General features: G+C 41.0%; 3 protein-coding genes and 1 non-coding gene across 4 annotated transcripts; 2 read left to right on the top strand and 2 right to left on the bottom strand.

Annotated features, from left to right (window-relative positions):
- Window positions 1–9,704: 9,704 nt before the first annotated feature.
- Trnai-aau (transfer RNA isoleucine (anticodon AAU)) lies at window positions 9,705–9,778 on the top strand. The gene has a single exon. It is a non-coding gene; the product is annotated as a tRNA-Ile (tRNA).
- Window positions 9,779–14,295: 4,517 nt separating this feature from the next.
- Window positions 14,296–17,547, bottom strand: LOC145782280 (protein rolling stone-like). Its single transcript, XM_082594069.1, has 3 exons — window positions 17,408–17,547; window positions 16,207–16,360; window positions 14,296–15,485 (listed from the first exon to the last, which is right to left on the bottom strand). Exons 1-3 carry the CDS (start codon window positions 17,498–17,500, stop codon window positions 14,836–14,838), a joined length of 897 nt encoding a protein of 298 aa, XP_082450195.1. The 5' UTR covers window positions 17,501–17,547; the 3' UTR covers window positions 14,296–14,835.
- A 12,877-nt stretch (window positions 17,548–30,424) lies between these two features.
- On the top strand, window positions 30,425–66,483 carry LOC145781774 (uncharacterized). The gene is made up of 28 exons (XM_082593444.1): window positions 30,425–30,574; window positions 31,236–31,364; window positions 32,577–32,650; window positions 32,905–32,944; window positions 33,118–33,211; window positions 33,451–33,569; window positions 34,864–35,010; window positions 35,630–35,741; window positions 36,373–37,125; window positions 53,482–53,567; window positions 53,834–53,986; window positions 56,499–56,654; window positions 57,183–57,310; window positions 57,780–58,128; window positions 58,488–60,858; window positions 61,161–61,262; window positions 61,678–61,804; window positions 61,927–62,156; window positions 62,685–62,837; window positions 63,151–63,259; window positions 63,766–63,987; window positions 64,075–64,212; window positions 64,288–64,480; window positions 64,546–64,723; window positions 64,845–65,069; window positions 65,139–65,272; window positions 65,342–65,464; window positions 65,942–66,483. The coding sequence occupies exons 1-28, from the start codon at window positions 30,425–30,427 to the stop codon at window positions 66,365–66,367; spliced, it is 7,221 nt and encodes a 2,406-aa protein (XP_082449570.1). The 3' UTR covers window positions 66,368–66,483.
- A 5,845-nt stretch (window positions 66,484–72,328) lies between these two features.
- On the bottom strand, window positions 72,329–117,394 carry LOC145781775 (reelin-like). The gene is given in 66 exon segments (XM_082593446.1): window positions 72,329–72,835; window positions 77,461–77,555; window positions 77,971–78,166; window positions 78,656–78,899; window positions 79,108–79,265; window positions 79,705–79,854; window positions 80,153–80,232; window positions 80,319–80,497; window positions 81,105–81,233; window positions 81,498–81,641; window positions 81,834–81,940; window positions 82,031–82,203; window positions 82,774–82,963; window positions 85,249–85,463; window positions 85,551–85,714; window positions 85,896–85,960; window positions 86,054–86,188; window positions 86,305–86,501; window positions 86,574–86,748; window positions 87,001–87,148; window positions 87,445–87,603; window positions 88,322–88,557; window positions 88,652–88,812; window positions 88,879–88,976; window positions 89,134–89,183; window positions 89,568–89,721; window positions 90,120–90,582; window positions 91,185–91,323; window positions 91,637–91,832; window positions 93,731–93,919; window positions 94,001–94,199; window positions 94,243–94,348; window positions 94,807–94,953; window positions 95,234–95,333; window positions 95,408–95,578; window positions 95,708–95,923; window positions 95,990–96,104; window positions 97,118–97,235; window positions 97,318–97,513; window positions 98,287–98,465; window positions 98,780–99,060; window positions 99,131–99,283; window positions 99,980–100,120; window positions 100,574–100,734; window positions 101,064–101,178; window positions 101,250–101,442; window positions 101,854–101,994; window positions 103,392–103,507; window positions 103,576–103,783; window positions 103,948–104,163; window positions 105,480–105,641; window positions 105,830–105,948; window positions 106,270–106,381; window positions 106,800–106,982; window positions 107,857–107,988; window positions 108,871–109,073; window positions 109,272–109,381; window positions 109,561–109,706; window positions 110,145–110,516; window positions 113,953–114,046; window positions 115,345–115,496; window positions 115,624–115,679; window positions 115,729–115,846; window positions 115,969–116,080; window positions 116,896–116,961; window positions 117,175–117,394. Coding segments are annotated over 66 exon segments (10,479 nt in total). The 3' UTR covers window positions 72,329–72,774.
- Between the last annotated feature and the right edge of the window lie 4,797 nt (window positions 117,395–122,191).

A 122,191-nucleotide genomic window follows, 5' to 3' on the forward strand; every position in this document is an offset into this window, starting at 1 on the left:
TGGTTTCAGCTAAACCTTTATAGTAACGTTTGATAAATGTAACTAATCTGGAATAATGACGTAGGTCTAACTTCAGGCTTATCATGTAGGAATAACATTTACATTTTTTTTTATGATTCTTATTTACAACTAAACCATTCTATGATAATAACAACATGATGCAACTCAACACGCAACCACTAAATTAAGACAAAGAACCTCCTGCTCTGTATTGTTCAGTTTAGATCTGTGTAGCTTATCAGGTTCATAATGTAGCTAAGCATTTGTTTGATAAAGATCATTGAAACAGTAGTTTCAGCTAAACCTTTATAGTAACGTTTGATACATGTAACTAACCTGGAGTGATAGCTTGGTCAAAACAACGTAACTTTAGGCTTATCATGCAGGAATAAATTTTACATTTTGATTTTAGATGATGCTAATACCAGCTAAACAATCAACATTTCTTTTATACAATGAGAACACCCAAATGAACAGCTATAGAACAAATTGTTGCAACATATACTTCTACAATCTGAGGACTGGAAAAAAAATCAACAAACCTAGCGCAATCTACATCACAAATTGTTACCTTAAGACAAGCATGAAAAAATACAAACTCCAGCAGAGTGAGAGCACAAATTTTGCAACACGTAATGACACCTGCTGATTAAAACACACAAACAAATCTCTAAACACAGATTTTAACGTTACAAATTATGCAGCATAAAGTTTGCGCCTCGTTAGTTAATGTTTTTTTTTGATTTATCAATCATACAAACTGAAAGTTTGTAGCGTGTTAAAATTATTTTTGGTTGTTGGTTTGTGCAATTAAAAGTTTGTGATTTGTTAAAACTATTTTTCAGTTTAATAAAATTTAAGTTTGTGATTAATTTTTCGTGTATATGTTATTACAACAAAACTTTCATTTAACAATTTGTCAAAACTACTTTTTACTTTGTAGAACAAAACTTAACTATTTTTTTTTTTATTTAAAATGATTTTTCGTGTGTATGGTATTAGAATAAAACTTTTTAGGTTACGATTTGTCAAAACTACTTTTTAATTTGTAGAACAAAACTTAACTATTTTGTTTTTTAAAAATTATTTTTCGTGTGTATGGTGTTAGAATAAAACTTTTTAGGTTACGGTTTGTCAAAACTACTTTCTTAGTTTGTAAAACAAAACTTAACTATTTTTTTTTTATTTGAAATAGTTTTTCATGTGTATGTTATTAGAATAATACTTTATGATCTATTAAAATTATTTTTTCAGTTTTGTAAGTTGCAGAACTAACATTTTTAATTTCTTAAATTTTATTTCGTGCTAATGTTTTAAAAAGTTTTAATTTACAGTTTGTTGAAATAATTTTGTTTTCAGTTTTAAATTAAGGAGCTTAAAAGTTTGTAGTTTGTTAAAAAGTATTTTTAGTTGTTGGTTTTTGTAATGAAAAGTTTGTGATTTATTAAAATTATTTCTTCAGTTTTGCAAGTTACAGAACTAACATTTTTAACTTCTTAAAATAATGGGTTTTTTCGTGTTAATGTTTTAAAAAATTTTAGTGTACAGTTTGTTGAAATAATTTTTTTATTTCTCTCAAGAATAATACATCCGCTTATTTATTCTTTTTTTTTTAAAGATGAAGTATTTCCAGCAGCCATAAGCTTATTCCCAGTAACCTTAAGCGTATTTCCAACAACTTAAAGCACACTTATGATTTGCAAACTCTTAAATTGTTTTTATAATCTTAATCTAATAATCATAAAACACTTTGGATGTGTCTCATGAGACTTTTAAATAACAACACTGTTTGCTTAGGGTTTCACCTCCATTCGGTTCTGAAAGTTTCATTGTTGAGCTGTTGGATCCGTGATCAATCCCACGCTTACATTTGTAAAACGGATTAGTGTCTTGTTTATACTATGGTCACAAGTATTCTTTTTTCACATTTTTAACCCCTGTTATTTTTGTTAAACACACGCATGGTTTACTTTGTAGATGCTAAAATTTTATACTAGTAGTTTTATGAAGTATATTACTTTAAGTGATTTATATTTTCTACCTGCTACAACTACAATTTAATTTCACATTCATTCTTAGAGATTTAGAGATTACTTATGTATATTCTTCCTATTCCATAAGTACAATTCATCTGTAAAGATAATAATTACCTATAACTAACTATTTTGAAGTAACAACACATTATTTTTGAATCGTGGTACAGTAAGTTGTATTGCATAAATCAGTCTTAATGCTGTTTTATTAAAAACGTCTTTGGTAGGCTACATATGCGTTGCATTTTGCCAACTCCAGAACCACTGCACAAGATTGTTTAAGAAACAGAAGAAGTCACGGAGTTGCATTGTTTTGATGAAATGCTTTGACGGGTAAAAATTTTGTAGTATTGACGTAAATTTACCATTCAAGGGTTGGTAGTTTATAAGTTTATAACACAAGATTCACTTTAGTTATAACTTAAGATTCACTTTAGTTTCCTTGTTGACTTGCATAAGTAACTATTTAATGTTGTTTTATGAACTTTCATAACAGATTGCTGTTTCGTTAGGGTTCTTCAGTTTTTTAAAGTTCAGTGCTTAAACTGTTTTGTAATTATATCTAACCTAATATGTAACCTCTAACAGATATACCAAACTATTTTATCACATTGAAAGATGTTTTTCTAGTAACCCATTGTTTTATACGTTCTATATGCCTCTTACTTTATGTAATGATTTTTCCACATCTACTTATCACCTAATTTCAGTGAGGTGAGGTATATTTAAGCCAACAACTTTCTATGAGTATCAATCCACAACTAAATTTTTTCACTTGAATTCATTGCTGGGTGAAAGCACACAAGCAGATCTCGGAAAAAAAAAAAGATTATTTTATACCAGTCCTAATACATTGTCTTGTATTACATCCAAACCTCAAAATTTATCTGTTACACTGATTGATTTGTATAAAAACGAACCCATAGTTCCTTAATTCTTATCAAATTCGTCTAACGAAGTGGATCTTACGACTTAATCGCTTCCCTTAATTGGATGACACCCTACTGCTAGCATCTCCTGTTTGAAAAGCTAGGCACCTGCTATAGCACATAATTTCATGATCACGAGTTTTTACAGTTGAATTATGACTTAAACGTCGTTTTTTTTTTTTTTTTATCATAGTCAAAACATTTTTTAAATGAAATTGCAATAAACTGTTTTATGTTGTTTAAAAGAGACGTAATATAACAATTTTTAGGTGGGTCGTGCGTACTGAACACTAAGTTATTGTGTTGATATTAAGAACCAATGAACTAGAGTCCGCGTGGGATCGAATCCCACATCTAGTATTTCGATTTTGGGTTAATGTTTAGCACTTAATTCTGTTTGTTTTGTTTCTTAACCTCACGTCAGTTGCTTGTACACACGGTTGTGGTTTTTCTTAATCACAACAAGATTAACTTTTTCACATAAAAAACATAGAAATCTAAAAATTTGCCAATAAGTTCCTTTTGTTTGCTCAGATTCCAACATAAATAGATGAAAAATCGCTTTACCATGATCTATTTTACTATTTTCTGACAAACAATCAGGTTTGTGCAGAAAAACATATTATAACCAGATTATCCTATAAAATTATATCTCTATTATATTTTTATTATATATATATATATATATCATATTATACCTATTAAAAATTATATAGAATATGTTAAAGTAGTTTTCTATTATAGTATATTGTAGTTTTTCTTGACAAATGCTCTTTGGTTTATATTTCACAGTGTCTTAGATTTTGTTTGATAGCTTACAGTTAGCACATCACAATCATATTAAATACAAGTACGTCACCACAAACATTTCGAACAAGTGTTGTGGAAGGAGCACCACTTTGGTAGACAATCACTGTGGAAAAGGTGTGTGCAGATGTTGTGACTTATCTAAAAGAAAAAAAAAACGTTTACTCAAGCAAAAGATAGATTGTTATTGTGTAACAGACAGTGATCATCAAAACTAAGTGATTTAACAATTTTGCATCTGTGTTTAGTGAAAAGTATTACGTAGATATACATTTTTTTCTATTTGTTTCTATGTTCAAACACAATTTTATGATATTTTGTACATGTCTTAAAAAATCGTTTGACGTTATTTTGAAAATGTTACACAAAATTAAAGCTTTATCCTTGGATTTATATCTGAAAAACACACGAGTGGCGGTAAAATACCATGGATATGTAAAGACAGAAAGACTAGTTGGTAAACTTATTACGTTTTGAGCCAATAAGATCAGAAAAAGACTAAAGAAGAGGAGTTTGGAACGATTAAAGCCGTTGTACTGTAAGATTAAGTGAAGATAAAGAGGATGAATCTACTGTCTGGAAGTGATAATTAGTACCAGGTGTATATGTCAGTATTACATAGATTAACCACAAACCAGTGTATTCTAAGTGAGATAAGATAATAAAGATGAAGCACCAGGAACATGTGACCAAAAGACAGTTTAAGAGGAACCAAACAATAATTTTAGATGTAGGGGTAAGATAAAAGAGTTAAATGAAACATAGAAATCTTTACTAAAATATGGAAACAATTAAAATATGCAGTCCTCAAGCAATCTATTTGAGATGAGGATAAGCATAAAAGCGGAAAATTGTTCAAATAACATATTTTTAAGAATTAAACATTATATAACACACGACAAAAGAAAGTCTGAGGAACTGATTCAATGGTGAAAAGACAATAGAAATAGTTGCGGATAATCTTAAACAAATCTTTGCTTAATGGATCTGTTGAATAAATTGGCGTCATTGGTTTGCAGTTGTTAAAAGTAATCATCACGCGTGAATGCTATAGTACTATGTATCCAAGTAGAACGTTCAAGTAATTTTCTTATGTTTAAACGTAAGTTGATGGTAAACAAACCGGTAAAGTCGATTACAGACCAAACAATTGTTAAAATCTACAAACACAAAGTTTTTTGATGTTGTGAAACAAAATTATTGCAACTGGTTTGGCTCGTGGTGATAAACGTGGATCAATTAATAAAGCATCATCATGTGTTTTCAAGCATATTTTCATCAAAACCGGTTTAGACCTGTTCAAAAGTTACCATGAAATGCATCAGACTGTTTGATTTTTGCTTAGATCTTGTAAAACACTTAAAGTTACACAAGAGGTGGAGATATTAACAAAAATTTACCAAACAATAACACAATGAAAAAAAAATCGTACTTTTACATGATGTAAATAAATAAACATTTTTGCCACAAAATCAATTTGAAACGATATTGTAGTCGATTTAAAATAAACCGCTAATTTCATATAAATCGTGTTCAGACTCGTTTTAAAAAAAATGGGTTATGTCGATTCTAAACGAATGGATGGCGTTATATGGTTGGAAATAATTAATACTTTTGGTATTTCTGTATACAAACAAGTAAAATGTTATTCGTTATATGTGTTTAACTTTGGTTCAGTTTCAAAATTGACATTTTGTAGGCACAAAATTATCGCAAATCACGAAGGTTACATCATTCTATCTTGAGTTTCTTTATTTTTATCCGCCGTTTTTATTATAAGTAAACTCGTGATAATTAGATTGTAGCTAGAAAACACGTAAAAACCTAATAAGTTGTTGCAAAAGTGTTGCCAAAACCTGATTGTTTGTCAGAAAATAGTAAAATAGATCATGGTAAAGCGATTTTTCATCTATTTATGTTGGAATCTGAGCAAACAAAAGGAACTTATTGGCAAATTTTTAGATTTCTATGTTTTTTATGTGAAAAAGTTAATCTTGTTGTGATTAAGAAAAACCACAACCGTGTGTACAAGCAACTGACGTGAGGTTAAGAAACAAAACAAACAGAATTAAGTGCTAAACATTAACCCAAAATCGAAATACTAGATGTGGGATTCGATCCCACGCGGACTCTAGTTCATTGGTTCTTAATATCAACACATTAACTTAGTGTTCAGTACGCACGACCCACCTAAAAATTGTTATATTACGTCTCTTTTAAACAACATAAAACAGTTTATTGCAATTTCATTTAAAAAATGTTTTGACTATGATAAAAAAAAAAAAAAAACGACGTTTAAGTCATAATTCAACTGTAAAAACTCGTGATCATGAAATTATGTGCTATAGCAGGTGCCTAGCTTTTCAAACAGGAGATGCTAGCAGTAGGGTGTCATCCAATTAAGGGAAGCGATTAAGTCGTAAGATCCACTTCGTTAGACGAATTTGATAAGAATTAAGGAACTATGGGTTCGTTTTTATACAAATCAATCAGTGTAACAGATAAATTTTGAGGTTTGGATGTAATACAAGACAATGTATTAGGACTGGTATAAAATAATCTTTTTTTTTTCCGAGATCTGCTTGTGTGCTTTCACCCAGCAATGAATTCAAGTGAAAAAATTTAGTTGTGGATTGATACTCATAGAAAGTTGTTGGCTTAAATATACCTCACCTCACTGAAATTAGGTGATAAGTAGATGTGGAAAAATCATTACATAAAGTAAGAGGCATATAGAACGTATAAAACAATGGGTTACTAGAAAAACATCTTTCAATGTGATAAAATAGTTTGGTATATCTGTTAGAGGTTACATATTAGGTTAGATATAATTACAAAACAGTTTAAGCACTGAACTTTATAAAACTGAAGAACCCTAACGAAACAGCAATCTGTTATGAAAGTTCATAAAACAACATTAAATAGTTACTTATGCAAGTCAACAAGGAAACTAAAGTGAATCTTAAGTTATAACTAAAGTGAATCTTGTGTTATAAACTTATAAACTACCAACCCTTGAATGGTAAATTTACGTCAATACTACAAAATTTTTACCCGTCAAAGCATTTCATCAAAACAATGCAACTCCGTGACTTCTTCTGTTTCTTAAACAATCTTGTGCAGTGGTTCTGGAGTTGGCAAAATGCAACGCATATGTAGCCTACCAAAGACGTTTTTAATAAAACAGCATTAAGACTGATTTATGCAATACAACTTACTGTACCACGATTCAAAAATAATGTGTTGTTACTTCAAAATAGTTAGTTATAGGTAATTATTATCTTTACAGATGAATTGTACTTATGGAATAGGAAGAATATACATAAGTAATCTCTAAATCTCTAAGAATGAATGTGAAATTAAATTGTAGTTGTAGCAGGTAGAAAATATAAATCACTTAAAGTAATATACTTCATAAAACTACTAGTATAAAATTTTAGCATCTACAAAGTAAACCATGCGTGTGTTTAACAAAAATAACAGGGGTTAAAAATGTGAAAAAAGAATACTTGTGACCATAGTATAAACAAGACACTAATCCGTTTTACAAATGTAAGCGTGGGATTGATCACGGATCCAACAGCTCAACAATGAAACTTTCAGAACCGAATGGAGGTGAAACCCTAAGCAAACAGTGTTGTTATTTAAAAGTCTCATGAGACACATCCAAAGTGTTTTATGATTATTAGATTAAGATTATAAAAACAATTTAAGAGTTTGCAAATCATAAGTGTGCTTTAAGTTGTTGGAAATACGCTTAAGGTTACTGGGAATAAGCTTATGGCTGCTGGAAATACTTCATCTTTAAAAAAAAAAGAATAAATAAGCGGATGTATTATTCTTGAGAGAAATAAAAAAATTATTTCAACAAACTGTACACTAAAATTTTTTAAAACATTAACACGAAAAAACCCATTATTTTAAGAAGTTAAAAATGTTAGTTCTGTAACTTGCAAAACTGAAGAAATAATTTTAATAAATCACAAACTTTTCATTACAAAAACCAACAACTAAAAATACTTTTTAACAAACTACAAACTTTTAAGCTCCTTAATTTAAAACTGAAAACAAAATTATTTCAACAAACTGTAAATTAAAACTTTTTAAAACATTAGCACGAAATAAAATTTAAGAAATTAAAAATGTTAGTTCTGCAACTTACAAAACTGAAAAAATAATTTTAATAGATCATAAAGTATTATTCTAATAACATACACATGAAAAACTATTTCAAATAAAAAAAAAATAGTTAAGTTTTGTTTTACAAACTAAGAAAGTAGTTTTGACAAACCGTAACCTAAAAAGTTTTATTCTAACACCATACACACGAAAAATAATTTTTAAAAAACAAAATAGTTAAGTTTTGTTCTACAAATTAAAAAGTAGTTTTGACAAATCGTAACCTAAAAAGTTTTATTCTAATACCATACACACGAAAAATCATTTTAAATAAAAAAAAAAATAGTTAAGTTTTGTTCTACAAAGTAAAAAGTAGTTTTGACAAATTGTTAAATGAAAGTTTTGTTGTAATAACATATACACGAAAAATTAATCACAAACTTAAATTTTATTAAACTGAAAAATAGTTTTAACAAATCACAAACTTTTAATTGCACAAACCAACAACCAAAAATAATTTTAACACGCTACAAACTTTCAGTTTGTATGATTGATAAATCAAAAAAAAACATTAACTAACGAGGCGCAAACTTTATGCTGCATAATTTGTAACGTTAAAATCTGTGTTTAGAGATTTGTTTGTGTGTTTTAATCAGCAGGTGTCATTACGTGTTGCAAAATTTGTGCTCTCACTCTGCTGGAGTTTGTATTTTTTCATGCTTGTCTTAAGGTAACAATTTGTGATGTAGATTGCGCTAGGTTTGTTGATTTTTTTTCCAGTCCTCAGATTGTAGAAGTATATGTTGCAACAATTTGTTCTATAGCTGTTCATTTGGGTGTTCTCATTGTATAAAAGAAATGTTGATTGTTTAGCTGGTATTAGCATCATCTAAAATCAAAATGTAAAATTTATTCCTGCATGATAAGCCTAAAGTTACGTTGTTTTGACCAAGCTATCACTCCAGGTTAGTTACATGTATCAAACGTTACTATAAAGGTTTAGCTGAAACTACTGTTTCAATGATCTTTATCAAACAAATGCTTAGCTACATTATGAACCTGATAAGCTACACAGATCTAAACTGAACAATACAGAGCAGGAGGTTCTTTGTCTTAATTTAGTGGTTGCGTGTTGAGTTGCATCATGTTGTTATTATCATAGAATGGTTTAGTTGTAAATAAGAATCATAAAAAAAAATGTAAATGTTATTCCTACATGATAAGCCTGAAGTTAGACCTACGTCATTATTCCAGATTAGTTACATTTATCAAACGTTACTATAAAGGTTTAGCTGAAACCACTGTTACAGCGAAACGGAGACCTGGTAAAATAAAAGTTTACCGAAACCAACATAAACCGAAACGAAGATTAACCAAAAAGATGATAAAATGCAGTATTTATTACTGTTGAAGATGATTAAATACAGTATTTATTAAGCTTTTTGGACACGTCATAGATTATAATAATTATAACCAACCCTTTGGTCATTTGCCTTACAATAAACTAAAACCGATCCGCAGATCAAAAGACTCATCAAAGTATAACGAAATCTTCAATCAATCTAAACATTCGAAGCGTGCCCCATGCCAACTCCAGAAGATCAACACCAATTACAAGAAATCCTCAAATATTTAAAAGTCCTAAAGGATCAATCACCAAGCGCGTTACGACCTCAAAAGCGTATTAAATTTGATTTTATTCTGTGATTGTTTTGCACCATTTGTCAATAAAATATGATTGGAACTGCAGTGTCTTGTTTCTTTTGTCCGTCAGCACATAGGTTTTATTAAACAACAAGATTTCCAGTAAAAAACTGGTCGGTTAGCTCAGTTGGTTAGAGCGTCGTGCTAATAACGCGAATGTCGCGGGTTCGATCCCCGCACTGACCATGTATTTCATTTTGATTTAAAAAGTCTTTGTATATTTCTTTCAGTAGAAGAAGTAGCTAAAAGAAAAAACAAATCTAGTTTCATTGGCGTTTGAACGAACTTCAGAATTTCCTCGAATTAGGCTATATTTTGTATCCAATTTAAGATGAGCTGTTCGCTATTGCAATCAGTGTCGGTCTGGCGGAGAATCCTCCTTGTTTAACCATTTGTGATGACAGTGTCCATGTTTCTGCATTGTAGAGTAGCGTAGTCCATATATAACATTTCGCATTTCGCTTTGGAGTGTTGATGTTAATTTTTCGTGTTAAAATCAAATATAAGGATTATTAATAGGCCCTACATTTCCCGCAACTTAACAATAGATTATTTCCTGCAAAGATGAAAAATAATTAAAATCAGGTCATTTACAAACGCTCATACGTAATTTGAATGTAATCCGTTAAACCAAAACTGTTTTTCTTTCTAACCTTCTTTCTACACTGATTCAACGTCTAATCAAAATCAACCTGGGGACCTGTTTCTGCTTTAATTATTCCATAACCAACTCAATCTTAAACTTTGCTTACATATTTCAGTACAAATTATTACATCTAAACTTAACTGATATAATCTGACAATCTATCAACACAAGGAAAATCTGGAAAATGTGAACTGGTTGTGAATTCATATTCAAACACTCTGCTTACTATAGACTTTAGACCTTACAACGGCTTAATTACAGACCTGCTGCAGGAAGCAATCCAAGCTATATCATATCCTGACACATATACTGCTTAGGATAGGCAAGCCTCTGGTGAGTGAACAGGTCTCAACACGCTCAAAACAGGAAGCAGGCTGAGCTCGCACATCCACAAGAGAGTTATAAACCTACCCACTGAATCAACATCCTTTTGCATTAATTTAACGTTCGTATCGAACAACCAACATTCATTACACCAGCTGTGTAAAGCCAAACGACTTCATTACTTTTGACAAAATGAAATTTATATTTAAAGAACCTTGTTACCAAATATATATTCTACTCTCTAACCTACTTGTGCAAAATATAATTGATGCTACAGTAACAACAATTGATCAAACACTAAACGAACCAATATTATACTTTTACCGTGCGGGCATTTATGTTGTTGCCGAACTTGTGAACAAAAAATTACTACATGTCCTTGTTGCAGAAAACATATTTCAAAAACTATCATCGTTTATCGTATTTAATAAAATAAACTTTCATAGAGTGACGTAACACACCGAATATACCTATATAATATGTCAATACCCACAAAATGTCAATACCCACAAGATGTCAATACCCGTAAGGCGACGGCACTTGTCAATACCACTTCCGTCAATACCACTTCCGGTGATACCACTTCCGGTGATACCCTACCTATACCCTACCTGTGGTGATACCACATCCGGTGATACACGGGGCAATAAGTCAACATGATTAACTACTCGTGTGACATCACGATATTGAGAATGAAGCTTTCAGTATCTATGTCTCTTAAACAAAGTTTTCCTAATTTTAAACGAAACTGCATTAAAAGAGCGAGTTTTGCCAATACTAAACATTCAAATATCTCAGCCAGGAATTAGCAACAAGAAAACATAGAGACTTAGGTTTATTACCGAAAAATCCGAAAAAAACATGATCTTATCCTTTTGCTATGCCACCAGACAGCACCATTTTATAAGAATATTTATACCCACATTTTTGTTGAAAATGCTCTCAGAATGCACCAAATTCAAAGTAATTTTTCAAAATTTTCTGGGGGCTGCCCCCCAGACCCCCCACCGGCCGTCAAAACCCCCCCTTTCAAAATTCCTGGCTACGCTACTGTCGTAGTATCATTGTTCATATCTGCTTTATCTTTTTCTTTCTGTTTAATTGCTTTTCAAATTTTCTGGCCCCCCCCGAAAAAAACTCCTAGATCCGCGCCTGGCCACAGACGTTGAATTAATGTAAAAATAACGGATTTTGGTGTCTGGGTATAGCAGGTCTTGCACAACTCACAAGAAAAATAACAGGAAAAATGATTTTTGGGGCCGCGTGCTGAGATGTTGTTGTAAGGTTCGTATTACGCAACAGTCAAAAAAGATATTTCGTCGAGATAGTATAAAATGAAACCAGGCGCCTCAAAAGGTGACAACTGACCATCGAAGAACCAAACTACAACAACTCATTGTAGTTTTTGGAACGTAATGACAGCTTATCCAAGGTGACACATCCAATTTCAATTCTAGAGTTGAAAAATTGTGCGGAGAAGCAGCTAATGGATGGAATAATTTCCTGGCAGTAAAACTTCAACGATCGAAAACTTCACTCTGTCAAGGTCGATGACCGGGCCGCGAAATTTTTTTTCCCAAGACCTTTTGGCTACTTCGCATAGAGTTTGTATTTATACCGTGTGAATGCAAGCATTTTTCGTTGGCGCGTTTGGTTTAGTGGTTTCGTCTTTTGCCTCATAATCGTGAGGACATCGGTTCGACGCCCATCGAAGTCAATTTTTTTTTCTTTAGGAGTATTAATTTTTGCGGTGCACAAAAGCTTTTCAAAAAAAGTAAGGTTAGGGCTAATGGGTTAGGGTTAATTCGTAATCAATTCGGAAAATCTTACTTTTAGACCAGTGACCAGAATCAATTTCTTTTCTCAACTTTTTTAAACTTGACTAGACTAGGTGTGTCTCCGGAGTCCAGGCTACGTATTTTTTTCAAATTCAATGTTTACATTTGGACCTGGAGGGCGAAAATCGGCTGCTGTGAAGGCGAAAATCGGTAAAAACAGTTACGCGCGGCAGCCGTGGCCGAGTGGTTAGCGCGTTGGGCTCGCAGTCGAGAGCCTGCATGTTCGACTCCAGCCACCCGCACTTACTGTTGTTTCTCTGGGCAAGAAACTTTACGATAATTGCCTCTACCTAGTGATCGATTTCGAGTAATGGGTAGTACCAAGTAGAGTAGACAACCGGAAACAGACATTGCCGTCGGCTGCAGCGTGGGTCAGGTGTATGTCGGAAGGCGTACACCGATGCATAGCGCTCAAGTCCGCTTTCCCGCAATGCAGGATAAAGATAAACAAACAACAAAAAAAACAAAAAAACAGTAATGGCTACGCTTACAGAAATATGCAAATGAGACAGAAAGTTCGTGAGAAAAAAATTTCGCGACCGGGCCTGCGTCTGTGAATCAAAGCCTCTACACCAGTGGTTCTTAACCTATGGGTAATTACCCACATGTGGGTAATTTCAGGATAGCAGGTGGGTAATCTGCTTAACCGGAATAATGTAGAATTATAGATGTAACAAACAATGTCATAGCTGTAAATGGTAAAGTTGCTTTATAGCTCACACTTTTTTTGATGTTTTGAGTCCGTTCAAAACAACCAAACAAGCACAGTGATATTTTATCATTTTTATAATTGTTTCGTCATAGTGATTTATTTTCTCATCATTTTTGTCGCTGGTTTTATGTATTTTATTTTTGTGACATTTTATAGTAAGATTTTTCTTGTATCCGATAGCCTAGCTAACATTGTTGACTATGTTCCCTTCTGCTTATCTCTGTGAATCAGCATTTTCAAGTGTTGTTACTTTGAAACCAAAATCCCGAAACAAGTTGTTAGATCTGGAGTCAGATTTGCGTTGTGCAGTATCCAATTTCAGGACTGCTCTCCATTCAGCGGCACCTAGTGAATGGAATAATTCCCCGGCAACAACACTTCAACAATCGGAAAACTTCACTCTGCCAATCTCGGTAACCGGCCCTGTGTCAAGACTCAAGAGCCTCTACAAGTATGCGAAACTACCAGGAATAACCTATCAAGGCTTTGTTAGTCCGAGGATAGAGATTCAAAAAACCAAAACTAAATCAATCCAAAATCGCATCCAATATTGCATCGATTGTACAGAAAAAAAAGAGAAAATGTCTCACTGACATTATTGATGTCCTTGTTTGCATTAAATGATGTTTTTGTTGAATAACGCTGTTTTATATTTTTAATCTGTCAAAATAGATAAAATTAGATTTTGGGTAATGGGACTTTGATCTGGACAGAAATGGGTAATAAAGGAAAAAAGGTTAAGAACCCCTGCTCTACACGTATGCGATACTGCCAGGAGCTCTGCAATAAGCTTTCCCAGACCGAGGATAAAAATTCAATTAATTAATGAATCAATTGAAATGAATAAGTCCAAAAACATAAGTTTTTTCTGAATCCGCATGGTCACACCACAGTCTCTATATTAGACTGTGGTCACACTGAGCCGGTTTCCTTTATTTTTACTTTGCTGAGTCTTTTATGACATCACAACTAAGTTTTTGAATGCTAGACTTTCAAAATAAAAATTTCAGGAAACTTGTCACTTTTTGAATTTCTTTTGTGTTAAATCACCCTTGTTAAAACTAAAACATATAAATAAATATTATTATTGACGGAGTTCTGGTCGAGCAAGTCAAAAGCTTTACCTATCTGGGACACACAATAACTGAAAATGGCAGAAGCGATACGGAAACATTGAGACGAATAGAAATAGCAAGAAACAACTTTGTTACAATGAAAAATACATTAACAATGCGTAAAACTAACATCAACAGTCGAAAACGAATTATGAAATGCTATATATGGACTACAATAATTGAAGTCCGAATCAGATTGTGCTGCTCAGTTTCATAAGAAGAAATGGGTGGCAATCCTCCACATGCGGCCAATTATGAAATAACAAACGACGAAACGTTATTTTGAACTTATTCTAGATAAGTGCTGACAGTGCATTGCATATCTTGTTATCGCGCGTCAGTTGTTTGGAAACTAAAAAATAATTGAAAGAAACATGGCAACTAAGCGGCAACAGCATGCACAGTGACGTCATAATAAATAAATAAAACTTTGCAATATATAAAATGTTTAAAAATATAAAATTTTAAAAAGTGTAAACAGTTCCACTGCTTCAGTGGAACATTCACAAGGAACTTTTGTTTGGCGCATGAACAATGTCAGGTTGCAATGATAGGCTATGGCGTCTTGAAATGGCGACCACGACATTTTAGGTGCTGGATTGATGACGTCATAGCCTGGTCAGTTCTTCCGTGAGGTTGATCGCGATATGGTTCACTGTGTTTACTGGAATTTCGTTTGTTTGGGGCTGGGTTGGGGATATTTTAAAGGAAGGGTGATTCCGTGTCGAGTTAGAAAAGTATTTGTGGTAAAAATAAATTCTAATTCTGAACAGCGGGAAAGTGATTATGGCGTGGAAGACAGGTACAGCGACAAAGAGTAGTCCGAAAACGACCCCTGCCGCCATTCCCGGTTGTTCTGACCAATTGACCACCGCGTATATCGCCGATGGACCTCCTGACCAATGAACGACGAGGGTGAACATGACGTAGACAAAGCCAAATATCATTGGCCAATAGAAATGCAGGATTCTAATCGGGAGGTCATTCAAGGTCAACTCGGCGACGGCCAGCACAAAGTTGATGACGTGGACATGGACATTGACGCTGGGGTGGGACTTGGTGGGTTCGATCAGATCCTCCCCGACTCCAACCCAGTAGGAGATTGTTATTATAACCGCCACTGTAACGTAGATGTTCAGCATGCCCCACGTGATCAGGTGGTACCAGCGCAGTGGAGCGTGACCAAATGTTTGCTCACTTGCATCGACCGGAGCGTTGAGTTCGGAAGAAGACCAAGTCGCGATGAGGAAGGATGACGCTGCAATGGAAACGCTGATTGAGGGGAAAGAAATATAATCGCTCTGGGGCTGACAGGGATGACCCTCATAAGTCAACCCGGTGGTCTTTTAGGTTACGTCAAAACAAAACGTTTAAATTGTTTCACACTTTCAACTTCGCGTGCTCTCGTGGTTGACTTTCGTCGGTGCAATCGCTCTACTCTGCGAGGTTGAGAGGATAAAAATCCGGTTATCAATATTCTGGTGCAAAGCTTTTTTAAACAGATTCATAAAGTAGACCTGCTCCCATTTGGGGGTTCAAACTGAAAACCCCTTGGACAAGTTGAAATGCATCAATGTTCGGCCCTCACGTCTAGTTTGGAACAATAGCTTCTTTGTGACGAATCCAGCAAGCTAGATGCTTACAGGAGCATGAGGATGTGAATTCAAGAACTTTCACTGCATTAAGATACAAACATAAACACACGAAGCCAGTGGTGTAGCTAGGGGGGCGGACCGCCCCGGGCGGCACGTCTGGGGGCGGCACTTTCAGACTACGATTTTTGATTTTGATTATAATCTGATAAAAAACGCATTTCATTTTCACATGCTTTTTCTTGAAGGGGCGGCAAAATCTGAATCCGCCCCGGGATGCACATTCCCTAGCATTCCCTAGCTACGCCACTGAACGAAGCTATTTTGTGGTGCAAGAAGCCGTAAGAAATAATGGAATCTTGAAATCAATGATGCAAACCAACTTACCGAAATAGAGAAACATCACAATCTCCCCCCAATGCGTCAAGTACGTGATGTAATAAGGATCTTTGTTGATCACTACGTCAGTGATGAGCCAAGCCATGACGTAAAGGAAGATGAAGGCGCGGTAGAGAAGGAAGTACACTCGGTGAGGCGACCACTGCAAACACAGTTGTCAATTATTGGCAAACAATGGCTTACAAACAGGCTTATGATGCGTTGATGAAACAATGAGACAATCAAGATCGTTGATAACGAAGAGCAACTCGTGACCGCTCAGGTATTGCCAGGAGGAAGCTGTCGTTGAAATCCTTAGTTGGGTCAACAAACAAAACATCAGCAGCAAATTATTACGCCAGTGATTCAAAACCTCTGCAAGCATCTACAGATGTTGAATCGATGTAAAACACGACTGATTTCCTGTCAGGGGCAACACTTCACGAGTTACGCTTTCGCAATGGGATAAATATTCATTGCATCAATTAAATGTTGTTCGGGCTATCGCTGAGCGTGCTACAAGGGAATGGGCATTCATGTTGAGTAGTGGTTGGTGCGGCCACTGAGAAAGTGTTAGTATCCTTTGTATACAATTATATGAAAGGATGAAATCGCAAACGAAGATGTACTATCCAGAATACAAACCAACATGAAAATTCTACAAACAATTAAATCAAGAAAATTGAAATATTTTGGCCACATGATTCGCAATAATTCCATTCAGAGACAACTACTAGAAGGAAAAATGAACGGCAAACGAAATAGGGGCAGACCACCAAGAATTTGGACTAATGATATTGAAGACTGGTCAGGACTTAATTACAAAACTGCAGTTAAAAAATGCCACAACAGAGAAACTTGGCGTCTCATTGCCTCCAACTCTCGATGAGAGGAAAGAACTTAATGATGAAGATGATGAGTATTCTCTTGTCTGGAGACTGAGAATAATATAAGCCACGAATCAATTTCTCGTATTTCACATTTTTGTTCCCAGCAACAAATAACCCTCTTTATTTCAGATTAAAAATCAGATTTTTTTAGTTTTTACATCGGTTCAACGTTGACAGATGTTAAATCAATGCTAAAAAGGTTTGTTTTCTAACTGGGAACGTCACAAGCAGCGTTCATGTCATTTGTCTACTGAATATGTTGAAAGTGTGGAACTTCCATTTCATCATCGACGCGACGATGCTCGCTTCTCGATGCTCACCTGAAATTGAAGGAATTGTTTTCTTCTGCAGTCTCCAAATCCGAATCTTTTCAAACGGAACTGGTCACGTAACAAATCCCTAAGTGACGTCATCGCACGTCATAGCAGCTTATGAACACATGTACTGTTTGTGAAAACCTGAACAGATGACAAGCGCAGTGATGAGATGGTGAAAATAAAAGTGATAGAATTGTCGTTGAGTAGTTTATTTTAATACATTATTATAAAATTTCGTTTGTTGTTTTGGAAGATTATTTTCATGCATAAATCTTCACAACAGTGTTTACCATGACAATAATCTTGCAAAACAACAAACGAAAATTTATAATAATGTAATAAAATAAACTACTCAACGACAATTCATTCACTTTTATTTTTTCTCAGTGCGCCTCTTTGGATGAGCACACAGGTGATAGTCAGGCAGGAATTGCGGAGACAAACGCGAAGCTCTTGTGATATTTCCACCGGTGTCCTATGGAACACTGGTCAAACCAATAAATTTTTTGCTGAACACCTATCAATCTTTCACGGACACAAATATTCCGCGCTCTGATTGAAAATCACTTCATCGTTTTTTCATAACTCAATGTCTGTAGACGTAGAATCAATGTAAAAAACGGTTGATTTGCTGTCTAGGATGAAGTGAAGTTTATTGAATTAGCAGAGCAAAAGGTCATTAAAGGCTTGTATATAATCTACGACTGTGACTTCCTCGATGAAACCTGATGCAACCTAATTCGTACCCTGAACAATTCGTACCATCATTTCATACCCTGAAAAAATCGAGAAAAAAATTAAAAAAAGCCAAAATAGCACACGGATCGGAGTTTTCGTCTAACCCTAGCCCTAACCCTAACTTTAAATTTTTGCGGAAACTCCGATTAGGGACTTCGGCTTTGTTGCGATCAGCGACTTCGGCTTTGTGCTATTTTTTCTCTCGATCTTTTCAGAGTACAAAATGAGGGTACGAATTAAGTTGCACCCGATGAAACCACTGACACTACCTTACCCAAACATTTTTCACTATTTTTTGAGACAAGGAAAACTTCTGTTTTCTTAGGAGTGGCAAACCTATTCAACAAATTAACCTTTTTTACAAAATTAAAACCTGGCAACATGGTCAGTCTTTCAAACCAAAACAGCAACGCCCTCAAACTGCGGGCTGCATCGCGACTTGTTTGACGTAGTTTAGTAGAAGCTGAAGAATCATCTTTTGTTCCCTCCCTCTTTCCTTGCAAATCCTTCACCCGGGGCTTTCCCTCTAATAACCACCAATAAGAAATGAAGGATTGATAGTCGGACGTTATCTACCCTACTTGTTGTTTCTGCGTAGCCTAACTGAGACTTTTCCAGGAAAGCACTCTGAGGTAGTCGTGCTTGTGATCAACTCACTTTGTTCGATCATAAAACATTTTACTTCCACACTTGCTAGCCTTCCACCTAGCCTCGTTCATGAAAATCACTGGCTCAGCAGATGTCTATCTGTGACGTCATCTTCTGGTGGCTGACAAGATTTCACCATCGCGTGCAGGAGGTCACGTGGAATCAACCATGCGACTCAAAACAAAACATTTCCCCACTAATTGTCACTGCTTTGTTACGTCAAGAAACGTTATCGCGATTGCACAGAATCGTCAAAAGTTAAAGACAATTCACAAATTCCACAAGCCAGCAGTGTGACGAAACAAGGACCAACAGCGGCAGACCAACCTCCCGAGCCATGTTTCATTGCCCATTGGATCGCTGAGCGGCATGGTATCGATTTCTTTTGTGAGGTCACAAAACCACAATGATTGAGGTTGCCACTATGTTCAATGGCTTGGCTGCTGAAGCAATCAGTCACATTGTCACGTGATCTAATCACGAGGCTCATAGCGTCATAATGGCTTTCACTCTGTTTGTTGGTTATATGACGCTATCGAAACTGACTTGTTTGAAAATCTGTTACAATAGAAAACTTGCGGTTGAGAACAGCAACAACTAAATACGTGAATTCAACAAGGGCTCAATGTCATTCGTTTCGGATTTCACTTTTTGTGCTTTTTCTATCGCTTGCAGTATTTTCTAAATGATACCTGGGAAAACGGACAATTTTTTCAACCCCATACAACCCCATTAACAGAATCTTCACTAAGTGACGTTTTTAGACATAATACTTTTTACCATTATATCTAACTGATACCTAAGCATGTGACCATTATCGAAATTCCATCACTAAAGCAAATGACCAAAACAATTGAAACGCATCTATCTTGAAAACACCTCTGTTGGAATTGGTCTCATCTTGTTTTCTTAAATTCATGTATTCAATTATAACAATTCAAAATGCTGTTTCCCCTAAACTGCAAAAACAACTTTTTTTAATTCCTCTGGTAGTTTGTATATTTCTCTGACTTCTTATTCAAACCTTCCAGAGCAGCTGAACCTAGTAACGTGGCGAACGTTTCAGTCTGGCCTAAGCTTTGCGTGTGTCGCTTCATATCTTTCTCATGAAACAATAGAAACAAACCAATCTAATAATAACTGTTGGTGCAATTATTGTTTCACGTGCAATCGCGTTGTGCTTCTATTCAGACAATGCAGTGGGCGGCTGATCAGTTGTAACATACCAACGTCATCTGGCCAGCTCCACCACAACAAGTTGCTAAAACTACATGATGTCAACACTGGTGAATATTTCCAACGTTGCTTCAACGTTCCGTTTGACATGGTTTGACGTATATTCTCATCCGTTGCTTCACAACTTGTCTTGACGTTGCAAACTTTAAGCAGTGGTCAACTGGTCATAACTGGTGACAATGCGACCACGAAAGTTTCCCTGAGGCGATTACATCATAAACAAGAAAACGCTTAATCGCTGTTTGCTGTCACGCGAAGGATAAAGTTCGATCAACCGAGCAGCAACGCGATGAGTGGCAGCTGATAATTTAACGTCATCACATCGTAGTTTTACGAGCTATTATTTTGCTCTAACCCTCTCAAAAGATGGAGAAACATGCAGAAACACTAAAAATCTTACTTATAGCGTTGAAAAGTAATGTTTACCAACTTGAACACGGGATTGAAAATTTTGGACATTTCAAAAAGTTTTACTACTTACGGTAGCCTACCTAAACAGACACTTTTCTGATATAATAAAAAAACGCTCACTGCTTCGCTGATGTCTTTTAGTGTCACATCAGCTTCTGATGCAATTTTTTCATGGCAGACCTGCAAAGTTTATTGTGTAGGCAGTGGCGTAGCCAGGAAAAAAAATTGGGGGGGGGGAGCAAATATTTGATGAATTGAAGAGAACGACAAAGTGTTTTACTTAAGACATCGCCACCTGATGTGCAGTGGCCCATCCTGGTGGGTTGAGCAAGGGAAGCAACAAAAGTGGTGAGGGTGGAGGTAGAGCGTGCCGAAGGCACGCGTATTCTAGGGGGGTCCAGGGGCATGCTCCCCCGGAAATTTTTTGCAAAATTACACTCAAATAATGGATTATAGCGCTTTCTGGAAACACTTTTAAGGTAATATTTCTATGAAATTCATTAGCAGATGAACAGCTATTAACTTATTAAAGGTAGCTCTTACACACGAACGAGCAAAAACTGCGGCTAAAATTAAAGAACACCAAAACCTCAGCTACACAAAAACTCAACAGAGTAAGCGATTCTAAAATTGCTTCCACAGATTAGTTAAAAAATTCGTAAATCGTGTAAATTTTGCTCGATTTACGATTTGCAAAATTTATTGGTGTCTTTCTGTGAGTCTAAAACAAGTCCCTGCGGGTGTTAATAGCCAGATGACTTGGAAAACGTTATAAGTTTCTACAAATTTTATTATATTTTCAACAAAGGGCTTAACTTTGGAATTCAAACTTTGAAAAATTTGGGGGGGCGTGGCCCCTTTCGCCCCCCCGGCTACGCCTATGTGTGTAGGTATGAAATTGAGAGTTGCTGTGTCTTTTTTTTCATCCTAAAAGTATCGCTGGACTTTGGATTAGATGAGGATGTATCTCTGACTGGCGTAACGTGGCTGCTTTCCGTAAGCTACAATTTGGCTTTTTCGTGGACGATCCAGACAAAAAACTAGGCCTATTAGTATTAATTTATGAAATTTATAATTTACTTGACAAAAAAGCTTCTGGTAGTTCTCTGGCCGATCTACGAATTAATTCATAGTCAATAGTCATAGTCTATTTCTAGAATCACCAATGGCGTCGGCAGGGGGGGGGGGCAGGCAGGGCAGCTGCCCCCCCCAATGTTTTGGGCATCATCTTTTTATTTTTTTATTAATAATATATTTTTTTTAATATTTGGATCCCAACCTCAAGTAAGTCAACTCAAGTTGCAAGAGGGGGGGAGAGGTAAAAGCTCTCTCTTTAAAAAATGTATGGAAAACCTTGATGACTAAATCGTACAGTAGATTAAAAGATTTTCTACAGAAGCAAAGATATAGACGTTTTGAAGTTTTAACTAACGTCACATTGATGTAGAAAAATAACAACCTGTTAAATTTTTGATATCTCACACTCCCATGACTTCTTCCGCGCGCATTTTGGCATTGGTTGCTTGCAGTGATTCTTTCACTTAAACAAAACGTTTTGTTTCAGCAGTTTTGAGCTGTTCGATTCTTAAGTTGTAAAGGAGACTCAATTTCTCCAATATTTATCATTTATATTTCTTCTTTAATCTCAGCAGAGTATAAAACTTGTAAAAGTTTTTCATCCATACGACGTCATGAATGAAATTATATCTCAAATCAGCGTAATGACGTGACATCATCTAAACATTTTACCAAATAATAAATTAACAAATTCGATCGTCAAAAGTGGTTTGGTGGTGGTAAATATTACGTAATGAAAAAAATGTGATAAGGTTAGAAGACATTACGTCATGTATTTTCAATACAAATTGAAGTTTAAAATTTATTCTTTTGTTCATAGTCGTAATCCACCTTCAAAGCGGTACTACAAAGAACAATTTTCGATAAGGGGGGCATCAAGAATAAGTCGACATGACTTTTAACCCTTAGAAGGTTGGGCTCCTGGAGTCTTGCTCAGTTTGGGGAGGGGGGGCTGTCAATTCTTCTTATGCTTTAGGAGTGATATCTCTGTTATTTTGGCACGGTTTCAAAATTTGGGATTCACTTTGTAAAATTATTCACGCTGAGCACATCCGAAAATTAAAACTATGTGAATTTTAGAACTGCTCATATACGTTGAAATGTTGAGGTCACTTATGAGTGTCATTTGTAGCGTAAGTTTACACATTATTTTTTGGTAGAGTAATGAAGAACGTGCATAGTAATGTTGTGATTAATTTTTATACATTATTTTACATACAGCCAATGCCCTTCACGCTGTGAAACAGTTAGGATTAGCGAGACATGGGCCAAATTAATTAGACTACTTTCATCCAGCTGGTGGGAAAATGTTTCACAATAGAATATGAAATATTTTAGAGGATGTGCTGAGAAATGCCTTATATCTTCAATTTATAACCTTTATTCGCTCAAAATTTCAGCTCAATAGAGGTGAATAAAAGTTAGGAAAAGTCAAGAAATCTCGTAGTCGCAGCCTCAGTGGTTTTAGAGATACAACTGTTGATACAAAAAAGTTGAATTGACAGCCCCCCCAACCTTCAAAGGGTTTGCATTGAGTCAACAGATCTATGCCTGGTTTACGTCAGCTCCGGGGATCAGTGAAATATAAGGTTGTCATCTTCAGTGCAACAAGACTATTGATAGATTGGTTTAGTGAGGATTCGTAGTCCCATTGCTTTCATTTTGAGTGATCATACTGATTTTCAATTTATTCCTACAAGACGTTACGTAATGAAAAAATATATAACTAAGGTTGGAAGACATTACGTCATGTCTTTTCAATTCAAAATGAAGTTTAAAATTTATTCTTTTGTTCATAGTCGTAATCCTCCTTCAAAGCGGTATTACAAAGAACAATTTTCGATAAGGGGGGCATCAAGAATATGTCGACATGACTTTTAAGGTTTACGTCAGCTCCGGAGATCAGTAAAATATAAGGTTCTCATTATCGTGATTGTAAGCCGCGGGAAATTTTTTCTCTAAAAAACAGATTCTCGGGAAGCTAAACATTTTTTCCAGCCCTGGTAGAAAACAAGAAAAATTAAATAATATACCACTGTCTTGCATGTGTTGCACCAGTGGCGTAGCCAAGGGAAGGGGGTTCGGGGGTTTCAACCTTTCAAATTGAATTTACGGATGTTAATACATTGTTTACAAGAAAAGTTTTAGCCTATGATGCAGTTTCTCGTCAAACTGTGCAAGGATGCAAGCCATCTGCAACTGCTGAGATCGCTTGTTCGATCTAGATTAACATCTAAACAGCTATTCGTTATACAAAACTTGAATATATCAGAAATAGCCTAAACTATAACTTCATTGTCTCAAAGCTTTTTGTTTGACACTCATCAAGATGCATGACCTCTATGACGTTACATTTTCTAAACTTTGGGTTGACTTCAGAGCATAAAAGTTAGTGACTTCCCGGAATAAGATCGTTTTTTGAATCAACTAAGGAGAAAATTGATAAATAATAAAACTGTGATAATCTCGCAAAAAAAAGCAATCAACCTATGTCTCTAAAACAAAGTTTGCCTAATTTTAAACGAAACTGCATTAAAAGAGCAAGTTTTGCCAATACCAAACATTCAAATATCTCAGTCTGGAATTAGCAACAAGAAAACATAGAGACTTAGCTTTATTTTTCAATGTATGCATGTCATCTGTGGGAAAATTATCATCAACGTGACATTAATCGTCTGCGTGTTGCCTTCAATAATGCGTTTAGAATTATTCACAATTTGCCGAAACACTATAGCGTACGTGAACATCAAGTCTTGTGTAACATCATAACATTTGATGCATTACTTCGGAAATATGTTTTTTCTTTTGTTGGAAGATGCGAAGTATCGTCTAACTCTATTGTTGCCTCCCTGATGAGGTCTGATTGCCATCGTATATCAAATTACCGTCTTCATTATAATAATTCTATGTATGCTATTATCTAGTTTTGATGGCTGCCATGTCATCTGATTGTTTTTATCGTTCTCAATACTTTCAGTTCTTCTAACTTGTAACGCTACCGTACCATTGTCTGTAAACTTGTAACAGTAGATAGGCCTAGCCTATTTATTGAGATTTTGTGCATTTGCAGTTTGCGTATTATTTTGTTATTTTTTGATGTTATTTCGTTGTTGTTGTTCGTTATTTGTGCATTTGCAGTTTGTGTATTACTTTGTTGTTTTGTTTTGGATATGGACAGCTTTGTCTGATGCAAATAAATTATTATTATTATTATTATTTTCGAAAAATGCCGAAGAAAACATGATCTTATCCTTTTGCTATGCCACCGGACAGCACCAGTTTACAGGAATATTCATACCCACAATTTTGTTGAAAATGCTCTCAGAATGCACCAAACTGAAAGTAATTTTTCAAAATTTTCTGGGGGAGGCCCCCCAGACCCTCCGACGCTAAGTGTCGCCTTCGGCGAACACGCCATCGGGCTTCGCCCGCCGGCTGTCAACACCCCCCTTTCAAAATTTTTGATTATGCTACTGTCTTGCACTGTCAATATTTTGCCCCCCCAATGTTGAAGGTCTGGCGGCGCCACTGAGAATCACTGCTGTGGAGAGGTGATGTTTTCAGATTTTTCCTGTTCATGTTCTCTATAAGCATATGTTTGGGTTTTGGTTTCAATTCAATTTAATTTATTTTTCTTTGTCGGAAAACAACGGCAATGATAAAGTTACCAACAGTTTACGGGAACAAAACCAACAAAAGGAAACGGCGGCAAAACCAAAGAAGTTTAAAACGTGCATGCGGGGTAAATTTAAAGGATACGTATTCAGTGGTTCCCAAGTCCCAACCTTTTAGTCTTGGTGACCCCCTTTAAAAAATTTTGTAGATACCGCGACCCCCCACTTATATTCTTTCCTAAATGCAAGTAGCCTATACTATTAACAAATAATACAACAAAAGGCAGCACTAAAAATGTTTTTCTTGCATTTATTGACAAATCAATGCGATGGTTGACCTTGTAGGTCTGCAGCTAACCGTGAAATTCGAGGTTGCGTGCTAGACAGAGCCAGTCTGATCTGTGGGTATGAATCATACATTTCACACCAAAATTGAGAGAGTGACTTTGTATTGCTGGTTCGCAATTGCTAATTGCTCACTTAAATTAAACAACCAGCATTCCAGTCCCAGTTGAAAATATCTATCATTATGATTTCAAAAACACAAAGCTATTGCACTGATGTAATGTTCAAGTTCTCTCTTCCTCCTACACTACAAATAAATACTTAAACAGACCACAAACTACTAGCACTAAGGCTAATCTCGTTGCTAGGATCTCATTGCGGTGTGTTTACATCACCCGCAACCGCTTTATTTCGGTTTCATTTCTGTTGAAACTACCGACATGAAATCCAGACCGCCACGAATCTCATTTCGGTCATCGCATGCAAACAGACTACGAGTCTGGCAGACTAACCGAAACGGAAAAATTTTCGTTTCGGGCGCAATGAAACGTCATGTAAACGTAGCCTGGCACATACTACTAGTGGACCGGTACCTCGTCCTACTTACATTCACTTTTGTTGTGGCATGAGCAACAGCTTCGCGAGCCCCTATAAAATGCTCTGCGACCCCCAAGTTGGGAACCACTGGATAGATGAAAGCAAATTTAAGCACGGCCACCAAACCTAACAGTTTAAAATAGATGAATTACAGTAGTTGAAAAAATCAGTTGGCTCCACATACCTAAAGCAACTGGAGGTCTGACAGTTGATGAAGGTGACAGATGATGATTTTCCAACTCCAAAGATGTTTCCATTTTGTTATTGGGATGCTTTAACGATAGTTGGAAGAAAACTTGCTATAGCCTAATTGTTGTCGCTAGTGCAACCCTTTGCCTTAGGAAAACGTTAGAAAACGTTTATAGGAGTTATGACGTAGCCTAAACTTGAATGCAGAGATGGAATACAGGTGTCATCCCCAGAGCCCGATTAACCATGAGGCACACGAGGCACAGGCTTCAGGCCCCCTGGTTTTGGGGCCCCCAATTTTTTTTACATTAGTATCGTAGGCGTAGGTAGTAAAAGTTGTTGTTCCAGTGTGTGCACAGTTGTTATATTTAACATTCCATTACTGGTAGCCTACCACGATGAAATGGAACTAGTATTAGTTAGGCTACATAGGCTATTAATAATTCCTTGAATAGCCTGCCATAATATTTTTATAAAACTTTGTATTTTTTCTTGTACTATCCTGAAATCCTGCTGTCAACCAGCTCACATTTCAAAAACAGTGAATTGTAATAAAGTCAACAAGAGTTATGATGACTGCGCAGTTTACGTAATAGGGCCTGGCACAATTATAGTGTGAAAAACATTGTTTTTTATTTCTTTAATGACTACCGCTTTTAGTTTTTAATTAGTTAGCTTGTTTATATTACTACAAGTTGTTACTGGTGTTAGTGATTTAAGTGATGTTTAGTGCCAAACCAGACAACCATAATTTAAATATACTTGCTACAGAATTTTTTGCCAACCATCCATTATACGTAAAAAAGTTAAACTTTCATAGGTTTTAAGGAACCATTAATAAACTCTGCTAGTTCAAATTCAAGTGTTGGCTACATTTTGATAGTGTATACAGTAGGCATGTACAGTATCAAATGCGCTCAATTTCCAATCTGTTAGAGAGATTTTTCATCCAATAATTTTTGTAACAAGTGTAAGAGTGTTCATACTGTTAGAAAGCTGTAGGTAAATTGGCTAAATTAATATTTATGAAGTTATAGTTTTTCTTGAACTTTTTGTTAGCCCATATTTCATCATTCGCAGAGACTACATGGAAAGCTATTGCCAATAGGGCCCCCTAAACTTAGCTGTGCCTCGGGCCCCCGTGAGCCTTAATCAGGCCCTGGTCATCCCATTCCCATGTAGTATCTTCATCTTTCATTTGTCTCTTCTCCAATGGATGAAACCTGGCGTTTGTCACGCTAACATGGGTCCACCAGGTTTTGCAGCCCTTTGTCCATGCTTTCGGTTGTTGGAGTTAAACTTGTGTTAATTGCTAAAGTTAAACTTGTGTCATTGCTAAAGCCTTATGGCCATACCATCGCAAACGGTGGATTCTAAAGAATTTAGGGAGATTTTTTACTTGTGTCCTTGTGTCAACTCATGGATACTTTCGTCAACTCATGGATAGGCCTACTTTCATTTCTAATTTTATCTTTCAAGTTTTTTTACACATCATTTGGACCATTCTTATTTCTGTAGCTTCCATTTTGTTCATATCTTCGATTCTCACAGCCCATCTTTCAGCTCCATAACATATTGTACTTCTTATACAATCATGTCTTATCTACTTGTAATGTAGAGGCTTTGAACCACTCACGCAAGGCCGGTTCACCGAGATTGACGGAGTGAAGTTTCCCATTGTTGTAGTGTAGTTACCGGAGGATTATTTATTCCATCCATTAGGTGCCGCTGAATTGAAATCTGTCCTTAGAATGTCTTGCTCAAGCGCATACCGGTACCCCTAGAGTCGAACCAGCGCCGCTTGATCTTGAAGCTTCTTCGTTCACGAAGTCACGCGCTAACCAACTGAGCTATCGGGGCGGAAGGAAAAAGGCTGTTTTCCCCCAAGATTTAGGGCTTAAAATTAAGCAAGAAAGAGTGAAATGGATGATAGCATGCTTGCTTTTTCTGAACAACACAACTTCAACGCAAATAAAGTATTTTCTTCATTCGTATTTTTAAGCTTGCTGCCAGCTTGTCCTCACGTACTGCCGATCCGCTACAAAAATTAAGTCTTTCTGACGTAACAAAACAAGTGGAATCTGGAATGAGACAAATTGACAAACGGCGTCTAGTGGAGAATAGAGCAACCTTTGATCGGCAAAGCTGAAAGCGAAGTTGTTGAGGCAGGGCTACCTGTTGCTGTGGATTCAGGTTAAAGGATTTTTACTGATTTAAAGGTTTTGTTTACTGAACTTAGGTAGCTTTTGGTGTTAAGTTTGTGGTGTCAGTTTCTGTAAATTTTTAATCTACGGTAACTTATTTCTGACTTCAAAATTTAATTACTAACAGCCATAAACGGGCTGAAACAGCAGCCCGTCGGTTTTATTGTTAGGGCAGGCTAAGCTATTTATCCTTCAAACAAAGCATGATAGGCTGGTAAAGAGTTAAATTGTTTACTAAGTAGGGCTAAATATACTGGAAGTTGGGGTCAGTGTACACTTAGGTAAGCTATTAGCCTTGTCTTCGTGAACGAGAGGTAGCCTATATGACCTGTAAAACAGGACTAAAGTCATACCAAAGTTTACAGTTAATGACAAATAAGTTTCACAAAATTTAAATATGCCAAAAAGGTACTTTTATTAATTAGCCTTATAAGAAAGTCAGTTGCTGAGTCCCCTTGTATATTTACACCAGTTTCTGTAGCTACTGGCCTATAGATATTAGATATAGAAGTATTATCAAACAATGTCAGCTTTTTAATGTACAATCAATCAATCAATCATTTTATTTTTCGTCATTAACGCGTCCGGGACGAAAAAGATACTAACTACAAAAATCGATGTAAACCTACCAGCACGTAAACGAACGGGAAAAGATGGCAAAACCTTGAAAGGTTTAAAACGTGCCTGAATGAAAAATTACCGTATGTAGTAGGCTATATATCAGTAGTTAGCACGGCTACAAAACCCAAAAAAACAAATAGCAAAAAATAAAACAAAAACAGAGAAGCACACATGTAGTATTGAATGACAGCCTAATGAAAAGTGTTGTGGATTGAATTTGCCAGTTCCAATATTGATGTGGATGAGCAGTCATAATAATAATAATAATAGGATGGAGAAAGAAAACCGGACATAAAAGAAACCCATCCTCAGGCAAAAGCCCGTTTCAATGTGGCCCAGGAGAGCAGGTGTTGAGCTCTTTCTATGGTTAGACTGCACATCACACAGTAGCCTAAGACGATTGAGGTTTGATATCCAGTGTAAGTTATTGTTTCTTGTCCAAATAGATTGTCTTGTCCAAATAGATTGTCCAAATAACTTGTCCAAATAGATTGCTTTTGTCTTTATTACCTTGATAGCTGGGAAGGCCAGGTTTATGCCATTGTTAAGCAAGAATATAACTAGACCATTTCAACTTTCAATGAATCAATTGTTTATACAGCCTATTCAAAAACAAAACACAAATGTGACAAAACAAAAAATGTATAAAATGTTAAAAACGAAACGCAAATGTGACAAAACAAAAAAATGTATATTATAAAATGTTGAAGTTTTGTTTTTGAATTTTGAAAGAGAGATAACAAAGCGATAAGAGTTTTAGCTAGTGCACTAATCAGCTCCATTTAGTCAGTGAGATAATGAGATATTCACTGATGAAATAGAATAGGCCATATGCTTGTCTCATGTCAACCAATCTGGCAGTAAACTGCCTCATGCAGTGAGTTGTCCAGTGTTGAAGGATTCTGCTTTCAATATATGCAGCAAATCATCTATATCGAATAGTTTTGCATCAAATAGTCTAGACTGCTTTGAAATGCATTTGCACAATATTGTTATTCATTTTACATGAAATTAAAAAGTAAAGATATAAAATAGTTGCGTTTGTTTAAAATATTCAATAGCAACATCTAAAAAATGCTAAAAATCATATCGGTATATTTGCTTTTGTATCAAAAAGTCGTTGTTCAAACTGTATCCCTTGGCCTACGGCACCGCAATCTGTTGTCACATTGTTCGTTGGGAGATTAATATTGATTGTTTACTTTTTTATAACTACCTGAGAATGATAATTATTCTTTAAAAAATATAAATATTCTTCAGTTGATAATTTAACTGTGTAGCTTTGTTGTCAAGACTTGTGCAACAAGTTACATCTTTTGTTGTTGAACTTTATGTTTGACTTGTTTTGAAACAATATTTGCTAACCTGTTTTAAACTTTTGTTTACTTGTATTACAAAGAATGAATGTACTTAGTGAAAAGAAGGGATTTGTTGGAAAAAGAATATTAGTATGTGATAATGAAGAAACAGAGTCCTGTGACAAGTTGCGATGGCAGTGTGGAATTATTCGTTGTGCTTCATCTAATAATTTGGATGATAGTGATTTTATGGTAAGCTATGGAAAGATAAATCAAACTAGGGTAATAATAATCGTGTTGTTATTTGCGCCCATTGCGATAACATACGGTACACTGCGATCACAGATGCGATACAACAGACGACATGAAGCAGCAAAGTGACATATAATCTTTGAGTCAGCTACTCCCCTTATTTTGGCTTGCCATTAAGTGTCTTTGCCGAGACACAGCCGTGTGCTCTGAAGCTATGTCGAGCCCACGTCCTTTCGAACGTTGCACAGACGTTCTCACCACTCGGCTACGCAGCCGACAGACAGACGCAGCCGGTAGGCTACTGAAGATGTCGAGCTACTCGCAGTATCATATGTATATATATGGTAAAAATGCTGATGATACTAGTTACAAATGGTAACCTAATGTTTGTGTAACAATCAATAAAAGTAACATAGTGTATGCAGTTTGGACAAACAAATGTGCACACCTGACAGTTGATGTTTGTGATGAACAAGCGTGAACTGAATGTACAAACAATGAGTTTCAGCTATTATGTTGCCACTATTTCTAGTTTAATATCTGTTCAATGAACTTCATCCTTGAGAAATTAGTAGTGTAGGTGGATTAATTGTAGACACTTATTTTGATACGCATACATACACATCAACTTTGGACTATTTTAAGAAGTTGCATCTTTCAGATATACATTGAATGGGACGGAAAAGAAGGTCAAGACTGGAAGAAGTTAGAAGATTTTAAAAATGTTTTTATTGAACAAGGTATCACTGTGACTGAACACTTTCTCTCTGGGAGACTAACCGCAGCATTGGTGAGTCATTGACAGTTTGTAATGGGCAAATATTTGTAGCAATTTGAGTTTCTCACGAAACTATAGTAATCTTCAATACACAAGAGATCGAATAGATTGTCAATGCGTGCTGATGTGCAGCATTCTACTGTGCATCAACACTTTACGGATGAACATTTGGATTCAGAGTGAGTCTGTGATGCAGAATGACTTCCGAATGCATTTATCTGAATGATACGATTTATATGCCATCATACCCAATCACCATGGTGACATAATGATTGATTAACTCGAATGACGTAAGACTTGGTTGGTTATTTCTTGTGTCTGTTGTTGAAGTTGTGCTGTTTAGAGATGTTGATGACAGAATTAGATCTCTAACTTTTACCAAAGCAAAATTAAATATGTGTCAATCATTAGTTTCTGTTGCACACATCTATGGACATTTGCATGAAACAAAATGTGAGATATATATTGTAAGTCTGGCTTCCTGCAATTTGCCTACAGAGTTTATAGGAGAAGGCAATTGAATGCCATGAATGAATGATTTTGACAGGAAACATTACAAAATCTAAAAAAATTAACTATAAAAATGCTGTTGGAAGTGTTTGTGGCCTTAAAGAGTGCTGTGTGGTATCAATGAAATGAGTGACATTTGTCATTTAGAGATTTAATTTTGCTACACTAGCAGCACTGTAAGGCAAGCGATATCTCACATTGAATGTTCAGATTTCAATTCTTGCTAGATGGAAATTGCTTTAGTTTGTGAGCAGCACTATCTCCCAGGCAGACGTTTAAAGCAGCTGCTAATGCTGTAATTGCTCAGAATGACGTATCCCCTCATCATCACCTCTGCGGTTTCACTTTGATCGTTTCAAGCTTCCACCTGTTGAAGGCTTAGTTGGACGGTAGAGCAAGAAAATCTTCGTGTCCACCTTCAAGCATGTCATTAGGTGTCCTGTCAAGATACATCACTTTATAAATCCTCTTCATCTTTTGGCTTTTCACAAATTCCTTCAAACTGGTGTCTTTTTCTGCTGCATATATGTCTTGAGACTTTAGTTTAGATGTTTCCTTGGGCGGATATGTGGAAAGTAAAGTGAGATTTAAATAGACAACCGCTGCAAGAAAAGAATCGGCCATCCCCACTAGTGGGGACAAGACCGAATTTGGATGACGATGAACTTGTCATTTTGTGTTTTCAAAAAACTCAATTCTTTGCTTATCCATCAGATCTTCCACCAACGTCGCGGCTTCCAACTTCCAACAGATGATGTCCTTGTGGAATTCCTCAACGACAGACACAGGTACCACAATCTTGATGAACTACAGGTTGCATCCACGTGTGTTACTTCCAATAATCTTTAACGGGATGTCAACATTGATCAATGGTCATCTCACCAACCTGCTTGAAGTTAACAAGTAGCAATTGTGACATGAATGTCATGGATGTGCCATTGTGCCAACGCTCTTTTCTACCTTGCAATTCAACATGAACAAATTGGTCTTTGCTGGTTGCTGCAACAACTTAAAATAATAACCTGATGTTGTATCGTTGCAGGGCCTTTGTGAAGGAGGAAAACATACGAACCGTTGAAAAGGTCGGTGATTCTGTAAAAGATTAATTAGACTAAGATATCTCAATTATCAACCGGCTTTTTGGATAAACTCGACCTTTCGGCTTTCCTGTGCTAATCTTTGATAGCTTCAGACTGAAAGTCGGCGGGATGCATCTACTGCCCTAAACTTTCTAACCACCTCTTGTGTTATTCAGGAGGATGAGCTTTTGGTGGGAACTTCCGGGAAGACCCGAGATGCGGTTAACGATTGGCTTATGGTGCAGCGTGCGCAGAAGATACTGGCTGACAGTGAGTGATGTTTTTACATTGGAGTTACGTACGTTGCTAACCTCGAGGTGGCGATTTTAGTCGAGATTCGGCCCCAAATTTTGGAAATTTATGACTGTGTTGTGGGTGGCAGAAGATTGCGGGACACTGCTTCAAAAATTTGGGATGTCAAGAATTTTTATTATTTGGAAACTTCAAAAATAGCTTGTTTCTATCTTTGCTCGAATATCAACCATAAAAATGCTATAAAACCTTCCTAGGAAGGAGCTGTCTGACCGGGAGCAGGATTCTTGTCTTCCGGGACAACTCCTCCATCAAGTGGTTCAACGCTCTCATCATCCGGAGTGACGGGAATCTCCTCCACATTATGAATGAGCAGGTGTGTATTGGGTGTGTCATGGATGACTTCTGCTTAGCATCTATGTGCTTGCCCTGCGATGTAAACCAACACTTTGATTAAGCTTAGTTTGAGCTCCTGGGGCCGGGGGTTCATCTGTTTACCACCTCAAGTTGACTATGATCTTGGACTGCTCGCTGGCGCTACCAGAGCTTTTCGTAGCACCAAGTCTGATAAATATTCAATAAAAGTAAAACATTCTGAGACATTTTTGGTTCAATGTTAAATCTACGATACGGTTGCTTGTTTTACGTACCGGTACATTGCACATTGCTATCTTGAAGCTTGTTCTGTGTGGGCATTTGTTGGTAACTTTGGCGTTTAAGATTTGTTCCTGTGACTTGCTTTAAATGCGGTAGACATAGCAATTAGTGGGCTGTCTTTATTGCTTCTATTGTTGTGAATTGGCAAGTTGGTTTCAAATCAAGTTCTTACTTGGTTTGCCAACTAACCACCTAGCAGGCACAGTGGCACACAGTTGAAACCATCTTCAAGCGGAAACGCTCTCATGAAGAAATTGACCAAAAACAGTGAAATTGTAAACTTCAATTACAAACGTTTGGGTTGTATGTCGAATGAAGTAAATATTTTCATTGGTTAGCTGTCAAGGCGTGCAACCTGGTCTGCCCTGTCCCTTATTGACAGAATTAGAAAAACCCAGCCACCAAATCAGACTTTTTACATTGATTCAACGTCTGCAGAGTTTAAATCAATGTAAAAAAGTGCTGATTTGGTTGCTGGCAACCTTCTTGCGAAGGATCACATCTCGCGGTGTATTTCGGCACTTTTTGGTTAAAGCAACGCTTCGAGACGTCGCTTTGATGTTTTAATTCGACAACAACACTTGGCGCAATCACTGCCAAACGTCAACAAGCGATTGAATATTATTGTCCGCTCATAACCTTCCATTGATGAGTCATCAGGCTGTTTGTTAATTTGGTGTTGAGTGTCATCATCTTTAGATCGTTGCTTGTGTTCACTTCTTGTTTACAAATTGTTGTATTTGTGTTGATCCACATTGGACAAGAGAGTTGCTGCAGTTTTGTGTTGACAGTCGAGCCACATATTTTGTTTGCATCATCTCATCCTAGGTTGTTGCGTGATCAGTTCACCTCCAGCCAGCACAGTTGTCCAAACAATGTAAAGTGGCAACTTTTGTTAGTTGAGCGGTTGGACTTACAGTCCTTGATGACGTCACATTGGTAACGTATGTGGTTTTACAATGACGTCATGTTGCGAAGTTGATAGTTTTTGATCCATAACAATGCAAAGACAGGTCCTCACCGAGACCACTGTGGATCCGTCGCTCGCGCAAATCCGCTTTCTCAACCCAAACTTCGTCCGTGACATCATCAATGGTGACGTGGATTCGGCTGCGCGACGTAGTAGAAGAAGCACGCGGTCCAGTTCGTGCAACGCGCTGGTGAGTGTGCACTGTGCAACATTTCCATGTATGAATACTGAAAAGTTTGGATGTTCATCAGGACAATTATCGTTTCTAGCACTAGTTGCAACGTTCATGTATCGTGAACGGGTCGTATGGTCTATGACGTCACAGTGTTCGTGACGTTGATATTGTTCTACCGCGGTTTTGTTTGCCCCACGATTGTTCATACTGTTACATCCCGATTCCACAAAAGTTGTACTCACATGAGTTGTCAACTCTTTGTATTTGTATCAGAATGAGGTTGACACCATTTATTTGTCACAATCCTTAAGCGTTTCCTTATGAACTAGGCTAGAGTGTGCTTCAAACCTTTGGTGCCTGGCTAATGATGGAAATTTAAGGACTGCTCTCCATCCAGCGGCTCCTAATGGATGCAATAATTCACAGACAACAACACTTTAACAAACTTCCGGGTTTGAACTTCGATGGCGTGCGTCACTGGTTAGGCAAGTTGGAAAAAGTATTAAAAACAAGTAACAGATTCCAATTTTTCAGTCTGATTGTCTGAACGTGAGATTTCTCAATAAATGAGATGTTACTTCTCAAATAATTTCACAGCAACAGCACTTTGTCATGGCCATGTGTGTTGTTGCAGGATTTGCAAAAGGGCCAAAAGCGAGGGGCCAAACGCAAGTCGGTGTTACACCCTCCCATGCTCGACGCTCCCTCTAAAATAAAAGCAACCTCCCAGTGCACCAAACTACCAGGTGGGTTTACGATAAACCTAAAGCCGTCCACTAGGCGTGCTTCGTTTCATTTTCCGAGTGATTAAGAAAATTAATTAATTTCACCTCTCAAATACTTGACCCGTTGTGCTGCGTAATTTTTAGTTGTCAGTTTGTGTGAGCTAGTTAAGCAAGTTTCTCAAATGTTTAGATTAATCCATATTTTGTTTGCGATAGTGTATTATTCTTTAGTATTTCTTTTAAAAATATTTTTCGTTAGGCTTGAAAAGGGCTGTATGATTAGCCGAAAACGTTAGCTTATTGTTTTTTGTTTTTATTATGTTAAATGTAGTGTTGTTGCTGGGTTACGTCTGTTTATGAATAAGAAAGGCTCTAGATTTTCAAGATCTTTTTATTTTATTATAATTTCAACGGTTTGTCAGACCCCAGGCCACTGTTTCTCAAATAAACTTCAATCTCCCCAAGGGCCGCGGTTCGGCTGCTGACTGCTGAGCTCACAATCATCAGAATGACGATTTGCTTCCTTGTCAGTCTCTCGTTGTGTGGTTCCGCCATGACTCCAGCTGAACGCATAGCGCGACATTGGTTTAATATTAAGATATGTTTGTTGCTTAGCTCCAACCGACACGGTTCGTGGATTTGTTTCTTGCAGACTCACCACAGCGTGACGCCCTGCCAAGCCAAACGATCAACGCCAAGCCTCCATTGTGTTTGTCTAAAAGTGCCCCTACCTCATCCGTTGAGTCACGCGACAATAACGCGCAACTACCTCACACACCCCCACCCGACTGTGATGCAACAATGATAGACGCCGCCCAATCCCTTGTTAATATATCTTGTAAGTACAAGCAGGAAGCGGCAACCTCTTCTGCCGCATCTTCCTCACATGTTTCTTTTATTCCCGCACCCTCATCACGTGTGTCTCTTTCTACATCCTTCTCACTTGTTCCTTCATTTTCCCTCTCTTCCTCACTTCCTCCCCCTCCTGCCACATTCTCGACATATTCACCTCTTTCTGCATCCTCTTCATTTGTTACTCCTGTTCCTGCATCTTCTTCACGTGTTCTTCGTCATTCTGCATCCTTCTCACATGTACCTTCGCTTTCTGTATCCTCACTAGTGCCTCCTCTTCCTGCATCCACCTCACTAGTGCCTCCTCATCTTGCATCCTCCTCACATGTGCCTCCTCTTCTTGCATCATCTTTCTGTACGCCTCCTGTCTCTCGGAGCTCAAGAGCGGATGTTGTGACATCTCAAGCACCAACCATTCACGCTCCTAAACCTATTCTGGCCCACAAGCCCCTCGTCACCCACGTGATAACCTCCCCCATCATGACGCCACAATCGAACTTCGTACCGAACAGCCAATCAGGATCCTTTGAAGCCTACAGGAAGCCCTGTTCAAGTAAGTGGATAAATTTACTGAGAAATGTTGTTTCATAAGATTCGTCGCTTTCTCACCTAACCTAGAATGGGAGAGCAGAGAGTCCACTTCACACAATGATCGACTATGACGTAGCAATTATAAGCGAACATGCTTTGTAATGGAATAGTTAACGACCTCTGAGCACTATGGTGATGATGAGTGTACCGAAGCGGGTAGGGAGGGGTTGGTTGCCATTGTGCGGATTCGGTGAACAGAAATTTTTTGCTCGTTTTTAGCTCTTGACGATTGGTTGTTTTCCCGCCACCAGGGAGCGGTACATGACAGCTCAATGAAAGTTATGTTTGAAAATTTCATTGAAGAGCTATCTATGGGATATATACTGAAAAACCTCTCGCACGTCTCTTAGTCACTAGTATTTGAAATAATGTATGTTCCACATTTTTTTTATCTTGTCTTCAACTGCACTGCAGTACAGTATATCGCTTGATAAGTTTCATTTTGTATGTTATTCGCTGTGATGGTGCGCGAAACGTCGGTGAAGCAATGAAATGTTATTATTTTAATAGCTGTCTTGGTAAAGTTTCCAGGAAATGTCGTTTCGCTAAGCGTTGAATGGGATCATGCGGTCAATGAACAATGTGGCATTCATTGTTGTCTGTTGCGGCGAAGCTATTGTTGACTTTGCGAACGGCCACTTGGGTGTGGTAATGAGCCATAAACAAGTGTGCTTGCATCGGAGCGGAACAGGCCGATGTTACGGCTGCTGGACTGCCACGTATCCGAATTGATGCAATTGTGTTGGTCGTTGTTGCAAACTTGGTTTGATGTCGCCTCATGTGCTCATTGGCGTACGAACAGATTCTTTTGTTTTCCAATCACAAATCGTTCCCAGTGAGCATTCGACATGGCTGAAGGTTTGCCTGATATGTTGATCATGGATGGATCTTCTGTTATGCCATTTAGTGGTGTGTAATATGAAAACATCACAGAGGTCGGCTTGACAAGAGAGGACGGACGCTTCAGACAGATCGATGTGAAGGTGATTGCGGCACTTGGATGTGAATCCGGTCACTCTCGGTAACGGGGACATCACCAGATTAAAACTGAACTACTACTATTACTACGAGTTAGTGCAAGCGGATGATGTAAAGTTTGACATGAGTTGATGCTTTCAACATCCAGTTGCAGAACAGCGACTTCTGCTGATGCTGATCGCCCTGGCAATCTTGAGCTCTGCACTAGGGGGCGACATTCCGCTGCATCTTCAACGTGATAAGTGGCGCCAGTGGGTGGCTAGTTTGGTCGCCCAACCTACGTGGGCGTTCGGGTGTGAGCTCTTTGCTTCCCATTGAAAGCTTGCATTGACCTAGCAGTGACTGTCCTTGTTTCCTTCGCGAATCTTGTTGTGCCGTATGACGTCACAACATGATAGCTGCTGAATCACCGGCAAGCTCCATAAACAAGTGGTGACGTCGACGGAAACGCTGCTGATCAATGGTCGATGCTTTTCTAGAATTTGACGTCTCATGTCTCTCAATTTACTGCAAACTTTCAGCAGATTGTTGGGATTGTGCTGAGTCAGCACAATTTCGTTTTGAACGATGTCGTCCACCATATGACGAGAACGGTGGACGCGCGAGCATTCGCGGAAGGCGGCTCGCTCAGGCGCTGCAGGTTGTTCACTGTTCAGCTCGATGGGGTTTCCTCGCGTTTTCTTTGGATCTTTTTTCTGGGTAGCCACTTTAACAAGTCGAAATTCTGCCACTGAAATTGATTAGAATGCAACCGCCAACCAATCACAACATGTTATAAGAGGCTACCGTCCAATTGTGATCCTTCTCGCACTCATCCAGAGAGTTAATGCTTGTTTTGAACTTTATTTGGTAATTACAGAAGAAAAAGAGCAATAGAAGTAGTGGGAATCGAACCCGCGTCAATGAAATGACTATTTTCTACCCCTAACCCTAACCCCTAAGCCAACCAGCTGACAAAAAATCCATCACTTAATTTGCTTTCTATCATCTTCTTTTCGCCATTTTTTACGTCACTTAAACCGTAGCTTGTGATTGGTTAGCGGTTTCATCCTAATCAATTTCAGTGGCAGAATTTCGACTTGTTAAAGTGGCTACCTTTTTTCTGTTACTCGCCGTGACGTCATATCCGCTTACAGTGCAATAGAGCGAGATACGTCACAGAGCATGAGCGAGAAGGATAGCGTGGCAAGCAGTTCAGTCTGAACAGTCATCAGCGTTGGCTCTACCCTGGCGGCCATGAATCGTTAGTGGCACTGTTATTGTTATTTTAAGGTTGGTTTGATGTATTATAGCCAGACCTTGCCCTTGTGGCTGGCCGGATTGTTTGTTTGAGCTGAGCAGACAAGCAAGTTGTGCGTGGAATGTAGTTTGGCAGGCAAGGAAAGTTATAGTCTGCAACATTACAATGTGTTTCTCAGGCCTGCTGTAGATTCCTATGAAACGGTCTATTATGTGCTGATGAGGCAAATAATGTGGCGGACGCTGACATTGTTCAACCAGATACTTTTACAAAGCAGATCGTGAAGCAGCAACTGGATGGGCTATTATATGTGTGAGGCTCCTTCATGGCTTCATAGTTGAATTGTTAGGAGCGCCAGGGGCGATTTGACAAAAAAATTATCGATTTTGTTTTGAAGGCGCAGTCACCTTTGCAATAGAGTTCAATCAAGAACGGGCTTGAGGTGTTTACTTTCTTACTTTCGACAATAACTGACAATACTTCATGTCACATTAACGTTTCTGGTTTGTTGAGATAAATTTGACATCAACGCAGTAAATATCGATGTTGCAAAGCGGGTGTCTTGCTAAGTTGCCTGTTTCTACCTTGATACTTTCATTAGTAGTTCAACCAACACCTCAGGCTTGTCGGTCTTGAACGTTGATTCAACATTATAAGTTGTTGATACAGGGCTACCAGGCAGCATGGCGATTAGTGACACGCTCACAAGTGACGACAGATTTGCTGTAGTCTGTTACTTTGTGACGTCATAATCATCGCTGTTCGTCGCGTTGTCATCGCGCGTTGACTTAACCAAAATTAACAAACTTTCGTTGAATGACAACTGAGCAACGATGTGATGAGAATCTTGAAAGCTACCCAGCCTGTACATTAGCGCTTTTGTACGTTGGTTGAACGTCTGGTGACGTTGTTGATTTGCTTAGATGGCTGATTCTTGAGAGTTGTGCAAATGATTGAAAGAAAAGTTTGCTTCAAATGTTTCTTGTTCAAATGCATCACAACACGCATCCACTGTCTTCCCAGCTGTTGTTGTTCGTTGGTCGAATCTGAAAACACTCGAAATGAATAAATGATGTTGTTTTGACGCTGTCAGTCCAACCAGTTTTCGTTTAGCCAAGCCATGAGAACGTTGTTGGATTCGTGGCTGTGAGGTATCCTCCTTGAAGCTTGGTTTCTTGCATTCCAATATTAGATGGATTGTGGCACGACCTGGGTCGTCACGTTGTCGACGTGTGGAGGCTTGCGTGCATTGATGATTCCTGTCAGGGGCGGCCAACACAGGGTTACCCATGTTGGAACTGCTGCGGATGAGATGCCAGACTAAAAACGATTCAAACCCGACGCTATAAATATTCTAAATCATAATATTTATTGCCGATAAGATGATGCGTTCTACTGGTGCAAATTAAGCTAAACTATCACGAGATGTATAAAGTGACAATCTGCTTTTTTTGTGGACAGGTAGTCACTCCCTGGTCTAGCTCCCTGAAAAATTCAGTCGTGTCTGATTGACGAAACGTCGGATATAAAAGCAGATTGTCACTTTATAGTACATAATGTGAGAGTTCAGCTTAATTTGCACCAGTAGAACGCATCATGTTATTTAATTATATACCTGGTAGCCTCATTCTGTTTTTTGCCGAATACTTTTTTATATTTTTTTACTTTTTGTATTGTCGTGTGCAGCTCAGGGCATAATTTTTGCTGTGCATGTGGCGCTGCCTGCGTGTATATTATTATTATTGTTACATGTGCACGGCCATTGTTGGGTCACACACAGCCAAACTTGAGCAAACGTGGGTTGTAAAGCTCAACTTAGTCAACTAGGTTTCACGTTGAGCTGCAGAATTACAATCTTTGCTTTGAGTCGAGATGAAGTCTGCCAAGAGCTTTAGTAAACAAATAAATTGCATGATCTCGTGAACGCGCGCGCTTGGATGAAATGCCATTCTGAGGTTTCGTGAAATATTGAAGCGACATTCTTGCCAACAACATCTCCATTGCACGTTGATTAAACGTCGGTTATGGTTGAGTTAATGTCGTACCGTGAGCTTGCTGTAGGATTGCCTCAGTCCAATTGCAGTGCCGTGTAAGCTTGGCTTCTTTGATCGATTCGTTCAAGACAAAATTTGAATAATTACTTCTCAGCCTGGAGGGCCACCAGTCGTGGTATTTGAGCAGGAAGATTACGTCCAAACAACGTTTCCTTTTGCTGAAACGACGCACGAACTAAGAGCATTGCTGTTTGTGGTTGAAGCTATCCAGTAAAGAAGATTAAGTGCTCGTAGCGGGTGTTGACTTGCGCTCAACTACGCATGTCAGCACGCTTGTGTGTGCGCGCGCGATGTAAAAATAGAAGCTGGACGATACAGGAAGCACTCGGTGTTGTGCTGCTCAGGCAGCTCAGCATGAGAAACCAGCGCTGGTCGTAGAGGCCGCCAGAAGCTGGTTTCTGGTTGACGTGGATGACGAACGCTGCTTTTGTTACGCACGTATGGCAACGTATTTTCTGCATCAAACTTTAAACGTAGCAGTCGCAATTTGTTCGAAGCAGTTTTTGCGAGTCAGACTACGTCACAATTCAGTCATCACTCGTTAGAAGAGATCCACTTGTGACAGGTGACGTCATAATGATATTCAGCAGCCAACAATGCACAGCGTAACGACAGAGTGCCATCGGGCGTGTTGACACTTCAAGATTTTTATTGAAGAACGTAACCGTTCATCGTTTTCGATTGTGTTGCGTAACGTGTCCTGCTGCGTGAGGGAATAATTATGGCGGATAGTAGAGGACAGCATACTCTCAGTTCAGGCAAGGCGATACCAGCCATGTGGTGTGAGATTATAGCAGGTCATAAACTAATTAGGAATGTTGTCACTCAGTTACACCAGCTTGTAGCTGTGGTGGTATTTTAATGACCTGATTCACCCCAGATTGGAGACACACTAACCAGCAAACATCGATTCCACGTTTTTAAACGTTGATCCAATGTATGCTCAGTGGGTTCAGATTAAAACGTGTTTCTTCGTGTGTGTGAGCTTTAATCGCTAGCGTTGTCATGTTTTATCGCTGACGATATTGATCGCTGGTGATCATTTTCGTTTTCATTCGAGAAAGTTTTTGCAGCAGGAAATGTAACCGTGAACCACCGAGCAAGACCCAAGAGAGCCAGCTCAGAACTGACATTCCACCCTGGAAACCGCATGATCGATAAATATTTTAAAACTGCCAAAACGTTTGCTTTGCATGAGCGCACAGCTCATCAACCTTGGTAGAAGTTGACCATCTACTGGCGCATCGCGATATGAGTGGATGAAGTCACGCGCTCTCGCACAAAGCATTTCTCATGACATCACAAAGAACTAGGTGTATTTAAAATAAAAGCGAACGGTGATGCCAGTGTCGCGTCTAGGAATAGTAACAGATGCTCGGAATATATTCTCAACTGTGTCGCACTGCGCTCCGGTTTCCATTGTTGTCGAGTCCTTCAAACATTCTTGACATTTAGCTCGGGCGGTTGGTGCTTGTGTTTTATTGCGTCACCAAACCAGTACGACAGGAACGCGAAATTCAACTAACGGCGCAAACATCAACGACTCGCGATTCAGCGATATCATCGCCGAGTTCATTGTTTATTTTCGGTCAACGATAGTGCATTGACGTCAGACCCATCGTCGTCGTAAGGTTCACTGGTGCACTTTGGCGATCGAAGTTGTATGTGTTGGTGTGGGACCAGCATGTTATCTCTTAGCAAGCAAATTAGTTGTCGGCTGCATAGCCGAGTGGTGAAAGCCCTAGTTCGGCACTCGACACTGCTCAAGAGCATGTAGCTGTGTCTTTGGCAGGGCAAAGGCATGCCTGAAGGTGGACACAAAGATTGCCTTCTTGCCTTTCTGTTCAGTTAATGCAAATCTTTAACCAAGGTTAGGAGAGCCGTTTTCTAAATACGACAAAAAGTCTTTTGTAACGGTTCAACGCATGCAGACATTGCGTTAATGTAGAAAATGAGCTTGTTTTCGGACTGATAGGCTGCGAGGGCGAGGTGCCGAATGAGTATTTGTCACTGGACGATTGTCCATCGCTTGGCGTCACAACGATCGTGCTGTACGTTTTTTGAGATTGTGCCTTGTGAGTCACTTGCGAGTTTCTCCGCCACAGGTTCCTTCAGTGCAGGTCATTGATGACGTTTGTTGCGTATTAATAGTCACTATTAGCTCACGAGTGGTGACTGTTATCAGAGATTTAAAGGTTTAAGTAATTATCCCTCAGCTGTCTTTGTAGTGTATGCAACCTTCGCTCAAAAGATTGATCTGAATATTTTATCGTTTCGCTGACGTTCGTTTGATAGTATGTGTGCTTGATTATCTGAATGACATCATTACTAATGTTGGTGTTCGTTGTTTTGATGTTGTATCAACGTTAGGATTCCGCAGTTGGAGGCAGGTGGTTTGGCATTATGACGTGACAGTGATTTCATCAATCATTCATGACGATCGATATTTCATTTCGCTGCAATTTCGTGTGCTTGTTGAGATTTAGTGGAGTAATCAGCAACAGCCTGGTGATGCTTGGATAGATGTCGCATTGCTTCAGCGTGTGAGTTACGATTACGTTGATGAAACGTCGTTTAGATGTTCGCAAGTGCCTGTAGAGGTTGATCAGCACAAGCAGCAGCGGTTGCAGGCGACCTTCGGAACTTGGTGGCAGAAATCATCCAAAGCGTGTGATTGGTTGGCTACTTCCACGTGACTCCACTTTGCTTTCCCTGTTGCTTCCAACTCTGATTTCGTACAAATTCAGCAGTGCCACTGGATTGTTCATCAGCAATCGACTCTAATAAGCAGTGCTGCCAGTGCACAACTGTTTCAGGCTTCTGGCCTCACCATAAAAACTTGTATTGACAATCACAACAATGCTCGTTGATGCGAACTCCCTTCCCATGTCGACATCTGATCCGACGCCATGAGGTTCCACCCAACCAGACATCGCAGTAGAGTTGGCATTCAGCAATGTAGAAGTGAGAGGCGCTTCAAGACATCGACAGTTTGTTGTATTACATAGACGTCATAGTCTTCGTCAGGAACATTGCTCTATTCAACATGCCCCTCCGCAGATCTACAAGCGAGATGTAATTCACTTCGTTACCATTTGGTGATCCTTTGAAGGTATGCCATATCGCTGAGAAGATCGTCGTTGTGTTGCCACTTGAGACCACCAAATGGTGAGAAAGTTCTTTAATGAAAAGTTAAGTTCTCTCATATCCATTCAGCGATCAGAACGAAAACGAGAAGTGCCTGTTGGTAGTACTACCGCGGCTGGTGTGCCCTGGGAAGGTAATACCGAGCCTGGCGCTATGTGCCAAGGTGCCACAGCCATATTTCGTTAGTCGCAGTGAGAACTCGTCACTGGAAGTCCACAGTTTGCTATTTTCCTTGCACTGTTAAGTCTTGACGTCACTCTGTGACGTGCAGCGAAGGTCATTCTTGATCCGTCGTATCTGCACTGTGCAGATAATCATTTGCTTTTTAATTATGAAAACATAATCGTGTGTTGATCGATCGTCAATCTGCTGCCATCGTTCTCTCGCTGTGCTGCTGAGCCGCAGCAGCGTCAATGATTGTTCCAATCACTCAGTCGGCACGCCGCTGTGTTTGTTCAAGAGCAATGCTTTGGTGATTGTGGCCTCCATCGCCCAACAGCCCAGTGTGGAGGAGATGCGAAGGAATTTACAGGTTTTTCTGTGTTCAATGACGTCATCCCATCGTAAGATGTGGTAGCTGTCTGCTGTCCTTGACGAAAACAAGTTGGTCAAAGAAGCATCGATTTCACATCGTTTCTACGCAATCAATCGCGTTTGCAGCGATTCCCATCTTCGCTCGCTCGAGGCGATGTAACATGACGAACTATTGGCCGCGCGGTTTCCTTCTGTGGCTCATTACTCGTGTGCAAACTTGCCGCCCTGCTTTGTGGCCACTATCGAGCTCGTGTCGACCCGTTTCGTTCATTTGCGTTGAACCGACGTATTTTGTAGAAAGCTGAAGTGCTTTCCACAACAGAGCAAGCGAGCTGTTTGATCATAATCAGCATCGCTATTGAAGCTCCCATCCACGAGCGATCCGTTGTCTCAAGCTTGGCTGATCTTCCGCCATGACCATTGTCCAGAGATCGCGCTGGGCTGCTGTGGATTCGAGTCACGTCTGGTTTATGACGTAACAGACAATCATCTCGTTCGCACACACGTAACCCCGCGTGACGGCATCACTGCTGAATCAGCATTGGTGGAAGTTCATTCTTGTAAAGTTAATGATCTGCTAGCAGGGCGGTTCCACGATGGCTGAGCAACTACCCACCAAGTCCTTTTTACGTCGCTTCATTATTTACAGATGTATTATCAACGTAAACAGAATGAATTTTGTTCCTGGGCTATCAACGATCTGTTGTTCCATTGTCCCTAGACGTTATGTTTAACGATTTGTGGTTGATTTGAATCGAGTTGAGGTTTGTGCTGACGGTGCGAGCCTGCTGGAAAAGGTCGAGGGTTGTACGGTGGAAGTTGTTTGCCGACTTGTCATGTGATTGGTGCAGTGGAAGCTCAGTAGCAACGGAACATACTTCCATGCAAAAACAACACATTCCAACTTGGACGTGATTTATTGTCTTTCTGGTGTGGCCAATGGAACAGCTTTAACTGGGTTGTAATTTGTTGAAAAGGAGCGATCTTCCTGGCGTCAGCACTATCTGACTACTCACTATAGAACAGCGAGCATTGTGTTTCGCTAACCATACCGGTGTGGCCTCCACACTAGCCATCAAGACTTTTCCAAAAACATGTGTTTCTCGGCAGTCGAGTTCCTGCTACACTCGACTGCCGTTAAACACGGGTTGTAATTTGTTGGTTACAAAAGTTGTTATTTTACTGACCAGAGTCACGTTACTAACGCCCTTGACAATGACAGATGCAACATCTATTTAATAACTGCGCTCGCAATCGCTATTGCATTGTGAGGATAGTAAGCCATTTAATGGACACGTGAGATCACTTGGTGGTTGTTGCTGCTTAAAACCTCAAGAGAGGAAACGTTTCGGTTAATTCTGTTCGCAACATTGGATCGATGCGCCAACTACAATACGTGTATTTGTGGTGATGTCATAATGTAAGGCATTGCTGTGCAATTTTTTCCATTGGCGGCCAAATGTGCCCGGCTAGATTAGACCATGGGCCACCGAGTTATTTGTGGTTGGAGTAAAATCCGCTACAACTTTGCGTCATTCTTGAGCGTCGGCTGCAATTGCAGTAGCCACAGGCATTCAATCACAAAAGTTGTTTTTTCATGATTTTCATGGTAGCAATTCATCTACAAGCGACTGCCAATCAGGTTCCGGCAATGCTGAAGCGAGTTGTATGAACTCAACCAAGACGGTTACAAAATATCGCCTTAAGATACAAATATGTGATCTGCGTTTGAACCACAACATTCCTGCGATTACACTCGGAAAAGTATTTTATCGTTTTTAAAATTATACAAAGTGAGTGTCGTAAATAGGGCTCGTGGGCTGCACGCTTTGGGTATGAGCGAACCCTTATTGGAGGCTGCAACGTGTAATGGCGTCAAAGAAATTGTTATTTCCTTCAACTTGCAAACGTTTAATTTTTTAAGATCCAATCATGTTGAGGGTTTTCTCAAAATGTTGCGTTTTCTACTGACCTCCTTGACGTTACATTTGCGTCGCATTTTCTCGACAATAATGATGGTTAGCAGAGCCATGTTTGTTTTGACCTAAAAGAAGAGTTGGACTTCAGTTTTACTCAATTTTGGCTTTAACTTATTTAAAGTTTTGAAGTGTGGATTTTGCTTAAAATGTTTTAGAAAATGAGTTGAGGAAAGTCTTCGTCAGTGTTTGCTGTTAGATGAAAATAAATGAACTCCATTTGTGTTTTAGAGACGCGGCAAGAGACATCTGAAATATATTTTCTTCATATTGAATACGTGTAGAAATCATTTCTTTTAGCTTAATAGTCATACAATACAGTATATTACCAGGGTTACAGCATATGAACAGGGTTATTTCTTGCAATTGCCAGCGCATTTTTTTTTAATAAAAGATAAATTCTCTTTTTTTTGGCAAGTTTTTCAGCATGTAAAACGATTGTTTAACGGAAGCATAGTTTCGTAATCTTTCTGCTTCACTTTCATAATCTTTCTGCCTGTTATAACTCTGCGTTCACCACTGCTGCTATGTAACCTTTCTTTCTACACTCAATACAGTAGCCGAAGCTTCTCCGCTTTTGGTATTTGTTTGTTGAGCAATTCGGGCTCTTTCCCAGGACTAACGTTGAGGGCATCTTGAATCGCAATCACCTGTCGGGTTTTTGGAAGAGCCCCGACACCCAGAGGGGAGTGCTCGGCGGTTGCGAAGTACGTTAGTACCCAAAACCTACTTCTATGCTAAGTGCCAAGCAGGAATAAAGTTTTAAATGGAATTTTAAAGTTTTAAAAATGGAGAAAGTTATAAAGGTAGAATGGATTTGGTATGATCCGATGGGGAATCGATCCCACATCGACCAATGCAGAGGCGAGCACTCCAACCACTAGGCCATTGTGCTAGTTGCTGTTGTTGTATTCTTATTTATCTTCTCTAAAGGATGCAGAGAAATGAAAAACTCGCCTGAAAATGTTGTATGAGACAGGGGCAAGTTACTGAGTAAGTTTGTTTTGCTAAAGTCTAAGAACCCGACGTGAACCGTATGAGTCCACACTGGTGCTCCTGTCTTGGCCAACCAATGCTCTCCGCCTGTTCCAATTGCCAATACCAGCATCAACAGCTTTGTGCCGTGGTCGATGAAGCAGGTTGGCTACCTTGTAGGTTGGGAGGTACCAGCCTGATAACATTTCTTGCGGTTGCATAACATGAGTGAGGTATCGTCGCTACAACTTGAATTGTTTCACAATGGTCTCGTGGCGGCTACGCTCAAGTTACCTCGTGAGTGTGCATTGCAAGCGGATTTTCAACAGGAAACTTACTGTATACTATCCGTTGAAGTAAAGCAAAAGTTTTTTGGGTATGTTGCATTTAATGGATACGTCGCAAATTCTGCTTTCTGTGAACCGCCTGCCGATTTAACAAAGACTAGTCCGAATGTTGGCCGCGAATTTGCAACTTCCTGTCGGCGATTGTGCCTATTCGGCAACTTATTGGATTACAATTGAAAACAAGACCACGCGTTGAGAGTAATAACCTTGTATAGGATTTATGTTGATTTTGTAATAATTCAATATTTATTCATCAAAGATGAAGATTGAAATCATACTCCAGCGAGTTACATTTCCAGCTGCCATTTGTTCGCGATGATACTGAATTGATTTCTAGAGTTTTAAGTAGGAAGGCAGTCTTACAAATTGCACAGAAACGGAAAATTTGCAGTGTTTGCCGATGTTCCAAAATCACACTAATATGGAGAATAGGTTTTCTAAAAGTAAAATCTGATCACACTTCACACCAAACTTTGATTTCAGTTTGACCTTAACGTGCAATACCTGTTCAAAAGAGTCTTGAGGTAGGAGTGCAGAGGATGGATGGTCGTTTATTTTTGTTTGGATGCAAAACAAAACGTACATTGTGCATCCAGTGAGAGAGTGCGAAACACCGTAGCCCTAAAAAGGCGTAGGAGGTCGTCGAGTCTGCATTCTCTCATTCACAGTTATACGAAAGAAAGTATTGCGCTTTTCGCTTTTAAATAGCAAATTGACACAACAAAGAAGAAGGAAGAACAGAAAAAAAAAATGCAAATACGGACGCAAGAAATGCAAAAAGTAAAAATAATAATGATATTGGACATAAAGTCAGGTAGTGGATGTCGCTTCTATAGCTCTTGATTCTTCCTGAACAATTTGTAGCCTTTTTTCATGTGTTTGTATAATTTTGGGTAAATTGTCCCATACCTTGATTCCCATGCATTTTAAACTTTTTTGAAATAGTTGGGTATTTGTCTGTTGAGTATTTGAGCGAATTGGAGCTTGAGCGTCGGGTGTTATACAAATCTATAGATGATACGTGTGTGAAGAGATCATTGAAGTTCTCTGGTAGTTTGTTATTAGAAGCTTGAGATAGATGCACGTTGGAAAATTTTGGACTTTGTTGACTTTTGCTAGCGTTGGTAACACTCGCGTAACATTTATTGCTGTTGTTTCGTCGCATTGGTGGCGAAGTTGTTGAGCTCCCGCGGCAATCATCCGCGATTCGGTTGTTTGCTTCAGCGGTGATTATCTTGTAAACAATTCCATCATTGTTGTGGTGGCGTCACCAGACTGCAAGCCAATGCCCTCGCACCTACTCCGGTCCAGAATTGTTGCGCTGAGCGCTGGCAAGTTCATTGCTGTTGGTTCTACGCGTATGAATGGTTTTAGTGTGTGACCAGAGAGGTGCTAACTTCGGTTGGATTAATCTGCTTGGATTAGCTGTTGGCGAGAAGTAAACAATGATGGATCGCCCGAGGCTTCGGGTTCATTCACGTGACTGACTGAATGGCTTCCCTCTGCCGCTTTTCTATGAATTCAACGTAAAATTGTGCGATAAAGTCCTTCATACCAGAAACCATTCGAGGCGGTTTGCTGCTATTGTTCGTCCAGTTTGAAAGTTTACGTTGATCCACTGTCAGCAAACAATAAATCAACCCCCTATTTGAAGTTGTCAACCACGCTGCGACCGCGTCTAACCTGTGGTCACGATGAGTGCCGCGTCAGCTCATTGTTGGACGCCATCTTGTTTACTCAATTCTCTTCTCGTCACGGCTGATTGCTTTTCCTTTTCATGGTTGACTGCATGTGCTTTCATGAATGTTTTGCGTTGCAACAAGACAACAATGTCATTTATTTCAATGTCACAATTTGCAACGTTCATCTGATGAACATGAAAGTGAGAGCAGAAGCACACAAGTTGTTGCTTTGCGTCACTGACGTTTCGTGCACCCATAGAGCGAATAACATACAAAATAAAACTTGCGTAGTTACTGCTGTACTCCGTATATTTTATTTTGTATGTTATTCGCGTATGAGAGACGAGGGTGCACAAACTGCACATTGTCATGGTTCGCGAAGCGTCAGTGAAGCAATAAAACAACTTGCCTGGCAATTAAATGCCTGGTGAACAGCCTCATTCAATTTTCAAAACCACTTGTATGTTTCCGTTTTCACTTTCGCATTCACCAGATGAACGTTGCAACTAGCGCTAGAAAAGATGATAATCCTGGTGAACACCCAAACCTTGTCAGTATTCGGCAACATTGTTTGTCATTGTGAAGAAAGGGGCGTTCTTCCCGGCTATCAGCACAAGGCTGAGCACTCACTAGTACAGCGAGCAACTGCGATTCGCCAACCATAACGGTGTAGCTTCCACGCTAGCCATTCAGACTTTCCAATCAACAATATGTTTCTCGGCAGCCGATTTGTAGCAAGAATTGACAGCGATAGACACGTGTTTCGCCCATGAGGCTGGGCTCATCAGTATCGCACCGTATTCTGCCACAAATTTAGTCGACCACCGCTTTACCAGTCAGTTTAACTCTTATCTTTGTGGAAACAATTGCTGTCAATCGCTGTCAATTCTTGCTACAAATCGGCTGCCGAGAAACATATTGTTGATTGGAAAGTCTGAATGGCTAGCGTGGAAGCTACACCGTTATGGTTGGCGAATCGCAGTTGCTCGCTGTACTAGTGAGTGCTCAGCCTTGTGCTGATAGCCGGGAAGAACGCCCCTTTCTTCACAATGTCCTCTGCCCTGGCGCCTGCTGGTTTTGTTGGCTCTTTCTTTGTTTCCACAAAGATAAGAGTTAAACTGACTGGTAAAGCGGTGGTCGACTAAATTTGTGGCAGAATACGGTGCGATACTGATGAGCCCAGCCTCATGGGCGAAACACGTGTCTATCGCTGTCAATTCTTGCTACAAATCGGCTGCCGAGAAACATATTGTTTGTCATAGTTGATCAGAGGTCAGTGAGATTGTGCAAGTGCAGTGTTGTACCGTGCGGAGTTTGGTAGTTTTCCTCAGAGGATTGTGATGTCATAATCGACACCGTGAAGTCATATTGCATAACAATGATTGTCAGTTTGTCAGCATAAACGCTGGCAGTCACTGTGAGGGTTGTGTTGGGTTTGTGATGTAGGAGAGTGTTCCGCACTGTATAATGTATATGGAGCATATGCAGCTAATCTCATTTTGTGCGAAATTAATTGACCTTATTACTAAAAAAAACACTCTTAAAAACCACTGACCTTGACAGAGATATGCAAAAAAATGGGGTAAGCAATTTAACGTATTAGAGAACAACTACACGCCCAGTCAAGCTGGTGCAAGAGAGAAGCCCAATTACGGTTACGGATTAAAAGATACGATGCCTGGAAATTCAATGTTCAAAATAAATGTATGACACAGTCCAATTTGAAATTCTTCTGTTGCATATCGCGATTTCAGGTATTGAACCCTCTTCAGCACAACTTTATCTACAGCATAGTACAGTAAAATTTACAGCAGTTCACTTAGACTGAGATCTTCGTATTCCTTTTTCCTAAAGACAGGCTCGAGATATTTGATTTGACTTTCAGTTATGCTATTTCTTAATTTCTTGTATTGTTTGTATTTGGGTTTTAAACTTCTACATTTTTGATATGGCCTGTTTATGAAATACGGAGCATTTGCCTGAAAAGCCACATTTCAGCTGCTTTAATTTTACGCCTAGTTTCTGCAATGAAAGTTCATGTCTCACAACCATACTGGAGACCAGACCGCACCAACATTTTAAGAAATCGCACTTTCAGAGGAATGGAAAGCAGTTCAATAGAATCGGTCGTGGACTATGGAAAGCCTGTGTAAATAGACCTATTATTATCCATATCTCTTTCTTACATCGTGTCCGCTGTTATGAGGGAGCCAAGATAATTGAAAGAAGATACTTGCTCAATTGTGCTGTATGCCTGGTGAAGCGCAAAGTCGGGTTCAGGATTGTGTTTAAAATAGCCATGTGTCTTGCCACTTTGGATTCCCTATTTTCCTCTAATTTCACCGGTTTTGTTTAGTAGTCTACTGAAGTAAGCAATTGAAGCAATAAGCTCAATGCAAGTCTCTCCAAAGCTCTATTTCTAAAAATTAATCAAATCTTGCATCAAGCCCTTCTGCATGTAATTGACTTAGCAACCAGCAACTCAATGCTTGCAGAACGACTTTTCACATGCTTAAAATAATCAACATCCTTTAAATATCCCACAAAAACTTCTTTATTTGGCTAATTTTTGCGACAAAGCCAATTTTTTCGCCATAAAATCCGTTTTATTTTCACTAATAATAAACGTTTTTGCTATAAAAACTCGGGTGAGCTGGGTTTTAGAAAAAAGATACTTTGTAACAACCCTGGTGAATATTGAAAGCGTGGGTAATGGGATGGTTGTCATTTGGGTCACAATCACAGAGAGGCAACTAATTGTTGCAACTTACTGGAGGTTTATTGGGCGGGAGATTGTGTCACGTTCGTGTGATATAGAAACTATGACATCACGAAAAACGTAACGTCGAGAATGATTCAGCAGAAACATGAGAGCGTAACTCAACTGAAAGATAGGGAACTAATGATGCTGGTTGGTTTCATAGCTTAAGAAGTTTGTTGACGTTTAAAAACAACTGAATATTACAGAAAGTTATTGGCAGCAAGTAGTTGACAAGTCTAGCAGTTAGCTCGTTAACTGATTGAATTGTGAGACAACCATAACATGTTGATGTGTTTACATAGAGATAAGTAGAAACTGTGAATACTGCTTTGTGTGCATATTGGACAACCAGATCGTCACCATAACGCAATGGTAACTTCATTGTGATCTAACATTGTTTTTTGATGTCATAGTCGAAATGAGCAACAGGTCATGTTGGTATTGTACGCCAACTTGGCGTTTCCTGCGATATCTTCTGCTAAATAACTTTTTTGCATCCATATGTAATTGTTTCGTCATAGTTCATGTTGAAAAGTTCTAAGGTGCACACTGCACAGATGTTGCCCGCTAGCCTCAGTTGATGACGATTGTTTGCGTGCACTTCATGACGATTGATGTTTGCAGAGACGAAGGCCGATGACTACTCAAGCGTGACGATGCATCATCACAGTCAACATTCCCGCCAGCTCACGGCGCTTGCAGCGCAACAGGTAGGTCACGGTCCGATGATCATGAACAATGCCGCTGGATTATCCATCGTGGTTTGTTTAATTAGAACACTCTTTGTCTGGTGCACGATTGTTGTCAACTGACCATTTCGTGGCCAGGCTGCAGAGATTTCACTCTGTTGATTGGTCTGACCTTTGTCCAGAACGATTGAACGAGCAGGCGATGCAGAGGTTTCGGGTGAACTCAACCATTAAGCGGTGAAGGTGTTTCCACAAGTTGAACAGAAAATGTTTATTTTGCTTTCCAGGCGTTGATACAACAGAATCAACAGCAGAATCAACAACAGCAGCAACAACAACAAAGTCAACAGTTGTCTCAACCCCAAATGATAACCCCTCATCAGCTGATTGCCAACCCCTACCTTAACCCCTATGGTTTGCAACTTTTCTATGGGAACCCGGTATGTGGGATTTTTGTGCGTAACTTTGTGGCAGTTGTCACCGTTGTCCATCACGACCAGGGATGGTCCATGACCCAGTCTGTGAATGAGTTTGTGCTGTAGCCTACATTTCCATTATGGTCTAAGTTTGTCGCTTTTCTACAACAGCTGTCTCGCTCCTGTGAGGTCTGCTCTGTGGCTACTTTCCAGTCAGCGAATCAGTATCTATTGGTAACGACTGTTGATGTTGAATCTTAAAAAGAACTGATTTGTGTTGGTGAGGGATGGGTTGGAGCATAGGCGCCTAACTATTTTTTTGGACGTGGGGGCGAAAGCGTGTTTCATCAGCAGCAACGTAAATTCAGCGAAATGTCACGCAGATGGATGACGTAATTACAGTATGTCGTCACACTAGGATTGCTTTTATTGCCACACTCGGAGTTATCGCTACGTTCGACCTACCGTTAATTATTATAAACAAAACTCGACTAAAACACATGCTATGCGTCTGCGTTGGCTAGCGGTTGATGGACTGCGACTCTTTAAGCTAAGCACAATATAAAGTTTACCAACGAACTAGATTTATTGGGTCTGCTACTATTCGGTGAGTCCGATTCGGTGAGTCCGATTCGGTGAGTCTGATTCGCTGAGTTCCTAACTTCTAACCCCTAACCTTAACCCCTAGCCCCTAACCCTAAAACGGCAATGATAACACTGGTCTACACGATTTTTGCTCTATAAACTTTGAAAACTGAGTTAGAGTAATTTTGGGGTGCTGAATCCGAATCTGACCTCGGATTTATGCTATCACGTCAGGTTTGTGAGATATGATAACAACATATTGTTACTTTTGTCAAAAGTGGAAGATTTGACGTTGCGTTTATTGCACATACACATTGTGCAAGATCCAGAAATCCAGGCCATGTGGTGCATAAGTAGCTGAAATACACCTACCAATTATAATTTTGATACTAATTTGTTTTCTAAGCAACATTATTAACAAGGCAGTAATAACAAGCTAAAAGGGAGGCTATAAGTGTAATTGACTCCCTCTCCCGTCAATGTTTTGCATGAAACCACAAAGATTTAAGCAGGCCTATGGCAATGCTTGTTCAGTAACCATATTTAGGCTGTTTTGGCCTGTCTAACACTAACCTTTCGTTACAGCACTGCATATGTTGGTGGTAAACGCAACGCCAAATCTTTCACTTTTGACGAAAGTAACAATTTGTTGTTATCATATTTCACAAACCTGACGTGATAGGATAAATCTGAGGTCAGATTCGGATTCAGCACCCCAAAATTACTCTAAATCAGTCTTCAAAGTTCATGGAGCAAAAAAAAAAATCTTTTTTTGTAGACCAGTGTAATTAGGCTACGGTACCCGATAATTTAAAAAAAAAATTAAAAAATCCCCCGTTAAGGGATCGGACTCACCGAAACGGGCCATTCCGAGATTTATTAGCATGAAACAAGAAACGAAAAGGTTTACTAAAAGGTGTACTGTAAATGGAATGAAAATACTAACTTGATCATACGCTTGAAAATATACCTGTTGAAAGTAAAATCATTCATGTTTACAGCAATTCAACAGCACGTCACCTTTAATAAATTTAAAAGTTGCTGACATCCGTAAACAGCGCTTGAAAAATAGTTACGGAGAGACGTTTGATTAAGTTTTTTTTTGTTTGTTTGATTAAATTTTTCGTCTTGACATTGCTCCCTTTTCACTACAATATCGCAACTTATGGCTGACCAGCTTTCAAGTTTCAATTCGCTGTAATACGCCCGTTTTCGTGTTGCAGATGAAACAAAAAATAGGCATATTTGCCGCCTTTGATCGGGTTTCTATGGCAACGGTCGTGTGTGCGCCATGAAGTTTGCGTGAGTCCGTTGTGTTGATTATGCCGCGTGTGCGCAATGCGGTTTGTACCAGCCCTTGTTACGTTGGTTAGTGGCATGGCGCCCTCTTTTATAGCTCGCCGCCGGTGGTTAGTGGTAACCTCGGGCCGAGACTTCAAGTTCATTTTCACAGCAAGCGATTCACTGCCGCGACAATTCTCTGCAGAGGTTTCGACTTTCGAAAGCGACATCGAGTCTGTTTGCGAGCGCAGCTAAACGCACGCTGCGTCAACTAGCAAATTATGTTGTTTTGGGGTGCATTCAACATTTCATGACATTGAATCGACGCAAAGTGGTAGATTTTTGCTATGTCTCAGGCAGCAAAATCAGTCATTTTTACATTGATTCAACGTCTTCAGACGTTAAATCAATGTAAAAATGACAGATTTTGTTGTCTGGGGTGGGATTGTAGCATCGCTACTCGCTCTAGTGATTATTTATCACGAAGCTGTTGCGGTTTGCATTGAAAAATGTTTTCCTGCTGCCGATCGCTAGTTTATCTATTGTTTTATGTATCAATGCAGCATAAAAAGTTGCCCCCACACAGAAATATGCGTGGGGGCCTGGCCCCCACGGCTTAGGCGCCTATGGGTTGGAGGCGGCGATGTTGTGACGACGATTGTTGTTCCAGGCCTTGTCTGGGAGTCTCAACGCATCAACTCTGGTACAAGCTCAGCTTCAAGCGGCTGCTGTGGCAGCGGCGAGTAACCGAACGGTGGCACCACAAACAATGATGCCTTGGATCAAAGATCAACTAGAAAAAGATTTACAACATACCCAACAACAGGTTCGAGTGATAAGGTCGCGGCAAGCCGAGTGGAATCCTAGGTTGTTGATTGGTGAATCGATTGAAGATTTCACAGAATTACGATGACAATAAGAAGAGAAGCAATATAGGACAGCGCGTGCTGTTCTAACCCAAACCTTTACATGTTACCACTGATCACACGTGGTTTTATAATTAACTGCAGACACGACGTCACTGTTTCGACTTTAGAAAGGTCTCATTAGTGCAGTAAATCGTACACTAGACTTAAACGCCTTATTACTATGTAAGTAATGCAGCGTGGTGATTTTTCCATTTGCGGTAGGCAAGGAACCACATTTAAGTACTTTCACCCACCTTGCCAAAGTGCTCAAACTACTGGAGCGCTGAGCTATGCGCAATGCAACAGCAAGATGTCTGCCAACAAAAAGCTCATTTTCTAATTATTTGTTTTTATGTTTGCACCGTAAGTCTCACAAAGTTTGAGACATAAACTTTATTTGGTGATGTAGCTTCATGACCTTTTGTTGACATTTCAATCTTCTCCAGCAAGCACTGTATGCCGCTTTGTGGAGGAATAAGCCACCAGAAGAGATCGCTTCTGCTCTGTACAGAGCAGAGTCTGGAGGAAGCTCCTCTCCGAAGACCTCACAATCCTCTCCAGGCATGGAACCAACGTGAGTGTCTTCATCAGATTCTGCTTATTGTTGGAATGTTCATGTTGTTTGTATTTGGGAAATACAGAGCACGATATATTTCATTGAAATTCTGCTTTCGCGTGAAAGTCTTTGTCATTTGTTTAAAATTGCAAGTTTGTGTTTATTTCTGTTGAATGGGCTATCACGTGGTAGCTCGTTCAACAGAAATAAACCTGTGATTTTATATATATACAGCTTATTGAAAAGTTAGTCGTGACCAGCAAAGCGTAGGAAATAAGGTTGTTTATGGTTTTCAACATCTTGTCATAGACCAGCCCAGTGGTTCCCAAGCCCAGTGCGTTCCTCCCTTCACTGATTAGCAGTAGGAAAGGAGTGAAAGCTTCACAAAGTAGAATGGTTAAGAACCAGTGGACTAGCGTACTGTCGTCAAACACAGACAGTAGGTTAGATGTTTATGAACAGTGTCTTCAATGTTGGTATGTTGCAGGAAATCAGGACATACTCTGTCTAAGGATGATAAGGTTCCTGAAAGGTCGCACTCCCAGAAATCGCTCCCACGATCCTCATCGCCTCGAAGATCACATGACATCAACGGGAGCTTGCCACGCCCCTTTCCCACCCCTCGTGAGCAAACCCAAACTTCTTCTCCAGTTGGACAAGGAAGTTACCCGAAACCTCCTGCTCAACCGCAAACCTACAAGTCAGTCATCATGAAAGAGCGGGATCACATCCTTCGTCTCCAGCAAGAAGAGAGATGGAAGCTGGAAGAAGCACAAGCTCGGAAATTGCAAGAACTCGAGAGGGAAGTGAAGCGACAAGAAGACATGTGGAGAGCGGTGGGTACCATTATCATTATCATCATCATTGTTATCATCATCATCATTGTTAATGTTATTATGTTTTTAAAGACCAGCACATTCCTTCAAATGTGATCACCACATGGTGAGGTCATTGCTTTTAGATATCTCAAGTCACTGTTTCTCCTCTTGTAATTGTAGTTCATGGAGTAGAGTAGATGCAGCTTATGGCATCCAAGGATCCAACTGCTGTTCGAAATGTCTGGGAAATAACTTAAAGTGTTCAGGTTGACTCCATCGCTTTGAATAAACCTGAATCACAATTTCTGATCACAGTAGTTGCATTGAGGAAGGTACCGGAATGTAATGTTGTTTTAACTTCATTATTTTTGTTTCAGAAAATTACAAAAAACCCAACAAGCAATCGGAACGATGCCACAAAAAAGTTCACTGGAGAAAAGGAGAGAAGTTCCCAGCTGAAGCAGTCCACGCGTGGTGAGAAGACCTCTAGTGTGTGGGGTGTGCAACATCCAGTACCACAAAGCATTGCCCAGATTCCCTTGACTATGATAGATCCTGCCACATTTGTTGCTGCTCATGCTTCAAAGCTGATCAATGATGAGACTGTCTTGCAGAACGGCTCTTCTGATGTGGAACGGAACACTTCAAGCTCCAAGACTTCCATGTCACATCTGGAACCTCCTCGTCACAAATATCCTCCCTCTTCATCAAGTCAATCAGTGTCGAGTAGAAAGATCTGGCAGCCTCCTGTAATACCACCAAAACCAGTTTCTTCCTCAGAAAAATCTTCACTCCTAAAGCCCCCCCTGAAATCGTCAGAGCCCTCTCCTGGCAATTTATCTTCCTCCTACAAAGGTTATCGTCTTCCTGCACCATCATCTGTTCCAGTGAAACCTTCCAACAACCACGTCGTCAACATCCACTCACTCAAGTACAGTCCTCCCTCATCGTCGCCAAAGCCTCGCACAGCTGCCAGCCCGCGATCTCATTCAGAAAAGACCGTGGTTGTCAAAACATCACCTGTGACGTCACATTCGGACGCTCAGACTGTCAAGTACATTAGCGATAGGGGCCAAGCGAGCCACCTAGCTCCTAATCGAAGCCCCACTCCTCCGCTTGGGCCATTGATGGCAGATGGGAGCCGAGCGCGTATTTTATCAGAAGCATCGTTAAGAAATCTTTATCATTTTCCTGGTCCCCTGTCGAAGCCTGAACCGAAGGCCACCGAAGCGACATCAGAAAATGTCTCCGACCAGGTCATTATCAACGAACCCCACTACAAGGTGACTGCTCTCACCGGTAACCATGACAACACAGCCAAGGTGACTTCTACCCCGCCCAGTCATCTCGTCTACGCAAAACCTGCCATGACCTTGCGAACGGATATGACGTCACGCGAAGGCAGCCCGTCTATAGGAGCGAAGGAGGATAATGAGATGGAGGTGAAAAATGTTCGAAAGCGAAGCAGAAACAGCGATGATGCGGATCCCAGTAAGAAGATGTGTAAAGAAGAGTCTCGGGTTTACTTCCCTCGCTACAACGCCGCGTCACATGCCACCGCCAACCTTCCTGATGTTGTGTCTACCGCAGATCCTGTCCTCCGAGAGCTTGTTGCCAACGGAATCTTTGGTGTCACCACCTCCAGCATTATTTGGAGAGATCCGACCCAGGTTGTTGACCAATATCCAGGGACCCCCAGCAAAGTGGCATTGAAAGGTGCGCTCATGGGTTTGAAGGCGGATAATGGGTGGAATTTGTCATCAAGTGACTCTACACACGGTGCATCCCCTTCCAGCGTTCCCACAGAAGAGAGAGGACCCCCTTCCAACATTCCCACAGATGAAAGAGGACCCCCTTCAATTCAGTCCCATTCTTCTTTGAATGTTTTCCCAACAACATCTGATCAACAAAAGTTACCAATTGTTTGTCCATCAAAACTAAACCAAGAAAGTTCGAACGTTGAACCTGAGTCTCCCTCCAGCCGTCACTCCGCACCCCCTTCCAAACCTTTCGACCTGAGCCTGAACCCGCTCCAGCAAAGCATGGGCCCGTCTGCCACAGTGCCTGCTACTGTGGACACAAGCAATTATAAACCTTTTGCTGGTGGATCCTCCAACAGTCCAGCCTCCGATGTGTCTGCAGTGTCTGATCTTTCGTGGGGTTCAAACAAAGTCAAAACCCCATCAAGCGATAGTTCAGGAACAAAAAGTGCTGCTCCACCTAAACTGAAGAAAGCCTGGTTAAAGAGAATGTCTGATGAACCTAATGATCCTGCAAAGGATAGTGTCAAGTGTAGCAGTCCGGAAGAGCTCCCCACTTCCCCTCTAGTGATCATCAGTTACCCTGGGACTCCAGTTGAGGAGAAGCCTCCCAGCGAACCCCCGTCCCCCCACGACGATAGCCTGGACCCCCCCTCCAAGAAATCAAAGAAGAAACATCGAAACAAAGAAAAGAAGCACAAAGATCCAGACAGAAAGAAGCGAAAACACAAAGAAGGAAAGAAATCCAGAAAAAGTGATTCTGATTGCCCCACCGATGTCTGCTCGCCCAGTCTCGGTTCCGCGGGTATGAAAGAGGGACCAGAAGACTCTTCCTTAAAGGTGTTATCCAATAGCAAATTGTTCTTGATGGGGCAGCTCGACCATTCAGAAGATGAAGTTGATGATTCGGTTGAAGGAGGAGACATAAAGAAGTCCAAGAAGAAAAGTGGAGCGAAGAAGATACGATCAGAGATGCCTACTGGAGAAAGTAAGTTTTTGTTTCACTTTATGACTTGGCAAGCGTTTTCTTGGTGTTACTTGCGTCATAAGCGTTCCGACCAAGCCGGATGCAACTATTACGACGTAGAACATTATTGCACTTGACGAGATGTAACGTAGTTAGTGTCCGCTCCAACTGCTGTTAACTGACGTGCGGTTGATGATACGAAATATGTGCATTGTGCAGGTTTGGTTTGCGGCTTTATTAGATACCTGACAATTTTATCATGTTCTTACTGAAATTGTGGTAAAATCTAAGTTCTACTGTTGTTGATTGATTGATTGTTGCAGACGGGCTTCCCATCTCGGTTCTCCTGTGCAGAAAAGAGCAGGCCAGATTGAAGCGGTTGGGGGAGCCCTTCATGCAGGACGCCCCTTGCCACGAGATAATAGGTTGGTACAGTGCCATTGCATCTATATTAGAAGCTACTCTGACGTGCTACTGCGGAAAGCTTCACGCAATTGTCCTAGCCTAGCTTACCCAAGCCAATGTGCATTTTGTGAAGATGTGAGGCAAGGTTCCTCATTGCAACTTTCAGGGGTGCATTGAGTATCTTGCCAGGACACACCCGAGTGCTCTCACGGAGTGTCGAACCGATGCCCTCCTGACGACCGTACACTCTCACCACTCGGCCATGTAACGGAACCAAATTCCCCGCAGGAGCCAACCAATCCGCGCTTGCACTTCGTTGCATTGTCATTTCAGGGTTGTAACTTTATAGCTGCTGCTTGTTTCATTGCTGTGATGTAAGAAACACTTCAATGACGTAGTTACAGTTGATCCTCAGCATGTTACTTCTGTTGTCAGCGATGAACGGGATCGCCACGCAGACTCTTCCATCCGGCTTGTCATCTGTGCCAAAGTGCAGAGAGTGCGGGAATGCAAAGAGGAAAGACAACAGCACCGTCTTCTGCAGGTTCTACGGTTTCAGGAAGTGAGTGCTTCGTTGTTATGGTGGCGCATGATGATAGGTCACGTGATTTGCGTGGCATCTTCCATCTCGTATGGAACTTTTTGTTGCTGCGTGAACTCAAATGATGTTTGTCACCTCCGCAGGCTCGCCTTCATCAACGGGATCCTCCATGCATCCGGATTCTGTGATCCGGAGGATAGTCGTCTCTGCGACGTCCGCTTGTGGCTACCGACAATGGGGAAGAGCAGGGATTCGAACAACAAACCTTCGCTTGAGCTGGAGACGTGCCGGTACATCATGAAACACATCGGTGGAAAGTTTTGCGAGTTGGTGCGTGATGAGAAGGAGGAACTGACGAAGGCCGCGCTCAATGGTATGCTGCAGCTTCCACGTTTTATAAACGTTAATTTTACGTTTAAACGGACAACCAGACAACCGTGGTGTCCGTGTTCAATGACATCATCAGGTTTGTGACGTCATTTATGTCGTCACTTTACCCGCGCACTTTCAAGTGATCAAAAGATAATGAGCTTCAGCAAGATGTCGGATGCATAAAAACTGCTCCTTCGATGCTTGTTCAGTTTGCTTGGAGTTGTTTGAAATTCAATTGAATTTTTTATTCCAAAACATTTCAATGAAAAGAAATAGTTGTAGAGCCGCATATTTGTTGGCACGTTATTCGTGCCAATCAGTTGGAAGAGGATTTTCAATATTTTGTTAAAGGGGGCATAGCTCGTGTACATTGAAAACACTTTCTTTTAACTTTGTGTTCAGATTTAAACCGAGTTGATTAACTTATGGTTCGGAAGCATGCGGTATGTTATGGTTGTCTTCAATATGGTAGCAAGTGACGTCATCCATAGCCATGACCTCATAACAGTGACAAATGATGACGTTGCAGAGGGCATCCGATGGAAGCGTCCAGTGTCGGGGGTGCGAGAGATGTGCGACGCGTGCGAGACAACGCTGTTCAACCTCCACTGGGTCTGCCACAAGTGCGGGTTCGCTGTCTGCTCGGATTGCTACAAGATCAGAAGAGGAATGTCCGTGTCAGGTACGACTCTCTGTGATGTGCCAAACGTGTCTTGTTTCGTGCAATCTTTACTTTCCAACCGACCGCCGAGTGGTAATATGTTAAGGATTTCCGCTTGTTGATGTAGTAAACAGACTTTTTTCATGCAAAGCTTTCCGTATGAGCCTTCTGTTTTCCCATTCCCGAACGTGCAAAACAAAACAGGAGGTGGTTGCTTTTGTGTTGTGGCGCAACAAGCTGAACTCTCAAAGCTCTTCCCTCTTTTCTGCCATACCCATCAACCGGGTGCATTCCTGGTGGTAGGGCGCTGTCTACAATCTACTTTCTCTCACAGAGCTGGAAGCTTATGACGCGGACAGGAACCACCTGTACAGATGGATGACGTGTACGAGGGGGAAGCACCACGCCCCATCCCAGCTGGTCCCCACCCAAATCATTCCCAGGTACATCGCATGCGGGCGTTTCCACAATTGTGTTCATTGAATTAATTTGCCCAAAATGTCGTCTCTTAATTGGTTTGAAAGGCGTTGTAAAATACAAGACCTTGTGGAAATCTTTTTAAACTCTTTCAAGATGATGGAAGTTGGTTTCCAAACTTCATATGGAACGAGCTAGCATCAGAACTGGCGTTTAACGGATTGATATCCGAGCAGTGGAGTTGCAGCTGAACAAACCAGGATGCTCGGTGGTACCACAATTTGTCAAATTCTGTGACACTATCATTTCTTCAAAAGGTTTTATGCACTTGGGTCTTGTATAAACCCATGATATGGTCCAATTAGCTGTAGCTTGTGTTTAATTTCGAGGCGGCCGTTTTTATCCCTATTCTTATGTGCGATGATTTTCTTTGTTATCGTTCAGTAGTTAACGCACCCCACCTTCCATGTAGTCATGGAGGATGCGAGTATCCACCTGATCCCAACTTCCACTAACATCTTCACCTTCACAGCTCCTGCCTCTTCGACCTCTGCGAGCTCGCCCATCAAGCTTGCGCAAGGTGGAGCATCACATCGCAATGCCGTTGTAAAAAGGGGGAGTTTTTTCACACCCCTCGACCCACCGACCCCACCCCCTTGCTCAAGAACCATTGCAACAGCGCGTTGTTGTCGCACAGCGCTGGGAAAGTGACCTCTAGTAAACCCGACGTCAAAACTTCAGTTAACAGAGACAGGTGAGGGTACTTCTGTTCAAATATTTGATGACTTTCTTACTGTGCCCCCCCCCGGACTCCCTCATATTAACTGTGCTTTCCCCTTAGCAACCGCTTCAAGAGTTACGATTGCGAGAGTTCGGCTTCCCCGCTCGACTGGCTGGCAAGCATTGCCTTGCGCGAACAACGCAAGAGCTCAGTCGCGTCATCGTCGATTGTCACGTCATCGTTGGTCAAGGGCATCGGGTGAGTGATCGATTTTATTCATCAATGACGACATCACGCTGTTGGCGCTAGTAACGAATCACTATGACGTCACAGAAGCGAAGACAAGACGCCGGGCAAGGAGACTGGCAAGGTGACGTTATCGCAGCAGCGTGGAGGGGGCTTGTTGGCGACATCTAGCAAGGCTGCCCCCCGCTCGTGGTTATGCAATGGGCAGCTCCTCCAGTTGACCGACAGCACCAGCGAAGTGAATGTGGATACCTTCCAGCTGCACTGGTTCTATGGGATGGTGAGTTGCATCCAGTGACGTTTCATCGCTTCTCAAGCGCGGCGTCTGATCTCATCCTGTTGCAGCCCGTCATGGCGTCTGGAGCGTCCAACAATCTCAACCGCGACCTGTGGCGACCGGAGACTTTTAGTCGAGAACACGGCGACGAATCGACAGGGAGCGCTCTCATTAACTGCAAGAGAGGATCTATCATCACTAACGCGTTCATCAAGGACTTCTGGAACGGATTTGAATCCATAGAAAGTGAGTATTGTGTTCTGATGATGCCGTGCTCTGGCGATGCCGTGCTCTTACGATGCTGTACTCTGACGATGCTGTGCTCTGACGACAAAGCTTAGATTGTGACGCAGCTGTGACTTTACAGATCGTCTTCGGGATGAGCGAAGTGGTGAAAGGATGATCTTGAAGTTGAAAGATTGGCCAACCACGGAGGACTTCATTGATACCATGCCCGACAAGTACGAGGACTTGATGCGAGGCCTCCCTCTGCCCCAGTATACGGCCCGGGATGGCAAGTTCAACATGGCCGCCCACCTACCCGACTTCTTCGTTCGGCCTGACCTCGGCCCAAAGATGTACATCGCTTATGGTGAGTGTTGGTTAAGTGGGTAAGACGTCATCAACGCGACCGACTTTGACTCTTTGACGTCACGCGCAGGTTGGGTGAGCGAAAGCGACTGGAGTCAGGGTACCACCAACCTTCACCTGGACATATCCGACGCGTGCAATCTCATGGTCTATGTGGGGATTCCCAATGACGAACCGACCGGAGCACAGGATGCTCTCATCAAGGTACATTATCACGTCACCATGCGCATTGTCAGCTCCAATGTGACGTAACATGACAATTTGTTGTGGCAGATCATCAAGGAGGGAGACGCCGACGCGGCACAAATCGAGCGAGCAAAAACCCACAAAGCTGGGGCGCTGTGGCACATCTTCAAGGCGTCAGACACCGACAAAATAAGAAAGCTCATTTTGAAGGTCAGTGTTGCCAGATAATTTACGTTTCAACCGATGCTTTTCATTGGGACACTGCAGCCCAGACAAAGTAGCAGTTCTAGAGACACCACAACAATCACAATGAATCATAGTGTCCAATTGTCGTGACGTCACTAAAAGAGAGTTTCTGACACTCAACCGGTATAGCGATCTATTTTAACTCAAACATGGCAACCTACTGTACACAGGCCATGCTAAAGTGCGAGTTTCAAATTTGGTTGTTTACATCCTCAAAACTATCATTTCAAAGAGATATAAAGCACTTTTAGCTTAAAAATCAAAATTATATCGGCCACCAGTCATTATTACAGGTTGGCTCGTTGGCGAGGCCTGTGTTGTACAACTGTTGTTGTGACGTAATAACCGAGTCTGTTGATCTAATTCTAACGGAACAAGTTTTTTTCCCTCGAAGCCTGCTCCATCACCATGGCGACAGGTTGTTATCGATTCTTTGTCCAGGTGAAAGCGGAGAAGGGGATTCTTGTCTCGGAAGATCATGATCCTATCCACGACCAGCAGATCTACCTGGACCAGACTCTTCGCCGTCGCCTCCGGGAGGAATATGGTGTGGAGGGATACCCGTTGGTGCAGTGCGAGGGAGACAGTGTCTTCATCCCCGCTGGTGCTCCTCACCAGGTGTTCAACCTCCACTCCTGCATCAAGGTGGCGGAGGATTTTGTGTCTCCGGAGCATGTCGATAAATGCTTCAAGTTGACCGAAGAGTTCCGCCGTCTCTCCACTGCGCACTCGAACCATGAAGATAAACTTCAACTGAAAAACATCATCTTCCACACGATGAAGGAGATCGTTGCCTCTCTCTCGTGGCATGAAGCGAACGGGGGCTTGGAGACCGGCATGGAAGCCAAGGCCGCCCCTGAAGATTGATCTGGGGATTCCCCGAAACGCTAGTGCTGCTTCCGTCATTCCATGCGCTGACGTCATACCTCGTTTGTATATATCTGTTTCGTTTTCATCGAATAAAAGTTTACCAGCGACCTCAAGCGGTCAGGTTCAGGGCAGTAGTTGTTGGGGTGGGGGGGTTGCATCTTGGTGGGACAGGTCCTTGCATGGTCGATCGTTATTGTCGCTTTGGGGGACGCCTGATAGAAACAACTTCTGTGGCACAAAGGTCTCGATTTAGCTGAAATCGCACTCAGTGGCTTTTAATAATAACACTGGTCAACAAATTTTAACAAAATTTTTGAATCAGAGACACAAGTTAACTTCCAGATGAATTTTTTGCGCTAATTCTGTATCTGCGCTTGTTCTTTCTCTGGCACATCAGGTTTTGAAAACATATGCATTTTAAAATGTTAGGTATTTTTCCGTATTAGTTATGTAAAAATACGTTTCCAAAATATAACTTAAGGCGTTTGATAGAGTTCCAAGAAGAGTAATGGAATTGGCAACGAGAAAAAAAGAAATACCAGAGGCACTCGTGCAAGCAGTAATGAGTCTTTATGACGGTGCAAGGCAGACTTGGACAACTAGATAATTTTAGTTGTCTAATTCGATGAATTAGAGCAAAACGTTAGTACTGCTAATTCTAATCTAATTTGGTAAAAACTTGTTTAGCCTACTCTAAATCTAGCTCTAATCTCCAGTTTTGCTAAAAATTCTAGTTTTTCAGCAAATGAAAGGAAACCTCATGCAAGGAAAATACAATAACAAGATCAAAGTGTCATACTGTCATTCCATCGCTTAAGTAGCGAAGTCATTAAAAGCTCGATTAACTCATCAATTCACCTACATCACAATGTCTATTATGACGTAAATGGTTTTGTTGCAGGCAGGCGCGAATCTAAGAGTTTTTTTCGAGGGGGGCCAGAAAATTTGAAAATCAATTAAAAAGAAAGAAAAGGCTAAACAGATATGAACAATGATACTACGACATATACGATATGCTAGAAAATAGACATTAAAACAACCATTTTCATCAATTGTGATGCCGAGGGACTAATATCAGCTGTTTAGAAGCATATCAAACCATTTGATGCGGAACCATACAATTTTTCACAAAATTTCGGGGGGGGCCCGGGCCCCCCCCCCATAAATCCGCGCCTGGTTGGAGGAATGACACTTTGATATAGAGATGCCATATTAGCGTTTTCATCCAAATGGAAAAAGATATGTGACGACTGCGTCAAACTAATTCTAATCTACTTTAAATTCTAGTTTGTGAAAACTAGCTAGCTCTAATGTTTAAAAACTAAAATCGCTGTAATTCTAATCTAATTTCAAAAAGTAAAAAAAAAATTATAATTGTGCAAGGACAAGAGTTCGAGTTTTCGGTGAAGTTGAGTGTACACCAGGCTTCTGTCCCCTCTCGTCTAATCTTTGCCATTGTGTTTACCGGTACCGAATGTGTAAAGCAGATTTATTAATGGAGATACTGTACGCGGATGATTTAGTTTTGTTGAGTGACACAATAAAAGATTTGAAAAGTGGAAGAAGTCGCTTCAATGTAAAGGTATGCGCGTGAACATCAAAAAGACAAAGATCGTAACAAGTGAAACGGAAGGAGAAATCACAATGAGCAAAATTGACCCATGTGGAAAAAGAGTGATGGCAAATGCTGTTATGTGTACGAAATGCAGGAAGTGGGTAGGCTAGGCTACATGAAAGATGAAGAGTGACATGCCCATCCGGAGATGGTTTTGAATGTGAAAGATGTAAGATTGAAGAAAAAATGGTTAGTCCTGTTGAAAAGCTGAATGGCCGTGCTAACTAGGGGAAGGTGGGGTTAGTTGAGTCAGTGGGTTGGTTGAGTCACCATTGTTTTCTGACTAACCAAGCATGACTTCGTGAAGATTAATTGCTTGAAATAATAAGCATTATAGGTAACTGCGTCCATCTTGTTTTAGCAGCTGTGTAAGTTATACAGGTTATACAGTCAGCAAAATGCCATTTTTTAGACTAAAAAGTAAATATTTTCAGCTCAAAGTTGATTAGGATGCTGAAGCTATGATAGGCGTAAGCGAAGATAGCGTCGAAGTTTCATATAGTTTATAGCTATCTTATGCACAGTGCATTTGTGTAAAACTGATAAAGCTTTACGTATAGATAGGCTAATACTTTCAATAATTGTCACGAGGAAGGATTGGGGTTGGTTGAGTCAATAGCTGCGGGACTAGTTGAGGCAGTGACTCAACTAACCCTACCTCAAGTTGCAGGCTGCTGAAATCTTACTTCTGAATTTTATTGCTAAACGCGCATTATTAATTCAGTTACTTGGACAAAATGAGCTATTATTTGATTATTACTTTTCTGTTTAGCTTTAAAATATTTTCAAATTAAGTCTTAAAAATTATAAAAAAAACTGGTCGTGGACAATGGCTTATGGAGACTTTTGAAGCTGGTTTGAAGTTAGTGCAAGATGGTATGTCGTTAAGAAAGGCAGCAGAAAGAGTTGGTGTGGACAAAGAAACGTTTCGTAGATGTTTGAAGAAGATAAATGAAACTGGAGCTGATGCTTCTAAAGTAAAGATGGGATGCTCAAACCACAAACAAGGCATGAAACAAGTTGGGTCTATTGTTTTTAGGGATAGAGGAGATTTGGTGACTGTGATCGGCACCATCAATACTCTTGGAATTGCTCGATTCGTTATTGCTGCACTTGATGCAACTCGTGCTGTCCTATGGTGGAAGTAGTAGTTCTACATGTATCCAATGCAACAGTTGGGCACACTTGGCGTGCACCGACAACAGTGCTGTTTTTACATATCCACTTGTGATTAATTTAGGGGTAGGGAACTTACGGCCGGCGGGCCAAATGTGGTTCGCAAAGCAATATATTGTGGCCTGTGGGAGCATGAAAAGTATTAGATTTCATGTCATTTTCGATAATACGTGTGAAATTTGGGTCTGGGCGATATGAAGACCTTTTTTTTAGAGAAATGGCATGAAGTCGGGCGAAATCGAGAGAAATTTGGGCCTGGTTGCGGTGAAGACCTTTTTTTAAATTTTTTTTAGAGAAATGGCATGAAGTCGGGCAAATTCGAAGAAAATTTGTGACTGGTTGCTGTGAAAACTCTTTTTTTATGAAAAGTTTGTGGAAACGGGCGAATTTGGAGGAGCCATGTGGCCCGCCTGGTATTTTTAATATTTCTTGTGGCCTATAGGTTATTCCCCACTTCTGGATACAATAAACGTTCATTGATGGCATAGATCAGAGGTGCCAGTCTGCCAGATAGGGACGGTGCCCCATAGCCCCAAAAAATTATGCATCTCATGAATGCCATTGCGCCTCAACTAACCCCACCCACTGACTCAACTAACCCTGCATGCGGGGTTGGTTGAGTCAAACGGTGCTCTGTGTTCAAGGTAATAAAAATGACAATTAAACGTGAGATAGCATTTTAATAAATGGGTAGTAGCAAGCATACTTCGTTACCTTTGTTTCACTTAGACTTTGATAAGTGTATCTACAATAGGTAAAAAATTATAAGGAAAAATCTGAAACATGACTCAACTAACCCCACCTTCCCCTACTGATATATATCCTAACCTACTACATAATTTTTCATTCAGGCACGTTTTAAACCTTTCAAGGTTTTGCCACCTTTTCCCGTTCGTTAACGTGCTGGTAGGTTTATATCGATTTTTGTAGTTAGTATCTTTTTCGTCCCGGACGCGTTAATGACGAAAAATAAAATGATTGATTGATGATTGAATAACGAAGTTAAATCAGTGAATGCCTTTTGCTATCTAGGAGATAGATTAAATGCCAGTGGTGGTTGTGAGGCCGCAGTGACTGCGCAAGAGTATGCTAAGGTTTGGTTGGGTTGAATTCAAAGAGTGTCGAGAGTTGTTATGTGGTAGAAGATTTCCGTTGAAAATGAGAGTAAGAATTTATGCTAGTTGTGTGAGATCTGCAATGCTGTACCGAAGTGAGACTTGGTGCCTACGGGGAAACGAATTGGCAATTTTAAGAACTGGGAGAGCGATGGCGAGCAGACTTGGACAACTAGAAATTTTGTAGTCTTTCGAAATTAGATTATAATTAGAGTAGCTTATACAAATTAGACTAGGATTAAAATTAGAGCTACCCGAGTTTTCACAAATTAGAGTAGAATTTAAACTAAATTAGAGTTAATTTAAACTAGATCAGGACTTAATTACAAAATTGCAGTAGAAAAATCTCACAACAGAGAAACTTGGCATCACATTGCCTCCAACCCTCGAGAGGAAGGAACTTGATGATGATGAGAGTTAGTTGGACGCAGTTGCCACATATCTTTTTTTAGTTGGATAAATGCGGCAACTCGGGATCAAAGTGTCATTCCACCATCACAGCGCCAAAACCACTTACGTCATAATATAGACTACATTGTAACTTCAGTGAATTGATGAATTAATCGAATTTTTCATGACTTTGCTGCTCAAGGGGTGGAATGAAACTTTGATCTTGATCGTTTTATTGCATTTTCTTTTTATAACGTTGATAAGAGCGCAGTATCCTTCTATTTGCGAAAAAATACTCTTGGACAGACTAAAATTTTTAGCAAAACTGGAGATTGGATAAGAACTACAATTAGAACAAACAAGTTTTTACCGAATTTAAATTAGAATTACCGACATTTCGCTCTAATTTATCGAATTCTAGTTGTTCAAGTCTGATGGTGAGGGCAATGTGTGGTATGAAGCTGATGGACAAAAGAGAAAACGAGGAACTTATGAACTTGTTTGGGTTGAACTTGAATGAGGATGTTGATAAGTTGGCGAATGGAGTGAGGTGGTACGGGCATGTTTTTTTATGAGAAGAGCGCTGGAGTTGCAAGTGGAGGGTCGTAGGAAACAAGGAAGACCCAAGAAAATGTGGACAAGGCAAGTTAAAGAGGAAAACAGCAAGGTGGGCTTGACAAGAGAGGACGCGTTAGATAGATCGATGTGAAGGCGATTGCGGCACTTGGAGGTGAATCCGGCCACCCTCGGTAACGGGGACACGACTGGATTAAAACTTGAGTAGTACAACTACTGGTAATCACAATGCGTTGTGAAATCCGCTTTGTGCAAACTTGAGGTCAAAATTGTCGTTATTACGTCATATTCCGTCGTCATAAGTCAAATTTAAACAACAAAAATTTAAATATCTCAAAACCTGTTGTGGTGGAGAAAAAAATAGACGTTTTCGGAATCAAAACCCTTCAAAAATCGTCTAATCGAGTCTCTGATTGAAACTTGCTGTTGACCAGTGGAACCAACTGACGGATATGCATCTTCCAACTAAACTGTGGCTTTTTATTGTGCCTTATCGTCTCTTGTAAGGAGCGTCATAATTTGACATTCCACCCTTGCTGCGTCATCGATGCAACGTAATTGGTGGTTAAAAATTTGTGTTTATTCTGAGAAAAATATTCATCCTCAGGCTGAGGAAGCTTCTTTGAGAGCTTGGTCCCGTCAGTATGGCACACTTGTAGAGGCATTGAACTACTGACGCTGCCCCTGCCAGTGTAGACCAGTTCTCAAAACGCGTTGATCAACACACACTCGGGGACCGAGCCAGCGCTACTTCTACTTGACCAGTAAATTGTGCTGAAATGGAACAAATTCCATATTTTTCTCGATTTTTGGGGAGACGTGACAAATTGCCCCTCCTGGATCCGCTACTGTGGTAAAGGGAGCCAAACTTGGTGGCAAAGGGAGCCAAAATTGGTTTCATCTCCGAAACCGAGCCCTCTAGTCCAAAGTGATGTGTGGCAGAGTCAACATTGAAGCCTGGACAGTGGACAAGACACTTGGCGGATTGTGTTCACCTCTGCCTCTCTTGCGCTCAATCTTGTTGCAAAGGACAAGATTTAAGTTTCATCGACAACGCGGCAACAATCTTTGAAAGTTCGTGTTAAAAATTTCCAATGATCCACAACTGAATATATTGACGATATTTGCAGTTGCAATCGCAATATTTGACTTTTAAACAAAATATTTCCGTACACAAGTTTCAGTGTAATCATATAGCAGACCATCATGTGTGATGCATCAACAATCGACCAAGAAACATAAACAAGTTTGTGTTTCAAGCAAATCAACCGATGACGTCAGAAGGCATTGAGTACATTTGTGTAGAATTTTTTATTAATAAGACACAGCATTCCAGGGGGTTTCACTTTTATGAAACTTGATCACAATGTTTCAGAGCAGCAGCTTCTGTCGAGGCGATGAGGTTGAAGCAACTGGACCCTTCTATTTGTCATAATAGCCGGAACGGTTGCCAGAGTGGAAGTAGAACGAAACGCAAAGTCAAGTCTTTGAAACTGTTCACTCCCATGTAGCGGTTCTACTTGCTGCTTCGTCTATTTGCTAGGTGGCGAACGAGAGCCGTTTAGGTGCTGCATGTGCCTATTGGCACGTGACCTGTTATTGTGGAAACAAAACAAATTTAATTGAGAAAAAGATTACCAGAAAGATAAGTTTGGTTGGTTGGTTTTGAATTTTTATCCTCGGACTGACAAAACCTTGATAAGTTATACCTGGTAGTTCCGCATACTTGTAGACTTGTAGAGGCTCTTAACACAGGGCCGGTTACCGAGATGATAGAGTGAAGTTATTCCGATTGTTGAAATGTTGTTGCCGGGAAATTATTCCATTCAATTGGTGCCGCTGAATGGAGAGCAGTCCTGAAATGCGTTGCTCAAGCGCACACCCCGAGAGACAAACTTGCGCCGCATGATCTTGAGGCGGGCGCTTAACCACATAGACAGCTATTGAGCCGAGCGGAAGAAGAGTTGGAATCGTTGACGCATTCTACAAACTTCAGCTGCAAGATTTAAACTTTTCTTTAATTTCTCATCAGTTCAGATTGCTGCAACAAATTGTGCCAGGCTATAAACAACAGGAGGTGAAAGTGATCAGTTTTCAAAGTTTGGAAATGCAACTCAGTGAAGTATCCTGAGCAGGATGTTTCATTTGGAAACATGTCAACTTTGGTCGCAAACAATTTTGCTGAGCGTCTGCTTAGGACATACTCCGCTTACATGATGACCCAACACATACCCCGCTCATATGATGACCCAACACATCCCCCACTTACATGATGACCCAACACATACCCCACTTACATGATGATCCAACACATACCCCACTTACATGATGACCCAACACATCTCCCACTAGCATGATGACCCAACACATACCCCGCTTACATGATGACCCAACACATCCCCCACTTACATGATGACCCAACACATACCCCACTTACATGATCACCCAACACATACCCCACTTACATGATGACCTAACACATCCCTCACTTACATGATGACCCAACACATCTCTCGCTTACATGATGACCCAACACATCCCCCACTTACATGATGACCTAACACATACCCCGCTTACATGATGACCCAACACATCCCCTACTTACATGATGACCCAACACATCCCCCACTTACATGATCACCCAACACATACCCCGCTTACATAATGACCCAACACATCCCCCACTTACATGATGACCCAACACATCCCCCGCTTACAAGATGACCCAACACATACCCCGCTTACATGATGATTTAACATATCCCCCACTTACATGATGACCTAACACATACCCCGCTTACATGATGACCCAACACATCCCCCACTTACATGATGACTCAACACATCCCCGCTTACATGATGACCCAACACATACCCCACTTACATGATGACTCTACACATCCCCCACATACATGATGACCCAACACATACCCCACTTACATGATGACCCAACACATCCTCCACTTACATGATGACTCAACACATCCCCCGCTTACATGATCAGTGATCACCCAACACATAACCCACTTACATGATGACCAAACACATCCCCGCTTACATGACGACTTAACACATCCCCCGCTTACATGATGACTCAACACATCCCCCGCTTACATGATGACCCAACACATCCCCGCTTACATGATGACTCAACACATCTCTCGCTTACATGATGACCCAACACATCTCCGCTTACATGATGACTCAACACATCTCTCGCTTACATGATGACCCAACACATCCCTGCTTACATGATGACTCAACACATTCCCTGCTTACATGATCAGTGATCACCCAACACATCCCCCACTTACATGATGACCCAACACATCCCCCGCTTACATGATGACCCAACACATCCCCGCTTAAATGATGACTCAACACATCCCTCGCTTACATGATGGCCCAACACATACCCGGTTTACATGATGACTTAACACATCTCCCACTTACATGATGGCCCAACACGTCCTCCGCTTACATGATCACCCAACACATCCCTCGCTTACATGATGACCCAACATATCCCCGCTTACATGATGACTCAACACATCTCTCGTTTACATGATGACCCAACACATCCCCGCATACATGATCACCCAACACATCTCCCGCTTACATGATGACCCAACACATACCCCACTTACATGATGACCCAACATATCCCCCGCTTACATGATGACCCAACACATCCCCGCTTACATGATGACCCAACACATCCCCGCTTACATGATGACCCAACACATCCCCGCTTACATGATGACCCAACACTCCCCTACTTACATGATGACCCAACACATACCCCACTTACATGATCACCCAACACATCTCCTGCTTATATGATGACCCAACACATCCCCCGCTTACATGATAACCCAACACACCCCCGCTTACATGATGACTCAACACATCCCTCGCTTACATGATGACCCTACACATCCCCCACTGACATGATGACCCAACACATCCCCCACTTACATGATGACCCAACACATCCCCTGCTTACATGATGACCCAACACATCCCTGTTTACATGATGACCCAACACTCCCCTACTTACATGATGACCCAACACATACCCCACTTACATGATCACCCAACACATCTCCTGCTTATACGATGACCCAACACATCCCCCGCTTACATGATGACCCAACACACCCCCACTTACATGATGACCCAACACATCCCCGCTTACATGATGACCCAACACATCCCCGCTTACATGATGACCCAACACATCCCCGCTTACATGATGACCCAACACTCCCCTACTTACATGATGACCCAACACATACCCCACTTACATGATCACCCAACACATCTCCTGCTTATATGATGACCCAACACATCCCCCGCTTACATGATAACCCAACACACCCCCGCTTACATGATGACTCAACACATCCCTCGCTTACATGATGACCCTACACATCCCCCACTGACATGATGACCCAACACATCCCCCACTTACATGATGACCCAACACATCCCCTGCTTACATGATGACCCAACACATCCCTGTTTACATGATGACCCAACACTCCCCTACTTACATGATGACCCAACGCATACCCCACTTACATGATCACCCAACACATCTCCTGCTTATACGATGACCCAACACATCCCCCGCTTACATGATGACCCAACACACCCCCACTTACATGATGACTCAACAAATCCCTCGCTTACATGATGACCCAACACATCCCCCACTGACATGATGACCCAACACATCCCCCACTTGCATGATGACCCAACACATCCCCTGCGTACATGATGACCCAACACACTTTCCGCTTACATGATGACTCAACACATCCCCGCTTGCATGATGACCGAACACATACCCCACTTACATGATGACCCAACACATCCCCGCTTACATGATGACCCAACACATACCCCGCTTACATGATGACCCAACACATCTCCTGCTAATATGATGACCCAACACATCCCTGCTTACATGATGACTCAACACATTCCCTGCTTACATGATCAGTGATCACCCAACACATCCCCCACTTACATGATGACCCAACACATCCCCCGCTTACATGATGACCCAACACATCCCCGCTTAAGGGATGACTCAACACATCCCCGCTTACATGATGGCCCAACACATACCCGGCTTACAAGATGACTCAACACATCTCCCGTTTACATGATGGCCCAACACGTCCTCCGCTTACATGATCACCCAACACATCTCTCGCTTACATGATGACCCAACATATCCCCCGCTTACATGATGACCCAACACATCCCCGCTTACATGATGACTCAACACATTTCTCGCTTACATGATGACCCAACACATACCCCGCTTACATGATCACCCAACACATCTCCCGCTTACATGATGACCCAACACATACCCCGCTTACATGATGACCCAACATATCCCCCGCTTACATGATGACCCAACACATCCCCGCTTACATGATGACCCAACACTCCCCTACTTACATGATGACCCAACACATCTCCTGCTTATATGATGACCCAACACATCCCCGCTTACATGATAACCCAGCACACCACCGCTTACATGATGACTCAACACATCCCTCGCTTACATGATGACCCAACACATCTCCCACTGACATGATGACCCAACACATCCCCCACTTACATGATGACCCAACACATCCCCTGCTTACTAGATGACCCAACACATCCCCGCTTACATGATGACTCAACACATCCCCGCTTACATGATGACCGAACACATACCCCACTTACATGATGACCCCACACATCCCCGCTTACATGATGACCCAACACACCCCCGCTTACATTATGACCCAACACATACCCCGCTTACATGATCACCCAACACATCTCCTGCTAATATGATGACCCAACACATCCCCCGCTTACATGATGACCCAACACATCTCCCGGTTACATGATGACCCAACACATCCCCCGCTTACATGATCACCCAACACATCTCCTGCTTACATGATGACCCAACACATCCCCCACTTACATGATGACCCAACACTACCCCACTTACATGATGACCCAACACATACAACTCTGACATGACCCTCAGCATGCTTTCGCTCGCATAATGACTTCCACCGTGGCATGCTTCCACATATCCACGTTCCCTCATTTACATGATGTCCAGATTGTCCACCTGTATGGTTTTCCTCGCATAATGATCCACTCATATGATGACGTCCTCACAATCCACTTACATGATAACTTCCACGTTGTCCATCGCCCACTGGTCTGCGCCGGCACCATTGTGACGTGGCTGCCACCATCGCATTGAAGTGTGGTCGGTCTTCGCCTAAACAATGACATGACGTCAATTGCAACGTCATTCTTACGAAACAATTAGTGATAATAACCATGACCTTTGATCTATTGGTTCATCGCTACATGATCAGAGCGAGCATCGTTCCGACAACTGCGGATCACGTGGCTACTGGATAAGAAGGTTTCGGCTACAAAGCGTTTCTTGTTTTATGTTTCACAATGGTTGTCATTTTTGCCTAAGCTTTTGTTGCTGAGAATGCATCATTCCAAACTCACGATGTTCCAGACTACACTGGAAAGCTGCAAGAGAGCAGCCAGTCTTTGGTTTCATCATCCAAGACACGCAGACCTTCCACTCCATCAGTTGGATGGAAGATGGTACAATCAATGATGGTCTGTGTCTCGAGCTGCATCTTATCGCGTCATCCGCTGCCTATTGGTCTCACCTTGGTCGGCAGCTGCACAGCGATGCGCTTCGGGATAGTAAATCGGTCGATTCTGTGCTCCTTGAGCAAGTGCCACGTCACTCCATTGTTTGTTGTATATTCGAACAAGACGCTGGCGGCACGTGACGAGTTTACTGAAGCGTGACACGAACCACGTGATGGCGACATACCGATTTGGATGACGTATTGAATGAAACTGAAAAATATTTTCATCCTGGTTAGAAATCCCACCGAGGTGGCGACCTTCAAGGGAAGACAATTTGTTGCAAAGGCTTGCCAATCAGGTTTTTAGCTGGCTTTTTGAAATCACCATCAACAAAGATTGAAGAGAGTAGCCTACTCAGCTCTTTGTTTGGAAAAGTGGTTTTCAACTTATTTTTCTGGAATGATATTTACGCTACTTTCATCGAGAATCGGCGTGAAGACCGTTTGGAAGAGGTCTGACTTGTTCATTTTCAATTCTCGAGCTTAGAATTTGAGAAAATAACGCTTCGCGTAAGATGACGCTTTGTCCAAATGCCAAAGCAAAAATACAAGTCCGCGCGATGCCTTGTTTATAAAAACATTGAAATAAAAACGTAATAATCGCTGTTTCTGACGCACCACAAACCAGCTACGCATACAGCAAGCAAATATGACGTCACAACTTTTCTATTCGTACAAATGCAAGCATCATTGACGTCACCTGGCCATTGTGACGTCCATTTCAACAGTTTGGAGGATTCTTTGTTTGCACCCATTGAAGTAAACTGTCCTTCCAAACCCGTACGGCCGCAAAGCTCCACACCCCCCAAATCCAACCTCACCACCGTCTATGACATGCCACAGTGAGAGAGTTGCAAGCGCACCCTCTGTTGACGAGGATAGTTCAAAGTCGTCTTTGAAGTCATGGATGAGGAAGGGGGCGACCGGATCGGAGCAGTCGGGACCTGGTTGTTAAGTCACAAAAGATGAGCGGTAAAGGAACGATCGCCATACCCAAGTTATTAAAACATTAATTTAATTTAGTTGATTGTTACGTCATACCCTGAGTTGATCAACTTGCATTATTTGCTTACAATCACATGATCGTCTAATGGTGACACATCTGGACGTGGACACTTCATCACTCGATGAGGAATGATCATCGACACTTACCTCCATATCCTGGATCACATCGGCACATCGGCCCCTCAACACACCTGCCATGCCCCCCACAATACCCCGGGCACGCCTCCCCAATGTATACGTCATCCAGTGCCCATGAGTACTGTTCTGGTGAGCCACCTTGCTGGTACCAACGAAACTGCGTCGTCCTGAGCGAAAACACGTCACAAAGCTAGGTTTGTGATGTATTTTTAGGAAAACTGTGCAAAACATATGATAAGAAATTGCGGCCTTAGCATTGAAGTTTTGCGCCACTCTTGCTACGATGTTCAAACTGGTTGGATTCGGGTTCAACGTCTGTTGAGATTCCATCACTGTCATCGTAAAAAACCTACAAAATGTCAGTGAAGAAAAGGAATCCATTTTATGGGGATCCATGGAAGTTTCCAATGAGGATCCCTATGAAGTCATCAATGGCAAAACAATCAACAGTGAAACAATGGGAATAGTCATCCACGTTTTGTAGCTTGAGATAACTTTCCTGACCTACAACTGAAAGGACGCACAGGAAGCCGCAGAAGCTTTGAGAGAAGTACAAAATTACCAAATTGTAACTTTCCGCGAGTCGCCAGAAAACGAAGAACTTACTCAGATTCGATGACGTCAAGTGGGATTGTGACGCGCAACCAGGATCGGTCAACCGTGTAAATGGAGGGGGAATGATGAACAAAGGGGGCACAAGTGAGGGAGAGTGTTGATCCAGGAAAGCATTCCTCAAGAACAAGTTGCCATACTCCTCTGTAGGAACAATAATGCTTAAAAAGACTTGAACATGTCACAGATGAGTGACGAATCCATTCTGACGTAACAAACCTTTTATAAATAACAGCACATTCTTACAGTGGAAGCGACAACTTCCGACGGACATCTCAGGGAGGCTCGTTCATAATGTAACGCGTAAACGCCACAATGCAACTTAACAATGGTCACAGTGATGAGGTAGATGTTTGGATGCTGCATTGTTTAAGTTGTGAAAGAGCGATTCATAAGTGAAAAGATTTCATATTTATCTAGATGGTGGTTAGGTCTGACTCACAATGGCTCCTCTCGATATTCCAAGCGCACTGCGAAGTCACGTGAGCAAGGATCAATCGCTCCAGAGCATCCCACTCGAATCTGAGTGAAAACAAAGAGGATTAGTGAAGACACCGCGCAAGACCGCGTGAGAGATTAACGTCTCGAGTCTCGAGGATCTAACTCACCTTGAACTGGATCATGTATCCAAACGACACCAACAGCTGCCGCGTTGTCAGACTCTGCTCCACCGAGATCTCGTCGCCCCCCGGCCACATGACCAGACGTGACCCGGGGTCACTACCGCACAAGTCCAGGTCAATGACCCCGTTTGGATGGAAGTCGAAGTTTTCGTCAGCAAGCTGTCCTGTATGATGTCATACTTTTTTAAACTACAAGATGCTGTTGTGATTAAATCGCGACTTGTTATACTTACAGTTGCCTGTGGATGCAATACCAGTGACGTATAGCTGTCAGCGGTGCTCGTGCAGCGTCAAATCTGACCACCAATTTATTATAATTGATGGTTTACTTTCCGTTGTTTGTAACAATAGCACGATCAACGAACATCCAGGTGCATGAAGAAGACAACAACAAGATCAAGCAGCGTTGGTTCGATTCTCGGGGTGTGCGCTTGAGCAACGCACTTCAACAACTGCTCTCCACTCAGCTGCTGATAGTGGATGAAATAATTCAAGGCAAGCAACTGAAAACTTCATTCTGTCAATCTCGATGATCGGGTCTACATCAGTGGTTCAAAGCATCTACAAGTATGCGAAACTACCAGGAATAACCTATCCAGGCTTTGTCAGTCCGAGGATAAAGATTTTCCCAATCAATCCATCGTTATAGCCAAGGCAACAATGCAAAGAAGGTTTCTTCCAAGACACATGCAAAGTCGTAAAGAGCGTATGGAATCACATGATGACGTCAGAACACAATAGCATTCCATAACAGCAAGCATTTGCACCGACCTATGTTGTGACGTGGTAACTGGGTCCTTTCCATGTCGTCATCAAGTGATATCGAATTGACGTCATGTCCTCCGATGTAGACGTCATCAAGAGCCCAACCAGCCCTATCGGTTCCCATGGTGACTAGACCTAATAACATCACCATAGCAAATCGTTTAGTAATATCGGTCATAGGTCTCGCGATGCTCGCGGGAGCAGTTTAAATTTAAAGTGAAACATTTGTCTTCTGAGTTTTGAATCCTCGCCACGCTTGGTCTCATTCGCCGTTCAACATCATTCAGAAGCAAAGCATGCCGCTACCGACGCGCGGTGAAGACAAAAATAACTTTCTCACTTTGGGAAAAGTCATTTAGTCATGTTAGTTTGTCACGTCACAAAGCGAGCGAGGCTAACCTGAGGAGTGGTCGACAGGGAAGGGTTGCCACCATCTCAGTCTGGTGGAGTTGGTGCGAGCTTCCAGTGGCAAACTGATGTAGTCATGGGTAGAAGTTTGGTAAGATGACGGCATCAGCTCCCGGAGGAACCACCAAGTTATTCCTGAGAAAAATTATCGGAAATAAGTAGAGTCCAGGTTGCGTCACTGCAGATACAAAACCGATGGATTCCTAAAGAAAGACCCTGCCAATCCTTATCAACGATAAGTACGAATGATATTCCAGGAGAAGCTAACTGCATCTTTGGATAAAAGCAATTCCATAAAAGAACTTGAAAAGATAAATAGTTCCTTACCTCCATCGGATGAATATTGAAGAATGATTCCATGGAAACGCGATTGCGCGAGATAGCACGTTACTGGGGTATGCTGGGAACCAATCACAGCAAAGTACTGGACGAATCTGAGGAGCAGAAACAATTACCGACAAGACACGTCACAGCAACAGTGAAAGAATGCTCCCAGGTCATCATCGACTATGACGTCACATCACCTGGCGTCGCGAAGGTCCAAGTCGATGGATTCGGCTTGACGTGGCCCTACGTCATCAAACTTGAGTGACAGGCCATCTATGAGCTGACCGCAGTCATTGTTGCGTTGGTCGCCTTCTAGAAGCCTCCATTGCGTCATAGTGACGTTATTGTTGAACGTGTCTTTGAGATAAGTCTGAAAATGCACATCATTGTAGTATAAAGTGAACATAAAGTTTATGCGACGTCACCACAACAGAACGTGGTTTCAAAGTACATCCCAAAAGATTCATGACGTCACCGAAAATCAGTCAGGAACCGGTCAGTCGGTTACCATGGAAACTTGGACAAACGGGAACAACTGACGACAACTGCCAAAACCAAGCAACAAAATATCATTTTATTTAATTGAATTGTATTCGCAATGACTTGCTATATGGTGTTGTAGGAGAAACTCTTCTGCTTCAACAAGTTAACAAACGTCAACTTCCCTGGTTGGGACAAAGGAATGCGACATCTAATAAACTCAGTTTATAATTAAACTCTGCTACTATCACAACTGATCCAAGGCAAAAGAAACCGAGAAAGACCAGCACAATATTTTATGCGGAAGGTTCGATTGCTCACAGAGACCGGAAGAACTGCGACAGTTGACAGAAAATTCGCGAATTATAGAGACTTTTAATGGACACTATTTTGCACCCTACTGGTGTGAAATAAATTATTATCATTTAAACACAACTGGTTGTCATGACAACGTTCTAACCTTCCGCTTTTCCAGCAGATGGCAGTTTCCTCCGCCAAACCCCTCATCACAACTGCACCGAGCAGTGCCCCCTCTAACCAGACACGCCCCATGGCCAGAGCACGCCCCAGGACAGGCCGAGCCGATGTAAATGTGGTCCAACGCCCACATAACATCGGACCTGTACTGGTGGAATCGAAAGCGCACGGGCCTAAAACAAAATAATAAGATTTAAAGTTCCATCACAAGATGTATACAGTGACAATCTGCTTTTATTCCGACGTTTCGTCAATCAGACACAACTGACTTCTTCAGGGGGCTAGACCAGGTAGTGACTAAGCAGATTGTCACTGTATACATTTTGTGATAGTTTAGCTTAATTTGCACCAGTAGAACATCTCATATTATTTAATTTAATGCCTGGTGAACAGCCTCATTCAATTTTCAGCATTGAAAGTTCCACTTAGGACCAGACCAAAACAATTGGTAACACAAATCTTTTTGCAAAAGTGCTTTTCCTTGGAAATTGGTAACTTAGTTAATGAACATTCCTCATTAACTTTGGTAGAGATTTTATGAAGCCAAGTAACATCAGTGGATTCAATCTCCAACCCTTGAAACTTTGTTGTTTAGATACTAGTAATGACGTCGCCTAACATTGTAATGACGTCGCCTAACATTGTAATGACGTCGCCTAACATTCTATGTAGATTTTTAGGCTGCTCTCGCAGTTTTTTCATGAGTTTATTATTATGTTAATACGTTTCATCCGCTGATGTCATTTAGCTTTATGTATTTAGCATAAGCAACAAATATGTTTCGCATGGTAGCTTGGGCCATCGAAGGCAGTGGTGCCGAAGTAGGGGGGATGGGGGGATATATCCCCCCCAATATTTTGGAAGCACCCCCCCAATAATTTAGAAAAAATATTTGTTATGAAGTTGTACTTCGATTTAGTTGTTTGCAAGCATCTCGAATTACTGTTGTTTTTCTTTTATTGATGTTTGATCACAGTTTTAAATTGTCTTAGATTTGACGCTAGACAATGAAGGACCTTCATTGAAAGTATTAAGGACGAGTTGGACCAGGCCACTGGCCACGGCACTGCAGTAATGAAGAAACTGCAGAAACATATTTGGTACTTGGGCTGATTTTGAAGCCTTTGGCACTTATAGAGAAATTTAGTATCACGTTGCAAGGAGAAAAGCTTGACATTGACTCTTGTGAAGAGCTGTTTCAGACCCTGAAAATCACTCTAGAGAAATATCGTGATTTGGAGTTTGAGAACAATTACAAAAATGCAGTTTCACTTCCGGAAAAAATTGCTGCAAATTTTATCACGCCTTTGCAAGCACCACGACAAAGAAGAGTCCTTGAAAGATTGGGTGGATGCTTGATGGCAGCTACTGCAGACACTCAACTGCATTATAAAATACTTTATCATCAGTTATGGACAGAGTTATCTCTGAACTGACCGAACGGTTTGAAAGTAGCCTGAATTCCGATTCGGCAAAGTATAAAGAACTTACATGAATTTTCAAGACCGGCTTAGTTCCTGAAATGGTCAAAAATTATCCAGAGCTGAATAGACAATCGATGAGTCAGTAAATTGATTCATTCAGAAAGGCAGGAGCAAAATCTGTACGATGCTAAAAGAGCTTACCAGGCATTGTCCGAGTTGGAAAAACCTCTCTATTCTCAAATACTCCAGCTGATTAAGATCCTCTTAGTTTTCCTGGTAAGTTCTGCTGCTTGTGAAAGGTCGTTTTCCGATCTTCGTAGATTGAAAACCTGGCTGAGAAATACTTTGGGACAGGAAAGGTTGAATGCTAGCATTGTTTGCAACATTCACCAAAATATTCTTAATGACATCAGCATAAATGACAGTGCGAATGAGTTTTCAATGCGCACTACCGTAAGACGCAATATGTTCGGTTGTAACACGTTCTTGTGATGTGTTTGAAAGTTAGTATTTTTGTCATAAATTTGCAAATGTTCTTCTGTAGCTTCGATTGTTTTCAGTCTCCTGACTAGTGTCTTTGTCCTATAGTGCACTAAGTGTAAGTTAGTGATTTTAGTGAAGGAGAGGACAAGAAGAAAAGCATAACTTCTGTTGTTTTTTTTGGAAAAACTAAGTATTCATTGTAAGGTCATAGGTTCGAATCCCGCTGGAGGTACCAGTGTTTCTTTGCTTGTTTCTTAATCTTGCAGCAGTCATTCAAAAGAGCACTGGTAGCACCATGATTTCTTATCTGTATATTATGCTGTTAACAGCTAATTTACCGATGTCCGGTGATTGTTTAATAAACTTAATACCGGTACCACTAAAATTGTGTATAAAAATATGCATCCCCCCAATGTTAAAAATCGTCTAAAATTTGATAAGATGTTGATTTATCCCCCCCCAATCCTCAACTAACTTCGGCACCACTGATCGAAGGGCCCTACAAAGAGAGAACATCTTCACAAGGTTGATGAGCGCAAGCTGGAAAGCACCTTCCCAATAGCTTGTCAGGAATCCAAAGCGTTCTTCTTCTCCAATCTCCACTGATAAAGTGAGCAGTCGCTTGAGTCAACTCTTTTCCGGAGCAATGAGGATCGGACGGCGTGCATTGTGACGTCACGTATTGCCAGCTGTCGCCGAAGTCCGTCGAGTACTGTAGATGCACCGGTTGGTGGCGCTGTTGCACATCTTGGCACGAGACGACGATCTGGCGACAACAAAGTTCATTGTGTCATTTTATTAAGTTGACAAGCAGACGATTTCTGTGATGACATCCACAAATGACGTCACTCACCGTGTACTGAATGATGTCACCACGACTTGCAACAAAGTCCTTTGTTTGGATCGACGCCATCATCTCCGGTTGGACACCCGCTTTTATGACGTCATCGCTTCCGCAGAAACTCGCATGGCGCGAATTGTCGTAGAAAAGCCACATATCGACGTCAGCTCTGTCCACTGTGATGTAGGAGTGACGTTACACACAAAGCAATGGTGACGTCAAAACCAAAACAACAACACCGGAGACATTTAGAAGAGAACTTTACTTTGTTTTTGTTTTTAACAACCAGCGCTCGTAGAAAATTGTAGTAACAGGTAGAAACGATAAAGTTTGATTGAAACCATACAAGCATCTTACGGTATAAAGGTGATGACGTCACGTCAGCTTCTGGATCCAAAGCAAAAGAGTCGCTCAAATATTTCCTAAAAATAAATGAAGATTGTCCAAAATGACGTAAATAAAACTTTTCAATCATCAAATGAACAAAATGTAAGAAGTCCTGGTCAGAGACTCACCCCGGTCTCCTTCCACCAATGAATAGATTGTCAATGGCCCAGTCTCCCCTCCCTGCTCCATCGTGGGAGGGCTGCCACCAGCGGAATTGCACTCCAACTGCTCTCCCAAGTGAAGGCAACAGAATATTGACGAACCTGCAATGAAGCGTATCGGATCTATAACGTCACATCATCTTCTGAATTTTCCTTTGGCTTTCAACGAAAATCTGACGTAATTTCTACCAACTCCAGCATTGTGGCTGCAATATCACCTGGTGTCATTGTAATCGTCATAACGCAATTCCATCAACTTCTTCCACGTGACTCCTCCATTACGTGTGTAATCAAGCATAACGCTTTGATCGGCGTTGATTGGTTGAAATCCGTCACAGCCAAATCGAAAGTAGAATTGCACGAAATCACCTTCACTCGTATTCATGGGTTGGGTGACGAGAGTACGTGAGCAAGCCTGAGATGAACAAGAAGTCATGTGAAAATAATTTTAGCAAGCAATACGTGACGTCACATTGAGATACGGTACCTTGTTGAAGTGGAGAGCATTATTGAGGCCCATCGCCCCGCACGTCCCATCGACCTGACCCCCCACTAGGGCCGCGTATGAGTTACCATTATGACGCTCAAACACGTCCTTCAACTCATTTGGCAGAGTGTATAAGGCTCTGTGACACCAGGTGTCGCCCCAACCGTCGTCGCATCTGCAATAACAGCTTCATTAGTGATGACGTAGTCTCAAAGACCGTGGTGGCTGCATGGTCGACACCTGCAGCTTAGTCAGCCCTACCACGACCAACAGAATCGATGTTGACCATGAACTTAATGTTTCCTGCACATCAAGTGACAAGTGTGATCCTCCCCAGAAAATGATCCTTTCAATTCCTCATGAAACTACTTTCACTTCCCATGTGATGTGAACCATTGGTTAGCCTATCGCTCTTATGATGTCATACTCGCATACTCCACGTCGACACTTCCCACGGCCTCCGCATGCGTGATGGCATCCGTTCCCTATGTACACGTCATCAAGCGACCACGTCATGTTATCGACGTCATCAGGCATGCGCCAACGAAAGCGGGTCGCAGAAGACCAGGTGGGTTCTGTGACACAACAGTGAAGATTAGACGAACATTATCATCCCATTGTGACGTCTGTTGCGCACAACTCGGCACTGCAGTAAATACAAATCATATTGAAGTCCTTCAATTGTGCGCAGTGTAAGTTCAGGTTCATTAGTTTGACATGGATGCTCAAAACAAGTTTCATGGTGAAAGTTCACACGAAAAAGAGAAAGATCGTGAACAATTCTTAGGAAAATCAATCGTCTAAGTTTTTGTAATTTCAGAGTCAAAGGTTCACGGATTCACGTCATCCACCAATCACCATGACTACCTACCAGGTAAGGCGATCGTCACTTTCTGTCCCGTCACAAACTGGTCGGAAGAAAACACCGATCCTGCAGCGGCAGCGTTGCATTGTGGGTTGGTGGGAAAGCACCGGGGTTGAACTAGCGCCCACGAGTGGCCAAGATCAGTAGAAAACTCCAATGAAAGTTCTGAGGACAAAAGAAATCAGGAAGAGATGTCCAGACTAGGTCAACGAGAGAGGGTGGAATCGCTTTATGACATTAACAGGATGGATGTGTGTCGCATGCAGCAATGCTCTCGGTTTATATCGAACTGACGTCATACGAGCTTTGTGCCTCTCACTACTTAACCAACGTTGCAATTTTGTTACTTTACCGAATGAATTTTAACTTTCCGATTCACAAAAGTACAACAGTGTACTATTGGTCAGCCTTGGTTCGACGTTCAAAAGGGCGCCGGTTGGACACCGCTCAAGAGCATTTTTGGCAGGACACTTAAAGGCGTGCCTGAAGGTGGACACGTAGAATGGCTTCCTTGGCTTCCCGTCCACAATTCAAATCTTCAACCACCGGGCGCAAGCTTGAATAAAATTGCAATAAAACACACAAATCAATAAGCTACACGTTTCGTACTGTCAAACAAGAGGTTTACAATACAGGAAGTGAACATCAAGTGTTTGGTTGCAAGTCTGAATATGTTTGAACCTATCCCTGGTTTGAACCAGGCATTCGTGGTTTGAACGTGAAAGTTTGCGACAGTCTATTTTTTTGTCTTTTTGATAATTCAAATCGTAATTCAAAAATTTAAGACTCTTGCATCAACATGATTACAAAATACAAGAAAACTATGGGAAGATGTTCTATGTCTTCCTGGTGACCTGGGCGCTACCACCTGTCCTGTTCTTACCATGGCATTGGAAGTTGAGCTGGCCGCAGTCCGCCGTCAAGTGAAAGTGAACGAATGAACCAGGCTCGATGTTCACTCCTGTGGTGGCCGCCCACCGACGCCCGCAGTCCCGCAAACTCAACTCAGAGCTTCCGATGTGCAGATAATCGCATTCTTCACCTCTCGCACAGCACGCAGCGTCGCCCGCTTTCACGTGATTGACAGATGCAAGCTCCAACCAATTGTGATGATGCAGCCTACAAGCGTCGAGGATTTTTAAGTTAATGGTGACGTAAAGAAGCATTTAAGCTACTGATGCTGCTGCTCTGACGACCAAATTAGTAAACTTACTTCGAAAAGTCATCACTGATTTCATCAACATTTCCTCCTATAATCACGTGATCCAGTGACCATTCAAGCGTAAAAAACCCAAAACTAGAGGGTTCCCACCAACGGAACCGAGTAGAATTGCTGTTAGCTCCCTCTGGTGTCGAGATGGCCACATGCCACATCTGTAAATAAGCGACAATACAAAACAATGCAATTCTAGAATTCACCACAAGGATACAGGCAATCACCTGATTGACGGGAGCAGGTACGAACGATTCGATGACAACCCAGGACAACCCCCCATCTGTTGAGTACTGGAAGTGCACTGGATCCATGTCGCCGAAATCTGTACCATATTGTGACGTCATAAAACAAAAAGTCATGGCTACTGTGACATCCATAAGGGCGGTGCTTTTACGAGATAAGGAACCAAAATAGAAGCTTTTGGAAGGCTTCGAATCATCAAAGTATTAAAAAAATGTTGCCAGAACAAATGACGTCACCTTGATCCTGAAGCCAGTGATCCGTGAACTTGAAGAGAAACTGGATGAATCTGCAACATCAACGATTGGTGATGATGACGTCATGATGATATGCAATCAACGATAGCTTGAAGTCTGATTCAGACCAAAATCACTCTGTTGTACTATTTATCATCATATATGAATGTGATACCGAGAGTCCGAGACTATAGGTATATGAATGAGAATAGGATGGCTAATCCCTAGCAAGGGGCTCTTCTACCCACCAACTCCCTGTTTACCACTGGATTGGGGGCGGGTGGTGTTTTCTAGCAGGATGTGACTCGCCATTGGGAAACCCCCGCTCTCTCTCCATCTGAATGAGCTCATGAGTCGCTTGCATGCCAGGATTCCTAATGGCGGCACATCGCGATCTAAACATCTTCCACCGCACGAACTTCCATCAGGCAACTCACGTTGATTGTCTTGTGTTGATATCGCGCGTCATCAATATCCTGGCGCCAGGCCGAGTCATTTCGTATCTATGACGTAGAAACATCGTGGACATGTCACACTTTGATGATGTCACCGCTCCACCAGCTTTTTGAATCCAGTTGGCTGATGAAGATTCTGAGTTGAAGGATAAAATTAAATCGTTTCGACTGCGTTCGAATTCGACAAATTTGATGACGTCAATCTTCCAACGATGACGTAAAACAACAGGCAAGAGAAGCAACGAAGGGTCATTTAGTTATTGAGTCAGGTAATCTTAATCGAGCCATTAAGCGTCTAGCAGAGACACAGTCACGTGCTCTGGAGCGGCGTCGAACCGAGGACCTTTGGAACGTCGCGCAGACTTTCTCACCATTCGATTCTCACCATTCATAACGCAGCGAGGCTCATTTTTTTATGTTGTGTCGGCAGTAAGCTTCATTTAGATGTAGAGTTTTGCAAAAAAAAATGTGAAGCTTGAAACGTTCTCTGCCTCATTTGAGCCGAATATTTGAAGACCTCGTTGGGCCCCCCACCTTCATCGAAAGCTTCCATGAAGAAGCTAGGATTGGTCCCCTCTATGACGTCACAGCATGTCGCTCCTTCGTATCCGTTGTCACAAATGCAAACCTGCTCCTCTGCGTCACAATGGCCGTGACCGTTGCACATCTGCTCACATCGTGGTCCAATGTATACGTCATCGATGGCCCACACGGTGGCGTCATGAGAATAAAACGGGTAAGTCCCTTGACGCCATCGAAACCTCACGGACGAAGCATCGCCAATGTTAGGTTTGAGAGGGACACTGACCCTTCGCCAGCCCCTCCATGAACCGGAGTAGTATATGGAGGCTGGGTGGCGCTCGTCGCTACACCCCAACGCATCGCGGCCATGGCAACGGGGAACCACATAATTCCACGTTACGCCATCGTCCACGGAAAACTCCAACTTCACCCATTGCCTGGCCGATGCGTTTGTGACGCCACAACCAATGGCGATCTGAAAAGAAATTAGAATAACGATAAAACACAAATACTTGACAAAGGTCAGATTTTATCGTTAGCCACTCATCGTAGAGTCGTCGTATGACGTCACAATACTAAGACTTCTCAATTATTTTCGTCTACTCAAGATCATGCATGTTCAAGAAATCCCGAGATCAGCTAATGATGCATCAACATTGAACACCCTTATGATTAGTAAGAAGAGGTAATTCGCGTCAGGCTAAAAAGATATTTTCGACAAATCAAACATGACAAGAAAGCGCCTGCTATTGACACCTTGCTTCACAAGTGTAAGCCTTGTTAATCACTTAACAAATCAGCCTCATTGTGCCAACAAAATGTTAATGTCACAAGACTTATACTGATGATATACGAGACATTCAGCCGCTTCAAGTGGACGGTTTGCTGGGTTGGTTCACAGAAACAGAAAGATTTTATTAGACAATCGCTCAACAAGGGGTTCTTTGTGACGTAGTCTAGTCGACTTTAGAAAATGCAACGTTTCTAGCTAGATTGTTTCTCATTGGCTGATCAGAGGCAACCACGTCCAATATGAATCCCCTCGATATAATCATTTCCATGGATTCCACGACTCACCTTGAACTCGATGACGTAGTTCTCGCCGGTGACGCACATGTCACGTGACATGAGAGTGCGCTCTCCTACGCCACCACTGAAAACCATAACCGTGTCTTGCGACTCTGGTGCTCCACCTGGCGATGCTTCAACAAGAGACCTAAAAGTGAATCCGCATTTCTACTGATTGATTGAAAGTGTTTGCTACTTTGTGGAAATATTTATCTTACAAATAAAGGCAAAGTGTAGCAACAACTAACTTTCATTGAGTCAAATCATCGAGCAGATTGGAGAGTGGAAAGTGAAAACATTCGGACAATATTTTGATTGATGGCGAAAAAGACATAACGTCACAAATGTAGAAGAGATCAGATTAATTGTAATTATTGAGATTAAAGTTAAACTTAAAGTCATGTCTGCTGGTTGGATTATTGAGATACAATGTAATCAATTGTGAGGATAACAATTATCACCTAGCTACAATCGTGTCCTCCTCCTCTAGCTGATGATCCTCATCATCACAGAACATCCCAACATTTCCTCCTGAATGGAAGAGCCAATTGTCTTCACGAAGCGAGGAAAAGTTATCCGCAATTATGTGAGGCTCACAGGCCGAAGCGCGCCCTCCAATGACCAAGTTGTCCATCGCCCAAACCGCTTCGTTCCTAGCTGCGAGTTGAAGACAAGAACAACTCAAACAATTGTCGCTCCTTTGGACTCGAGAAACATTCACCAGAACATGAGTGAAAGAGAAGAAAGTTCGACATTGGTTCAAGTGACACAAGAATAGCAAATAATTACAAAGTACATTCTTGGACTTACACAATAAATGCTACAAAAAGTGCTCAATGCCAAGCAAAAAAGCCAAGCAGAGCAAATTACATCAAATTAAGTTAGGTTACTATTTTCTAATAACTTTCACAGCCTGTTTTACCCTTCATAATCATAATTAAGTTCCTTCCTCTTATCGAGGGTTGGAGGCAATGAAGTGCCAAGTTTCTCTGTTGTGAGATTTTTCTTTTGCAATTTTGTAATCAAAATCTGACCAGTCTTTAATATGATTAGTCCAACTTCTTGATAGTCTGCCCCATGGCCACCTAAAGATATGGCCTGATTTGTCACATTTTGCAGAAATTTCCAGGTTTTTCTAACTTTGGGCGAACGTTTAAATAAATTTTTCAAAAAATTAGATTTTTACGCTTATTTTATTCTTTTCCCCAGATAACACAATAAATCTTAACATCCTCACATGTTGAAAAACAAAAGAAAATTTGATTTCGAAGATTTTAGTCAGACTGTTAATTTTCAATAACAGTCTGATTTTGCGTTTTTCAACTTACTTTTTCTCATTTGCTACTGCTTCCCCAAGGCAACAAAAAAGTTTTATGTCATTAGGAAACCGCAAAAAGTAAAAGCATCTCAGAAAATGTCAGTGAAACACTAGCAGTAGCTGTAATCAAAATCTGCAAAATGTGACAAATCAGGCCGCATCTCCAGGTGGCCATGTCTGCCCCTATTTCGTTTTCCATTCATTTTTCCTTCGAGTAGTTGTCTTTGAATAGAATTATTGCGAATCATGTGGCCAAAATATTTCAATTTTCTTGTTTTAATTGTTTGTAGAACTTTCATGTTGGTTTGTATTCTTGATATAGTACATCTTCGTCTGTGATTTTATCCTTCCATGATAATTTTTAGCATTTTTCTATTTAGATAAGGCTATATTGAAGAAGCCACACTTGTGTGGCGAAAGTTCTATATATTAATAAATTGTTTTTCTGATTTGGTGTGATATTGTTCACTTTATTGTTCTGCAAACCCACATTTCAAATAAAGTAACGTATTCCAGATATAGCATTTCATGATTCGTTTTCGAGTGTTGATGTTAATTTTGAGTGTTGTTTATGTTTTTTTTTTCATTTTGAAAAAGTTGTTTTTTGCTATTTCTATTCGTCTCAATATTTCTGTACCGCATCTGCCATTTTCAGTTATTGTGTGTCCCAGATAAGCAATGCTTTTGACTTGTTCGACCAGCATTCCGTCAATAGTAATATCTAAATTTCGTGCATTTTCTTTTTTTGGTATAATCAATCGTTTTCGACTTTTTGTGTTAATTTTTATGTTATTTCTCTTTCCCATATTGTTTACTTTTTAAAAACTTTTTGGAGAGCTTCTGCTGATTCAGCCAACAAGACAGTGTCATCGGCATACCGCAGGTTGATACGTTCATACTTCCTATGCTGATACCCTCCATGCCATCAATCTGTCTAAAGATCATTTCAGTATACAGGTTGAACAGACATGGAGATAGTATACATCCCTGGCGAACCCCACGTTTTATACCAATTGTACCAGATAAGCCACATTCAGTCTGAATATAAGCTTTTTGCGTCCAATATAACTTAGCAATAAGTTTCAGATCTTTTCCATTAAAAAAGAATCATCATGAGGTCCTTATTCAAAACGAAAATGTTTTAATTTGTGAAGCAAGTCGAAATGATTGATCGGTCGCGTTAAACCACGTGTACAGAAATTGACCGAAAAAAGCATAAGATCATTTGTCTAGTAACCTGGAGCAAGGTTTGCCATCCACCATCTTATCATGGTGGCTTGCTGCTGCTCACTCCGAGGGAGTTTGATGTTGGTGAACCGCCTGGAGTCGCTGCGGTGCGAGTTCAATACGATTAATGTTTTCCACGTGATGCCGTTGTTCACGCTTGACTGCACAACCACGTGACTTACTTTCTTAATTTCCAAATCTGGAAAAGAAAACAAATCAGATTGTTAAACGTAGAAAGCAACGTCGAACGAATCCGCTTAGTGACTCAGATGTGACTCACCATCCTCCCCGAATGTGTCGTAGAACTGCACGTATCTGACGTCACTGCTGTTGAACGGGACAGTTTGCAACATTCTCACACCGCTCTGTGAAAACCTGATGCTTTCTCCTTCAACGATAACATCAACCGACGTGAAATCTTGTGGCGCTGCGTCACGTCCAACGACCAAGCCGAATCTACCTGAGATGACGTCATGTTACTACGCTATGACATAATTTCACGCAATTGTTAAACATTGTTACGTCATTACCATGAGGTGACCAAGGGCGATTGAAATCGTCTTTCATTGATGACGTCAGCACCACGCTTGATTGGCAGTTTGGAGGCGTTTGATAATTGTCGTCACATCTACACAATAAATTACATCAGTGACATCGTCAATAGGCTACGTCATTTTCCTGCTTCACATCTCGCGGGGCACCATCCTTTTAAACGGATTTCGAAATCCGTTGCATTTGTCTTTGCATAAAAACATGATCTTGTACAAAAAAGAATTGATTCGAGATGGGTTCGAACCGACTTCCTACGGATCCAGGGGCATGGCGGGAAACACCAACGAATCAGGAGGATATCGCTGTTGTCAACATCCGCTAGTTGCACACTTGATCAAGATGCCTAACCGCTCAGCTGTGAAAACAGGGGACGAAGCCGCCTTATGGTGGCGACTTACCAATTTCAAACCACAAACGGTGAAGGTGATGCTTCCATGTGAAGCTACCGCGAATTCCCACCCAACTTTGGACAAACATATCGACTGTTTGTGGCCAAATACAGCGACCCAAGTGGCCAACCAAAATGTTATAAACCTGCACTTGAAGGCGCTTCCGTGTGGTTCACAACGACCGAATCCTCCGCACATCCACTCGCATTGGTTTCCTATGTAGATATTGTCAATGGCCCAATGCGAAGAAGTGTGAGAATACTGCATCCAACGAAATCTCACTCTCGTATTCCTAAAACATAGATACCGTCAACAAAAGTATTTTGCCACTTTTGCAGTGTATAAGCCACAACTTGCATATTTCGACCCTGCACTGTTCCTGGCAAATAAACCATTGATTGGTTGATACCTGCAGACAGTGGCATCTTTGAAGCAAAATTGAGAAACAGGAGCATACCGTTTCTGCCATCGGGTCAACAAAATTATATATTGAAACACCAGATGAAACCCAGTGTCAAAGATGAAAGAAAGTCCTTTTAGAAACTAACTGTTTGTTAAAACATAATGCTTACTTTATGACATTAGGAATAGGGACGGTGTGTCTCGTCCATCCCTTGTTGAGGATCTGGTGGTAGCGGGAACCGAACCCGTGTTCACAGCCGATGTCCGATCCTGCAACAAACAACAATCAATTCCATGCTCCGATAGATGAGTGACTTGCTTATAATAATCTGGAAAGAACGTACCTGGAAGACATTGCTGCACCACTAGGCGCCAGTTGCGTCCATGGTCGCTCGAATACTCCAAGTCTATGACGTCATTTTGAGTGACATCATCAATGCATCCAATGACAAGGTCGAATTGAACGAAGCTTCCGGAGAGAATAAACAGGTCCCAGGTTTCCGCAAAAGTTTCAGCTGGAGCATTAAAAGACATGACGTCATTAACACGTCACTTCAATGCGCCATCAATAGTGATTTTGCAATAAGGGAACCACTATTTTTAAAATCTCCTTGAAACCGGAGGTTGCAAACAACGTTCCCTACTTTGCTCGGCGTCAAACACCAACGACGGCTGGCGACTGGACGAAGTGTTCAAGACTTGGCATCCTACGTGGTTGATGACGTGACCTCCGTTGATCCGATACCACTTATCTCTAGAATGTGCTGCGTCCAGTGAGAAGTTGTCATACAATCCATTGTCTAACAGGTCCGACCTTCCAATAATGACGTCATAAAGGGTCCATGGAGCTCGTTCATTTTCTAAAAAATGTTACTTTATAGATTGCGGCGTTTGTCATCTGCAAGTCATTGACGAACCGCACTCACCCCCCACCAAGGGTTGCCACCAGCGGAATATTGTTGATGGACTCTTCGCTTTGTACGGAATGTCTATCAACTCTGGGTGGCGTTGCAGAGATGCATACGTTTCAAAATCCAATTCCTGTGATACGAGAAGCTTGTTAGCATGTGGAGCTTGTTAGCATGTGAAGTTTGTTAGCATGTGAAGCTTGTTAGCATGTGGAGCTTCTTAGCATGTGAAGCTTGTTAGCATGTGGAGCTTGTTAGCATGTGAAGCTTGTTAGCATGTGAAGCTTGTTAGCATGTGGAGCTTGTTAGCATGTGGAGCTTGTTACCATGTGAAGCTTGTTAGCATGTGAAGCTTGTTAGCATGTGAAGCTTGTTAGCATGTGGAGCTTGTTAGCATGTGGAGTTTGTTAGCATGTGAAGCTTGTTAGCATGTGAAGTTTGTTAGCATGTGAAGCTTGTTAGCATGTGAAGCTTGTTAGCATGTGAAGTTTGTTAGCATGAGAAGTTTGTTGGCATGTGAAGTTTGTTAGCATGTGAAGCTTGTTAGCATGTGAAGCTTCTCAGCATGTGAAGCTTCTCAGCATGTGAAGTTTGTTAGCATGAGAAGTTTGTTAGCCTGTGAAGCTTGTTAGCATGAGAAGTTTGTTAGCATGGGAAGCTTGTTAACATGTGAAGCTTTTTAGCATGTGAAGCTTGTTGGCATGTGAAGTTTGTTAGCATGAAAAGTTTGTTAGCATGTGAAGCTTGTTAGCATGTGAAGCTTCTTAGCATGTAGAGCTTGTTAGCATGTGAAGTTTGTTAGCATGAGAAGTTTGTTAGCATGTGAAACTTTTTAGCATGTGAAGCTTCTTAGCATGTGAAGCTTGTTAGCATGTGAAGTTTGTTAGCATAAAAAGCTTTTTAGCATGTGAAGCTTGTTAGCATGTGAAGCTTGTTAGCATGTGAAGTGAAGCGCAGCTAAAAACTCAAAAACAAGGAACTCTACTCACTGTTGTGCGTCTAATGTATAAAAAATCAAAAGCACAGCCGGTGTTGCAAGGCGTTGGTACAGAAATTATTGAATTGAAAGATGACGCTAATGGCTCGTCAGGTTACAAGAAAATCATGGAGGTTCCGGTTCGTAAACCATGTCATGCGACCGCCCACCTTAACAAGGTTCCAGTGTATTCCATTGTCAAGAGAATATTGGAGGATAACGTTTTCGTCTTGTCCTCTTCCTGCCGCGCACAATTCTCCTCCGATCTCTACGTAGAAGTGGATCAACCTAAAAGATGATGTCATCAGGACGAACAAGAAACATGACGTCATATCGACTTTGCTCAACGTCATCAGCATGCAGTACTCACCTAATGCGTGACGTATCTAAGTTGTTTGTTCTGACTTCTCTGGTGCCGGTTTGGTTGAAATGTAGAGTAGATAGCCTCCTACTACCCCCACATCCTTTTCCTACGGCTCCACCGCGAAGATGGCCCCACCATGGGACTATCCCATCCACCCCACTCGGATGGGCAACAAGCGACGAACAGGAGCCACTCACATCTTCTGAAAAGTAAACAGAGCAATGACGTCACAAAGTGGCCACACGTGCACGCCATTGAACGCACAAACCAGGTAAATAACTCCAAACTTATAAGATCTAAAAATCACGTGTTCTTGCTGGACAAGTCAATCGAAGTGAGTGACGAATCGTCGGCAATCGCTAATTGTCGCTTTGTGGAAACCCCACAGTCTGCCCCGATAGCTCAGTTGGTTAGCTCGTGACTTTGTGAACGAAGAAGTTTAAAGATCAAGCGGCGCTGGTTCGACTCTTGGAGTGTGCGCTTGAGCAACGCATTCTAAGGACTTCTCTCCATTCAGGGGATCATGTTGAGAGCCTCCACGTGGCGATCCCCGTTAATCCTTTACAGGAGACTAATCTCAACACTACACTCCAGTTACTGCCAGAGATTAGCCCTTCATGTGATGACAACGACCTCAAAAACATCACAAACAATGCTCTTACCTGGCTCCGACACTGGCGTGACAAGCTATGAATGAGCGGCACCTAATGGGTGGAGTAATTCCCCAGCAACAATATTTCAACAATCAGAAAACTCCACTTTGCCAATCTCGGTAACCGGCCCTGCGTCAAAAGCCTCTATACAAGTAGGCGAAACTACCAGGAATAACCAATCAAGGCTTTGCCAGTCCCAGGATAAAGATTTGAAACCAACCAAACCACAGTCATTAGAACTTTCAGTCACCTTTCGATTTATTTTTGTTGTTTGTTGGTTCTACGCGGTGAATATCAAAGTGATAGAAAAATGTAAACTTACCGTAGTAACCATGGTTACAGGCGCACCGGGGCCCTTCATTGTTGGCATAACACAAACCGTGGCCCGAACAATAGTTGGGGCAACTTGATCCAATATATACGTCACTGATGGCCCACTCTGCTACCAGCTCTACACTACCATCTAGCGGAACGTGTTGGTACCACCGAAACCTGACTGGTCTGAAACAAAAGAAGTGAATGTTTCTATCAAATGGTTGTGTGTCAATTGTTCGACGCCAATCAAACTCTGGTTGGCTTCAAAGCTGCAACACCTCCCTCACAATCCATTTGGATGATTATTGTATGGAGTTCTTTGTTACAGCAAAGTGTTGTTAGATTGGGTTAGTGCCGAAAATGTCGCCACCAGCATTGTGTCGTTGTTTGGATTCTTGTGCGTGAGCTTCAGGAGAGGAATTTTTTGAACAAAATTCTATGAATTATAAATGTCCCAATAACTTATTCAAGTGCTTTTCTGTCAGGCAATTAATGCTCACCGCGCAGCGACCTCTGCTGATATGACTACCACCACGGGCGTCCATACGTCATAGTCGCCATGATGATATCGAGTTGCTTCGCTCAACTCTCTCGCTGTTCCTGTGCACAAGTGTGACGTCACGTCTTCTGACGTGCGCGTGCTTGTGTCGTCATCGGTGAAGTAGCGACCGCGCGGGTAGCAGTCGTGACGTAAATAATCCCAATCGTATCCGGAGTTGTGGCTGAACTGGAGGAGAACTGGGGAGTCGAAGGTGAACTCTGACGAACAACCGACATTGATCTGCAACATATTGTTGCGTCATAGACGATCGAAGTGAAAACACAATGACTGATCACAAACTTGGCCTAACCTGGAACTGTAAAGTGTCGCCTTCGTTGAGGTTCATGTCGTCCGTCATTGCAAATCTGTCCCCCTTCAATTTGTTGAAAACGAACGACTCGGATCGTTGTGAGCAGAAGCTTTCAGGGTTTCCGCTATTGGAGAGAACAAGGAAGGAAAAGTTCTGGAAGGATTGCAGAAATAGTTTGAGTCAAAGAAACTTACAAACGAAAGATATCCATAAACTCTGAATGACATCCATGCATCGCACCACATGTTATATGATCCACAGGGTCCATATGCTTTCACACAAGCAAACAACAAGATCAAGCAACCCAGGTTGAAGTCTCACCGAGCGCAATTAAGCAAGGTGCTTCAAAGACAGTTCTACATTCAGGAAAACCTCCATCAAATTGATATATTGCAGCCAGAGGTGGGCATCTGCTACTTTAAAAGTAGCGCCCCTGCTTCTTTGAAAATTTCTGAGAGTAATTCTTTTTTTTCTACTTTACACCGGAAAGTAGCGGAAGTTCGACTGAAACAATTCTCTCGTTTCTCGGTTACCTTGAGATAAAAGTAGCGCTGCTATTGCAACCGCTACTTTAACAAAAATTGGGCGCTACCCGCTATTGCTACCAAAAAGTAGCACACAACTAGCGGCGCTACAAAAGTAGCGAGCTACTGCCCACCTCTGATTGCAGCAATATTTCAACTGTGAGTAACTGTTTCAAACTGCCACACTCGGCAACCGGGTAGGCAGCTCCACAGGAATTGGCAGGGCTAAGCATTCCGGTAAAAGAATAGTTTCAATCAAATAGGAGAATAACTTGAATTTTATAATGCCCAGGTTTCATCCAGAAACTCCATTCTCAACAATGACCTTGGCATCGGTAGATCCGTCTTGCTGCTTCGTCTCCAATCTTGCCGCACGTGGCTGAATGACATCACGAACGAACACTTTCGGGCGGTTTCTCTCGCCAATAATCACGTCATCAATCGACCACCGATCAAGATTCTCGCCCTGTTGAAATACTTCATCACTTGTCTGGACGCTTAGTTTCAATTGATTTCATAGACTTGTTGCTTTCTAGCAAAGATACAACGTAAAGTTAACGTCGACATTTACGTAGCCACCAGGAGTGTTGAGAGAATTATCGCTTTTTGTTTTAGAGGTGGTCTTAGGCTATGTTAAAAGTGAGGGGTCAAGTCGTGATAAGGGGGTAGGAGGGGTATGATGATTTCAAAAGAGAACCCAACAAAACGGAATTGGTTTAAAGTGCATTTGGCACGTCAGATTAGAAGAACCAAAAGATCGGATTTGGTCCACGGATTACACGTCACTTTAGCCAGGATAGAACAAGTATTTAGCTGAAACATTGTTTTGTAAAGCTCCAAGAGTCAGGTCTGCAGCTGTTATAAAACAATGTCTGAGATAGTGAGCAACAACATAGATTGGTGGTGAAACAAACATTACCCGGTTTGTGGGTTGCCACCATCGGAACCTGATGTGGGGTTGTTTGGCCTCATAGGGCATGTCCAGGTGAACATACGAGGGTTGGGCATAGTCGAGGTGATAGAATTCTTCGATAGGGAACCAGGTTATTCCCCCATCTGTCGAGTATTGAAGCAAGATACCTAGAAGGAATAATTTGATTATTTGAGCTGACGATATTTTCAACTCAGAAGCGCGGGCCACGCGCAAGAACACGACCTTGCTCTTTCACGTGGCCTTCCGAAAACACTTTGAAATACTTTCCGAATACTTTTCGACTCCATTACTTTAAACGGTTTGTGCGACATGTGGTGACTGGGTGACGTATGGTTCCAAGCACTTCAGTATGGGACAAACTGAAAGTCGGGCCCATTGTTGTGGACTTTCTAGTTGTCGTCATCGTTAGCACAACCATACAGAGCGGCCCATGATGGGAAAAAGCTCACATGCCTGTTCCAATATAAATTCCTACCATTGCTTCTGGTGCGTGGCCCCTCGCAGTGGCCCCCTCCGACTTGGAGGTAGAATTGTATCTGTCCTCCTCTAGTGGTCGACATGTCGCCTGTTTCCAACTTTCGAACTCCTTTCTGAAAGATAGTCACGTCAATTATCATGTGTGACGTCATAGCTATGACACGACACCGAAAACGCAACTCACATAATTGAAATGAAGATAATTTGATGATGTCATCGGACTGCACCCTTCTGCTTTGTCATTTGTGGTCACGTGACCTCCAACAATTTGCCATCCTGACATCATCATTGCGTCAACGTCATCAAAAGTGACGGAAATCTCCTCAGGAAGGGAATGATCGGGCATGCACTCGTCACCATGGAAACCGATGTCACATCTGAATTAACTTTTTGTTACTTTGAAAACATTGCGACAAATTGTTGGCAGATTACCAGCAACAACGTTGAATCAACGTCAAAAGATATTCTTGCGACCAGGTGAACACATTTGTCGGCATTGAACCTTTTAGGCTTTGAATAAACTGTTTATTAACTTAACTCTGCACAACAAATAAAGATGCGCTTTCGCTTCGTAGCATGCAACGCTCACTGGTCACTGCAATGGCACCGGTAGAACTGATTTCATCATTCGATCGAATCACGCAGCAAACAGGCAGCCGCAAAGCAAAGTAACAGAAACGAAATAACAACGTAATTCTACAACATGTTGTGTTGTTTGTGTTGTCATGGGAACAGAATAACTAAAGAAAAGCAAATCAACCAAGACTCCCCAATCCCCCTAAACTTACCTACATAGCCCATTCCTGCATAACCCATGACCCCTACAGTGATGGGGACATCCCGGGCCCATATACACGTCATCCAACCCCCACGTGTCCACTCGCTCATCAAATGAATATTGAGCAATACGAAATCGCGTCCCGTCTGACCTACGGAGGTAATGACGTATCAACGATGACGTGGTAGTTTCACAAAATTCAACCATTTTTTCATTTTGAAAATTGTTTCTGTTACGACGAAGAACAACACTACACAAAATGCAAATCAATAGTTTTTTTTCAAGTCTAAACCTTAAACCATTTGACCAGGTTAACACTCACAATAGCATTTCAAAAAAATTTTTAATATAATTCATGTTGTGCATATTTTAATTTATATATATAATAATATATATAATTTATTTATAATAAATTATATATAAATAAATTAAAAATGAATTAAATTAAATTAAAAATTATTTAATTAAATATATAAATCAAATATAGTTATTACTATCTGAAGCCTTTACAAATTGTTTCACCTAACGGATCATCAGAAGGTCTGAAAAAACATGCAAACAGTAAAGATCGATAATTCTGAAAAGATATTAAATATTACAACTGTCAATCTTACCTAACATCGTCTTCAAATATCGATCTTTACTTGGAATAGCAATGTTTTTTAAAGAATAACCGTAGTTAATCTTTTCCAAATTCATAATAACTGGATAGTAGCATCAAAAGAAAGTGCTCAACTGGCTCAGTGCTAGGAGCAATATTAAAACAATGAAAACTATTAATACTACAAAAAGTGCTCAATGCCAAGCAAAAAGGCAAAGCAGAGCGAATTAAATCAAATATAGTTATTACTATCTGAAGCCTTTACAAATTGTTTCACCTAACGGATCATCAGAAGGTCTGAAAAAACATGCAAACAGTAAAGATCAATAATTCTGAAAAAATATTAAATATTACAACTGTCAATCTTACCTAACATCGTCTTCAAATATCGATCTTTACTTGGAATAGCAATGTTTTTTAAAGAATAACAGTAGTTAATCGTTTCCAAATTCATAATAACTGGATTCATAGTTCATAATAATTCATAAATTCATAATAACTTAATTCGCTCTGCTTTACCTTTTTGCTTAGCATTGAGCACTTTTTGTAGTATTAATAGTTTTCATTGTTTTAATTAAATATATAATATAATTTATTTCACAACATAAATTATATTGAAATTTTTTTTGAAATGCTATTGTGAGTGTTAACCTGGTCAAATGGTTTAAGGTTTAGACTTAAAAAGAACTATTGATTTGTTTTCTTAATGATTGCTTTCTGTGTTGGGTAGATCGCCATTTGAGGAAGTGTCATAGTACCAGATCACCTTTTCCAGTTAGTTTTTCTCACTTTTGATACACAAAATGCCGACGATTATTTTGCAAACAAAAGTTTTGTCATAAAAATAATAATACAATCAATCCATGAAATCATGATGATGAACATACATGACGAATGTTCTTTAAACGTCATGAAATAACTCACTGACGTGATATGACGTCACTTACCACGTATGCTCGGGCAGGGGAACCAGGACGCGCGTCCATGTTTGGTACTCGCCAGCGTGGAAGGTCGACGCCGCGTGGTAGAGAGGGCGGGAAAACTTGGAACCGGGATGGCAAACCTGAACCAACAAAAACAGGTCAATGTGAGGTCACAGACGATCGCAGATGACAAGGCAATTGAGCTCACCTCGTTAACTAACTTCCACGAACGACCGTGATTGGTTGAATATTGCAACTCCAACGTCGTATTAAGCTCCATCTCTTCCGCATTGACCAATAAGCGTTGACATCCGATGACCAGGTCAGCTTGCAGTACGTAGCCTTGAGTAACTTGGAAGGATTGGGTTTCAGCATACCTAACTTGGTGGTCATGGGGAGGCCCATGACTTGTGAACCTGCAAGGAAGCAATAGGAAGATGATGCCTCGATTTATGGGCTTCTTTGTAAAGAAGCGGAAGCTGGAATAAAACTTGAATTTTAGGAATTGCAAACGTCACTGAGTGACGATGACAAGCAACGCGTCACTTCATCGTTATGGCGTCATTTAGTGAGTACTCACGCCAGGACGTCAGTCCGATTGCAATAAGGCATGATGTCACCCAAATGGAAGCTCACTGAATACGGAGAATACGCTGTCTTAAAAAGCGATGACGTCACCAGCACGTCATCGATTGCCCACACGGCACGATTAGCTTTGTTGTGATTGGTTGACTGGCTCCATTTGATTTGCAGCTGAGATGCAATTGCGTCTTGCGGCAAGTTAAGACACGTCACTCTGAAGCAAAATATATAATTAATCTGGGAGCAAAAGATTGGTTCATGAATGTGGAGTGGCGTCCATCGTGCGGTCTCCAGGCCAAGCAATTGTAATGGAAACAATTATTTGGAAAAGGTTCGATTTTATTTTGAGGCCAAACAGTAGCTCAGCAGCATAAGTCTGCCTGCATTGCGTTGGGTAGATAGTAAGGTGCCAGACGTTCAATCATTCGGCCTTGTTTCGATACTTGGCTAAGTTGGATGCTTTAATTTAAACCGTCATGTAAAATGTACATGTCAAGGCCGGTCTATTTATTTCCGTGTCATCTAGAAGCTCAGTTGTGTGAAGTTGACAGAACGTTTTCTACTGCATAGACTATCGATAGCATATGGATAGCCTACATTCCAACATGTTGTAGTGATGTAGTCTACTGCCAGTGAGGTACGCGCATACAAAAAATATTGACGCCGTCAGCGTAAACGCAAACGTTTGAAAAAACATACGCCGTATGCGTCAACGCAACTTGTAAAAAAAAGTTGGCGGCGTCAACGCATACACTAGCGTAAACTAATTTTGTTTGCTAGGTGCCAAAAATTCACATGGTATAAACCACTCGAAACAAACAAGTTTTATTTTGAATTTCCACGAAGAAACACAAGCATCTGAAAGTGTTCATCTGACATTTTGCTGTGTTTTGGTTCCAATATGTCTTTGCCCATTGAAAACATTCTTTCAACTCCAGCGCTGGAAGGTATTGGCGTGTTGTAGCGAAAAAATACATTAAAAAGTATGCGTTGACGCTGTGCGCTAAAAAACCGCGAAAACTTTACGGTGTAGCCTCAAGTGCAAACTATCTAAAAAAATGTGGCCGCAAGCGTTAGCGCAAACGAAAAGTCTACGGCGCAAGTATGCGGCGTATACGTACATCTCTGTCTACTGCTAGTTAAGACACAAAGAATGCAAGAATACTTTGCGTTCCTCGTCAGGCCAGCAAAATGCTGAGGCTGGATCAGGTTTAGGCTTGAGTATTAGTTGAACGATAAGGAAAAAATTAATCAGTTAAACAAATCTTTAATAATAACATCGAGGAACCTGAAGAGAGGTTGAGAGATACCAGCGTCTATTTCAATACCAAAGCTTTAAATATTTGAGTTGAACATTATTTTTCAAATAATAATGAATCCAACACAACAAACAAACCCAAACGTTTTCGGCGTAAATGTGCCCTCGTCAGGTAAATAACCAATAAAATATTATAAGAAATGTCATCAACAAAAATGCAACATAATTTCTTTATGGTAGCAACACCCTTGTGGCAAACATAATTCACTTACTCCGGAATGTGATGTTGGTTGTGAGGAATGCTATGGAGCAATTTCCAAGAAACGCCCCCGTTGATGGAATACTGCACAACGACCCCCTCTCCTGGGAGATCGGGTGGTCTGCAAGACCCCACGCCCGACGTCCTACCCATTAGCAGGGTGAACTGGACGTACCTGCCAGGAAACAAAGTAAATATATTCTCTTCAAAAAGATTTTGTGAGTTTCTAACATATTTGAAAGAGTTAGTTCTTCACTGTCGCTTTCACTATCAACGGACAATCACTTGGTAGCCTTCTGGTTGCTCAAAATTTATAAACAAAGCTCTTGAAAAGTTGAAAGGTCACTTATGACGCAGTCTCACCTCAGCTTTGTTGCGTTCAGTGGCTTTGTGATGATGAATCGTTTCTCGGCCTGATTGAACACCAGGGACTTTCCCGAACCCAATATTCCACAATCAAACCCCACGTTTCCTCCTGACACCTAAATAGAAAGTCTGTAAGCAAACATGTCTGTACACCTGGGTGATGTCTGTACACCTGGGTGATGTCTGTAAACCTGGGTGATGTCTGTACACCTGGGTGATGTCAAGCTAATTCGTAGCAGGTGAGCATTGATGGAAGTTAACAACGGTGCTACAGCGATTCAATCTTTAATGTTCTTTGCAGCATCGTACCGGTTTTGACAATAAGATGAGAACAAAAGTCAAATCAACAATTTCGATTTGAAAACATGGCGATAAAGCTGATTTTGCTGTAGGGTATAATGTTAGAAACACTAAGGACAATTGTTTCAATCACTTGCCTCTTCGAACAAACTAGAATCGATACTTTCCACATTGAAACCACCAGACAAGAAAGTTGGTATAGTGCTGTTCGTGACGTCACACGATGACCCAAAGTAACCTTTGTCACATCTGTTCAATAAAAAAGGTAAAAAAGAAATTGCAGCAAAAGTAAAACTTTTGTATGATCCACCCAGTGGCCTACGCAAAGGGGGGGTGCTAAAAAGACCCATTGAGATTGATATTTAAAATTTTTGTATTGCTTTTTGGGTTTATTTAAAAGCGTCATCCTCTATTTTTCTTAGTTTTTATGTAAATCAAGTTTTGTAAACACGTGTTTGAGTTGTCATACAGCAATTATAGCCAAGAAACAACGAGCGATGAAACAAAAGTGAAAAATTGAGTAGCTGGCATCGAAATTTCTAAATTTTGTTATCTATAACTTTAGTACAGCTGCTTGAAGCTAAACTGTAGGCTATTGTGGACCCAGGCTCACCACCAGCTTGAACAACTGGTCTATTTTTTAGTATGCAACAGTTTCTACCGTCACCTGCAACCACCGGAAGCGCAAGATCCCCTTCCACTGCACATGTTGGGGCATTCCCCGTCTGATCCTATATACACGTTGTCGATGGCCCATTGTGACGTCGCATTCGGGGCCGCTTCAATCCATCGAAATCGTGTTGCTTCCGTGAGAACTGAAACCGGAAGCGGAAGCGTGAAACGGTGCCATCTTGTGTTCGTAACATGAAAAGAAAAAATGTGTTGCGTTACAGCAGATGACTTGTGCCTAAGTATATGACTGTAAGTATATCTTCGACCAGTTACAGTTTGCAGGCAGTTGTTCATTGGCACATCGACAAGGTCAGTATGGGCGCTTCTGCACCAAGTAGCAGCACAGTATTCAGCAGGGGCGTAGACTAAGGCTAAACCACTTGTTCTCATCACTGAGGGGCTACCACCCCATCTTGTGCCCGCAAGACGCTTCAAGAGTGCAGGGCGAGCTGACACTTTTCCGAATGGAAAGTTATAAATGTTAAACAATAATGGGGTAAGAACAGATTCCTGTGAAACTCAATTTCTTATACGTCTTTGTCTGCTTTTCTTCTTCGTCCTTGTTTAAATGGCAACACTGCTGGCCATATGATTTGTAATAATTGTATTCAAAGACATGTAGGCCTAATCGAAGGAAAAATGAAGGAAAAACGAAATAGAGTTTGGACTAATGATATTAAAGACTGGTCAGGCCTTGAATACAAAACTGCAATAGAAAAGCCTCACAACAGAGAAACTCGACGAGAGGAAAGAACGTAATATGAAGATGGTGAAATAATTTCAAAAATGGCGTTTACACTCAGTGCTGTATTCGAGGGTATACAGCACTGATTATGCTGACGGTTGTGGGTGAAAAAAATTAATTGGCGGGCACCAAAGATTCAACAAAAAAAATTGTAAGAGAAAATAGAGAATGTAAATTTCAGGTTCAGGTAGGCAACTAATTTGATAGAGGTCTGTCAGGGGGATTCCCATTGCATTGAAACATTTGACTTGCAGACAATCAACGGCACATCACTTGGTGACGGCTGATTGCACACAGCTCCACTCACCCGGAACGAATATGGGCGGCATCAAACACAGAACTGGAATCCCAGGTCTTCCCTGGACACGTCTCTGGAAGACATTGCTTGTGGACGAGCCTCCAACTTCTGCCACGATCGGTCGAATATTGGAATTTCACCCTGCCACCAAGCGGAATATTATTGTTAATTTTGAACAACCACAAAATGGCGGCAACACCACAGCTCAACCCTCACCAGGGGTGAATTTTTGAAACCACTTTGCGAATAAATTACATTTGCAATGAAATAATCAATTCTCTGAACAATTGCAACTTTTCAACGAATTTCTTGATGGTTCAGTCCATATGTAGAATGCTCATCAAAGTATCGGAAATCACTCTAGAAGTTTTCAGTCTTTTAAAAGTCAGGTCGCATTGAAATTTACATCTGTTTGCAGCAGTGTTGCCAATCCAGCCTAGCGCTGAGGCAAAGTGTGTACCGACTGCAGTTTTGCATTTGTACACTTTTATGTTATTATTCAACGCAGTCCAGTACCTTCACGTTTTCAACTTGTAACCTTTAAGTTTAGTTTATCTTCATTGTGAATGGCAGCACTGGGCTCAATCATAGCCATTCTGACGTCACATCGCTTAACATATACATTGATTCGCTTTTGCTGAATCCCCCTTTTCGATCTACTGTACTTCTGACAGAAGGCCGTTACGGTTCTCGCTTTGCCAACTTCAACACGTGGCAATAATACAAAATGGATTCTCTGACCAACGATCGTCTAGTCATCAACAACCTAAAATCGTTTCAATAAACAACCTTCAACCTGAACCGTTGCAATATCTCAACGTTCAGCTAATCCTTTCAACTAACCTTCAGCTAAAACCGCTGCAAACCTACCTAAAATTTTATGAGTGCGGCCCGCCACAGCTCTCCTTAGTGCCAAAGTGGCCTGCATGCAAAAAAAAAGGTTGGTAGGTCCTGGGTTAGGCTATGGTTTATGTCTTGATTTGTATGAATTAATTATATTTATTGGTTAGTTGAAATCCTCACTTCGTTTGCCTCGGTTCATCTTTGCAATTGAGGTTCACTGAGAATTGAACAAAATGATGAAAATCATCAATTTGTTGAATGAGTCGGAAGGAATTCAACGCCCAGGTATTCGCCTTCTCGTGTTGCGACTTTTGACGCAAGCAAAGTATGGTGTCACGTGATTGGGCCCACCCGGGAAGGGGGACAACCACCTTTGTGGGCCTCTGTAATATACGATGAAAACAGGTTGATGAATTAGAGCGTTGGTTCGACAATTGGTGACAGTACGCGATTGTCCACAATCAAGATCTTACCACACTTGATACCGTCTAGAAAATTGTATTCAGCCTCAAAGCTAAGTAGTTATGCAAGTAGAGACTTTAGAACAAAAAGTTGATACAATTGTAGCCTATAACAATCACCTTGTATTCATCATAATGGTAAGTGTGTATGACTCGTTTGGTACCGTTTATGACGCCATACACTTGCACGTCTCCAATGTGCGATCTGCTTCGAGAGCAATTACCGGAACCTAAAAACAAACAAATGTCATTCAAGAAAATATGTTCTCGCATTGCAAGAAATTTCGACATTATTTTCAAGCAAACAACAAAGGTTTGCTACTGAACGAATGAGGATGATTGACCATAATTGTGTGAAACCTTTTAGCTTTGGTTGATGATTTCAAAGAATGATTGGAATGTCTCTCACCGATGCTGAAGGTGAAAGATGCGGCCGCGACGTCGCTTAAGTCGTCCTCTGTGGTGGTGCACAACATTCGCGGTCCGTGGTGGTAGAAAACATGAACATCCTGGGCCGATCCGTGTCCACAAGCCCCTCGCTCTATCGCGCCCCCTCTGAATAATGCACACAACTCACACAGCGCTGTACCTAAGTGCCCCCTGCATTGTAGCAGAAGACAATGAACAATCTGAAGTTGGACGGCACCGCGTACAAGTACAGAGCAACAACAATCGTTTTACTTCGTGTTCATTGTGACAACATCCGAAAGTCTACAGCAACTACACAATGTGATCACAGATGCAACTCACGTCAATTTATTTGTTGCTTTGTTTGTTTTCACCCAAAAAACATTCCAAACAGAACAAATATTTCAAATTAAATCATCAAAGACAAACCAGTTTTTAATTTCTGTCAAGCACATTTGCTAAGAGGTGTGTCTTAGAAGTCTTTGTTTTTCACAAATTTATTTTGAAAACAACTTTGCTTGAAATTCATTTCTGTGCAAGCAAAAGGTTTGGAAAATACACAGGAACGATCATGACGTCACTTACGTAGTGGACAATCTCGTCACCAATCTTGATTTGGAAACTCCTTCAGAGAGGTCAACGTCACGAGTGGTGACGTAGGTGGGCCCACCATGGTTCTGCATGACCATTGAGTTGCCGGTTGAAGAACATACGTCATCGACCGAACCGCCTGGGTGAAACAACCAATCATCGATTCTGATTGGATCAAAATCATTCTCCATGCTCTCAGGTAGTTCCGCTTCACTGATTACCAGGATATTGTCAAGTCCCCAGCATCCACCAAACATCGCTCCTTCCAACGGATCTTCAGAAAATCGCAATTCAACTTCTTCCCGCCTTGCAGCATCCGGGATCCCACTAACGATCACGTGACTGGAATGACCATCACGTGGTGCTCTGTAACCACGCACACAATCTTAAACGTTTTCAATTTTTGAAACCTGCACATTTTAAGTTGTAGTTTATGTTTCTGATGTTTCATTGTCTGGATCAAAAGTCGCGTTGGTGACGTTTCAATCATCAGAACAACTCTTTCTTTGCATCTTTCATTACAAAAAAAAACAATATAGGCTAACAAAAATTAACGTGGAATAAACGTATAGCTACACAATAGTAGACACTGTTAGAAGTACGCAGACACCTCTGATCGGATATCCTGCTCTCAAATAATGAAGTATATTAATTATCAGGGAGTGTTTACATCAGATCTACACAGGGCCTCTGAGAGAAATTTTCACTAAGGGTACGAAGAGTTATTCCGGGCCCCCTCTCACTCCGGGCCCCCTTTGTCTCAGGCAAAACGTGTGATGTTTGCTTAGGCAATTAGGCATATTGCACACCATACAACATTTTGCTGCAGAATTGGACATCTGCGCGCAATAATAGTATCAGGCTGCAATTAAACTATTAGTTAGTGTTTTGTGTTGTGCATATCATGTGATTTGTCCCTCGCCAATTTGTGTATCCTGCATTGAATTCGTGTGTCAGTTGTTGATGGTGCTGTTGAGAGGTGTTGCTTGTAGGCTACAGCTTTAATATAAAATTTTCAAATTCATTTATTTATTTCTCTTAGATGTAGCCTATGAGGACACTAGCCTATGCGCAGAGATGGGCGTGGTCTTGATCTTGATCTTGAAGATCACTTTTTTTTGGTGACCTTGATCTTGATCTAAGATCACTATTTTTTGTGTGATCTTGATCTTGAAGTACAATAAGATCAAGATCACTTTAAAATTGAATTTTACTTCCTAGATAGAGGCATTTTTTTAGAACTCGTACTGTACAAAGTAGTTAGTGGCAACTACTAACATTAAGCCTCTGTTAATATGATATGTGCCCAACAAAAGACGATTTAAACTTTAAAGTCTCCATCTAATCTGGTCAGTGTTGCCATTTCAAAATTGAAAAAGTTTTCTGTGTTGTTCATAATAAATAAATCAACTTCCGTGTACTTTATGACATGTTGACGTATAATAAAAAATGTTTTAACTTTGTTCACAATTTCTATGTGTGAATTTTAAAGAAATGTTTGCTTTCTTTGACCCAATTTTAGATGTTTCAAAAGTCTAGAATGGCGGTGTTAAAAAATCTGGATTCTAGCCGACTTTGGTCATGTAAAGTGGTTTATTGCAGCAAATCAACGAGACCAAGACTTGTTTAGGGTCTGAGTATGGAGCGGTTTGTCGGACCGCAAACCTCTGAACTTTTTTGATAGCAGACAACAGTATCAAAGTTGCCAAATGGGTAAATGGTGCAATAAACATTGACATAATACAGTGAAAGTTAAAACTACTTAGTAACACAAATAAAAACTCTCACATGAACCACACAAAAATTTGGTAAAAAATGATGCAGTTCAAAGTTTATTTTTATTTATTTATTATATGTAAATAAAAAGTATAAAACTAATTGCAAATTTTGCGACTTTTTCAGTACTACTGTAATTAACCTCGGCCTTGGGTGTGACGTTGCGATTCTACGCAAACTACGTTAACAATATTATTGATAGGCCTAATAGCAACAGTCACTAGCTTATTACAATTCTTAGGCCAGCGATCGAGTAGTTAAAAGTAAAAGTTAGCAATACCAACTATATACCTTTACCCAGTTTGCTTATAGTACGGTAATTACTTTTTGCAACATCATTGATCAAAAACTTCATTTTTTTTTCAAGTTACACAAAAAGTGATCTTGAAAGTGATCTTGATCTTCAAGATCACGATCTTGAACTTCAAGATCACCTATTCTTGGTGATCTTAATCTTGATCTTCAAGATCACCAATACTGGTGATCTTGCCCATCTCTGCCTATGCGGTGTTGAAAACGTTGGGTTTAGTAGTTTTTTTCTTTTTTGTGTGTTTAATAAAAAATCTTAAATCCGTTAACGTTACTGAGTGTTATATGTATCTATTACAACAAGTCAAGCTCTCTACCAAGGCAATAACCATTCTTCATAAACTTTTGCATTCACCAAATGCCTAGCAGAAGTGAACGAAGTCACTTTTGTTACTCCGGCTGCGAAAGCATTCACTCCGGCTTCTGCTCCGAAATTCATTTTGAAGTGAATTAAGCGTGGAACTACCTTTTCCAAACAGTTTTTTTTTTTTTTAACCCAGATTTATCTCAAACCTGCTTTTGCTACACTATGCCCCCCCCCCCCACCATGGACAAGAGAATAACCAACTTTAATGATTTAATTTAGGATGCTTTTAACAAAATATTTCTGCACGTAAAACATTAAACCACCACTTTGGGCCCCTAATTTGCGTGCAATGCAATCAATTACCTTTTCGGGCCCTTTTTCTACATTACGGGCCCTCCCCAGGACTAAAGAATAACAACTTTTATGCTTGAATTTAGTCGTCTAGAATGGTTTTAACCAAACATTTTTGTGCGTAAGCCACAAAATCACAATTTCGAGCCCCCCAACAATCACAGTCCTGGGCCCTCAACCCTCCGTACCCCCTCTCATAGGCCTTGGATCTACACAACTCAAATTGTCACAAGGCCCGCAACAATCGTTGTAGTGAATTTTTTTCTATAAAGTGAATATCGGATAACGAATATTAGGCAGATCGAAAAAAAAAACGAAACCAATCTTTCAAAAAATAACCGGCAAAGAACAGCACCACACTAGATCTATTTCATTGTTGTATTTAAAAAATGTCCGCAACCAGACATCCACTTTGTCTGGTCCAGATCTTTACCAGATTGGGTACGGATCTGACCAGATCTCTAATGGACCAGACAGTCACCACTCGGCTATGCACCAGATCTCTAATAGATCTGGACCAGACAGTCGCTTTTTGTTTGTCGTATCCAGGCTTACGCCCGGTAGTTGAAGATTTAGATTAAGTGGACGGGAAGGCAAGGAAGCCAATCTTCATGTCCACCTTCAGGCATGCCTTTAAGTGTTCTGCCACAGACACAGTCGCATGCTCTTAAGCGGTGTCGAACTGGCGCCCTTTCGATTGCCGTTCCAGTGTTCTCACCACTCGACTATGCAGCCGACGTGCCGCTGTCTGGGTATTTATTCAAAATGAAAGTAATGCCAAAAACTAATTTTATACAATGTAATCGTAATATATATTTGAATCATTTTGTGGGCTGTATGAAAATATTCTGTGGCCGCATGTGCCCATGGCTTTATATTGTGCAGGGCTGGTCTGTATTCATCATGATCCAACCTGACGATTTGCCAACTAGACATGGAAACTTGTTAAACCAAATGTAAGAAACTTGTTCGCGCCGGTCATTGACGGTGCCCAATGTTGAAGCCATCCAGCCTCGTGTTGCACTTGAGTAACAGACAGTCCACTAGGTGGATCCTCACCTCACACTCTTCAACAGCGCCCATTGGTCGGGAGATGATACGTCACGGTAAGACACTTTAACACGCGCCTGGTTAGATGAACACGAACCAACTCCTGGAAACACATCATGGACACTCGTTATGGATACACTTCATGAATAATGAATATACTTATACTATCTTGAAATTTTGATCTACCAGATTCAAAAAGGGGTACGTCAAGGTGACACAATATCTCCAAAACTTTTTACAGAAGCCTTAGAAGAAATTTTTAAGCAACTTAACTGGGAAGAAAAAGGAATCAAAATTGATGGTGAATACATAAACCATTTACGTTTTGCTGAAGACGTCATCCTTATATCTGAGCAACCTAAACAACTACAAACAATGTTAAGTGAACTCAATACAGAAAGCAAAAAGATTGGCCTTCATATGAACCTTAACAAAACGAAAGTTATGTCAAACTGGCAGACATCGGCAGTAATATTCTTGTGGACGGAGCGACTATCGAAAAAGTTGATCACATATATATCTTGGCCAAAAAATTACAACCAACTCCAATAAAGAAGATGAAATCAAAAGAAGAATATCACTTGGATGGCAAGCCTTCGGAAGAGCAAGTTCGATATTTAAGTCAAAACTGCCTCTTTCTCTCAAGAAACAAATCTACGATCAATGCATCCTTCCAACCGCTACATATGGTGCAGAAACTTGGAACCTTACAAAGAAATTAACATTTAAACTAAGAACTATGCAGAGAACAGTGTCCGACAAATTGTTCGTAAGCAATTGTTCGTAAAGCAATTGTTCGTAAAACAATTGTTCGTAAAATTAATTATTCGTAAAACATTTCTTCCTAAAGCATTTTTTCGTGCATGCAGTTAAAATTTGATGTATACGAACCCATGAACGAATCATGATGGGTTTAACATGGCGAGATAAAAAGACTGCCGAATGGATCAGAAATCAAACGAAATTACGAGATATATTAAGCACAATCAAGAAACTAAAATGGTCCTGAGCAGGTCATATAGCAAGATATCAGGACAATAGATGGACTAAAAAATTAACAACATGGACACCACGAGAAACCAAAAGAAAGAAAGGAAAACCAAAAGTGAGAAGGAGGGACGACATTGACAAACAATGCAATACAACCAATTGGTACCAACTAGCACATAATCATGTAAATTGGCATGAAAAGGGGAAGGCTTACGCTCTGCAGTGGGCTCTCACAGGCTGGAAATGATGATGATGATCTTGACATCACAATAAACGATAAATGATCTTCAAGACGCGGAGATGTGGTTTGAAAGATGCAAAAAATTAAATTGACTCATCTGGCAGCACTGGCACACCAAGTGTCGGTTGAAAACACTGATGAGAAATCTAAACTATGGTAGTAACTCCTACCAAGCACAAACTGTAATGACGTAGCGTTTCTCAAGTCCATGGCCTTGCTGTTGAGGTGACGTGATGCTGACGTCATGTTGCAAAAGACAGCAGCTTTCCCGTGCATGACTTTGCACATAGAGTCCAATACAACTCCATTGCTCTCTGAAGACCTGTCCAATAGAGTTGACCAGGTTAGTTAGGCAAAATATGTGACTAATAATCAGCAAAATTGTTCTTCCATTGAAGTGAGAAGCTAGCATTGTACGGGACAAGGCACAAACAAGAAACATCACTCACCACCGCTCCAGGAAGTTCCCGGAATCGAAATTGTCTTTGAAGAGGATTCCAGAAGTCTGTGGATAACCTAAACAAGCAAGTTAAATTTTGCCATTGTGTCAGAACGTGCCTTAAGCAAGCGAAAAGGATCTACTTACCCAGATCTAGTTTGTGCCCTTCCTCGCAAAGCTGATATCCGATGATGTCATTTAGCACCAATCGTCCACGCATCGAAGCTCTCACCCTTCAAACAAATGACGTTTACGTGACAATGGAGTGACGACAGAGAACAGACGGCGTCGTAAAAGTTTGCGCAGATATTATTCAAAGTTTACATTCTTTCAACTCCCCTCAACTAATTCTTACTTCAAGGAGACGCAACCGCTTCCGGTGAGTGGCGCAATCCAGTAAAACGATATGCGATTAGTGACGTCAGGCGACACGTGTGTGTAGATGGGGAAGCACTTCATTGTGACGTCTGAAACATAAAGCGAGAGCGTCTGAAATGTACCGAGCGGTCTGAAGATTGAGAGAGCAGGTCAATCTCATGATAATCCATCAGTTTCATTCCTCTGCAGGGGGAGGGTGACTAGTCTTCACACCCCTTTTTCGGCATTACCTACAAGCGAGAATGGGAGCTTCCTATTTTGGGTCTCGTAGAAAGGAAAGTCGTCTCTTTTTTTTCGTCAGAAACAACTCAGGTTTGTTGAAAATTGAATGAGGCTGTTCACCAGGCATTAAATTAAATGATATGAGATGTTCTACTGGTGCAAATTAAGCTAAACTATCACAAGTTTTGCCATGCTAGACAGGTAGTCACTGCCTGGTCTAGCCCCCTGAAGAAGTCAGTCGTGTCTGATTGACGAAACGTCGGAATAAAAGCAGATTGTCACTGTATACATCTTGTGATAGTTTAGCTTAATTTGCACCAGTAGAACATCTCATATCATTTAACTCAGGTTTGTGTTACCCAAGTAAAGCAAAATCACGAAAACGAATTCAGTTGCCTCGTGCCAAACCTCCATGGTTCCACCTTCTCTTACAGTGGACGATTGTCTTCAGTGGATTGTGCTCGCCCGGAGTTAATGAAACATCGATCATGAAAATGGCAAATTTTGAGTTCTGCCATGCGCTTGGAAAGATTAAGTGATTATATCAGTCATCTTCAAAAGCGCTGGCTCCAGTTTTGAGATTCTATTCTTCAAGCGATAAAACACTTAGTAGCGATGCAAATCACTGGGTTCTTTTGTACATCTTATTTGCATTATTCTGACGTTCATTGTCATTACTCACCTGCTGATGACGTAATCATTCCACTGACCACAAGAATGTTGAATGACGTATCACTCGTGACTGTCACTGGAAAGGAAACACATTCCATTCAATCTTGAAACTTTTCTTACTTATTCAGGCTCTTGAAGACAACATCTTTCTATTATTGTTTCAGTTTGAGAGTCTCAAAGGCAAATTTTTTCACTTTAAAGTTGATATTTCGTTGTAACTTGCAGGTCGTTCTACAATTTCCATGAAATATGTGTTTGAAGTAAACAAAACCTCCAATGATCGACTCACCGTGATACATTGACCCGGGGCGGTATGACGTAGGCGATCCATCCAGAGTGACTAATAGTCGGCCGTGGTTGTTATCTTCATCCACACGACCTCTGCTGCTGCACGGGTACATCCCGGGAGGGGTACCAGCGCCTTGTTCCACGCATGTGATGAGTGATACCACAAATATGGCAGTCACGTGACGAATCGTTCGCGCGCTCTCCATTGTGATCCCAACCATATCAATCAGCAAATATACTACTAGTTTGCCTCATCATCTTCAATAAAAAGGATAATTTGTGCTGATGTAACGTTAGAAGTACGGAGCCCCGATTGACAGCTACATCATGTGAAGTAATCTCCTCAGATGACTTTCTAGCGGTGCAAGACCTCGAGGGTCGATAAAGCCAAACTTTTCATAGCTAGGTTGCGCTTCTAACTTAGACTAGGCCAAAACTCATTTCTGCTGTTTTCAGCAAGTTTTTAGGTCAAAATTACCCGTTTTTGAGTCAACACACTTCTCCCCGTGTTGGTTGGTTTTTGAATCTTTATCCTCGGACTGACAAAGCCTTGATAGGTTATTCCAGGTAGTTTCGCATACTTGGAGAGGCTTTTGACGCAGGGCCGGTTACCGAGATTGACAGAGTGAAGTTTCCGATTGTTGAAGTGTTGTTGCCGGGGAATTATTCCATTCGCTAGATGCCGCTGAATGGAGAGTAGTCCTGAGATGCGTTGCTCAAGCGCACACCCCGGGAGTCGAACCAACGCCGCGTGATCTTGAGCCATGTTACGTGTGTCCATGTAAACATCACTTAGGATATCACGAGCCTCACTTTGCTTTCAAGCACTTGGTTGAAATAATTCCAACATTTCTACTAGTTACCCTGCAGTAGGCTACTGAGCTGTTCCCGAAGTAGACAGTTAGCCCCGTTAGCTCAGTGGTTACGCGCCCGGCTCAAGATCACGCGGCGCAAGTTCGACTCTCGGGGTGTGCGCTTGAGCAACGCATCTCAGGACTGCTCTCCATTCAGCGGCATCTAATGGATGGAATAATTCCTAGGCAACAACACTTCAACAATCGGAAAACTTCATTCTGCCAATCTCGGTAACCGACCCTGCGTCAAGAGCCTCTCCAAGTATGCGAAACTACCAGGAATAACCCGTCAAGGCTTTGTCAGTCCGAGGATAAAGATTCAAAACCAACCAACCAACATAGCGCGGTCCTTGTTTACGATAAGTGCCACAAGTCTGCCGGGAATGACGAACTTGCAAACGACCATGACAAAAATGCATTTCTTTCACTGAAAACAACCTACAACATTCCTCGTTTAATGAAGAGTCTGTCAAAGTCTTATCATCATCTTCAGCCTATGGTAACCCGCTGCTGACCGAAGCCCTTTTCTGTTTGTCGAACCATCAGCTGATGAAAAACAAACCGACCGGACAATTTCAAGACCAGTCGTTTCATAGCAACACTCGCCGTCACTTTTCAACAACCCAATCAAATTCTGCTTCCATTGCTTCCATTGTTACGTCACACAACTTCCTGTTGACACGCGACCAAAGTTGATCAAGCGAAGATGACGCGGAAGCACTTCCGACCAAGACCGAGCTGCATCTACTTTTGATGCTCGCTATTGGAGAAATACGGAAATGTTGCGCTCAAACGCGGTGAAGAAGTTTTCGATCTGACAACGGTGATACAATGACATGACGACGTCATACCGAGGATATTTTCATTTTGTAAGCTTGTAATTTAAAAAAGAATCTCGCCGCGGCTTGCTTACGATTCATTCGTCGTTTGCAGGAAGTTACCGCTCAAATTAAAGGTCATTGTTTGCTTACTTGAGGACTTTAAAACTACCTTTCCAACTAGCTGCCCAGATTGCGACCGCCTGCTCCGGGAAAGGGCAGGGGCGCGATCAGAGGTCAAGAATAGGGGAAATGCAATTGGACTATAATAAAGTATGCTTGCTATGCATTGAAAGGTCACATATGAATGGAAGGATACATGTTCATTTCAATGTTGTTTCATATTGGAGTGTACGACGAGACCACTAAGTGACTATTTTGAAATTGCTCATTCAAAATCACGTGATGAAGCTTACGTCATCTGAAAACAGAGCTGCCAGGCTAACGCAGTTTTGTTCTAACATCGACTTTTCAAGAATTTTGATTTTTTGAGATTCTTCACTCAAAGAAAGCAAGAGGGCTAGGCGGAAGCATTCTGGGTTCACTCCCTGGTGCAAGACGATCAGTGAGCCTCGGCACTGAATCGCGCGAGCAACATCGGTCTCCAGCAGGAAGTAATCGCAAACGATCGATTTATGGCCCAAAATATTCGAATATTTACAATTAAATGGAGTAGAATATTTATCAGAGGAATGTTACGTCACACTTCCGTCCTGTTGTGTCATAATTGGAGACGCTTAATTAATTGCTAAGCTACAAATACCTTTTTAAATGTCTTGATTTTACACAAAACTATTAAATTAAATGGCCCAATGCCCCCCCCCCCCTGCGTACGCTAGTGCATGCCGACATCCTGTCATGTTTAGTTTTGCTGTTCCAAAGTAAACTTCTGAAACCAAAAACATCTTTTTGCGATGTTATCACGGCTTTTATTACATTTCCTCCGATTGTTATTTCCATTTTCTATCAAGCTTGGCTGGATAGGATAAGATAGATATATTTATTGGCTGCTGCGAAAAAAGATGCACAACGAATCAAAACACAATGTACATAGCAAAAGAAAGAAAATGATGAAAGCATCACAACAGCGGGAGGCTGCGAAGTGACCATTCAAGGTCTTCAAGTCAAGCAGCCACCCCTTAACTCATTAATTGGCTAATTGAGAAAAAGACATACTAATAAATAAATAAATAACATTGAAGCTGTCCAAGATGATAAGAAATTAAAAAAAATTCAGGTAGGTCAACGTAGCCGGTGTTACAATTCAAGTCTGATTAGTAATTTAGCATTTGCCTAATATGTGTCAATAATTTTCTTTTTGTACATTCTTTTAAAAGTTGTGAAGGAGGATTTGCGAATTTCATCTGGTAGGCTATATTATTCCAAATTTTTGCGCCAGAGGATTTTATTGAGCGTTGTAGTTTTGTGGTTGTGTATCGATAATAATAGTAATCTAGGTTGGTCGAGTTTCGATGGTAGAAGAAGTATTCCACTGTCCCTAGTTTCGAGTAGCAAAGTTGTAAATTTTGTTGCATTTTTTAAAGTAAGTTTGAAAAGAGCCGGGTAATGAGTTAAAACTAAACTGGTACATAAATTTAGCAATATCAAAGTTGTACAGATCTTTTAACTTTAGGATATTGAGTTGTTTGTAAAAAGATGATAGGAGAAAAGATAATGAAAATAATCTACGTTTTCGCACTTTTCCTGGTTAAATTTATTGCAATCTTTTATGGATTTATTGAAATCAGTATCAGTGAGATGGTTGGTGCTGCATATTTTTAACAATTAAGCTTGTCAACCTGTTGCTGAAAGACATTAAATTTTTTCATTGCCATTGAAAACGATACTGAGAAATTTATATTTTGAATAGGATCTATATAATTTTGTTTTTTTACCATAGCGTGGACTGCGTGGTTGCTGATTAACTTTAGTCTGCACAAAGCAAAGTAGGCTACAAGAACTTGGTGAAAATATCGAATGCTTTCCTATTGTTAAAGCCTTGCAACGTCTGAAAGCTTAAACAATAGAATAATCTCAGGTCGAGGAATGGTCGATTGCGAAAAAACACAGTTTTTAATCTTTTCTGGCAAAAAAAAATTGAAACACTGCACTGGATATTCAGGCGCCTCGCGACTCCCAGGTTGAAAACCCCTGATTTAGTAGATCAACAGTGTCTTTTGAGGTAAAATAACATTCGTCAAAAATTTCGCATCCAGACTAATTCACGGTGGTTGCACATTGAGTAGACGCGCGAGGAATATTAAGGAAGCCAACACTCGCGTCCACCTTTTATTTAATTTAGTTGTTTGTCTGAACTAAGCATCGATGGCCTCGGAGGAGAGCAAGTATTTCTGTGATATGTTGTATGAAAGATTGCTTCTGTCTTGTCATTAAATTGTTTCAGAAGAGTTTGTCAGGTGCCCGCATTCCAAAAATATTACCACTTAAAGATATTCCGGTTTTTGCTTTCTTATTACATAGGTCAGAAATTTATAATCTGGTTTAGGTTAAAAAAAATATTTGTCTTTTATTGCAAACCAAGAAATACGTTGCATTCTACGGAAGCACCACATCTCAAAAGTATTATTTTTTCAGCCATTGTGGTTGAGATATTCCAAGTTTCAGATTTGCAACTTAAAACTCTAAACGAGCGGTTCTCAACCGGGGGTCCGCGAAGCGTTTTCAAGGGGTCCGTGAAAGTTTCTGAATTTGCAGCATATTAATAAATTACGACATTTAAAAACTGGTTGTGCTTTATTTGTATATTTTAGTGATTCGTTGGTTAAAGTTTCAAAGGGCATTGCACGAAGGTTTCCTCACTAAAAATGTCATTGAGGCTCCGATCAAAGCAAAACAGATGACGTCATACTCGATCGGGGCCTAATGATTTTACAAATTCCCACATTCTTAAAAAAAATGTCATCAATTTTTAGAGTTGATCTTTTTATGGAGCCATGTAGGCTATGTTCAGTTTAATTCTTTTAAGACAGCAGATTGTTGATCAATGCTTAACTTTGAAATGCAAACGTTAGTCAGCAGTCTATCACCACTCACAGTTTTGTCATGACTGGTTGGAACGAACTATTGATTGCAAATGAAAAATTCTTCGCAAAAGTAGGGACTGTAGTACTGAATTTTGAGTAGGGAAAGTAGGGACAGTAGGGACTGAATTTTGATCCTGTAGTGCCAAATATAGTTGATAACTTCGTCAATGTCATCAATCGTCATAAGTGCGTCGCGAGTTCAACAAATTCTTCTAAGTGCGTCGCTTCGAAACTTATGAAACATTTGTTTCCATTGAGACGCAACATACTAAAATTTCATACAAACATTTTTCTGGGCCCGC

This window comes from Aplidium turbinatum, chromosome 13 (genome assembly GCF_918807975.1).
Source record: "Aplidium turbinatum chromosome 13, kaAplTurb1.1, whole genome shotgun sequence".
Classification (NCBI taxonomy): domain Eukaryota; kingdom Metazoa; phylum Chordata; class Ascidiacea; order Aplousobranchia; family Polyclinidae; genus Aplidium; species Aplidium turbinatum.

Coding starts and splice junctions, on each gene's coding strand:
- LOC145782280 (XM_082594069.1), bottom strand. CDS start 17,500: ATGACGTCACTTAGGGATTTGTTACGTGACCAGTTCCGTTTGAAAAGA. Junction 16,361..17,407: donor AACAATTCCTTCAATTTCAG/GTGAGCATCGAG, acceptor CTGTGTTTGCAG/TGGTCGCCTCACCGAGTGTA. Junction 15,486..16,206: donor TGTGATGTTTCTCTATTTCG/GTAAGTTGGTTT, acceptor TTTCCATTGCAG/CGTCATCCTTCCTCATCGCG.
- LOC145781774 (XM_082593444.1), top strand. CDS start 30,425: ATGAATGTACTTAGTGAAAAGAAGGGATTTGTTGGAAAAAGAATATTA. Junction 31,365..32,576: donor GGAGACTAACCGCAGCATTG/GTGAGTCATTGA, acceptor CTTATCCATCAG/ATCTTCCACCAACGTCGCGG. Junction 65,070..65,138: donor AAAGATGTACATCGCTTATG/GTGAGTGTTGGT, acceptor CGTCACGCGCAG/GTTGGGTGAGCGAAAGCGAC.